We start from the raw sequence: 144,179 nt of genomic DNA, 5'->3' as shown, positions 1-144,179 counted from the left end.
TTCTCACCTTGCCCATTAACAATATAGGCATTTTCAAACCTTTCTTCCTCCATATAGTTTTTTGTTACTTCCCCCCACCCCCCCCACCCCCATTTTTAGTGGCTAACTTCCAAAGATAGACTCCTGAAGAGTGGCTAATTTCCAAAGATAGACTTCTGACCCAGTGAGCCATACCTCCAGGGGCTTGTACACTCTTTCTGAATCTGGGCTGGACCCCTGACTTACTGGTTACTGATAGAATGTGGTAGAAGAGACCCAAATTCTCAGGTATGGTAATGGATATTAACTAGGCTTACTGTGGAGATCATTTTGCTATAAAAACAAATATAAAATCATTTTATTATAATCTGAAACTAATATAATGTTATATGTCAATTATATCTCAATTTTAAGAAAAGAGACTTCCCTGGTGGTCCAGTGGAATGCCCTCCTTCACTGCAGAGGCACAGGTTCTCTCAATGGTCAAGGAGCTAAGGCCCCACATGCCACATGGCAAGGCCAAAGAAAAAAAAAAATTTTAATGAAACTGCCCAAGTACTAGAAAAAAGCTTGGATTAATTTCTAGGTATAAGGAAATCTTTCTTATCAATGACTCAAAATTAAGATTCAAGTAAAGAAAAGATTAACAAGTTGAATAAATAAAGCCAAAAAACATAAAAAATGAACATGACAAATAATATAAAAATATAAATGACAAACTTGGAGGAAATATTTATAACATCACACATTGAGGTCAATCTCTCTAATTATAAACAGGGATTTTTAAATCATTGTAAAAGAGAAGAAATGCAAATGAAAACTTGAGGGAAAAATAGACTAAAGATCTGAACAGAAATTTCATAGAAAAAGACATGAAGAGGTCCTTAAATACATAAATGATGTTCAAATTTACTCATAAGGTATATGAAAATTAAAGAATATACTATATAGCATTTCTCACCAATAATATTCACAAAAATCCAAAAGCCTGTCTCTGGTTTGTAGAACTTTGAGGAAAAAGGAATTTTTATGCATTATGCAAGAGGCTGGTGGACTGTAATGTTTCAACCCCTTTGCCAGTTAGCAATATTTTCCTCTCATCTCCAAATCTCTCTTCATTTCCCTACTTCTGATACTGGAGATGGAAAACATTTCTCCTTTGCCCACTGGCATCATGTTAAGCTTGGCAAGCAGAGGGCACTGGAGGGACACTGCAGGAGGAAGAGGCTCTCTGTGTGTTTCCATTATGCTTTCCTTTCTTGCTTCTGCCTGGCGGCAATGTGGGATACTCAGTAGAGCCCACCTCCCGTGAGTTGCAAGCTTCAGTTGCATCCCCACAGGCAGGTTTCAGGTGAGTTCCACGGGTAACCTAGCTGGTTTCCCAGAAACTTTAACATCTCTCCAGTGAGATAATTCCTATTATCCTCCTAGCAAATATCCCTTTCAGCCCCCTAGCTTGTTCAACAGCTAGTGCCTGCCCCCCACCCACCTCCGTAGGCAGCTTCCAATCAAGTTTCATCTGCACCCCAGTATGTGGTTTCCTGTTTGCCAACTTTGGCATTAAGCCCCTCAGCAAACTTCATTGCTATTCAGGGAAGTAACCCTTTCCTCTCCAGTGAGATCTAAATCTTAGCTTTTTCATGGAGGTGAAATTTATGTCAAAATTTTTCTTCTTTTGGTATTTTTCTTCAGCTTCAGGATGGTAATTATCCCTGTATCTTACATGTCTATGTTCTTTAGAGCTTTCCTTACACCTTAGTAGCCAGTCATCTATTTATTATTAGTTAATAATTCTGTATATTAAATTTCCTATGTTCAAATTACTGTGGAGTTTCTGTATCCTCATTTAACTTTGATTGACTCAACTCCTAACAAGGACAATTGGGAAATATCTAGCAAAACTACATTTTTATTTATCATTATGCTTTGCAAGGCTGCTTCTAGGAGTGTGCTATACTTGAAGTCGCTACAGCATCATTTTTAATAGGTGAATTTAGACACATTGTCCATGTTCACCTACAGGAAATTGGTAAGAAGATACTGAAGTTTGAGAGAATTTTAGCAGGTCAAATTTGAACATTATGAGCAGCTCCTTCCCCAAATAAAGATATAAGTGGATAATAGCCAATTGACATAGATTAATCCATGAGTCCATTTTTAAAATAATAGAATATAAACGGTGGGAGCATTCTTTTTTTTTTTTTTTTTTTTTGGTGGGAGCATTCTTTACAGAATTTCAATTTATAGATTTCAAAATTGTAGAAGTAATCATAGATCACCATTAATTAGATCACCAGTAATTTATAAATCACCATTTTAAAATAACCAATAAATGCAAGCATCAGTTTAGGCAAGGTCCATTAATGATTGTTAAAGGCATTGTGTAAAAAATTATTGGGAAAAATATAACCAGTTTGCTTCAAAGTATCATCCCACAGATTATTTATTAAATACAAAAGGAAAGAAGTGCCCCTCAAATGGAAAAACTGTAGACATTTCCTAACCCAAGTGATAAAACTCAGCATTACTACAAGTTGAACAAACTCATATTAGCTGGCTTACTATGCAATAACATGCAGTGCCACGGATATTCACCTCACTAATGCAGTTGTTGCTGTTTAGTCATTGTATCTGACACTTTTACAACCCCATGGACTATAGCCCACCATGTTCCTGTGTCCGTGGGATTTCCCAGGCAACAGTACTGCAGTGGGTTGCCATTTCCTTCTTGAGGGGATCTTCCCAACCCAGGGATTAGACCTGTGTCTCCTGCGTGGCAGGTGGAAATTTTACCACTGAGCCACCTGGGAAGCCCTCACTAATGCAGTGTTCTTGCCCAGTGAACTTGAATCTACTTATGTAGATTCTACTTATGTAGAAACTATCACACATTTCCAGATTATGGACTATCCTACATGATAACTCTCAAAAAATATCAGTGACTATAATTTTATGAAAGTGAGGGGGAGTATATGTGGGAAGGTGGGGGAAAGGGAGAACTATTCCAGATTAAAGGACACCAAAAAGACATGGTCCATAAGTACACACACACAGACACACAGACACACACACACACACATATGGATCTTTTGTTGATGCATCCGTTTTCTGGCTTAACAGTCTGTGACAGTCTATTTTCTTGAGCTCCAAAATCACTGCAGACAGTGACTGCAGCCATGAAATTAAAAGATGATTGTTCCTTGGAAGAAAGGCTATGACAAACCTAGACAGCATATTAAAAAGCAAAGACATTACTTTGCTGACAAAGGTCTATATAGTCAAAGCTATGTACAGATATGAGAGCTGGACTATAAAGAAAACTGAGTGCTGAAGATTTGATGCTTTTGAATTGTGGTGTTGGAAAAGACTCTTGAGAGTCCCTTGGACTACAAGGAGATCAAACCAGCCAATCCTAAAGGGAATCAACCATGAATATTCATTGGAAGAACTCATGCTGAAGCTGAAACTCAAAAACTTTGGCTACCTATGTGAAGAGCCAATTCATTGGAAAAGACCCTGATGCTGGAAAAGATTGAAAGCAGGAGGAGACAGGGATGGCCAGAGGACATGGATGGTGTCACCTGGACTCAATGGACATGAGTTTGAGCAAACTCTGAGAAATAGTGAAGGACAGGGAAGCCTGGCATGCTGCAGTCCATGGGATTGCAAAGAGTTGGACAGGACTGAGTGAACGAAAAACAGCAGCCGAGTATAAAATCTCAATGACATCCAATGAAGTGCATGGATTTTTACTCATGGGTTTTTAGATATTTTTCACTCATGCATTTCCAGCTCAGCTAACTGGGTAGCTCTGCTCCATTTGTGTTTATTTCAGATGCTAATTAAAGATACTGACTCTTTCCAACCCAATGAACTAGAGTGCACTAGGCTCCTCTGTTCATGGGATTCTCTAGGCAAGAACACTGGAGTGGGTTTCCATTCCTTCCTCCAGGGGATCTTCTTGATCCAGAGATTGAACTTGGGTCTCCTGCATTGCAGGCAGATTCTTTACTGTCTGAGCCACCAGGGAAGCTAGTTCCTCCCAGAGAAGCTCTTTTCATGACAATGATAGAAGCATACAAGGCCCTACAAGCTTACAAGTGCTAACAAGGCCAGCACTTGTCAAGGCTCTGGTTACTTCAAGTCTTCTAACAGTTCACTGGTTGTAGAAAGTCATGTGGCCAGAGCGAAATACAAGAGAGGGAAAGGTGAATAATTTCTAATATGTATCTAAGTTATCAAAACTGGATCCTGAATCGCAATTAAAACAGTTGTAAAAGCCTGTATGGCATAATTGGTAAATTCAAACAACAGCTATTAGATAGTATCTTGTATAAAATGTATTTTCTAGGTTGATATAGATATTATAGTTATTTAGGAGGATACCCTAATTCTTAGGAGCTACACATTGAAGTTTTGAGGAGTGAAATATCACTATGGTTAAACCTTACTTTCAGAAAGTTCAGTAGCATCAACAGAAGTATGTATCTGTCTGTCTGTTCATTTCTCTCTCCACAGATAATCTATGAAATATAAACATGATCAATATTAATAGTTGGTTAAAAAAACAGTATATATGAATATACACTGTGCTACTCTTACACATATGTAATGTATAGACTTTTTTAAAGTTAAAAAATAAAGGTAACACCAATCAATGAAGTATTGGTTTGGCCAGTAAGTTTGTTCATTTCCTTAATATCTTATGGAAAACTCACAACAAACTTTTTGGCCAACTCCATAGATACCTAGACAGAAACTATACCAGAACTTACGGAAAATCCTTATGATGCTAGAGCTGGAAAACAAGTAAAAAGTGAAGGATTGGCACGATTTTTGACTTATGTTTAATTCTTTGCTGACATGACTCAACATTTATAATCAACTCTAGATTTTGAATTTTTGCAGGTGGACACCTATGAGCTCTCAGAAAGAGAGAACATAAAAATAACTTTATTTTCTCTGCCTGGTTCTGTTTGTGGGTATGGGGGACATCTGGGTCTTAAGACCAGAAGCTTTGGGGAAAGCTTTCTCCTCCGGCAGAATATGAGGCAAAACTAAAGATTTCCCAGGTGGGTAAAAGCATCCCAGATGCAGAGAGCTTTGGGTTCCCATCTTAGAGAAACCAACTGGCCACCCATGGGTCCTTTGGGAGGTTGCACAATGTTATTGGGGCTAGGAAACCTTGCAGGGCATTGCACTGATGGGATCAGTTACTCTAACTCTGTGGCAGTGAATTGCCTCTATCTTATGCCCAAAGCGGTTCTGAAAGCCAAAAGCTCTTTTGATATCTTCAGTTTATGGATCTTGTTTTGACAAACTACTTGCTGCTAATTCACTAGATAATTTTAGTCTTTCTATTTTGCTGTTTTTCTAGTCACTTCAACTTGATCTATAGAGTTAAAAAACAAAGACTTACAACCAACTTAAGGAAGACTCAGGAATTGGAGGGGGGAGTACAAAGTGGGCAATCTGATATTGGCTTGTACTATTGGAAAACTAATCAAATATATTTAAGAGAATGTGAGAAAAGAAAAAAAAATCAGAGTTTTTAAAGGAAGTCAATGCTGAGTTGATTCTAAAAATTTCTGTGAAAAGATGAAAGACTGAGAATAGTCAAGACAATTTTGAAAAGGAATAAGAGGACTTGACTCATCAGGTACCAAATTTGTAGTAATTAAGATATTGGAGTGTCTCATAGTCTCAACTGGCAAATGATTAATGGTTCCAAAATAGACAGCACTGAAAGAGACCCAGACATATATAAAAATTGTATAAATTTAATTTTAGACTTAATTTTAGATCAGAGGGAGGAATAAACTATATAACAAATTATACTAAGACAATCAGCTATCTACATGAGAAAAACAAAGTCCCCTACTGCACACCACACAGATAAATTTCAAGTAGATTAAAGACATAAGTATAAAAAACAAAATTTAAAAGCCTTGGAAGAAAATATAAGAGCTAGTCTTTACGATCTTGAATTAGGCAGAGATTGCCAAAATCACTCAAAACCAACAAATCAAAAACAGTAACATTAATAAATTTAATTACAGTTAAAATTTCTTTTCCTCAACTGAGACCACTAAAAAGTGAAGAGACTAGCCACACTCGAAAAGAAGATATTTTCAAGGTTTAACCTACAAATAATTAGTACCCAGAGCATTAAAAACCCCACATTTCAATATAAAAAGCAACCAAATAGAATATAGATAAATGCTATGAAGATGCAATTCACAGCTAGTATGGTAAAGGTGAAGGCAAATTAACATCACAGCAATATATAATTTTACCTTTATTTTTGCAAAATTTTAAAAATCTGATTTCATCACTAAATGCTGTCTAAAATGTAATCAAAATTCCTTATATAGAAAGTATAGGGAACTTCTGGAGAATCTGCAGGTTTAAAGGACCTGGTGCATGCGTGCATGCTAAGTCACTTCAGGCGTGTCTGACTCTGCAGCCCTATGGACTCTAGTCAGCCAGGCTCTCCTGTCCTTGGGATTCTCCATGCCTTCCTTCAGGGAATCTTCTGAACTCGGTCTCTTACGTCTGCTGAATTGGCAGGCAGGTTCTTTACCATTAACACCACCTTGGAAGCCCTGAGGAGCTGGGGAAGTCAAAATGCCCAGAGTCAGCCAACCAGATGTGTATCAAGATGTGTACCCATCCCATGTACCAAGATCCCAAATTTCTCAGACCAGGCCTCAGACAGCAAATCTGCCTCAGTTTAAGATCATGTTGTTTTTTAAGAGTCTGTTATTCTGAATACTAAATCCTCATTTTGTCTTCAGCTCTCTGTGTTCTTCCATGGTAGGAGATGGGGGCCTCTTTTTGTTTTAATTTTTATTGGAATGTAGTTGCTTTACAATGCTGTGTTTGTTTCTACTATATAGGAAAGTGAGTCAGCTATACCACAGTTCAGGGAACTCTAATCAGTGCCCTGTGGTGACTTAAATGGGAAGGAAGTCCAAAAAAAGAGGAGAGACTCCTTATAAGCTACACAACAGGCCCTCTAGCCTTCATGATTTCAGTTAGTTTTCAAGTTTAATTATCTTTCTTTAGAGTATCAATGCATTTTAGTGATAACCTGCCAATTTCCACGGTCCATTTTTGCATTGCCCCCCTTACCTCCCAAATGCCAGTTGGTGGGAGGAGGGTGTTCAAGCAAGAACAAACTGGAATCCACAAAAATCAAATGAGAATCCCCATCAGTCTTTCACTTGGAGTTGCAGTTGACCCATTGAAGGAGCTGGAACCCTTCACTGTGGAGCTATTCACTCACCTGGCCCAGGACTTAGGGCACTGGGAGGAGAAGGTCTAGTGAGAAACCAAGGCATTAAGAGCCAGCCTGTTCTAAGAAGGTGAAACCAGTCCCTGGTGTGGATGTGAGAGATGGCCCCAGACCTACACTCACCTTCAGAATTGCTGCTGCTTCACTTCCTCTGTCCCAAACTCACAGGTATTTGCTTGTGTTCAGCCCTCACCCAGAATCAGACAGGGAAAAGAATGCTAGGCAACACGTTTCCCGTTTAGCTGAGAAACTCCAGGTATAAGTATTTTTCCCTTTTTGGTTATTTATTTTCTAATGAAAAAGCACATGCATGCATTGCTTTTGTAGGTTAGAAATGCCTTAGAAATAGTATCATAACTTATTAAAAAATTACTGTATCTTTGTTATCTTACAACAGATTCTCCATATGTATTTGTTATATAAAACATTTTTAAAGGAAAAAAAAAATCATATCTGTTACTTGATTAATCCTTGTTCCCAGGAAACAAGTCTGCATATTTTCAGAGAAAGTTCTAGTAGAATACAAAATGAACATCAGTGTTAATTATTTTAAAAGAATCCAACTAATACTGCATATTCCATAAAACATCTCTCTGTCTTGTGCTATATAACTAGACAAATATAACTATAGATACTTTACTCTCTGGACTTCCCAGGTGGCTCAATGGTAAAGAATTTGCCTGCCAGCGTAAGGAGATGTGACTTGGATCCCTGAGTCAGGAAGATCCCTGGAAAAGAAAGTGGTGACCACTCTAGTGTTCTTGCTGGGAAATTTCCATGGACAGAGGAGCTTGGCAGGCTACATACAGTCCATGGGGTCACAAAGAGTCAGATATGACAGCACGCAGGCACTTTGTTCTCTAACTTTCCTGTATCTGATTCATCTTTGCAAAATTCTCATGTGGCTGTACCTCATGATATCAAATTGTCTCATTTCTTTTTCTTAGTTTTTATAAGCAGTATCTTTCCATTTAGTTTTTTTAAATGATTTTAATAAATTCCCAGAGCCTGAGAAGGCTATTATAGACCAACCAAAGGCAGGTATAAGTTTAAAAGGTGGGTAATATGACTTGGTACATGCCTCCACTCAAATAGTGAGGTCACTTTTCACATGATGATGTACTCCCACATACCATGACCAGCTGAAGTCAAGTTCTGTGATTAAGCATCTGGGAACTTCCTGAGTTCCTTACAGTTGTGTTCCTTAGCACATCTCACCTGTATTACTGTATGTGTTGCAATACATTTTGTTAGCTGGTAAGTTAAAAGAACTCTGAATATATTGGATTTTTCTACACAGAGATGAACATGAATTGATTTTCATTAGCTTGCAGGTTTTTCATCATATTATTTAGTCCACAGGCCAGGAGATCTCTTTATCTTATTGATTTTGATTCTTTAGACCTCACAATGGGTCTTCAGTTGATATTTTTAGGTCCTCAAATGGCCGTGTAGTGTCCTTGCTTCTACTAAGCCATGCCTTGATATTTTTAAAAACTCCAACCATGTGAAACCCACCCAGTTTGTTTTCTTTCTTTGTAGAAAGTAAAAAGAAGATATCTATAACTATATCCATAAATAAAGCTTCACTAAGCAAGAAAGAAAGAAACTCAGATTGTTTACACATAGAACCTAATACTCATTTTAGAGTGTTTGTGGGGTTTTTTGGTTTGTTTATTTGTTTGTTTTTGTTTTCTTTTACTTTTTTTAATGATTATTATTTATTTGCCTGTGCCGAGTCTTAGTTACAGTAGATGGGCTCTTTCAGTTTGGGCATGTGGGATCTTGTTCCCAGACCAAGATTTAAACTCGGGCCTCCTGTATTGGGAATGCAGAGTCTGGACGTTCAGGGGTCCAGTGGGAATGCCACTGGACCACCAGAGAAGTCTCCCATTTAAGATAATTTTAGAGATTTACATTACTTCAATCATGTAAATAGTAGATGATGCCTTGTTATATTTTTTCCCACCTACATGCTTCATTTATAACTACTTTAAGGACTGTGAAACTATGTGCCATGGAATTAGAGAACAAATATGTCAAAGTTCTTTAAGGTTTAAAAAGCACAATTGCGGTGTAAGTTAGAAAAATATTTTAAGGAAAGTACAATTAGGCAGAACAGCCTTTCAACTATCCCTTCCTCCACAAAAAAGTCTCCCAGCGCTGGGGAGGAGAGAAGCATTTTGAAAGTGTTAGATGATATGGAAACTCTATGCCAGCCTCCTCATTCCAGCCTGAGTCAGACCTTGACAGTCAGTCATGTGATAATTTAGAGATCTTTGAGACAGATAAGGTTCAGGAAAAAGTGAGCCTTGCAGAAGAGTTCTCTTAGTAGTCATGGTAAAATACAGAAAGTAAATATCAATGGGGCATTTCTAGGCATGAGGAGGTTGGAGACTGCCTCCAAGTTTCCCAGAGTGTGGTGGGAGACATCCCAATGTCTGTGGCTCCTTGAGCTCATATGGAGAGTGGCAGGATAGACAGAGCTCTCATGACAGGACAACAAAGACGCTGAATCAGTCCCACCAAAGACAGGATGTATCCCAGCAGATGGCCAGCCTGGAGTGAGACACGCTTAAGTGTCACATGGGAGAAAACAGTATCATCTAAATGGAGAGATTAGCTGGAACCAAGACAAATATGAAAGACTTTTCTTGTTATAGAAAATGAAATCTCCCTGTTGTAGAAACAGAATCAAAAGTTAAACCTCCGTATCAAGTAAAACTCTACATAAAAGTGGTAGAGAAGGAAAACGCTTTTATTTTTGAACAAGCATTAAACACAGAATTTGATGCACATCATAGGCAATCTGCTTAGACACTGCAAAGACAGAAGTTTCATTCTTTCGTATAGATAAGCAGATATAGTGAAATGAAGTTGCTCAGTTATGTCCGACTTTTTGCGACCCCATGGATTGTAGTCCACCAGGCTCCTCCATCCATGGAATTTTCCAGGCAAGAGTACTGAAGTGGGTTGCCATTTCCTTCTCCAGGGGATTTTCTTGACCCGGGGATTGAACCCGGGTCTCCTGCATTGCAGGCAGGCGCTTTACCGTCTGAAGTACCAGGGAGAGTGAATCCGTTGCTTATATGTTCCCAAGATAAGCCCTTACTAGTCACACATGTGCGTGCATGAATGCTAAGTCGCTTCAGTCAGGTCTGATTCTGTGACCCCAGGGACTGTAACCTGTCATGCCCCTCTGTCCATAGGATTCTCCAGGCAAGAATATTGGAGTGGATTGCCAAGCCCTCCTTCAGGGGTTATTCCCAAGCCAGGGATTGAAGCCATGTCTCATGTCTCCTGCACTGGGAGATAGGTTCCTTACCACTAGCACCACCTGGGAAATCCCACTAGTCATACATAGTTCATCCTAAATTTACCTGTTATTTGGGGGTCATCATCTGTATTAGTTATTTAACTTTACAAAATGAAAATTTACATTTTTCATATCTCTATGACAGGAGGTTTTGTATTTTGGAGCCAGGTATCTGTGGTGTTTGACCTCTTCCCTCCCACAGAGATCAGGAGGTATGGGACAATCTGATTTGATGGCTATATTTCAAAAGAAAGGCTCCCAGCCACTTGAAAAAGACATCCTCAGTTTGCAAATTTATAAGAGATTTTTTAAAAATATAACTACACATTTGAAAGTTAAAATATTCTAAGGGAGGGATATATCTCCTGCCTTATTTTTAACAAGGAGAATTAAACCTCTTGCTTTAAATTTTATTTATCCTTATATCCTCACTGATATTCTAGCAGCAATTAAGCCTCCTGAGTATTAGCCTTAAGCCTGAGGGTGAAGGAGAGGAAAAGGAGGGGAAAAAAATATTCTGTTTTATTCCTAACTGTGTTTTATTCCTAACTCAGGCATCACTGAATTTGACTAAGTTTACCTGACAGCTAGACAAATGGGACCTTGGCATCGATATTAGGTTCAGTCTAAAGTCTGTCCTATGAAATTGCTTCTGCCCACTACAGAGTTACACAGATTTGCCCAGTTCCTGGGACCTAGGAACAGCTTGCCAGGGTCAGGAGAGCCAACTGAAGCAGTCTGACACGCCTCTGGATGCTAGCTGCTTTTTCTACATGTGCTATGGGGTGCAAAAGCTTGGGGAATCTTGGCCAACTATCCTTATCTCTTGGTTCTGCAGTGTCACTTGGCACACTTAGAAATGACAGTAATCTGTGGTTTCCACAGTGCTGGAATTTCAAGTGTTCAATTACTGTCTGAACACAAGGATGAGCAGCCATGATACAGCAATGGGAGGTTTGATGAACTAGGTACATCTTTGGGGGTACAGCTAGGTGTGTACCCTGTGCAGCAGACTGGAATTGTCAAAAAGTTTGAGGGAATTTGCTTATACCTTTCTCAAGGTGACTATTTAGAGAATCCAGTTTGCCAAGAGGAAAACTAGTCAATATTTTCCAGATGTCACATCACCTTAGCACACACAGACAATGTCTCTTGCTTATTCCTCATAATAGCAACAATTGGTGGTGGATGGAGATTTGAGTGTCTCATGGTCACTCTGTGTACCTGCATCTGATATTTTATTCAATACTAGCTTCTTGATCCCCAAAGATCTCCTCTTTCATGGATCATGGTCAATTGACTCTGACAGCATAAAGAAACTATGTGGGCTATCATCAGCACAAGAGATATGTACTGAAATGATCAAGGGTAGGTTTTAATTTGAGAACACATGAGTAAAGGAGTGAACTATTTTTCTTTTAATTGGGATATAACTGATTTACAATATTATGTTTCATGTATACAGCAAAGTGAATCAGTTATAAATATACATATGTCTACTCTATTTTAGATTCTTTTTTCATATAGGCCATTACACAGTATTAGACTTCCTTGTGCAATACAGTAGGTCCCTATTAGTTACCTGTTTTATACATAGTACTGTGTATGTGTCAATCCAATTTTCAAAATTATCCCTCTTCCTCTAAACCTCCATAACCATAAGCTTATTTTTTATATCTGTTTCTCTATTTCTGTTTTGTAGGTAAGTTCATTTGTAGCCTTGTTTTTAGGTTCCACACATAAGTGATATCATATGATATTTGTCTTTCTCTGTCTTATTTCACCCAATATGAAATCTCTAGGTCCATCCATGTGGCTGCAAATGATATTATTTCATTCTTTTTTTGGCTGAGTAATATCCCATTGGATACCTGAATTCCAATATTCACTGCAGGGACATGGAAGCAACCTAAATGTCTGTCAGCAGAGGAATGGATAAAGATGATATGGTGCAAATATACAGCTGGTGAACTGTTTTTTTAAGTTAAAAATTATGACCTAAATGAAAGGTCTTATTATTGGCATTTTGTTTTCCTAGTGTCCATTTATTCCTATATTCAACACACTTTCTGAATGCCTCTCTTGTGGCAGGGATCATTACAGACACAAGGAATAAGATGATGAACCAGACACAGCTCTGGCCTTTAATGAACTCACAGCTTTGCAGGGGGGAAGAAGCCTGTAAATAGGTAAATTATATTGCAATAGGCAAATAAATACATTAAAATCAACTAGAAACTAGAAAGGTAGTAGTTAACATGTTTCAGAAACATGAGTGTCTTCAGTGTTTACTCAATGCTACATTATTGTACTGTACTTTGCCTGATGAGTCAAATGTCCCAGTAGAAAAAAGTGGTTAAGATCTTTGAAAGTAGAAGAATTCAGAACTGTTTTTGTTTTTTTTTTAATTTTTAATTCCCCTTGTTAGCCACATAGTCTTTTGTAAATAATAAACTTTATTTTTAGAACAGTTTAGGCTTCACAGAAAAATCGACTGGAAAGCATGGAGATTTTCCTTATACCGCTTGCCTCCTCGCATGCATGCATGCTAAGTTGCCTCTGTCACGTCCAATCCATTGCAACTCTATGGCCTGTAGTCTGCCAGGCTTCTCTGTCCATAGGATTCTCCAAGCAAGAATACTAGAGTGGGTTGCCTTGCTCTCCTTCAGGGTATCTTCCTGATCCATGTATCGAACCCACATCTCTTATGTCTCCTGCATTGGCAGATGGGTTCTTTAGCATTAGTGCCACCTGGGAAACCCTCCACATACATATGTCAGTTGCTCAGTCATGTCTGACTCTTTGCAACCCCATGGACTGTAGCCCACTAGGCTCCTCTGTCATGGGGTTTTCCAGGCAAGAAAACTGGAGCAGGTTGCCATTTCCTTCACCAGGGGATCTTCCCAACCCAGGTATTGAACCCAGGTCTTCTGCATTGCAGGAAGATTCTTTACCATCTTAGCCCACACATGCATAACCTCCCTTATTATCAATATCCTCCACCAGAGGGTATATTAGTTACAACTGATGAACCTACATTGACACATTATAATCATCCTTTACATTATGACTCGCTAATTATGTTGTAACCTCTGTGGTTTGGACAAGCTTATCTAATAATGAAATGTATCCATCATCATACAGAGTAGTTTCACAGCCCTAAAAATCTTCTGTATTCTGCCTGTTCCTCCCTCTGTCCTTCCTAACCCCTGGTAACAGTTGATCTTTTATTTTCTTCATAGTTTTGTTTTTTCCAGAATGTCATACAGTTAGGATCATGAAGTATGTAGGCTTTTTTGATTGACTTCTTCCACTTAGTGATAGGCATTTAAGTTTCCTCCATGTCTTTCGCCACATAGTTTTAATTCATTCTGTTAGTCCTTTTGAGTGGAGATATGTCCATTATTTGCATAAACAGACACTCCTTCTAGCAATATGTAAAATGCAACTCTCAGATTTTATAATCTTTTTGTTTTCTTGAGCAGTATCGTAATTAAATCTAATTAAGTAGATTTATGGTTTAGAACACTAATGGTCATGAATAAATACATTTCCCTTGAAGCTATTTGCTCAATTTGTACTTTATGTCTTTTAACTTTCAACTATACATATTTAGCTTTATGCCCCATTTATTTGTTTATTAGGGAAGAGGAGGGTTAAACATGAAATGATACACTCCTCCTATAGATCAGATTTTCTTACAATTGCCATCTGGTGCCTTTGCTCTGCCACTTGTCCTGAAGAGAGGACAATTGTAAGTAATTTATTGCAAATAATAATAGCACTATATTTTCTAGGCCAACAGAAAATTTCACAAAGTCAGAAGTGGAAAAAATATGTATAAGAAAAATAAACGGTTAAATGAGAGTTAGATTTAGACTTAGAAAAGCAGTGAAACATAAACAAATACAAATGACCAATAAATATTAAAATACTAATTTAACTTCAATGGTCATCAAAGAAATGCAGTGTCAAACAACATTCAGATGCTATGGTTTGCTATTACATTAACAAGAAAAAACTTAGTTATCCAATGCTTAGCCCTGATGAGGTGAAACCATACATTGTCGATAGCAGTTAGATTGGTATGAATTTTCTTTGTGACCCCATGAATCGCAGCACGCCAGGCCTCCCTGTCCATCACAAACTTCCCGAATTTACTCAAACTCATGCCCATCGTGTCGGTGATGCCATCCAGTCATCTCATCCTCTGTCGTCCCCTTCTCCTCCTGCCCCCAATCTCTCCCAGCATCAGGGTCTTTTCCAATGAGTCAACTTCGCATCAGTTGGCCAAAGTATTGGAGTTTCAGCTTCAGCATCAGTCCTTCCAAAGAACACCCAGGACTTATCTCCTTCAGGATGGACTGGTTGGAACTCCCTGCAGTCCAAGGGACTCTCAAGAGTCTTCTCCAACACCATAGTTCAAAAGCATCAATTTTTCGGCGCTCAGATTTCTTCACAGTCCAACTTGCACATCCATACATGACCACTGGGAAAACCATAGCCTTGACCAGATGGACTTTTGTTGGCAAAGTAATGTCTCTGCTTTTTAATATGCTATCTAGGTTGGTCATAACTTTCCTTCCAAGGAGTAAGTGTCTTTTAATTTCATGACTCCAATCACCATTTGCAGTGATTTTGGTGCCCAAAAAAATAAAGTCTGATCCTGCTTCTACTGTCTCCCCATCTATTTCCCATGAGGTGATGGGACCAGATGCCATGATCTTTGTTTTCTGAATGTTGAGCTTTAAGCCAACTTTTTCACTCTCCTCTTTCATTGTCATCAAGAGGCTTTTTAGTTCTTATTCATTTTCTGCCATAAAGGTGGTGTCATCTGTATATCTGAGGTTATTGATATTTCTCCCAGCAATCTTGATTCCAGCTTGTGCTTCTTCCAGCCCAGCGTTTCTCATGATGTACTCTGCATATAATTTAAATAAGCTGGATGACAATATACAGTTGTTCAGTCATCCCCAACTCTTTGAGACCCCATGAACTGCAGCATGCCAGGCTTTCCTGTCCTTCCATATCTCCTTGAGTTTGCTCAAACTCATGTCCATTGAGTCAGTGATGCCATCCAATCATCTTATCCTCTTACAGGTCAGAAAGGGGAAAAAAGTCTTGTATGTAAAAATGGTCATCATAGTATTATCTTTTAAGACCTTTGATCTGCTAGTTTATATATTAATTATGAGACATGAATAATTTAAGAATATTATGGCACCATACATCATCTATTTACTCCATGAGTAGTTTTGGAATGGTCTTGTGCCAGACAGTGTGTGAGGCCTTTGAAAGCATGCTTTCAAAGACTGATTAAGGAGACACAATGTTTAGAAGTATGAACTATAGAGCTCACTTGAGTATTGATCTGGTTCCTCCACTTCCTGATATGTGTCTTACTCTCTGTGCCTGGGTCTTTTCACCTGGTAAAACTGAATAACAACGGAACCTACATCATTAGGTAGTTGTGAAACTTAAGTGAATTCACATATTTAATGCCCTTAGAGCAATTCCTGACATAGAGCAACTACTAAGTAAGTGCTCTTATTGTTCATTATTAGTATTGTTATTATAATAGGTAAGTGAAAACTACTTGACAATATGAGCTGATTTTTGTGAATCACTTCCACCCAAAGCATTAAATATAATATTTGAATGGGAAAAGGAAAGGTCCCAGATAGCTCAGTTGGTAAAGAATCTGCCTGCAATGCAGGAGACCCTGGTTTGATTCCTGGGTTGGAAAGATCCCCTGGAGAAGGGATAGACTACCCACTCCAGTATTTTTGGGCTTCCCTTGTGCTTCAGCTGGTAAAGAATCTGCCTGCAATGTGGGATACCTAGATTTGATCCCTGGATTGGGAAGATCCTGAAAAAATAGACTAGAACATTTTGCTGAATGAGTCTTGATGATAATAATTGTATCAATATGAATTTTTAATCTACATAATTCACAATATAAAAATACCAAATTTCTCTGTTGTAACAAATCATTGAACTTATTTATACCTGGAGTTCCAGTACCACTATTGCCAGTATAACTGTGATTGATTAATTGTTCACTTTGTTTGGATTTATCATAGCTAATTCAGATGTTTTTAAGTCATCCAGCATTTTTCCACTTTCCTTTGATCCTTCTAAATGTTAGAAAGAGATTATGAATCACCAGTTCATCAAGAGAGGAGGCTGTATTTTCCTGGCTCTTCTTTTTTGTTAGCATTATCTGCTGAATCCTGCTTCCTAGTACCTCTTGTTGATCACATTTTTTTTTCCTCCCAGAATATGTGCTAGAATAACCCATTCTCATCTGTCTCCAGTCATTATTTCACTATTTTACTTTCTCCATTTCTTTCCTTGTCTCAGAAGCCTTTCAGGTACTCTCTTTCACTCTTTCTCTTGCTCTCTCTCACACAGTACACAGACACACATTTCTGGTGACCTTTTGGAAGCAAAGGAAGTTTTAAATATTCTGCCCTGTTACCTGGAAAAGCAGAGGGCTCTTGGGAACTGTCTCAAGTCCCCTTACCATGAATAAGACATGGGTGTCCTCCTCTAATGTGGCCACACCATGAGAGTGACTGGTGGGGCCTTCACCCTGTGGAGTGTCAGCCAGGAGTTTCTGTACAGATCTCCGCCACTACCACAACTCCAGCTCTGACATCTTGCAGTCCTGCTCCTTGGGGCTCGACATATTTGTATGAAAAGAAAAAAAAAAAAAAAAGCTTCTTTTTAAGTACTAGAACTTTCTCTCCTAGACCTTAATGATTTCTGTGATTGAAAATAGCCAGTGCCTTGCTTGTTGAAGAACTATCTAATGAAATGTATTAGTTTTTCTATTTCTTTAGTTGAGATATATATATATATATATATTCTTTGTTTACCCCTCAGGAATTTATTTACTCTATCTACTGAGTTAACTAGTTAGTTTGATGACTCTCTTGGACATGTTTCATATAATATTTGTCATGGCACCTTGAGGCAGGAAGGTGTTTTTCATAATTCAATTCTGAAAGCAACTAGAGGATATAGATTTACTTCCTAAAAGACACTTAAAGATTCTGAAAAAAAGCATTTTCTTGTAACTAGTTTTCTGTGGGGACTTGTTTTTGTATTAACAAGAAGTGGAATAGGCAAAAGTGTGGGGATCCCTGCATATTCAATACTGGTGAAACTGCCATAAACCTGGTTCTGTTAAGGGAGACAAGGTTTATTAGGAAAAAAGTTTCCTTATATGGGTCAATTTTTTTTTTTTTTTAAGTATTTCATTTTCTGTTGAAGATTAGCTTAATTTTGGTTTTGTGTGTGTTTCATTGGTTTCTTGACAGTGTTTGCAGCCACTGTTGTGTAATTGAGTATTTGTTTAGATACTAGTTCCACAAGACCACATGAAAGAATGATCTCAGTGCAATAAGGGGTCCCAGAGCATAGTTTTTGGAAGAAATAATTTATTGACTCAGGGAAACACATTTTCTTAATTTAGAATAAGATTCAAAGTTAACAGTTCTTTTCAGGAAAGTATTGTATTGCTTTGTTTCAGTCTTGCTTGATAAGAATAACTCTAGTTTGAATTGCTGCACTTTAATAAGGATATTCAAATAGAAGTTTGGTGCTTTTGATAAATTAATCACAATTTGGAAAACACAAAAACAATAAGATGCCACATTGTCTTTCTAGTATTTATAAATAAACTTGTTGAAGTTTAAGTTCTGGTTATTTATTCAAACTATCTCATGATTACATCAATTTTAAATATTTTAGAATTACAGGATTATAATAATCAAATATGCATAATGCCATCAATGCTATTTTCAAGTTATAATAATAAAATTAAGTAATATTATCTCTCTTTTTTAGATTTTAGGGACATTATATAATTACTGAGAAGCCTAAGCAGGTTTTTCTTTCTCTTTTTACTATTTTAAATAGCCTTATGATTATAGATAAAATCTTTGCTACTCTTGACATATATTTTCATGTAGTTATACATTTCCTTCTTTTTATCCAAAAAATAAAGTAATATTGACACATAGACACAACTCCATTTAAAGCAGAGTTTGCAAATTGAACACACAATGTGTTAAAATTGGGAAATTTCTTATAAAACTTCAAATGACTTACTTATCTGAAAAACTTCTACACTTTAGTAACCTAGGCCCACATTCCTCTACTGAAGCACTGGTCTGAGCTGAGAAATAACTGCTACTTTCAGGGGAATTTCTACTGCCTTCACTTGTTACTTCCCTCTGATCTGCTTGACTCTCCCAAAGAAACTCTGAAGGCATTTTTAAATTGGAATTTTTTTACTTTTATGGAAGAATTAATACAGTAGGCATTATAGGTTCCTTTACACCTCAAGAACTGTCACTCAGCAAATATCTTTCACAACAACACCAAAGGATAGAATCTGAAAGAACTTGGATTTCCAAAACCCTTGTTCCAACATGGCACCAAGCATCTAGTGAGAAGCTAAAGCATTTTATAAAATGTTCAGACAGTCCCAAATAGTCATATAGTAAACACTAACTCATCTGAGCAACCAGTATGAGTTCATGTAGAAATACTGCCTTCTACATAAACTTGTCAGGTGAGTGTATTCTCCTCAGTTCTGTCTTGTCACAACAAAGATTTGGAGTGATGGACATTAAAGCCCTCGGTGTGTTACAGCTCCCAGGCCTTGGACAGACAGTGTTATAGCTCTCAGGTCTCGAACGGACCATGTTATAGCTCTTAGACAAATCAGTGTTACAGCTCCGTGTTACAGCTCTATTTTATTTAGATAATAGCAGGAAAATCCATCCTTGAGATGTGAGGGCATGTTGACCCAAAGATGCAAAGAGAAGAGAGGCCCAGTGCGCAAGAGAGAGAGAGAGACCCCCAGCCCTTTGGCTCCTCTTTTTATATGTTTTTGTTTTTTTTTTCTTTCCCCCCCTGGGCCTGCCCTATGTAAATTGGGTTATCCAGGAGTGTTGTTTGTTCTACCTGAGGTCCTCACTCTGGTCCTCGGACCTTCCTTTGTTCTATTTTCACGGGCTTTTCTCTTCCTTATCTTTTAGCCACCGCCATTCTGGACTCCTTTTTCCTATTCTAACTACTTAACAAACTCAAATTCTATAGAAGTCCAGAAATAGTTATCATAGTGCTAGTCACTCAGTTGTGTCCAACTCTTTGCGACCCCATGGACTGTATCCCACCAGGCTCCTCTGTCCATGGAGTTCTCCAGGCACCAGTACTGGAGTGGGTAGCCACTCCCTTCTCCAGGGCATCTTCCAGACTCAGGGATCAAATCTTGGTCTCCTTCATTGAAGGTAAAGTCTTTATCCTCTGAGCCACCAGGGCTGCAACCTAACACAGTTATTATATCCATTTTATAAATAAGGCTCAGGGATGTTAATATGAAAGTGTAAATCAAGTTCATGATAGTTTGTTTTTAAGCTTAACTTGGTCTGGCTGCAAAGACTGGATGCTGATGTTATGTTTATATTATGATAGACAAAAGTCTTCCATTTTATTGAAAGACTTATGTCTGTCATTGACCTAGAAGTCAAATACTCTATAGAAAAGAATGTTAACACTGTGAATATGAATGCAAGTTGTGTGTACTTATGCATACCTGTGTATCTGCATCAGTATGTATGCTTTACTCGAGAAGAGCTGTAATTTTCATTAGATTCTCAGAAGGGAACAGTGACCCAGAAAAAGGCTAAGAAATATGAATAATTGCATAATGCAGACACTTCTTAGATTAGAAATATTTACTAAATTGGCTCCAGGCACAAAATATCTGTTTCCAATATAATCTATTTGCCCTGCATTGACAAATCTTTCACAGTTCTCCCTTCCCTCAGTGTCTATAAAGTTTGATCACTTTTAACATTCAACTATCTCATTTTTTAAAAAAAGGAAGAATAGACATAATTTTCTTTTGATTATTGATATTAAGAACATTTCCACTGTGTAAGGAAGTCCATTTATACCTGATAAAACATCAGGGTAAGAATTCTAGAAATTCATTTTCATGAAAACATAATGATTACTCTTCCTTTCTTCCTCCTATCTATCTCTTTAATTCCTCATTGGACAATTTAGTCCGAAAGCAATTAGAAGAGGTCAAGTAAAATGAAGGTCTACATCTGGGAAAGATGGGGGAGACCCAACACATGTAAGGAGGGGTCCATGCCTGAAAGTGGTACCCTAACATAGAGTGCTGAAAAATGTGTAAAGGGAAGTCTAAGAGGCTTCTGTGTAAGAAGTCTGTGTAAGAATCCCAGTGATGTCTGACTCATGTAGGGTGTCTGAGTGCTAGAGTTTGAATGAAGTGAGCAAAATGTCCCAAGAGGCAGCCTGGCTCACGACGTTGGAGCTTAAGCTGGATGAGAAAGTTCTCCTTGTGAAAGATGACCTGACTGAGAGTGCTGGCACCTTAGTTGAATGAGAAAAGTTTCTCTGTGTGGGAGCCAAAGCCCCAAAAGTTCAGTAAGAGCATCTATAGGAAGGGTGTCTTACTGAAGCCTGAAAGGAGTGAGAAGGATGTCCATGGATTGGGGAAGCCCGGAGAAGGTTGTCAGAGTCTGAGCAGGCTGAGAATGTCTTGTGGAAGGGCAAGTATATGTGCAGTATTGGAGCCCGAGTTGGGTACTTGCCTGAGTTGGGTGATGAGGGCATCTACATGAGGAAAGTGTGGCAGTAATTATGGGAGATAGATTACATAAAGGAGACTGGTAAAACCACTAAATGGATAAGAATTTTGGAAGCACGCTTTTTACATTTGAAAAGGATAATTACCATTATTGAAAGGGAGAAAATGAGAAAAAATTGTGTGGTGTTGGTTTGGAATTGAAGATAGCAGTGTGAACTTGTGGTTTTCAATGTATATTTATAGACACATAAGTGCATATAAGTGTAGGGGTGTGTGTGTCTGTGTGTTTGTTCAACACATATTCACCAGTTCTTTTCACTGAAAGGGTCTGGTAGCAATTCCCCAATAGCAATGAGCACACTTAGCCCCCATATCTTCTCTTCAAATGACCACTTTCCACCAGAAAAATTCAAAACTCTTTGAGGAATGGCTAATTCCAGGTTCAGGCAAGGAAACTACAAGATGAACCTGGAACATCATGTCAAAAAAAATGCTCAAAACATTCTAGGACACGATAGTCAAGTTAAAATGATTCTTGCTAGTTAAATCCAAGAAATTTGAGAATTAAATAAATAATCACAATGATGAATCATATCCCTTGAACAAGATAGGGATCCATGAGACCACATAGTCATAAAAAATTTAAATAAAATAATTTGAAAAAAAAATAATAATTTGAGAGGCATAATATTTGCATATTCTTAAGGTACCTCATTAACAAATACTTTTTTACTTCAAAGGAGTAAGCTTTCTTTGGAAAAGCCAGGCTGACATTGTCTTAATCAAGTTAGCATTATTAGTCATGGAAAAAATCAAAACTATATATCACCTGATACGATGCAAGAATGTAGCATCACTTTTGTGATATTCCTGCCAAAAGTGCATAACCTGAGTGTATCTGTGCACAAATCCAGGTTGAAGATATCTGGCAGCTAAATCTCAGAAGTTTTAAGATCACTAATGTCAAAGAATATCAATGAAATATAGAAAAACAATCCTCTCTCTTCTTCCTCCCCAGTGACACTCAGGAAGCAATGAGAAAAAGCATCATTCAAGAAGGCACACATTATTTTATCTAAGAAAAAGTACACATGAACACAACTGCTTAACCTCTTTGGCACAATATTTTGGTGAAATTTATAAACAAGCATATAACTTAACATAGGATGTTTTAAAGAACATAAATAAACAACTCACAAAATAAAAAATGTAGCAAACTAAAAAAATCTGACAAACACAACTGTTCAACTTTACTAGTGATCAAAGAAGTGCAGATTCGACGAATAAACGTTGTTGTCTATCACCTTGGCAGGTTACAAACAAAAGCAGTTAGTATTAAGTAACGGCAAAAGTGGAAAATGGGCAAGATTATATTCTATTGATGAATATTTACACTGAAAGAAACTTTCTGAAGAAAAGTAGGCACCATACCTCAAAAAATTCTTATAAATGTGCATATCATTTGACTGAACATCTTTATTAGTAATGTACATCAATTAGGTAGTTGAGACTATAGGCAAAAATGCTTTCATAATAGCATTTGTTAAGTGTGGTTTCTAATTGCAAAATTCTGCGTTACTGTTTTCTTAAAATAACTAATACATTTGATAGTGAAAAACGTTCATGATACTCTCTTTGGTTACAAAACAATTTTCATAATATACATAATATAAACCCATATTATTAAAAATATGCTTATATAAGTAAATGTATTAAAAAGTCTGGAAATATACTCTCAAAATGTTAATGACGGTTATCTCTGAGCATTAAAATTTTGGTGATTTTTAAATTTTTATTCTTTTGTTTACCTGTATTTGCTTTAAATTGTGCTAAAAGAATTTAGTACTTATATGATTAAAATTTATTAAAGCTCTATTGTATTTATCAGATACTTAATGTAATTATTCCGTAGACTTTAAAGAATCATTGTAATTTTATCAGTTTACATTTTCCCTTAGAGAATACAGAATCCAATCTTGTATTAGGTTTCTCCTTCACAACATTTTTTTTCTCAACTTATAAAGCCTGAAACTTTCTTAAGGAAAAGCCTATAACTTGTCTTAAGGCATTTCCATACGTTGGTTTAATCACACCGAACCTGTCAGAAACACTTAAGGAGTTTTGTTTATTGGAGCCACATGATATTTAAGAAAAGTGAAGTCAAAATGGAATGAAATCAACTAAATGCCCAAGATAGACATGGATGCCAATATGCCACATAGAACAGTTCCTGAGGTGACACGGGAATGCAAGAAAATTAAATAAATTCATAATGGAGTAAAAAGTAAATCAGAGATTCATGCTAAGTAGCTCCTTGTAAAATATTTACCACAGTCATAGTCAAAGATGACTTCTCTATAAAATTAAAAATGTTTAAACTATTTCTTAACCTTCAAATTTTAGCTTCAGTATTTCTCCTTTCTTGAGATTTTTCTGACTCACCTAGATTTGTGCTTATTTCTAGGCATATAAAAGCCCAAATTCTGTTATGATGATGAATGTCTGCCACCTGACTCTGAGGTGTGGACAGGGACTGGGCCCAAGACTGCATCATTCTGCTTGTAACCCCAGAAGATGCTGCTGGTTCAGCATGAGAATATAGGAAATGCATTTGAGTGAAAACACAAAATGCATAAGAAACAAGTTTAAACCATCTCAACATAGGAATCAGCAGAGCACCTGTCATCGACACTTGCATTAAATCAACAGATATGCTAAGTAATTTAGGTTTAAAATTTTAAAAAAAAATCTGAGAGAGCAACATGGCTTTAATTTCAATATATGTATACACACACAGGCTTCCCAGGTTGCACTAGTGGCCAAAGAACCCACCTACCAATGCAGGAGACAGAAGAGAAGGGCTCTATCTCTGGGATGGGAAGATCCCCTAGAGGAGGATACAGCAACCCACTCCAGTATTCTTGCCTGGAGAATCACATGGACAGAGGGGCCTGTTGGGCTACAGTCCATGGGGTTGCAAAGAGTCAGACATAACTAACGCACCTTAGCACATAATACACATACGCACACTCACACACTTTTTCAGACAAATTGTTTGAGGAGAATTATATTGAGCTTTATATAGTTTTATAGCACCAAACCCCTAAGTGACCACATTTGAAGAAATCTTTTATACCATATCAAAATATTTTATGAACCAAATCTACAGATGTACACTCCATTATCAATTAGATTAAAAGTCTGAGAGGGAACAGAAAATAGCTACCTTTTTGAAAAATAGGACTGCTTGAAATCCATGTTTCTTCCTTTGGATCCTTACAATGTTTCCAAGTGCTACTCAGTTTCTGGGTTTCTAAAGGTAGAGTTCATTCAGAAAACTAAGTTCATGGCATCTGGTCCCATACTTCATGGGGAAACAGTGGAAACAGTGTCAGACTTTATTTTGGGGGACTCCAAAATCACTGCAGATGGTGATTGAAGCCATGAAATTAAAAGACGCTTACTCCTTGGAAGAAAAGTTATGACCAACCTAGATAGCATATTAAAAAGCAGAGACATTACTTTGCCAACACTGGTCCATCTAGTCAAGGCTATGGTTTTTCCAGTGGTCATATATGGATGTGAGAGTTGGACGGTGAAGAAAGCTGAGCGCCAAAGAATTGATGCTTTTGAACTGTGGTGTTGGAGAAGACATTTGAGAGTCCCTTGGACTGAGGAAATCAAACCAGTCCATCCTAAAGGAAATCAGTCCTGACTGTTCATTGGAAGGACTGATGCTGAAGCTGAAACTCCAATACTTTGGCTACCTGACTGCGAAGAGTTGACATTGGAAAAGACCCTGATGCTGGGAGGGATTGTGGGCAGGAGGAGAAGGGGATGACAGAGGATGAGATGGCTGGATGGCATCACCGACTCGACGGACATGAGTTTGAGTAAATTCCGGGAGTTGGTGATGGACAGGGAGACCTGGCGTGCTATGATTCATGGGGTCACAAAGAGTCGGACGTGACTGAGCGACTGAACTGAACTGAACTGAAGGTAGAGTTCTGAGTCTTCAGTGCATAATGGAAAGAGGTCGTCTTGCAGGGCAGAAAGAGCAAAAGAAACACAGTATCGTGCAGCTTTAGGGGTTATATGTGTGAATTGCTGATTGCAATTTCCTTTCTTCCTTCCTCCCTTCTACTCCTGCTCTGCCTCCCCCGGACTCTCTGTCCCTTCACCTCCGACTCTCTGTCCCTTCACCTCCTCTCTTTTTTACTTCCTGACACCAACTGGCCAACTTCTGTCAACATTCCTGAGTCTTCCAATCACTGGGTTTTTGCAGAATGCATGCCCAGAGCTTTTATGTTGACCTTCACCATACTCTGTTTTGCTCAAGAAATTACGTTCTAATAAGAATAAGATGATGTAGTGTTAAAAAATGAATGTGCCTATTTCCATTTACTAGATTATAGACTCTGAGAAGGCAAGACCCCTTCCTGTCATGGAGTAGGCATATAGAAAATGCAGGCTGGCTGAATGAGTGAGTGAGTGGGAAAGCTGTTTTCCTCAGTTAAATGTTATCATTTGCAATTTGTTTCTGCAAAACAACACACTCCCCCAAAAGGTGTAGAAAAGCAATGTTTCCCTCAATACTGTTCATGAAATTTTGATCTGATTGAATATTAGTATATAAGCTAACATAAATTATGAATATTGCAAACAATTTTAAACAAAGCCACTCTCTCAAAGGACACATCGAAGGATCTCATATACTCTAATCATAAATTTCTAAGATGGCTAATAGTATACAATACCTCCAAAATTTGTTTGACCATGCATCCTTTCTTGATAGACTAGTTGACAGGATAGTGTTTGAGGAACTGATTTGGGGATTCCTATTTAAATTCATGATTACTGCAACAATAATAAATAATAAATCCACCTCTATTCAGCATTTGGAATGTGCCAAGCACTGAGGTGTTAATGTTATAGAGATAAATAAGCTTGCATCTGCCCTTGAGGAGCACAAATGTACATAGAGCAGATAAATTGTGGTGTCACATTGTAAATGAATTAATAGAGGTATGAACTGAGTGCCCAGGGAACAAATATGCAGGAAGTGGCTGACCCAGCAAGAAGCTAAGACTTACTGTAAAGAGAAAGGCAGTTAATTCATCAGCTGCTTCTCTTATAGCAAGTGGTATCCAGGTACCCTGAGGGCCCCTGAATGAAAGACGGTCCTTCTTTAGAGTCTTGAGTGGAGAAAGCAGAGCTGACACATTTGCTTCTTGCATTGTGGCCATTTCTGACTTCCATGAGTGTACCCCTACCACCCTCGTTTAAGGATGAGGAGTGGCTTAAAGGACAAGCTCTGGACAGTTAGATGACCAACGGCAGTGCAGGTTTTGCTTGAGTTGTTGCTTTTCCAACATCACTGCCACTTCTATTGATAATGGAAACTGTTTTCATTAGGAGCACCACCCTTCCTCCACAATCCATCTAGGTGGTTCAGGTAGGCTCATGCTCTTTCTTTTCGAAGACTAACTACTCAGCACATTCTATCTTGCTGTACACTGTGACTGACTCAGTCATGAGTCAAACTAAGGAGGCTTAATGTGGGTTCAAATGTAATGAATCTCAGGTGAAGGGGGAGCCCTCCATCTACTAGAGTTGAGGATGATCTGAAGTCTCCAGGGCGGCTTTGTGGAACATGTAAGAGTAGTGCTCAGTGATGGACAGAGAGGGACAGTGGGCATCAGTTTTGAGCATCTGGTCCCAGCTTTATTAGAAACTATTCTTGAGTTTCTCATTTATATAACCAACTACACTTCCTTTCCTTTTAAGCCCACTTTATTTGAGTTTTTCCCTTTTGCTGCAGAAAGTATTTAACAAATTAATTAGCTGCTAAGTAGCTTTGGGCCTCTTGTCAAGTCCCAGTTTCTGAATAGGGAAGGGCAGAAAGTCTCCCCATCTATATAGTACAAAATAATTGGACCCGATATGTAGATTTCATACATTGGTTTAGAGCATACCTCTTTTTTAATGAAAATATCATATCCTTATATAAAACACATAAAGTAAAATGCTTTTATTGAATTAAAATTATGGATTTTCACAGGCCTTTTTACCTACAGTAAATAACAATTTAAAATCAACAGACTAATAAATGAAAAAATTTAAAAAACTAAACAATGAAAATAAAATCAATAGACAGTATGCCCTCTTTTTTTTTCTAGCTTTGGCATTCTATGATTCTGAATCTATGAGATTTTGTTAATATCCATGTGAACACTTTATGGTGAAATTCATTTTGAAGGGGTTAAATACAGTTTGAAGGGATGATTTTTAGTTAATAGGGGGATGGTGAGATGGCCCCTAATGCTTTTAATAGAGGTTATTAACTGTGTTTTATTTATACAAGATAAGACTGGCTGAGCAGGGAAATATCTGACATGTCCATTATTTTGTGTGTGTGGTTGATAGGTTCTACCAAGAGTTCTGACTGAAATGGCTGTGGAGCAGTTCCTTTTACCTTGCATGTGAGCAAGACCTTCATTTCTAAAATGGATTAAACCAATATGCTGAGTGATCCATTTATTCTTTTCACATTGCATTTGGATTTCATTACCAGAGAAGTCAAAAGGCCATTTTCATTTTGGACTCTGGAAAGGTCATTTGTTACTCATGTTTTTATTTCCCAGTTCTTAGTTTTGATGATGAGGAAGAAAAAAGAGAATGTTAGTAGCTTTGATTAGTCTCACCATGAATTCATTATTTTCTGACTATGCCTGCTGGGCTTTAGACTCTAATTGTATCTGTCAACATGGTGAAAAACATTTTCGGTTTAGGAGGACCACAGTAGAGTGTTTGATATTGCCATTTCGGAAGAGGAAGCTTCTAATCTTTGGAAGTTTTTCTAAGCTTAAGATATCAGAAGTTCCATTACAGATCACTGACAAAACATAATAAATAAAATAACTTCTCACCATAAAAAGTAAAGAAGATTAGAAAAATTTTCATGACTTGTATTTTAATAGATTAACCTTGGCCTCAACACTAGACAATGAAAATTGTGAAAACAGTGATAGCTATAATAATTAATAACTCAGAGATTTCATCTATCTAAGGTATCATATTAACAATTTTGATTTCAAGTAAAGGAGCCTATATTTTGTTCTAATAAAATAAACTAAATTAATATTTCTGATACCTGGTAAACAGCTTTAATTGTTTAAATCCTATTTTCATAATATTGTATCTAATGCCACTGCAGAAAAGTACTTGATAAAAGCTTCTGGTTATTAACATCCAGAGAAGTTTATTGCTAAAAAAAAAAAAATATATTAAAGTGCTTAATAATTCAAACATCTTTTAGGGGGAAAATAGAAGCAAATTGGCTGCCAGTTGAGTGAAACCAATGTCCTATAAAATGCCTATTACAAACAGAAGGCACAAGTACAATATACCTAATCTTCAAGTTTATTCTTAGAACCAGAAGAATAACATTTCCTAAAAAAGGACAAAGAAGTAAACTTCCTAATTTTACATATTGCATTTTTCAAACCAGGAAGACCTGAAAGGGTATTTGAGACATAACAATGGTCTGTTAACTTCTATATTTTTAAACTAAGTTGAAAAAATGCAGTCATTGCTGCTGAAACAGTACTTCTCTTCCCTGTACAAAAGTGCAGAAAGATATTGTTTTCTTGCCTTTGACAGTGATATTTTATTTTTGCAACTTGTGGAAATACTCTAAGTTCAGTTCAGTCGCTCAGTGGTGTCCGACTCTTTTGTAACCCCATGGACCACAATGCACCAAGCCTCCCTGTCCATCACCAACTCCCAGAGTTTACTCAAACTCACATCCATTGAGTCAGTGATGCCATCCAACCATCTCATCCCCTGTTGTCCCCTTCTCCTCCCATCTTCAATCTTTCCCAGCATCAGGGTCTTTTCCAATGAGTCAGTTCTTCACATCATGTGGCCAAAGTATTGGAGTTTCAGCTTCAGCATCAGTCCTTCCAATGAATATTCAGGACTGATTTCCTTTAGGATGGACTGGTTGGATCTCCTTGCAGTCCAAGGGACTCTCAAGATTCTTTTCCAAACCACAGTTGAAAAGCATCAATTCTTCGGTGCTCAGCTTTCTTTATAGTCCAACTTTCACATCCATACATGACTACTGGAAAAGCCATAGCTTTGACTAGATGGATCTCTGTTGGCAAAGTAATAACTTTGCTCATAACTTTTCTTCCAAGGAACAAGCATCTTTTAATTTCATGGCTGCAATTACCATCTGCAGTGATTTTGGAGCCCCCCAAAATAAAGTTTGTCACAGTTTCCACTGTCTCCCCACCTATTTCCCATGAAGTGATGGGACCAGATGCCATGATTTTAGATTTTTGAATGTTGAGTTTTAAACCAACCTTTTCACTCTCCTCTTTCATTTTCATCAAGAGGCTCTTTAGTTTTTCTTTGCTTTCTCCCATAAGGGTGGTGTCATCTGCATATCTGAGGTTATTGATAATACTCTAAAGTCAATACTTAAAAGATACATAGTAATTTTAGAATCTATCTGTAAATGAGTGGCATTTTGCATGTTCACTGTTTTAAAATATTTTTAAGAGTTATGAAGAATATTTTTGTTAATAGCCAGTTTGCTCATGTTTATATCTTTTATACTTTGTGATTTACCAAGGGATGTTGCATTTTAGAGTATCATGATATATGTGTTGCTACTAGAAAGTACATAAAAATATATATTTTCATCATAGGCATAGTGTAATAAAAATGACTTACTGGGGAAATACAGTCAATATTTTTATATATGATGTTTTCATAAATAAACAAATATTTAATATATATACTTATATATTCATGTGACAGTACCTACAACATAATAGGTGCTTATTAAATGTTAATAATGATCATGATGATTATCTATATAATGCTTTTAATTATTCTCTCATTTTTCAAGAAGTTAAAGCTTTTTATTTAAAAATATCAGTTTCCAATGTACTTCCAATGTTTTCTAAATATGTCTGTCTCATTGGTCTCACACTGGTTGGGAAACTTTCTAAAATACCACATTGAGATCAATGCAACAGAAGATAATGAATCTATCAAAGATACAAGCAGCATTTGCTGCCAGTCCAGTCTTTCTCCTAGTATAATTTCTTCTCTCTTCTTAGAATTGGCTTTTCCCCCTCCACTTTTTGCCCCATGGGTTCCCTCAAGTCCAACTCAAATACAAGCCTTTACAGATTAAAACTGGTGGCTAGATGGTAAAGAACTTGCATGCAGGAGACCCGGGCTTGACCACTGGGTCAGGAAGGTGCGCTGGAGAAGGAAATGGCAACCCACTCCAGTATTCTTGCCTGGGAAATCCCATGGACAGAGGAGCATAGTGGGCTACAGTCCATGAGGTCGCAAAAAGTCAGACACAACTGATGACTAACACTTTCACTTTTCACAGAGGTAAACGTCTATTTGTTGCTTCTGTCATATCTCTAGTATCTCTGACATGAATAGACTGTCAGTCTAGCACTTCTACAATCATTTGTTTATTTCATCTGTGTTGCTTCCTTTACTAGTATGTATGTGCATGTAGACATGTGCATGTATGTGCATGTAGACAGGCATGCACATGCTCACAAATATGCATACATGTGTATCTCAAAAATATGATTCCAAAAAAAATATATATATGATTCCATGTATATAATATGATAAAGTGGCATATTTAATGAATCTGATGTATGCACATGGACTTTGAATGAAATAAAAGATAATTAGAATAGTGACAATCTGTTAGAAGTGGAATAATTTATTCTATGTAGGTTTATGGAGAATAATTACAAAAAATTCTCTGCAAGGGATATTACATAGACTTGCTTTCTTTTTGTTTGGTTTTATTTATTTATTTGTTTGGCTGTGCTGAGTCTTAGTTGTGACACTAAGGGTATTTTAGTTTCAGCTTTAGTTGAAGCATGCAAACTCTAAGTTGTGGCATATGGGATCTAGTTCCCTGACTAGTGGAAATGCGGAGTTTTAGCCCCTGGACCACCAGGGAAGGCCCAGTTCCTGCTTTCTTGACTGTTATTTTAAAGTGCACTGATTAGATGGGGTCATAGAAAATGAAAGCATGTCATAAAAACAGATAATAAAGTATACATTTAAAATTAAATGCAAATTGATTAATTATATTAATTAAATGCAAATATATATTATAAATGTATGCTTTTTTATGTTTTTATGACATTTTCATTTTCTATGACCCCCTCTAATCAGTGAACTTTATATATGTAATTTGTATATTACATATATATATATATAAATTATATGTGTATATATTAATGTATATATGTAATTGTGTAGTTGCATAGGGCTTCCAAGATAGCTCAGTTGGTAAAGTATCCGCCTGCAATGTGGGAGACACCAGTTCCATTCCTGGGTTGGGAAGATCCCTTGGAGAAAGGAAAGGCTATCCACTCCAGTATTCTGGCTTGGAGAATTCACAGTCCATGGGGTTGCAAGGAGTCAGACACGACTGAGTGACTTTCAGTTTCATATACTTACAAAGGGATAAATAATATGATTGCAAAGATCAAAGTTTTAAAAGGTAATGATAACACTCTTACTACCAAGAAACTTCATTTCTCTTTGTCTTGACACTCTATTCTCACTGATTCCAATTTTTTTCTCCCCTTCTACAAACTATCCCTTTCTACAAACTGTCTTTTCTACATTGTTATCCGCACCTCTAGCTCCTGTGCATTACTACAAATGACAGTATAAAATAGAAATGAGGTTCAGCAATGATGGAGTAGCTGGGACTTGCATCTTATTGTAAACAACTAGTGGGCAAAATAAATGACAAGATATTTTTCAGACACTAGGCATTAGGCAGCATAGGACTACAGTCCTTGATAGAGGGAACACAAACCACATGAGCCCTGAGACAGCCCTGTGTTTCAACCTTGAGGTACTACCCAGACAATGGTGAAGTAACAAGAATCAAAGGCAAAACATGAAGCTTTTTGATTCTCACTGGATTAAAGAGAGAAAAACCAAAGGCTGAGAAGTTTAAAGAAGCTGCAAATTGTAGGCAAGAATAACAGAGAAAAGGAAGCTACACATTGAAATGTTCCAGAAATATGCTTAGGTTTTCTATAGTCTATCACTGTATGTCAAGCCACATATAAAACGGTGAATGAAACTGGGCCAAGAACAACCAGGAAAATGAAAGTAGAAAAATTACCAGGACTCACACTTGACTGGAGGATTTTTGAGTTCAAAGCAGCCATAATGGAGAATCTTTTTTTTAATATTTATTTATTTGGCTACATCAAATCTTAGTTGAGGTAAGCAGGATCTTCGTTGCATCATGTGGGATCTTTCCTTGTGGCACATGGGCTCTCTAGTTGCAGCATGCCAGTTTAGTTGTTCCTCAGCGTGTAAGATCTTAGTTTCCCAACCAAGGTTGAAACCCGTGTCCCCCCTGCATTACAAGGCAGATTCTTAACCACTGGACCACCAGGGAAATCCCGGGAGAATCATTTTTTAAAATTAATGCTTTTTGCAGAGCCCAAATGAGGATCATATGTAAGACGTAGTGCTAGTAGGGTAGAGTGAAGGCTGCTTTAATCATGTCCTAATGACGATAAAGACACATGACTTTAAAAGGACTAAACTAACCCTCAGGTAAGTTAACTGCCTACCAAAAAGAGAGATCTAATTTTTTGAAAGAAAACAACAGAACTCAACACTCAATAATGTAAATAAAATTCAAGATATCCAGTATCCTATTAAAATATTAAACACCAAAAAAGGAACATGGTATCCCAAATAAGGAAAACAAATCAATAAAGACAGTCCCATAAAAGCTAGAGATAATAGAATTAGTATATGAAGAATGTAATATGTCTGTAATATGTATCCTAAATATGCTCAAGGTTTTAAAAGAAAAAATCAACAGAATGAGAAGACAAAGAGGTAAAAGGAAGCAAATGGAATTTCTAGAGATGAAATATTTATTATCTAAAATGAAACATTTATGTGATCAAGCTAAAGGAAATTTAGGCATGACAAAAAACAAGATTAGTGAACTTGATTTTATAAAACCATTGGAACTGAAACAAAAAGAAATAAAAAAGAACAGCTCCTTGGTGACATTCAGGACATTAGTCAGTGTAACATGGAAACATAGGGATACAAAAATTTAAGAAAATTATTAACTGAAAATTCTCAAATTTGACCAAAACAACAAAACCACAGATTCATGAAGCTCTGTGAACCTGATGTAATATAAATCAACAAATACTCTAAAGCACATCATAATTAAAATTGCTAAAAATGAATCCCTTTTCTTGCTTTAAAATGCTGCTTAATTCCATCTAGGAACAAGCAAGAATTATCACAAATCAAAATCTATGTTAGTCAGAATCCAGAAGGAATTAACAGGCTGAGCCAAAGCAAAAACAATGCCCAGTTGTGGATGTGTCTGCTGGAAAAAGTAAAGTTCAGTTCAGTTCAGTTCAGTCGTTCAGTCGTGTCTGACTCTTTGTGACTCCACGAACTGCAGCACACCAGGCCTCCCTGTCCATCACCAACTCCTGGAGTTTACCCAAACTCATGTCCATTGAGTCGGTGATGCCATCCAGCCATCTCATCCTCTGTCGTACCCTTCTCCTCCTGCCTTCAATGTTTCCCAACATCAGGGTCTTTTCAAATGAGTCAGCTCTTCCCATCAGAGGGTCAAAATATTGGAGTTCCAGTTTCAACATCAGTCTTTCCAATGAACACCCAGGCCTGATTTCCTTTAGGATGGACTGGTTGGATCTCCTTGCAGTCCAAGGGACTCTCAAGAGTTTTCTGCAAACCACAGTTCAAAAGCATCAATTCTTCTGTGCTCAGCTTTCTTTATAGTCCAACTCTCACATCCATACACGACTACTGGAAAAACCATAGCCTTGACTAGACAGACTTTGTTGGCAAAGTAATATCACTGCTTTTTAATATGTTGTCTAGGTTGGTCATAACTTTCCTTCCAAGGAGTAAGAGTTTTTTAATTTTATGGCTGCAATCACTATCTGCAGTGATTTTGGAATATGATGTTGTAAAGAACTGTATTGCCTATGAACCTGGAATGTTAGGCCCATGAATCAAGGCAGATTGGAAGTGGTCAAACAGGAGATGGCAAAAGTGAACATCAACATTTTCAGAATCATGAACTAAAACGGACTGGGCGAATTTTACTCAGATGACCCTTATATCTACTACTGTGGGAAATAATCACCTAGAAGAAATGGAATAGACCACATAGTCAACAAAAGAATCCAAAATGCAGTACTTGGGTACAATCTCAAAAGTGATAGAATGATCTCTGTTTGTTTCCAAGGCAAACCATTCAATACCACAGTAATCCAAGTTTATGCCCTGACCACTAACGCCTAAGAAGCTGAAGTTGAATGATTCTATGAAGATCTACAAGACCTTCCAGAACTAACACATACAAAAATAATGTCCTTTTCATCAAAGGAAACCGGAATGCAAACATAGGAAGTCAAGCGATACCTGGATGAGAAGGCATATTTGGTCTTGGAGTACAAAATGAAGCAGGTCAAAGGCTAATAGAGTTTTCCCAAGTGAACACACTGGTCATAGCAAACACCCACTTCTGACAACACAAGAGAAGACTCTACACATGGACATCACTAGACGGTCAATACTGAAATCAGATTGATTATATTCTTGCAGTCAAAGATGGAAAAGTTCTATACGGTCAGCAAAAACAAGACCAGGAGCTGACTCTGGCTCAGACCATGAACTCCTTATTGCCAAATTCAGAGTGAAATTGAAGAAAGTAGGGAAAACCACTAGACCATCCAGGTATAACTTAAACCAGTTCAGTTCAGTTCAGTTCAGTCGCTCAGTCGTGTCCGACTCTTTGTGATCCCATGAGCCCCTTACAATTATAGAGTGAAAGTGACAAATAGATTCAAAGGATTAGATCTGATAGACAGAGTGCCTGAAAAACTGTGGATGGAGGTTTGTGACATCGTACAAGAGGCAATGATCAAGACCATACCCAAGAAAAAGAAATGCTAAAAGGCAGAATGGTTGTCTGGGGAGGCCTTGCAAATAGTTGTGAAAAGAAGAGAACTGAAAGGCAAAGGAGAAAAGGAAAGACATACCCATTTGAATGCAGAGTTCCAAGGAATATCAAGGAGAGATAAGAAAGACTTCCTAGTGAACAATGCAAAGAAATAGAGGAAAACAATAGAATGGGAAAGACTAGAGATCTCTTCAAGAAAATTAGAGATACCAAGGCAACATTTCATGCAAAGATGGGCACAACAAAGGACAGAAGTGGTATGGATCTAACAGAAGCAGAAGATATTAAGAACAGGTGCCAAGAATACAAAAAGAACCAAGAAAAGAAAGATCTTAATGTCCCAGATAACCACATGGTGTGATAACTCACCTAAAGCCAGACATCTTGGAGTGTAAAGTCAAGTGTGCCCTAGGAAGCACCACTGCAGACAAAGTTGGTGGAAAAGTGAGTTAGTCACTCAGTCATGTCCTCATGACCCCATGGACTGTAGCCAGCCCGGCTTCTCCATCCATGGGATTTTCCAGGCAAGAATACCGGAGTGGGTTGCCATTTCCTTCTCCAGAGGATCTTTCTGCCTCAGGGATCGAATCCAGGTCCCCTGCACTGCAGGAAGACTCTTTATGGTCTGAGCCACCAGAGAAAGGTAAAGCTAGTGGAGGTGATGGAATTCCAGCTGAGCTATTTCAAATTCTAAAGGATGATGCTGGTAAAGTGCTGCACTCAATATGCCAGCACATTTGGAAAACTCAGCAGTGGCCACAGGACTGGAAGAGGTCAGTTATCATTCCAAAATACTGCATAATACTGCATAATTGCACTCATTTCATATTCAAGCAAAGTAATTCTCAAAATTCTCCAAGCCAGCCTTCCACAGTACATGAACTCAGAACTTCCAAATGTTCCAAACAACTTCCAGATGTTTAGAACTCTTCTAAATCCAGAACCTGGATTTTTTTAAGGCAGGAAAATCCAGAGATCAAATTGGCAACATTCATTGGATAAGAAAAAGCAAGAGAATTCCAAAAAAATATCTACTTCTGTTCCATTGACCATGCGAAAGCTTTTGTCTGTGATACACAACAATCTGTGGAAAATTCTTCAAGCGATGGGAATACCAGACCACCTTACCTGCCTCCTGGGAAACCTGCATGCAGGTTAAGAAGAAATAGTTAAAACTAGGCATGGAACAACAGACTGGCTCCAAACTGGAAAAAGAGTACATCAAGGCTGTGTGTTGTCACCCAGCTTATTTAACTTATGTGCAGAGTACATCATTTGAAATGCCAGGCTGGATGAAGTACAAGCTGGAATCAAGATTTCTGGGATAAATATCAAGGACCTCAGATAAGCAGGTGACACCACCCTTATGGCAGAAAGTTAAGAGGAACTAAAAGACCTCTTGATGAAACTGTAAGAGGAGAGTGAAAAAGTTGGCTTAAAGCTCAACATTCAGAAAACTAAGATCATGGCATCTGGTCTCATCACTTCATGGCAAAGACATGGGGAAACAATGGAAACAGTGACAGACTTTATTTTCTTGGACTCCAAACTCACTGTAGAAGTGAGAGACCCGGGTTTGATCCCTGGGTCAGGAAGATCCCCTGGAGAAGGAGATGGCAACCCACTCCAGTATTCTTGCCTGGAGAATCCCATGGATGGAGGAGCCTGATGGGCTACAGTCCACGGGGTCGCAAAGAGTCGGACATGACTAAGCGACTTCACTGGCACTTTCACTTTACTATCTAAATACAAGAAACAAGTGTGTGGTCTTGGATGCTCTGTCACTAAGTCTATTGTGATACCTTCTTATTAAGTCTCCCTGGGATTTAAACTCGGTCTTTGACTCAGCAGTTCAGTGAGGCTCACAGGGAAGTAATTGACATCATAGGTTATGTATTGTGGTCTGAAAATCTCAGCTTTTTTTTCATTCTCCACAGTTCACTTCTAGCAGTCCTCTACAAATGTCTGATATTTGGTGATAAATTAGAAATATCAGAAAATAATGGAATGAGATGGTCTCTCAGGTCATGTCCTACTCTTTGTAACCCTGTGGACTATAGTCTGCCAGGCTTCTCTGTCCATGGAATTCTCCAGGCAAGAATACGACATAGAGTTTTCATTCATTATTTGAAATATTATATGAAAATAGAGAATTACAGTTGAATATTCAGGTGTTTCAGGATATTTCAGAATTTGGAAACAATAGGACAGTTACTCAGATGACTGATTAAAAAAAATTTTTATCTAACCTTGTATCAACCAGAGTAAGTGTTTCAATATTCTGTTATTTTTCTTAAGCATATATTGAAACTACATCCTTGTGAATATATCCTTTATGTTAGGAATGAAAAGTCAGTGTCCTTAAATGTTGGCACTTTGATTAGTATTCTTGTTAGCATACTTGAGTAAAAATGTATTTATTAAAATATTATAAAAATTTAAATGATCTTGTATTTAGTTTTAATCAGTTAGACTCTAGCTTATACATTAAGGTGGAAGAGTTATTTTTTCTCTACTAGTAAGTGATGGTTATTCCTCAGATGTGGGACAGGAAGCTCCCACAATATCGGTTAGCTCTGTTTAACTACTAGTTTCTTAAAAATACAACATCAAGAAATGGATCAAACTATAAATTGTGGTGGAAACCACTGGGTTTTGTGTTCAATTTGTCTTTCCTGCCTACTGCCCACACTTTTATAAGTGTAGGCTCAAGACAACCTTGTTTCCTCTGACTTCAGCTTAGTTATGAAGAATGAAAACCTGATCAAACTTGGGCTGATCAAATATTCTTTACCATGATTCTGGAGTTAATTGAATAGACCAGATGTAACCTGGCAGGCTACAGTCCGTGGGATCGCAAAGAGTTGGGCACGACTGAGCGACTGAGCACACACATACAAAAGCTCAGGAGCAGTGATGAAGCTGTTTACTTTCATGCACAATGAAGATCTACAGAGAGAACAAAAGTGAGAGATGGAGAAAACTATTCCCTGGATTCCTAGAGCGTTCTATTTCTTGTTTTGTTTTGTTTTTTTCCCTCTCTATAGTCCAGATAGAAACTGAACTTTGGGTTACTTGAGAGCCCAATATTTCTTTATAATTGATGACTGCCTTATATTGATAATAATATACTCCCAATGCTTTTGTTTCTATTCATTCTCCTTTTGCATCATTCTGTCGCTACTTCTTTAAACCAGTAGAAGTTGGTTCTGTTAATGTTCATCAGAATCCTAATTAATATGATATCCACACAATTTGAGGAAACATAAAATGAAGTAACTTGTTGCTTTTGCCAAGCAAAGGAATACACAACAATAAAAGGCATTACAAAGCAATTTAGAGATTTACATTTGAGTATTTCTCTGATAAGAACAGATTTGGGCAGAGGAAAGGAGAAAAATACAACCTAATTACTTTTACAAGCACAAATTTGTTCTGCTTATATAAGTCGGACCCAGTGATTCACTAGCGTACATGATTCAAATGAATTTATTATTATAAAGTAATATTGACTCGTGCTCTAAGTCCAATTGTAGAAGAGCAGATTTTGTATGAGTTGTAATACTGTATTTACTCCCATTACCTGTCCTCTAGGACCAAGGCTGCTGTAGTCCTTGAAAAATTATGTATGTGGACCCACATCTACCCCTTTATGTTGAAGTAGAGAAAAGACTTTTCTGTTTCTGTGGCAGTAAAGCACTGTTTTCTGCTATTTTCCTGGGATGTCCAGGAATCCATCAGATTTCCTTAGGGGTATTCACATACACTGGTAGGAATGTGATGACCTCAGGAGTTCAGTTCAGTCGCTCAGTCGTATCCGACACTTTGTGACCCCATGGACTGCAGCATGCCAGGCTTCCCTGTCCATCACCAACTCCCGGAGCTTGCTCAAACTCACGTCCATCAAGTCGGTGATGCCATCCAACCATTTCACCCTCTGTCTTCCCCTTCTCCTCCTGCCCCCAATCCCTCCCAGCATCAGGGTCTTTTCCAATTAGTCAACTCTTTGCATCAGGTGGCCAAAGTAATGGAGTTTCAGATTCAGCATCAGTCCTTCCAATGAATATTCAGGACTGGTCTCCTTTAGGATGGACTGGTTGGATCTCCTTGCAGTCAAAGGGACTCTCAAGAATCTTCTCCAACAGTTTTTTTTTTTTTTCCCCATTTATTTTTATCAGTTGGAGCCTAATTACTTTACAATATTTTAGTGGTTTTTGCCATACATTGACATGAATCAGCCATGGATTTACATGTGTTCCCCATCCCGAACCCCTTCCCACCTCCCTCCCCATCCCATCCATCTGGGTCTTCCCAGTGCACCAGCCCTGAGCACTTGTCTCATGCATCCAACCTAGGCTGGTGATCTGTTTCACCCTTGATAGTATACTCATTTCAGTACTATTCTCTCAGAACATCCCACCCTCGCCAACACAGTTTAAAAGCATCAATTCTTCAGCACTCACCCCTGTTTTTGGTCCAACCCTTACATCCATACATGACTACTGGAAAAACCATAGCTTGGACTAGATGGACCTTTGATGTCTCTGCTTTTTAATATGCTGTCTAGGATTGTCATAGGTTTTCTTCCAAGGAGCAACCCTCTTTTAATTTCATGGCTACAATCACTGTCCTCAGTGATTTTGGAGCCCAAGAAAATAAAATCTGTCACTGTTTCCATTGTTTCCCTATCTATTTGCCATGAAGTGCCTTGAAGTGATGGGAACCTCAAGAGAACCTCTCTTAAGACTCCTTTTGTGTCAGAGCTAAAGCCTCCCCTTTAAGAATTTCTTCTGAGAGAGACAGCACAAGATTTTTTGTCGTTTCCATGGATTAAGCCATCATAGTTCTCTGATGAGTCCCAGTACTGACTGTAGAGTTAGCATCTTTTTGAGTGGCTGATGAGAATATCTCCCATGTGCTCTTATTCTCAGTCTTGTCCATTTCAATGACTTTCTGAAAAGAGGCTGCAGTTCTGTGATGAGTTTTTATGACACGCTTCAGTCACCTTCTACTTATTCATTTGTGCATGGAGAGAAATGGTCTCTTGAATTTTATTTACACAAATCTCCAGAGGAATCTCATATAGTTCCAACAGTGATCAGACTTCCCTTTCAACTTTTAATCAGCCATATCAGGCCCATATATTATGATATGTACTATCAATTACCCCAAACTTCATTTGTTCCTTTGATCCTGCAGACCTCTAATCAGATAGCCAATTACCTTCAACTGTCTTGTAATTCCATATATTGTTTCCCTTCAGTAAACCAGAGTGTCTATCTAAATTCTATGTGAATTCTGATACTTCAGGTTTATAGTGTATCTTAAGATGGTGTTAAATTTTTATCTCTACCAATTTTTCACAAAGGAATTTCTACTTTAGGCTTTCTGGTTAAGAATTTTTCCTTACAGGCCACCTCTATCTGCATTACTTGCCTTAAACAATTTGACTGCTTATCTTTTTTCTTATTTAGTCTCTCTTATTCTGTAACAGTTCTCAATATCCTACTATTTTGCAGGGATACATGTTTATTGCCTGTATTAGTATTGGGTAAGTTCTATTTATATGATAACAGCAACTGTAACAAGAGCAACAACAAAAACCCACATAAAATTCCTTTCATGTTTTAGGTCACGTTAATTTCCCATTGTATCCTGTGGGTATTTAATTACTTAGATACTTATAGAATCAAGTGTGACTATTTTAGTGTTGGAATAAGAACATTTAGTATTCTTAGTCTGCAGTATAGGGAAGCAGAATGCCATGTGATATAAGGTTTATTTCTGATTGTGCCTATTACAGATATAAGTACATACATAAAGACTTGGCAGATATGTATTAAATAAATCCACAAGTGAACATATTTTGAAAACCAGTTGCAATTAATATTTAACGTAATTGATTTATTAGTTGCTTAACAAATATCCCAAATATAAAGCAAGTTATAAGGGCAAATTTGTTACCTATCTAGCTATTTTCAAAATGCGTATTTTTAGTATTGACTATTTGGTATCTGAAATTAACTGGATTTGTTTTTCAGTTTTTCGTAGTTTTTAGATGAACCGACCTTCCTTGTGATGTTGTGGCAGTTGTCTCTGCACACTTTAAGTATGTCAGATGGTATTAGATTGTGGGCCCATTGTAGTTAGGGCTGGGTAGGTTGTGTACTGCACAATTCCACAGGTACCACGTACCTAAAATCTATGTTTGTACCCCTCTCAGAAGCATGCAGTATACAACCAGTGTGGCTTTATGTAGTGATTCTGGCCTGAAGCTTAAATAATAAATAATTTTAAGACATGAAAACAGAGTGCTACTCTCTGATACCTCCTAATGACCATTGGATGCTTTAAGTTACTGAAATATTGGTTAGTGTGGATTTTCTCTTTCAGATTTTAACTAACCTTCTTTATGCTCATGAGATCAAATCATCTGATAGAAAGAGACTGACACATAGACCAATTTGTGCACCTTGGTTCCCTGGGAAACCAGGCTAAGAATAGTTTTCTTGGTACATCCTAGTTTCCTATAATGAGGGCCAGTGTAAGAATTTGAATGCCACAATGTAACCTATAAATCCTAAGAAATCATTATTTTATGACAATTTAAATGCACTTTTGCAGATACCCAGATTAGAAAGCATTTCAGATAATTGCATGAATCTAATGGTTTTTGAGGCCTTATGTGTGTGTGTATGTGTGTGTGTGTGTGTGTGTGATTTTTTATTTACTGGATTAAAAGAAGAACATGTGTGAAGATTGATGTATAGGTTTTGGGTAGCTATCAGTGATAAAAAAAAGTTTCCCAAGATATGGATGTTTAAGAAACTAGCTTTTAAAAGTGCATATTATAAATTAATTGTTTCTATAAAGCTTATAATAAAATTCTTGGTTATTTATTAGTTGTAGTATTAACACAGTGCAATGTTGAATTTCCTTCTTTCAAAGCTTTTTGCTGTAATTTATTTATTTACTTCATTTAACAGATAACTTGACAAGAATTGCTCGAATATTGAACATTTATTCATTATTTGGTAAAATAGAAGTTTTGGAAGCAAAGTTTCCAAATGCAACACATAACAAGTTATACACTTCCTTTATAAACTTTCCTTTATTTACATTGTGTTTCCTAAAGCGTCGATATATGTTATCAATCTAATGTTAATATTTCTTTTTGCACATTTCCATACTTTAAGCAGACATGGATTTGCAAAGCGCGTATCAACCACAGATATTTGCTGAGGGTTCTGGATGCAGAGGCGATAGGAACAAGTATTTGTTGCCTATCTTTTAGGATTTTGTATCTTTTAAGATTTTGACTATTCTGCAGACTAATCTGATTTAAGTCATTTTTGTGTTTAGGCACGAAGGATTCTCTTTCAATAGCAAAAACATTATGGGAAACCTAAGGCATACTGTAATTAGCTATGGACAATGCAAAGAACTTCCAACATGGCAATGAAAACATTCATATCTAGTTAAAACTAGACACTGAGCAATTTGGCATTAGCTATGTAAGTCTTTATGACATGCCCAATTGAACATATTAGCCTCATTCTTGCCCCAGGACTGTTAACCAACTATGCCTTGCAATATATAAAAATAACATAAAAAGGCATTTGGAACCACCACCACCCTCCCACCCCACCCCCATGATGTTCAGCTCTGGGGAAGTAAGAACAAAGTATATACTGTTCCTAGGCTGTTTGTCTTTATCTGCCATAATGTAGAGGAATCTGACAAAGTTCTAATGCTACTGAAGCAAGCTGGAAAAGACTAATGGATGACATAGACTATTGCAAGAAGAGCCTTCCAATATCTCAAGATGATGATGGCTGCATAGGTCTATATATCCTAACATTTACTTCCAAAATAATACAGAATTACAAAAATGAAAAATTACACAAAACATGCGCTCAGCATAATTTAAATACAGATGATGCCCAAGTTTTAATATTATTGTTGGTAAAAAAAGAAAAAAGTGGAAAGGATGAACCCTGGACTTTGTGTCCTGTCAAAGTGTACTTAAAATGTCACAGATATAGAAAAACAATTTTAACATATAAGAATGTAGGAAACTTTTCCCCATTAGCCTTTCTTGAGGGATCTAATAAAGGAAGCAATATATTCAGTCAGAGTTGGCTGCAAAAACAGCAAAGGTTCTGTTGGTGAGCATGTTTATATAAACAAACAAAAAAAAAAATCTAAGACTATAGGAAGAGATGAGAATGAGGGAAAAAGACTAACCTATAAACATTTTATCTTGTAAAATACTTGTGACAAAAATTAAAGATATATTAGATCACAAAGAAATTATCAGAGGATTCCATAAAGTAGAAATATTATAAGGGCTTCCCTAGTGGTACAGTGGATAGGAAAGTGAAAATGAAAGTGACTCATTCATGTCCAACTCTTTGGGACCCCACGGATTATACAGTCCATGGAATTCTCCAGGCTGGAATACTGGAGTGGGTAGCCTTTCCCTTCTCCAGGGGATCTTCCCAACCCAGGGACTGAACCCAGGTGTCCCGCATTGCAGGCAGATTCTTTACCAGCTGAGCCACAAGGGAAGCTCAAGAATACTGGAGTGGGTAGCCTATCCTTCATCCTGCGGATCTTTCCAACCCAAGACTCCAACCCGGGTCTCCTGCATTGCAGGCGGATTCTTTACCAACTGAGCCATCAGGGAAGCCCCCATCACTGGATATGGTTAAGCCCATGGTTCCGGAAGCTTCCACATGCTGCAAAGCAACTAAGCCTGTGCACCACAGCTACAGAGCCCACACTCTCAAACTGGCATGCTGCAACTGCTGAAGCCCTCATACCTAAAGTCTGCGTTCCACAGCAAGAGATGCTACCCACAAAGAGAAGCCCAGGAACCACAAAGAGTAGCCCCTGCTCGCCGTAGGAAGAGAAAGTCCACACAAAGCAATGAAGATCTAGCACAGCCAAAAATAAAATAAATGAAAAATTTTAATAAGTAGAAATATCATAAAGACTACACTTGTATCATAATGTAATAAAATCAGAAATTTTTAAGAAGCAAAATAAGTAAAGGCTCTCCCACTTAACATTTTTAAGTAAGGAATCATTAGTTGAAAGGGAGTCATGAGCTGAAGTGACAGAATTTTTTAAAAAATGAACGACTACATACCTGAGAAATTAATAGTAATTTGAGGAAATACATCTTACTAAACAATTTTATTAGTAAAAATCAAGTATTAAAGATTAATTAAATATCCAGCTCAAAAAGGAAAAGAATAACAAGGCAAACTAAAAATATAAGAAAGGAAGCAATAAATATAAAAGCAGAATTTAAGGAGGTAGAGAACAGAAAAAATGCTAGATCTATTTAGTTAATCAAAAATATTCTCTTAATTAATAGATATACATGTTACTAGACAACTTGATATAGAAAAAGAGAATGAGCAAATATGCAAAGAAGAAATATCAAGGGAGAGGTAACCTTGGTGTTTAGCAATAAAGGTTATCTTTATTGGTAACCTTTATTGCAATGAAATAATGTTAAAATCATATGGAAAAATCAATACAAAAGAGTAGATAAAACAAGATTATAAAAGCAAAGCTAGGAGTAAGCTTAGCCTCACCAGACATTGAAGTATACTATTTCTTGTGTGCATTTTTATTTTATTTCAGTAAAACAATTTTGATGTTTTAAATTTTTTTTTTAAACTGAGGATAATTGTTTTATAATGTTGTGTTAGTTTCTGCTGTAAAGTATACTGTTAAGATACAAAATGAAATCAAGGTGGTACTGGCAGATTAACAGACAAAGGGGCCAGTGAAATAGGATTAAAAGTTTTGAAACTTTTATGTATATGAAAATGTAGTAAGTGATGGAAGTGACATCTCTATTCACTGGGATAATGATTGATTCAAGGAAATGGTGGTGGAAAATAGGTAGCCCCTAGAAGGTAATAAAATTAGATACATTCCATTCACAGGAAGAAGCTTCAATTGAATCAGAGATCTAAATGTAAAATATGTAAGCACACAAAGTTTAGAAGAAAAGATGAATCAATTCCTTTTCAACTTTTGTCTGGGAAAGACTTTCCATGTTTCAAAATTCAAAGGCAGTAAAATAAAGATTGAAAAATTTAACTACAAAAATACAAAATATTTTCACCACATAGTTGAGGGAAATGCTATCTAATGATGGGGGGGAATCTTTGAGAGAATAGCATTGAAACGTGTATATTATCATATGTGAAATAGATCACCAGTCCAGGTTCGATGCATGAGACAGCGTGCTCAGGGCTGGTGCACTGGGATGACCCTGAAGGATGTGATGGGGAGGGAGGTGGGAGGGGGGTTCAGGATGGGGAACACATGTACACCTGTGGCTGGTTCATGTGAATGTATGACAAAAACCACCACAATATTGTAAAGTAATTAGCCTCCAATTAAAATAAATTAATTAATTTTTTTAAAAAGTCAAAGGATACTGACCAACTGGCTGAGAAGATATTTTTTACTTAATTGAGAAAAAGGGCTAATCTACTAATATATAAAGAATGCTTTAAAACTGAGGGACAAAAACCCAAACCCACTGGAAAAAGAGAAAGATGTTACCAGACAATTCATAAAATATTACACATGTGTAAAAAAATGTCCATTAAACATATAACAATGTTTGAAAGTAAAAGTGAAAACCCCTAGGTCGTGTCTGACTCTTTGTGACCCCACGGACTATAGAGTCCACGGAATTCTCCAGGCCAGAATGCTGGAGTGGGTAGCCTTTCCCTTCTCTAGGAGATCTTCCCAACCCAGGGATCAAACCCAGGTCTCCCACACTGCAGCTCGTCTGTGGCTCCATGTCTGATTCTATTGTTTCTTGACCTGCATACAAGTTTCTGAGGAGGCATATAAGGTGATAATAGGATTAGCACCATTATAAAAGAGACCTCAAGAAAGTGACCTTGCCCCATTTGCCAAGTAAGGAGACAGCTAGAAGATAGCCACCTATGAATCAGAACCTGGACCTTCTGTAGATGGTAAACTGCAGATGCCTTAAACTTGGACTTTCAAGTTTCCAAAGCTGAGAAATAAATTTCTGTTGCTTATAAGCCAACCATGCTGTGGTATTAAGAGTCAGAATGGACTGAGACAGAATTTGGTCCTGAGAACTAGGGTGCTGCTTTAACAAATACCTGAAAATAATGGAAATGGCTTTGGAACTGGGTTATAAGGAGAGGCTGAAAAAATGGACTGTTAGGACAACTCTGGTGAGAGCTCAGGAAGAAAAGAGGAGAGTTGTAGAGAAAGCCTCATGGTAGAGGATGCTTCAGCATTCTACCTCAACAGAATATTGGTAGCAATATGGACAGTAAAGCCCACTCTGATGTCATCTCAGACAGAAATGATGAACATGTTATTGGAGAGTGGAGGAAAGTTCATCCTTATTTTAAAGTGTCAAAGAAATTGGCTGAATCTTGTTAATGTCCTAGTGTTTAATGGGGAGTAGTACTTGTGAATAATGAAATTGAACATTTAGCTGAAGAAATTTCTAGCAAGTATTAAAGTTGCATTTAAGTTTTGAGGTAAAGTCTCCTGACTGCTTAGAGTAAATTGCAAGAAGAGAGAAATGATTTGAAGATAGAATTGAAAAAGAATGTAAATATTTAGAAAACTTTCAGCCTATGTTGTAAAAGATGAGAAATCTTTGGGAGAAAACATTGTGGGTGTGGCCTTAGTGCAAAAGAGCGTTCATAGTGTGGTACTATTTATATTTTAAAAACAAAGATATAGAAGAAATATATGTATGTGTGTGTGTGTGTGTGTGTGTGTGTGTGTGTGTGTGTGTGTATTGGGTCATTTATACAAAATGAAATAAAAGGGTAAACAGACACTAAAGTAGTATCTACAGAGGTTGAGTGGAAACTGTGTGGAAAGAATGGTGAGTGGGAATGAGGCATACATGATGAGGGAGGCATAAATACATCTTTAAAAAAAAGCTCTGTGGCTTTAAGTTATGGTAATTCTTCACACATCCCCAAACATAAATAATTAAAATTCAGTAGACTTTAAATTGGGGGTGGAACTGAAGACAAAATATGAAGAGTAACACACTAAATTTGATCAAGTACTACAAATGAAATTAATGACCACACTAAACACTGTGGGAAGAAAATAACCAACCTAAGTTACTTTAGGGCAGCATTTTAAATATATGCTTTGAGGCTAAAGATTTAAAAAAAAAAAACTGTGAACAAACATAATGCTCTTATACTCACAAAATAACTGTGCATCAATATATCATGATATAGGTATATTATGCAAATAAATACTATACAAATATTAAATTCATTTTTCACAGAGCTATGGGTGCCAATTCTGAAACTATATTTTTAACTTTTTATTTTATATTGGAGTATAGCTGACTATGAATCTACTTTGTATTATTAAAACTGAACAAATAGGTATATATATTGTTAATACTTAGATGTGGATGTCTCATTCAAAGGAGGGAAGTAAGGAAAGAAAGTAAGGAAACAGAGAAAGTTAGAAATAACCCCCTGCTCTTTGTGTGTATGTCTTTCTTTGTATATATATTATATATGCATGGATATATAGAGTGAAATATAGATGCATTGTATATGTGCATACATGATACAGACATGTCATATATGTATAAAGACTAAATTTCTCTTTATACAGATAAGTGTTATTTTATCTTTAATAATAAAAACAATTATTGGGAAGGTCTGAAATAACTTTCTGAAATAAATGAAAGATAATTAATAATTATATTTATTGTTGAAAGATAACTAGCAATAGAATGAGAAAGACTAGAAATCTCTTCAAGAAAATTAGAGATAGCAAGGGAACATTTCATGCAAAGATGGGCACAATAAAGGACAAAGCAGTATGAACCTGACAGAAGCAGACAATGAAGAGGAGGCAAGAAAACACAGAAAAACTATACAAAAAAGATTTTAATGCCCCAGATAACCACAGTTGTGTGATCACTCACCTAGAGCCAAATATCCTGGAATGAAAAGTCAAGTGGGCCTTAAGAAGCTTTACTACAAACAGAGCTGGTGGAGCTGATGAAATTCCAGCTGAGCTATTTCAAATCCTAAAAGATGATGTTGTGAAAGTGCTGCACTCAATATGCTAACAAATCTGGAAAACTCAGCAGTAGCCACAGGACCGGAAAAAGTCAGTTTTTATTCTAATCCCAAATAAAGGCAGTGCCAAAGATAGTTCAAGCTACTGCACAATTGCAGTCATTTCACAAGCTAGCACAGTAATGCTCAAAATTCTCCAAGTTGGCTTCAACAGTACATGAACTGATAAATTCCAGATGTTCAAACTGGATTTAGCAAAGGAAGAGGAACCAGAGATCAAATTGCCAGCATCCATTGGATCATAAAAAGCAAGAGAAATTAGGAAGAACATCTGCTTCATTACACTAAAGCCTTTGACTGGTGTAGATCACAATAAACTGTGGAAAATTCTTCAAGAGATGTGAATACCACACTGCCTCACCTGCCTCCTCAGAAATCTATGGGCAGGTTAAGAATGGGACAATGGACTTGTTCCAAATTGGGAAAGGAGTCTGTCAAGGCTATATATTGTCACTCTGCTTATTTAATTAATGTGCAGAGTACATCATGTGAAGTACGGGCTGGATGAAGCACAAGCTAGAGTCAAGGTATCAATAGCCTCAGATATGCAAATGACACCACACTAATGGCAGAAAATGAAGGGAACTAAAGAGCTTCTTGATGAACGTGAAAGAGAAGAGTGAGAAATCTGACATAAAACTCAACATTCCAAAACGAAGATCATGGCATCTGGTCCCATCACTTCATGGCAAAGAGATGGGGAAACAATGGAAACAGTGACAGAATTTATTTTTTTGGACTCCAAAATCACTGTGGACAGTGACTGCAGCCATGAAATTAAAAGATGCTTGCTCCTTGAAAGAAAAGCTATGACAAACCTAGAGAGTGTATTAAAAAGCAGAGACATTACTTTACCAACAAATGTCTGTATAGTCCAAGCTATGGTTTCTTCAGTAGCCATGTATAGATGTGAGAATTGAACCATAAAGAGGGGTGAGTGCTGAAGAATTGATGCTTTTGAACTGTGTTGTTGGAGAGGACTCTTGCACTTCAAGGAGATCAAACCAGTCAATCCTAAAGGAAATCAATCCTTAATATTCATTGAAAGGACTGATACTGAAGCTCCAATACTTTGGCCACATGATGTGAAGAAATGACTCATTAGAAAAGACTCTGATGCTAAGAAAGACTGAAGATAAGAAAGAGGTGATGGGGGTGTAGAGGACGAGGTGGTTGAATGGCATCACTCACTCAATGAACATGAGTTTGAGTAAGCTCTGGGAGATACTGAAGGACAGGGAGGACTTGTGTGCTACAGTCCACGGGGTTGTAGATTCAGACACAACTGAGTGAGTGAAAAGCACTACTTGATAATTATACCACTCTCTTTCATGGTCAGCATGGTGGCAGCATACTGAACTGGAGAATACATTTATGGAAAACGTATTTACATGTCATCCTTTCATTAACTATAAGTCAATAACTTATACTCAATTGAACAACTCTCATGGGAAGGTGTCTCTACTATGGCATGCCAAAGACCCTCACAGTTCTATTTGGGATAGAGAACTACTCACAAGAAATGATGAGGAAACTCTTTCCTGCTTGGACCAAGGAGTCACTGAAGTCTTCTGATAAGAAAGGGCATCCATAGACCCCTCTGGGAAACCACTATGAGTTTAGTTGGCATGAGTCCACAGCAATGGCTGAGACAGGAGGTACTTGCAGATCCAACCTACAATTGGTAAAGATGCCTCAACATGAAGTTACTACTAAAAAGAGCTACCTGCTTAGAGAAATGGGTCAGCAAAGACATTACATCTGTCATGAGCTTGTGACCCTCAGACTAGGACTTAGTCTTCAGTAGTTGTAGAGGCGTCACACCTTCCCTATGAAATAAGGGGACAATTTGGTAAATCAACTGATGCCATTCAATCTGAATCAGCACACTGAATTCTTGGAATAATTTAGATGAAGATATCTCAAGAGGGAGATATTGGCATTTCTTCAAATATTGACAAAATTTTATTTGAGCAACTAATTGGAAAAATTTATATCTGCATTGTCAGGCTAAGATCTGGAGCATGTCACAGCAGAATCACACAGGTTGAACTATACAGTGTAATAGTAAGTGAAACAGTTTATTCTGTGGGTCAATCACTTAGCCAAAGAGTTTCTAGCCCGGTATCTTCTCACTAACTCCAGTCCTTTTCTTAACGTTTTCCTGTCTTCAGTTTTTGGACCCATGTAATACACATGTATAACTTGTTGTACTGATTCATGATGGAAGTGATTGGTTTCTGAAATAAATCAAGAAATCAGCAACAAACTTTCTTAAAAGAATTCTTCAAAGTTCAGTCTATCTGGCTAAACTGGAGCTTAAGAAATCAGTTTCAATCAATACGTGGTTGTTTCTAAATGTCTCTGCATGTTCATGCAGTGTCAGAACAATCGAAGAGAAATCACGTCTAGGTAAACATGATATTCTCTGCTCCAGGTGCTTTCTGGGAAACTGAGAGGCATTCTGTGAGAGAATGAATGTCTTCTGAGTGATACTCTTACTCATTGTATGATAGAACATAGTCTTCGGAATTCGAAGGAACTGAATTTCAATCTCATCTTTCCTACTCCTCAGACCTTCAGAAAGTTATTAGCTTCTCTCAGTCTTAGTTTTCTGATCTGTAAACTAAAACGATTATATTCTTTCTCATAAGATTAATGTGAACACTGAATAATAAAATGTGTCTGAGGTAGGCAGAAAAATTGCCCTCCCAAGATGTGCACATTCTATTTCTTGGGAACTATTAATATCTTAGATGACATAGCAAAAGGGAATTAAGGTTGCAGATGTAATTAATATTACTAATCTTCTGGCCTTAGAATGGAGAGAGTACCTTGAATTGTCTGGGTAAACCCAAGGTCATCACATGCATGTGTATTCAGTTGCTCAGTCGTGGCTGACTTTTTGTGATCCATGAGCTGTAGCCCTCGGGGATCCTCTGTCTATGTGATCGTCCTGGCAAGAAATACTGGAGTAGGTTGCCATTTTCTCCTGTAGGGGATCTTTCCGACCCAGGGATAGAACCCACATCTCCTGCATTGCAGGCAGATTCTTCACCACTGAACCACTGGGAATCCCCAGGGTAATCACAGGGCCCTTGAACATGGAAGGAACAGGTCTCATGGAAATGACTAGACAGGCCTTTGTTGGCTTTGAAGATGAAAGCCAACCAAGGAATTCAGGCAGCCTCTACAATCTGGCCAAGGGGGGAAAAAAAAAACACACAGAATCTTCCTAGAACCTCCAGAAAGAGCTCAGGAGACCCAATACCTTGATTTTTTTTTTTTTTAATTTATTTATTTTAATTGGAGGCTAATTATTTTACAAAATTGTAATGGTTTTTGCCATACATTCACATGAATCAGCCATGGGTGTACATATGTCCCATCCAGAACCCCCTCCCACCTCCCTCCCCATCCCATCCCTCAGGGTCATCCCAGTGCACCAGCCCTGAGCACCCTGTCTCATGCATCAAACCTGGACTGGCGATCTGTTTCACATATGATAGCATACATGTTTCAGTGCTATTCTCTCAAATCATCCCTTGATTTTAATACCATGAGACACATTTTAAATTTTGTGACTTCCAGAGCTATAAGATAATAAATTTGTGTTTTAAGTTGCCAAGTGTGTAATAATTCATTACAGCAACCATTGGAAACTATTATAATGTGTAAAGAGTCTAACATAGTGCTTGGCAAATAATTGATATAAAAATGTATTTTATTTCTGCTCCCAACATCATTCGTTCTATGTTTCTGGGTTCTCTTCTAATCTCCAGCAGTTACTGCTCTTCCAAAATCTGCCCTAAGATTGAACTTAGTCTCACTACTTGATTGGGATTTTGTTATTTTCATTTGCAGGAATGGAGAGAGAGAGAAACTCAACATCACTTTGACCACAGTAACAAATTTTTTCTGTAAAGAAGTAGATAGTATATTTTAGGCTTTGTAGCTCATACAATTTATCTGAACTACTTGACTTTGCAGTTATAGCAGGAAAGTAGCCCTAAGAAATATGTCAACTAATGAGTATGCCTATGTTCCAATAAAACTTTATTTCCAAAAACAGGCTGTGAGCCACATTTAATCTATGGTCTGTAGTTGGCTGACACATAATTTACACTGTCTATTTTCATCTCCACACAGGTTAATTCTTTCAAGGTAAAGGTGAAGAACGGAGGTGAATCAAATCCTCTCATCTCAAAAAAAGAAAAAAATTCAAGAAGACTTTGCTCTTTGTACCTAAGGCTTTGCTCTTGTTGTACCTAATCTCATCTGTGAATTAGAAATCAGCATAAGTAAAATCTGTAACTTTAATAGCAACAGTTATCATGTAATCATAATTTATAGGACAATAGAGGATGGTTTCCTTATCTTCTGAAATCCTTCCCTGAGCCACAAGTCCGTTCAATTTATTTATTTACCTTGTCACAAGCAGATTCTACTATTTCAAATAAATACCTTCATCAGAAATTTGCTAGTTTGAAATTCTGAAGGGGCTGTCTTCTGATTTTTAAAAACACAAGAGACTCTAAATGCCCATTTGAAAGACACCAGGCAGCGCAGTGGTAAAGAATCAGCCTGCCACCGCAGGACAGGGCTCAACCCCAGGTGACAGGGCTCAACCCCAGGGTCAGGAAGATCCCCTGGAGTAGGCAATGGCAACCCACTTGAGTATTCTTGCCTGGAAAATTCCATGGACAGAGGAGCCTCTTGGGATACAGTCCATGGGGTCACAAAGTATTGGATGTGACTGAACAAGCAGAACACACAAGACAGAATATAATTAGAAACTCCTTTACGAGGTCTTAATTCTCCTCCTTGAATTGAGCACTTTTAGTACTTCTGTTCAGTACTTTTTGTTTTCTCTGTTACCCATTTCCACATGCCATGTCATTTGCTTTGAAATGTGACAAAGTGCCCGGAGCTCAGGGCCCTGCTGCACAGGAAGGCAATATTGATTTCTTGGAGAGTAGCAAGAAGACTTGCAGTGTCACTGTTAAACTTGGCTGACAGATCACAGCAGCTTGCGACATCTAATTTACTATAATGAAATCATGGGGGTTCTCTGGCTCTCAGGCCTGGAGGGGAGGTCAAGAAAGTGAGGATCCTGAGCCACCAGGCGTGAAGGACAGTTCATTCACTCTGTCCTCTCATTCTGAAAGGCTATGAGCTGAATTTACCTGCCTTGAGATAACCAGGTTGTCTTTGCAAATGGAACATTATAAATGTCTGATCATCACTATTCTGGTTGCAATTTAATTGCTCTATCAGAAAGCCTTATTTTTAGCTTCATTTTGAAGCCCTACAAATTATTGTAACTTCACAGCTAAGAATGTATTAAACAGAAAACATTTTCTTTGTTTGAGAATGCTTTTAGCCATCATTTCAATTTAAGTAATCTTTGTTAAGCCATACTACACATTCAGAGGTTTTGAAGTTAATTAAGCCCCATTCCTACTTAATGGATATGCTTTCATAGCTATTTATTTTCATATTGTGCATGACTTTTATGAGGAAGAAACAAAAGAAAAGCAAACAAGCTGATAATTTTTTTTGTTGTTGTTAAGATTCAGTGACTTTCCATATTCCTTATATCCTCTAAAACACACAGCTCAATATCTAAACTCATCCACGTATTTCCTGAATGGACTACAACCTCTACTTCCTCAGGATAAAATGAGCAAGATAAGTTTTGATAAACCACTTGGACACTTTCAGCATAAAGTCTTAATTTTATGTTTGTATTTTTATACAGGAGTAGTTGGTATTCTAATTGCGTCTTTGGGGCACATAATGATTGCTGAGTCATACAGGACAAGTTGAATAAAGTTTGCATATATTTGATACTAAAGTCTGTTGTTCACAAATGCAAAAAATGTGTAGTTCTTTGAATGAGTGCTGGAATATATGCTCATATAAACTGCATTTTATTTTCATAGCTATCCTTTTCTTTTCATGTAATAACTAGGACACATCTAACTCTCTGGATCTCAGTTTCTTCATCTTTGAAATGAATCTAGTGATACACCGATCCTTCTTGAGTGCCCACAGAAGTAGGCACTGTACACATGTAGTATCTAACTAACTCCTGACAAACCTGTGATGAAGATATTTGATATTCTCCTGTCTGTATATAAAAAAGCTAAGGCAGAGACTAGATGATTTTTGCTAAGCTCAATAACTAACAGATACCACAATAGAGATTTAAAGCCAAATCTTCTAACATCCAGCAAAATTTTGTTTGCACTGAGTCTCAGCTGCTAACCATAGGCTTTGTTTAAGGAGCAAATTATAGACTGCAAAAAGTAGACTTCTGTAAACATGAGGTAAGGTTACTAATTAATTATTTTGGCAACCAATAATTCTTATGTGGGTACACTTTTTTAAATCAGCATATTGTAATTCACATTATAATCACAATATAACCTATCTTTAGACTAAAGAGCTGAGAATTATGGAAGTATTTCAATGAATTTCCACTTAATCCTCCCTACAAACCTGTAAGGTAGGTATGAGTAATCCGCATTTTACATTTGAAGAATCAGAAGAGCATGGCTTTGAATTTCAAAATCTAATTTACTTCTTTTTATTGAAGTACAGTTAGCTTTTAATATTATATTACTTTCAGATATACATGGTGATTCATTATTTTTGTGCATTACAAAATAATAACCATAATAATTATGTGTAATAATAACCAAAATGACTATGTCTAGTTACCATGTCATCACACAAAATTGCTACTCTATTACTGACTATATGTTGTACATTGCAACTCTGTGACTTAATATTATAAGGGAAAGCTTGTACCTCCAAGTACTCCTTCTGTTTCTCACACTACCCACCTCCCCTCTGGCAACCACTGGCTTTTCTCTGTATCTTCAGTTCTGTTTCTACTTTGTTATTTTTGTTGACTTTTTTTTTTAGATTTAACATTTAAGTGAAATCATGCAGTACTTGTCTTTTTCAGCCTGATTTATTTCATTTAGCATAATACCCTCAAGGTCCTTCTATATATAAAAAAAGGCATGATTTCATTTTTTACGCTAATATTTCATTTATGCATGTGTGTATATATTTAATCACATCTTCTTTATCTATTCATCTTTTGATAGATACTTAGGTTTCTTCCATATCTTGGCTATTGTAAATAATGCCTCAGTGGGCATTAAGGTACATATATCTGTTTCAATTAAATTTTTCTTTGGATACTGAATTGTATAGTAGTTTTATTTCTAATAGTCTCAGGAACTTCCCTACTGTTTTCCATACTGGTTGCACCAATTCACATCACCACCAACAATGCACAAGGGTCCCCTTTTCTCCAAGTCTTCACCAACACTGGTTATTTCTTTTCCTTTCTCTATCTCTTTTGTTTTAAATAGCCATTCAGAAAAATGTGAGATGATATCTCATTGTGGTTTTGACTTGCATTTCCCTAATGATTAGTGATAATAGGTATCTTTACATATGCCTGTTGGCCATCTGCATGGCTTCTTTGGAAAACTGTCTATTTAGATCCTCTGTCTACTTTTTCCATGAATTCTTTGTGTGATACTGAGTCTTATGAATCTTTATATATTTTGGATATTAACCACTTATCTAACAAACCATTTGCAAGTATTTTCTCCCATTTTGTAGGTTGTTTTCATTTTCTTGATGGTTTCCTTTGCTGTGCAAAAGCTTTATAGTTTGATGTAACTCCATGTTTGAATTTTTATTTTTGCTGCCCTTGCCTGAGTCATCATGTTGAAAAAAATATTGCTAAAAACTGATGTTAAAGTGCTTGGTGGCCATGTTTCTGCTAGGAATTTTATGATTTCAGGTTTTATGTTGAAGTCTTTAACTCAATTTGAGTTTCTTTTTGTATATAGTAAGCATAAGAATGTGGTCTAGTTTTGCTCTTTTGTATACAGCTGTCAAACTTTTCCAACATCATTTATTTAAGAAGCAGTCTTTCCCGACTGTATATTCTTGACTCCTTTGTCATAGATTAATTGACCAATAAGTATGGACTTACTTCTAGGTCCTCTGTTCTGTTCCAATTACCTATGTGTCTGTTTCTGTGTCCATACCATTTTGATTACTTGTTTTGTTGTATAGTTTGAAGTCAGGGAGAATGATAAGTAGTGTTGTTCTTCTTTCTCAAGGTTACTTTGACTATTTGTGTTTTCTTTTCTTTCTTTCTTTTTTTTTTTTTTTTTTTTGGTGTGCGCTTCCAAATAAATTTCAAAATAGTTGCTTTGTAGAAAGGGCTATGGATATTTTTATAAGGATTGTAATGAAACTATAGATGGCTTTTTGATAGTTTGGACATTTTAACAGTATTAATTCTTCCAAACCATTAGAATAATTTCCACTTATTTGAGTTATCTTTATTTCATTAGTGTCTTATAGTTTTCAAAATATACATCTTTCAGCTTAAGTTAAATTTATTCATAGGTATTTTAATTATTTTTGATGCAATTGTAAATGGGATTGTTTTATTAAATTTTTTAATAGTTCATTATTAGTGTATAGGAATGCAACATATTTTTCACATTAATCTTATATCTTGCAAATTTACACAATTCATGTATTTTAATATTTTTGGTGGCATCTTCAGAATGTTCTATATATATGGTACCATGCCATCTGAAAATAGTGACAGTTTGACTTAATACTTTCAATCTGAATTCCTTTTATTTTTCTTATCAGATTGCTATGGCTGGGACTCCCAGTACTATAAGTGAATAAAATTGGCAAGAGTGGGCATCCTTTCTTTTAGCCTTCAAGGGAACAATATCTTAGAGGAAAAGCTCTCAGCTTTTAACTATTGAGTATGATGTTAGCTGTGGTTTTGTCATACATGGTCTCTATTATGTTGAGGTATATTCACTCTGCCCAATTTTTCAGTTTTTAAAATTAATGGATTTTAATTTTGCCAAGTGAATTTTCTGCATCTGTTGAGATGACAATATGATTTTAATCCTGTTTTGTTTTTTTTTTTTTTTTTGCTAACATGTATCATGTTAATTTGTGAATATCACACCATATTTGTATCCCTGGAAGTGAACCCACTTGATTATGGGGTATGATCCTTTTAATGTATTGCTGAATTCTGCTAATATTTAGTCAAGGATTTTTGCAGTTAAGTTCATTAGGGATATTGACTTGTGATTTTATTTATTTATCTATTTTTTGTAGTGTCTTTGCCTGGTTTTAGGTAACAGGATAATGCTAGACTCTCAGAAGGAGTCTGGTAGTGTTCCTTTTTCTTCAATTCTTTGGAATAGTTTGAAAAGATAAATTTTGAATATTTGGTAGAATTCACCTGTGAAATTGTCTGTTCCTAGACTTTTGTGATTACTGATCAAATTTCATTACTGATAATATGTTTTAGATTATATACTCTTTTCCTGATTCAGTCTTAGAAGATTATATGTTCTTAGGAATTTATATCTTCTAGGTTGTTTAATTTGTTGGCATGTATAAAAATTGTTTATAATAGTCTCATGATTTTTCATATTTCTATGGTATCAGTTACAATTTCCTCTTCTTCCATTAATTATTTATTTTGGTCTTCTTTGTTGTTTTCTTACTAAGTCTGATTGAAATTTTAGCAATCAGTGCCTTTAAGCAGAGGTTTTCATAAACTTTTAAATTTGTGCTCAGTAGAATATTAATATAAATTACTTAGTTTGCTATAATGAGAAATAGAAATTCATTAAATGTTTATTTTTCTGTAGCATTTAGGTAAATTACTTACCCACTCCAAGTCTCTATGTGAAAAATAGGGTGGCACATAAGAAAAAAATTAATCACTACTTTACATCATACACCAAAGTCAATTCTAGAGGATTGAAGATTTAAATATAAAAAGTAAAACAAACAAACAAACAAATAAAAAATGCTCAGGAAGGTAATACAGTCATGATTTCAGATAGAAAAGCAAAAGCTTACCATATTGAAAAAGACTAACATAGTTGACTCAACTTTATATAGGGGAGAAAATATAATCATAGCACATGTAACCAATAAAGAGCTTGCATTCAAATAATAAGTTCTTCTACAAGTAAATGTTATAAAGCCAGAATCCAAGAGAATGATGAGCAAAAGATTTGCTATTTCATAGATAAGGATATCCAAGAAGCCAATAGATATTGGGAAAATTGCTCAACTATAGTAACTATCATAGACATGCAAATCAAAACAACAATTTGATAACTTTATGATACAATTAATATAGTTAAAGTTTGAAACACTGACATTCCAAGTTGACAAGGATATGGAACAACTGAAATTTTATACAAAGTTGGTCGCTAGCCATTTGATTGAAAAGTCAGGCTCACCCAACAGCAGAAATGGGATGGGAATGAGAAGTTGAAGTCTCTGAAATCTCTTGCCTCTGTGGGTCAGCTGGCCCATCTCTTGGTCAGTGAAGTCTGCAGTTGAAGAGGAAGAGCAGGGTGCAGTGTAGAGGAAAGAAAAGAAAGCTAGATCTGCTGGGCATATGCTTGCAACTACTGATGAAGACATTAGAGAGTAATTTTGTGCTATTTTGCTTCTATTACTTCCCTGCTCTCCAAATCTCATGCATATTCTTCTTTTGGCTAATTCTAACCAGCACCACACAGAAAAAGTATTCTTGAAAACATAGTTCCCAACTTAACAAAATTAACAATACAATTATTCAACACATTTTGCAACAAAAAATTAGCCGTCTATAAGTAGACAAAAGAATGACAGACATTTTCACAGAATTACAAACTTGCATAAATTCCAAAACCTACTTGGAATCAAGCACTCCTAGATTTGAATTTTAGCATAGACTTTTACTATTTTCATGATCTTGGGTAAGTTATTTAATCCCTCAGAGTCTTGTTTTCCTTGATCATAAAATAAAGAAAACTATATTTAACTCAGACTTGCTTAAGAATAAATATTATATATAAATTTCTCAAGATAATGCCTAGTTCATTGAGAACCTCAATAAATGATTCCCTTTGGTAATATCACTACCGATAATTTGTAAAGATATTTAGATATTATAACATCCTAGGAACTTTTAAAATATACTGAATCTGAGGCATCCCTAATGTTCCAGAGATTAAGATTCCATGCTTCCACTGCAAGGGGCATAGGTTCAATTCCTCGTTGGGGAATTAAGATCCCTGCATGCTGTGTGGCACAGCCAAACTAATAATAATAACAATAAAATATACTAATCCAGACTGTGCCCAGAGAGATTCTGATTTGTTTAGTGTATATCCCTGTCAATAAGGCAGTAAGGGACCAGTTGAGTTAGGATGCCTCTGCCTTACAAAATTCTTATCACAGAGTAAGTCACTTTCTATTAAGTTACTGTAGACCAGAACTCTTTGCTTACAAGTTTTGTTTACTTTTTATGTATTCCAGACATATCTGGATGGTATATGCTAGCATTTGTTAAATTTACTATCACTGTGATGACCTTGAGAATCCCTAAAAGGGATATAAAGAACATCTCCATTTTCACTGACAGTATTTTGGGAAGCTGGTACTATTATAGAAATACTCATTTTTTTCCTTTAGATTCTTGCTAATCATAGCTCCTGTGGGTGACTTTTTAATGACCTTTGTACCATTGGGTTGAATAAGAGACATCCTTACTGTACTCACCTCATTACTGATTATAGAAGGACAAAAATCTCATACCAACCAGAAATTTAAATGTGAGATCACTGTGTTGGATTAATTTACAGGTATGCTGAATGCAGTATGAGTGAAGAGATGTGAAAATTTGCTTCTTAGAATTCAATGGGAAGACAACTACTAATCTTCAAGTTGTAGATGAGTTCCTTTCCATTGGCAGGAACTTTTTAATGCTTTAAAATTTTAATACTCTCCAGGGAGGAGTTAAATGCACGTTTTAAGTGCCATTTGTTGTGAATTCCAGGAAAGTGAAGTGGAAATGGAAACATTGGGGTCACAGTGTGTTGTTATAGAAAATGAATCTCATTTTACCTGTACTTCACAGTATTCATATATTTTTCATAAAATGAATTCATCCATATTTTAAGGCATAAGATTGACAATACCTTTCAGATCTGCCCTTCTCTGATGTGCAGGCTTCTTCTTCTTTTTTTTTTTTCTCTTGTGTATGTGTTAACTGTTCAATTGTTAAAGTTGTGTTTTCTAAGATTGCCCTACTACACTGAAGCCTATGGCATTTTTTGAACTAAACTGGTGATCTGATTAGTGAAAATCAGAAAAAAAGAAAGGCACAGGTATTAAAATATTATGTTTGGGGACATGCATCACAGTCAAAACTTTGGAGTAAAGCTGAGAAATAAGCACTCTCTGGAGGTAGTTTGAATTTTGGTCTGCATTATGGGAAAAAATCGAGTTCCTTTATATATTTCTCCAGATTTAAATAAAATCGTTTTGTGAGATTCTTCACCCATAGATATCAGCTTTTAAGTGGCTCTTCCTTCCTTCACCTTGTCTTCAAATTTTGGCAATAGTTAATGAATGCAGTAAGTATTCGTTGAGTATCTACAATGTGCTAAGAACTGCTTTAGCCAATAGTGAAGACACAAAGTCCATGGTCTCCTGTGGATTATAGTTAGTTCATCCTTACAATGAGGGCTGTGATTTGTTGGTAAAATCTTTATCCATTGTAGGCTTTTCAGAGGTGGCCATCTTTCTTTCAGACACATGCTTCTCCCCTGAGACTCAGCTGGTGCGCATTCCTTATTCATGAGACTCTGAAATCCTTCTCAGGCATTGCTGTAGATATAATAATAAACATTTTAAAAGATATCAGTTGTCAAAATCAACTTGTACCAGTGACTCTCCCAGTTACCTACATGTGTCATTTTATTTGATTCTGACAATAACACTAAGAAGTAGACTATTTGGCCCATTTTCCTATACTGAAGAGAGTTTAAGAAGCCAAAGCACTTGTCCAAGGCTACTTGGCAAGTAGCTGGACCAGCTAGGAATCGAATTCAAAACAGTCTAACTAGAATTCTAGACCCTTAATCCAAAAATGAATATTACTTCTCACATATGTAAGCATTCTCTTTTAAAAATATATAGACACAATGAATAAATAAATCTCAACTTGTTTAAAGAGACATAAATTAAGTAAATGTCACCACGTTTAAAGTGATCTCATAGCATAATAGCTTTATTTAACTATATTTTCTGTTTTAAAAGCATAACTGTTCTGATATCTGGGGTGGTACTCAAAATTATTTAACATTTAAAAGCAGTTCCTATAATGAAAAATAAATATATATTGAGAAATACTGTACTGTACTCCAGGCTTCTGAGGGCAGTGAATTATGACTTGGCTCAATTTTGCATTTCAAGTGCTTAGCATATATATGTCATGAAGAAAGAGGGTGATAAATGATAAATGTATATATGTATAGATACATGAATCCCATCACTAAGTAGAATAGTGGCCCAGACATTTAGCATATAAAATATATGCAACATGTATTGAAGCGAAATGAATAATTGGAAACAGTGTTGATAAATACAGGAGAATGTGGGAGACAAATGTCAATACCAAACAAAAAGAGTTGGACAAGTTAAAAAGGGCAAATGCTTTTTTTGCATTCTTCCTATTGTCTTAAAACTGATTTAAAAAGGACTCATCTCAACAAATTAAAATGAGTAAAATCATTACTGAAATTTAACTGCTTGCTTGACATTGGTATGCATTTTGTTTCTCTACATCTCCTAAACAGATATAGTTATTTAAATTTCATACATGCAACACAAAAATTAAAAAATAATTATATTTTATATCTGGAGAGAACATATTGATATTTGAGACCCCAAGAGAATTAATTGCTTTTCTACTTTGTAATTACATGGAGACCAATGAGTGGTAATGAATATTACCAAGATACCACATTTTTATGTTTCTTTGTTTTTCTCTTAAAATTTTTTCTATTTATTTTCATTAAACACTTCTACATTCTTGATAGACTAGAGGAAATTTAATATCCTCAAATTAAGGGAAACAAACAAAACATAGAAAAACACTTTGCAAAATTAGTTTCTTAAATTGTAAATACTTGCATTATGATTTGAAGGTTTTGTTGTTTTTTCCCCCTCCTTAAGACAGATTTAATAGAGGAAAAAGTGCACCCCAGGAGAATGCTTTAAGCTTTCATGGTTCTTGTCTAAGGTGAATGGTATTTCATTAATTTTGTATAAAATCTTCTTATGTGACAGTATAATTATAATACTATACATCTTAGTTAGATGGCTTTAAATGATATGCCAGTACAACCCTAGAAATGAAAGGTCATACAGGGTAAAAGTATAAAATTAGATAGCCAGTGGAAATTTGCTATATGACTTGGGGAGCTCAAATCCAGTGCTCTGTGACAAGCTAGAGGGGGAGGGAGGTTCAAGATGAAGAGGATATATATATTCCTGTGGAATATGTTGATTCATGTTGATAAATGACAGAAACCAACACAATATTGTAAAGCAAATATCCTCTGGTTAAAAATAAATAATTTTTTTAAAATTGTGATAAATACTAAAAAGGGAGTCTTTAAGATTCCATTTTGAAACCTAAGTACTCTTGGCAAGGGACAAAATTACTATGTTTCTACATTTAAAATGGCTCCCATTGCTCATAGTGGAATTACAGCTCAGTGTGATGTCTCTAATTTTTTGAAATGCCAGATACTTCAGTTTACACTTCTGTTTGCTTCAGGTAAAACCTAGGGAAAAAATATACTGATCGAGAAGGTAATACAGGTAGAGAAAATAACACAATCCATGCTTTGATATGAGGTGGGAGGAATATAGTTCTAGATATTAGAAAGCTACTCAATAAGCTGGAGACCCACAGAAAATGTGGTGGGCAAAACTTCTGTCCACTAAGAGCAGCTTTCTTTAGTGTATCCCTAAGAGCACACTGACATTCAGACCTCTCCTCAAGGCATTAATTGGCTATTTCAGTACTACTCATTTAAATGTATCCACATCCATCCATTTTCCAGCAGATTGGACTACCTATTGTTTCTAAAGGTAAAAGAGAAATTTAGCTATAAAAATAATCTCAGTATAGTGAGCAATCAAATTTCTTCTCTTTGGTGTATGTAGGTCTATGCTCTGTTAAATCACTCAGTGTTTGTCTCCTCAGCACAGGTATTTGGGGAAAGAAGGATTCAGTCAAGAAACCTCAGGAATGGAAAACCAGAACTTGCAGTCATTAACTTTCAATTGCCCAGCATTCTATTCTAACTGGGTTGGCCCCTGTTGACCGATTATTAAATATTTACTATCTCAAAGACTTGTAATAACATTGAAAAATACTTAGGTTATAAGGTTATTAGAACAGAGTTGAATGCAAAATTTAACCTAAATATTGATTTATCTATATTTTAGGAAGCCACTTGAATATTTAATAAAAAGGGAGGGTCAGGATGGGGAACACACGTATACCCATGGCTGATTTATGTGAATGTATGGCAAAAGCCACCACAATATTGTAAAGTAATTAGCCTCCAATTAAAATAAATTTTTAAACATACTTGAAAAATAGAGTAAAAACTGTGACTATTTTGATGGTCACTGTGATGATTAATTGTATGTGTCAACTTGAGTGGTCTAAGGGATGCCCAGATAGCTGATAAACGTCATTCCTGGAGGTGTCTGTAAAGCTGTTTCTGGAAAAGATTAGCATTTGAATTAGTAAAGAAGACAGCCTCACCAATATGGAGAGGTGTCATTCAATCCTTTTGAGGGTCCGAATGAAACAAAAGGGTGGAGGAAGAACAAATTTACTCTCTTTCTTAACCTGGGTCATGAGTCTTCTTCCACACTCATATATAGATAGCTCTCCTGACTCTTGGGCCTTTGGATATGGTGAAAAGTGAAGCTGCTCAGTCATGTCCTACTCTTCGCGACCCCATGGGCTGCAGCCTACCAGGCAACTCCGTCCATGGGATTTTCCAGGCAAGAGGACTGGAGTGGGGTGCCATTGCTTTAGGACTTAAATCCAGTTCTGGTTCCCAGTCCTTTTGGATGGTGTGTTAGTCGCTCAGTCATGTCTGACTCTTTGTGACCCAGTGGCCCATCAGGCTCCTATATCCATGGGATTCTCTAGGCAGGAATAGTGGAGTGAGTTGCCATTTCCTGTTCCAGGGATGGTAATTGAGACTGAATTACAAGACCAGATTTCCTGGTTCTCTGGTTTGCAGACAGCAGGTCATGGGACTTACCTGCAGGATCATGTGAGCCAATTCCTATAACAAATGTCACTATATCTTTCCATATAATCTATAATGTGTCATACGCCCACAATCTATAATAATGTCATATGCCTATCTCTTTTACACCTAAATAGCTCCTACTAGTTCTGTTTCACTGGAGAACCCTGACTCTCATAGTCAGTTAATCAAAAAACTGGCTAAAGTAGGAAATCATAAAAATGGGTGTGTAAGGAAATTGACTTTTTTTTTTTTTACATTTAAAACATTCAAATGTATATTCATTCACCAATCTTTTTAATTGGCTTCCCAAGTGGTTCACTAAGTAATGTGCCTGCCAATGAAGGAGACATAGATTTGATCCCTGGTTTGGGAAGATCCCCTGGACAAGCAAATGGCAACCCACTCCAGTATCTCCAGGATTCTTGCCTGGGAGATCCCACAAACAGAGGATCCTGGTGGGTACAGTTCATGGGGTCCCAAAATATTCAGACATGATTTAGCAACTAAATAAAACCAATCTTTTAATGAGGCAAACACTTTCTATAGATCTGGGACCTATAAATAAATTGTCATAGGTCATGTGTACACAAGGCATTACTTACAATTTTCCTTTAGTGTGAGAACTTAAAACACTAACAAAGTTAACCGTAGAAGTCTACATTTTTGTAATTGTTTTCTCCAAACCATTTGAATATATCTTGCCATACTTAGTTTAATAACAAATTTTTAAATATTTTTATTTATTTGCAAAAGGATTCAGCTTATTATTTATGAAAAAAAAACCAACAACCTTTCATTTTATATTTCATAAGTTTGTATAATAGTTCATTACATTATTATGTAGTTAAATTACCTATTTGATTTACATCATTATGTATTACAAACATAATCATAGCTGTTTTGGAAGCAGTGGAATAATTTTTGTGTCTGCCCTAAAGTATCTATACTTTAGTAAAATATGCAGTCTATTTATCCAAATTTTATTAATTACTCTATTAATAGTTTACAGTTCTGAAAGTCAACAAATTGGGATCTAACTGGACCCCTCTGAAAAATTGCCTTAATCTTTTTCCTTCATTTACCAGTCAAGGGAATTGCATGACAATAATTGGAACACAGTTTGAAGGATTTATATATATATATATATATACATATATATATAAAGCAGTAAGCAAAAGGGTCATATTTGGCTCTGAGTAAGTCAAGACTTCTGTACCATAAGAAACAGGAAGTCCCCTAAGATACAATGACAAGGAGAGAGATTAAAGTGGCAATTATTCCTCTACACTGGAATAAGCTTTTTTCATCCTAAGTATTCTAAGACAACAACAAAAAGATTCCAGAAACACCGTCTACCCAATATAAATAAATAAGAGATATTAATGTTTCTATGATATGCAAGAAGGCTCCCACTGCCAAACAACCTTAGAATATTTTATATATTAATGCCATTCCCTTCACTAGATGTCAAGAAAAGTTTCTAAACAAGACTGATTTGGAAAGAAAGATTTTTCACAAAGATTTTATTTGTGAAAAGCATTTCAAGTCTATTTCCATTAGTTCCATCCTCCAACTCATGCTCACCCCCAGGACACAGGGGAAGAATAAGAAAGGAAGAGATTACACTTTCCAAACAAAAAGCAATAATCACCACAACAGAAAAGCAAACAACAAACCTTCTCTTGACTCTACTGGAGTCCTGCCCTCATTTCATAGCCAAAGGCCTAGAAAGACTTGTCAATACTTGCTGTCTTTCTCCTATTCTTTTTTTCTTTTTCTTCTTTTGGCCACACCTTGTAGGACTGGAAGCATAGAATCTCAACCACTGGACCACCAGGGAAGTCCCCCAATTGTCTTTTGTATTCATTCTAAATAAGTTTTCTACACTAATAATCTGCAGGTGCTGCTCCAGTCAGAGTAATGACATCCATATTGCTAAGTTCAATGGTAGATTGTCAGTCCATGCTCTACTTGACCTATTGACAACATTTGACTCAGTTACTCTACCTTCTCCTATGATATTCATTTTCAGCTGTCTTCTGGAAAAACATGAAGTTCCTTTGATTTCAGGAACAACTCTTTCTAAGTCTAATTTCTTAATTCCCCAACCTGTAACTTTTAGAATATCCCAGGGAATGATCCTCCTGATACTTAAAACTCCCTAGAGGATCTTGCCTATTCTCAAGGTTTTAAATATCCTCTTTATGCTGTTGATGCTTAAAATTGTAAAACTGCCTACACACACTGGGTCCATCTCCTTCTACCCTTTAGTCTATCTCTACAAAGAAGCTATAGTGATTCTTTTAAACAGCTTCTGGAATCATGTTACTCTTCTTTCTGTTTGAAACTCTATTGGCTTCTTGCCTTGTAATAAAATGAAAGTCCATATTAGAGATCAGGGCCCTGTTTCCTCTTGGTTTGACCACTGGCTCCAACCACTCTGACCTTCTTGCTCTTTTTGACCTGAGAAAGCACATTTCTGCCTTGGGGTGTTAGCACTGGCTGTTCCATCAGCCTGGAGTACTCTTCCATTAGCCTGAATACTCTAATACTCTTCCCTAATTTTATGGGTATGAACAGCATTTTCATTATTTTCAGTATTTTTTCAAATGATACTTCTTTATTGACTACCCTATTTAAATAACACTACCTCCCTCCTGAACATTATCCATCTTCTTTCCTCCTCTATTTTTCTTTGTAGCTGTATTTACCATATAACACCTGAGTGAGTTGACTATAGTGTGTATATGTAAGTACATACAAGTGAGTGCACATGTGTATATTAAAGGACACTCTCCCTTCTGACACTGAGTGGAAGAAGTATGACTCTCTAACTTAAAATTATGGATTGGTTTGCAGACAGTGGCATGGAAAGCTGCTTTCTCCTTAGCAATGCTACTGAAATTGAACAAAAAAGATTCTCACCGTTGGAATTTTACTTAGTCAACCTGTGATACAACCTGACAAACAGCTGATAGGGTTCAGAAAATGTAGTTCTGGGCAGCAATCATATTGAAATTTTCAAAACTATTCTAGGTTATTATTTGACTATTTATAGTTTTGAATATAACCTTAAAGGCAACAGTGATATTAATAGTTACCATTCTTAAGAATTCTGTATAAAATGGAGGATTTTTGTGTATGTGCTTTATTATCTCATTTAATCTTCTCATGAACTCTTCAGTGTACATATCATAATCTTGATTTCCAAGGTGAAAAAACTGAGGTTCAGCAGGTTAAGTAACTCGCTCCCTGACACTTGGTAAGTGGCAAGGCTGTCTGACAACAGACAATATGTTCTTTCCCCTCATTGTAACTTGTCATTAAAAAGAACAGTAGAGATGGGTGGGTGTGTGAAACACAGCAACTCCTGGTTCAAATCACAAAGCATTTTTCCACAGGTTTTGTAAATATACATATTTCCATGTGTATCTTTACTGTCTGAAGGACGTAATGTTAACCTCTAGTGAAGGAAAATTGTTACCAAAAAATGAAAACATAAACATATGTATTTTGCAGGCATGATGATGATGAGCAAATTTATGAAAGAAGTATCTAACCCTCAAGAAATGAACCTGATTTGTTAGCAGGCACGTCAATGAACAAAGACAATTTACACATTGTCTTTATCTCCTTTCCTTATTTATATACTAATACATATGATCTTGTACAGTCATAGTCTTGTGAAATAGTATGTGGATTTTTTACTACCTAGTGTTATTTTTTAGCTTTACTACCTATATGGTGGAAAAGTACAAGAGGCTTTCTAATCAAAAACACTTGGAGTTTTATTCCAGGATGAGTGCCTCTCAATATGTGGTCACTGTTCTCAGTACTTGTATAGGCAAGAAGGCATTCACTTCTTCGGTCACTGTTCTGACACCAGAGAGGTTCCCAAGGCAAGAATGAAAGCTTGATAGATCTGCTAGCAATATAGGAGACAAAGCACATTTTTCTCATCCCTTCAAATGGCTGAGTCCAAGAACATAGTTCCCAAATCCAAATACAATTTCACCAAATAGTCTACACATGAAATGAGAGAGAGAGGAAAAAAAAAAAAAAACTGGAAGAAAGGAACGCTGGTTGCATAAGAGACCTGTAGAATGCACTGTGATTATAATGGCTATATGACAATTGCAGTCACTATAAAATGTTACAGCAGAAAATTGTTTTTTGTTTTTTTTTTTTGCAGTGATACAGTATTATATTATATAGGAATTGCTTTTAGCAAAAAGATAATACTGCTGCCTTATCAGACCCTGGTGGTACAGCACGAGAAAGAAAAGGAAGAAAACATTTATGTGATAGACGTTTGTACAGAAATGCTAAGACAGCAAGGAGCCAGTTTAATTAACCCTAGAAGAGTGCCCTGAATAGACTTAATATATATTTGTTTCATATATCTTTATCAATATATGAAAAATATATAATAAATTGGATGAAGTTGATTTAACCTTTTTAAAGTTGCAGCACGCCAGGTTTCCCTGTCAATCACCAATTCCCGGAGTTTACTCAGACTCATGTCCATTGAGTTGGTGATGCCATCCAACCATCTCATCCTCTGTGGTCTCCTTCTCCTCCCACCTTCAATCTTTCCCACTATCAGGGTCTTTTCAAATGAGTCAGTTCTTCGTATCAGGTGGCCCAAGTACTGGAGTTCTATTAATAGTCTAATAAATGGGCATCTATTTTGGGACAGGTGGGTTTGGTGGCTAATAACGTAGGTAGTGGAATCAGACAGATCTCAGCTCTCCTATTAAGTGTAACATTCACCCTGTGGATGAACTGAAGGACCTTTCTTTTTAATATTTATTTATTTTTTGGCTGAGCTTGGTCTTAGTTGCCTCATGTGGATCTTCAGTCTTCATTGTGGCACATGATTCTTTTAGTTGCTGTGCTAGAATTCTTAGTTTTGGCATGTGGGATCTAGTTCCCTAATCATGGATGGAACTGGGACCCCCGCATGGGAAGGACAGAGTGTTAGTCACTGGACCGCCAGGGAAGTCCCCACGGGACATTTCTACATTGCTTGATTCTCCATTTCCTCTGTCAGTGAGGACAACAGGGTAGTTGAAAGGATTAAGAGAAAATCTACATAAAACATACCTAATACCATGCCTTTCACATAATAGAACTTAAGGAAGTTTAGAAATTATGATCAATTGTTGTGTTTGATTGATTTCCCTGTTATCTCCCTTTTTCTCCTTTTCTTTCAGTTATCTTTAGAGAATCTTCTGCTTACAATTTATTATTTGCCTTTATTTCTGGCATCAGAGACATTAAATATCTTTTGGAAGAATATAACTTGAAAGATGTTAGTCATGTTAGTGTGTTGTCAGGAAAGAGTGGGCCTGGATATTTCTTTGGCCTAACAGAGGTTCTCTCCCCATAACTTTTGAAGTGTCAAGATCTGAGATCACTGAAAAAGGGGTGATGAAATTGTTAGTAAGACCATGAAGACTCCTAGGAAGAAAGGGATTAAGATTCTGATCTTTCATTTTTTTTTAAACAAAGTCCAATTCATTGAAGTATAATATGTGGGCAAGAAAATCTTGAATTTAAAATTTACTTCTTTGACCCTTTCACTGTCAACATTCAAACTATTAGGTGGCATCTCTGACACACTAGTAGGGCTTCCCAACTGATTCAGTGGCAGAGAATCCACCTGCTGATGCAGGAGACAGGGGTTAGATCCCTGGGTTGGGATGATTCACTGGAGAAGGAAATGGAAACTCACTCCAGTATTCTTGCCTGGGAAATCCCATGGACAGAGGAGCCTGGGGGTCTACAGTCCATGGTGTCACCAAGAGTCAGACACAACTAAGTGACTGAAAAGCAAGAAGTGCGGGTCTGACACACTAGTTTGGGTCTTACTTAGGTCATCAAGCAGGAAAAGAGACCATGAGCCCTTGAAGGGAAACTCAGCTTGAGAAGAAGAGAGGAGGATTATTACTTGGAGTCAATATCTGAGTCTGAGCTGTGTTAGGGGAATAACTACCTATAGTTCTCTGCAATTGCTTTAGGCTAAAGCTTGAAAATGCAAGTGTTCTGAACGTTCCTTGGAGAAAAATGTGAAAAACATACAAATGTATGTGAGTTTAAGATCCTTCCAACGAGCACAAAAAAATGTAGCTTTGCAAAGTCTCCTTTACCAGAATACAAGGAAACAGTAACTGAAATGAACTGCAAGAAGAGTGACCTTTTCTTTCCATTTACAGCAGTAATGCAAGCTTGCTAGACAGCAGAGCTTTCTAAGGCAGTGGAAAGCTTCTCAGTTCTTTCTCCATGAAGCATTCATTTCCATGACTAGTCCCTTGCCCTGAGTTGTTAATGTGGGGTTATGAACCTATCGGAGTAAGTAGGAAAGAGCAGGAAAGGAACAAGGAACAATTTTTCAGTAGTGTATTAGAGGATTATATTGATCTAAATATTGAAAACATGTGATCTTGTTTTAAATCTGAAGGTTGCAAAATGAAATATATATATACATACATATATGTATTTACATTCATATTCACATAATCATTATATTATTTTTACTATGATTATTGTAATCTTTAGGCACAAATCCAGATTTTATTAAGTATGCAAAAATGAACTAAACTTCCTGTAACCACAAGGAATTTATTGTGTATTAAATAATGTAAACATTTACAAATAACTTTTCATTATGTGAGTTGAGACTATTGAGCTGGGGTGTGGTAATTCTTTAGGATTTCTGCAAGCAGAAATAGTTGACAGGCATTCTCAGTAGCCAGTGGGATTACCATAAGCAGAAAGAAAATTTCAAAAATCATTTGAGAGGACAATGAGGAGTTTGGTATGTCTGGTTAATGGGTAAATTCACCAACAGTTAATACGAGTGAGGGAACCAATAGCTAAATCTTAGAAAGCTTTAGGAACTTGGATTTTATTGTAAGTGATGGTTTGTGAACTGGGAATGACATGATATGAGCCATGTCTTAGGCCAGTTAGCCTGTTGGTCAATATGTGAAGCACTGGAAAAAAGGACAGAGTGATTGGCTGGAGTTTTAGTGGCCTTCCATCCCTGGTTTACTCAGTTCTTGTGTCTCCAATAGTCCTTTCCAAAACCAGGACTCTGAATGCTCCTCTTTCATGAAAGCATTAGTCACTCAGTTGTGTCCAACTCTGCAACTCCATGGACTGTAACCCGCCAGCCTCCTCTGTCCATGGAATTCTCTAAGCAAGATTACTGGGGTGGGTAGTCATTCCCTTCTCCACGGGGGTGACCCATGGATTGAACCCAATCTCCTATATTGCAAGCAGATTCCCTATCGTCTGAGACACCAAAGAAGCATCTCTTGCATATGTAGAATAATGCTGCTACTACTACTGCTAAGTCACTTCAGTCGTGTCCAACTCTGTGTGACCCCATCCCTGGGATTCTCCAGGCAAGAACACTGGGGTGGGTTGCCATTTCCTTCTCCAATGCATAAAAGTGAAAAGTGAAAGTGAAGTCACTCAATCATGTCCGACTCTTCACGACCCCATGGACTGCAGCCTACCAGGCTCCTCCGTCCATGGGATTTTCCAGGCAAGAGTACTGGAGTGGGGTGTCATTGCCTTCTCCAATGTAGAATAATACCTTGGGCTAAATCCAATAAAGTCTTAAAGTGATCCTAGTGTGTACGTTGAGAAGAGTGAAGTGAGGTCAGGCACTTACTGAGTTCCTCTTGTATTCTTGACTTGTTTCCATATGCAAAATATCCAGAAATTAAAGTATGCTTCCCCCCACCCCCCATAATGATTCCACGGGTACTTTGGAACAGTTTGCTTCTTCTTTTTCCTGTGATTGGTATGTTCGGTGCTTTTGTTACTGTTATTGTCTCTCTGCCAACTATCACTCATGTACTGATGTGACAGCTGTGCAATTCACTAAATTGTTGGCAGACCTTCACAATCCAATTAAACAATACTGTCTAATTGGTCCTGGTCATAAAACCCGTAGGGAGAGTATGGGGAAAGTGGCTGTGATTGACTGAAGTGAGAGAGAATGCTCAAACCGTTGAACAGTGCCTCAGGCTATTTCTTATATGTGTGCATATATACAAATTTGGGTGTATGATGTGTGTGTGATACACAGACACGTTTATATTATATTTGTGATCCTCTTTAAATACTCTAATTTCATTACACGAAGAGAATGAAAGCCCTGTCTAGTTGAGGGGTGGTAAAGAAAAGATTCTGAGAGTCCTTTACATTGGGATTATTTTTTGTAAGTTTTATTGAGATGTAACTCACATACATACATACACAATTGACCCATGTAAAGTATAAAACTCAATGGCTCTTAGTATATTCACAAAGTTGCACTATGCTTACCAAAATCAATTTTAGAATATTTTTATCAGCTCAAAGAAAAATCCTATACCCATTAGCTTTTGCCCTTGTACCCCATTTTTCTATCCTACAACCCCATGCAATCACTAAGCTACTATGGATCTGCCTATTCTGGACATTTCATATAAATAGAATCATACTGTGGTTTTTCCTTTGTGACTATTTTCTTAGCATTGTGTGTTCAAAGTTTATCCTGCTGTAGCATGTATCAGTATCCATTTTTTTTATTGCTGCATAATATTCCATTGTATAGATATACTATATTTTATTTATCCTTTCATGAATTGATGGATATTTGGACTATTTTCACCTTTGGGCTATTATAAATAATTCTGTCCTAAACATTTGTGTGCACATTTTTGTATGCATGTATGTTTCCATTTTTCTTGGGTATGTATCAGAAGTGAAATTACTGGAACATATGATAACTCTATGTTTAACATTAACAACAGCTGCTAGATTGTTTTCCAAATGCACCATTTTTGCTTTCTGACTATCAGTGTGTGAGGGTTCCAAATTTTCTTCATTCTCATCAACACTTATCTATTATCTTTTTTATTTTAGCCATCTTAATGGTTATGAAGTGGTACACTGTGGTTTTGATTTGCATTTCTCTGAGGAATAATGATGTTGAACATCTTTTCATGTGCCATTTGTATATATATTGGAGAAATATATGTTCAGATCCCATACCCACTTCTAAATTGAGTTGTTTGGCTTTTTGCTGTTAAGTTTATATATATATATATACATATATATATATATATATATATATTTGTATTCTAGATACAATTCCCCTTTCATGTATGTGACTTGAAAATATTTTCACCCAGTCCATTGGTTGTAGTTTTATTTTCTTGATAATGTCTTTTGAAACACAAAATTTTTTATCTTTGATGAACTCCAACTTACCTACTTTGTTGCTTGTGTTTTTGTTGTGAAACTAGAATTTTTCAGAAGACCAATATACTTATTTTCACCACGTTGGAAATGGCTAGCTTTTCTCTCAGTTAGCAGTGGTAATACAAACAGTGGATCCCTAGCGCACTGGAGCACTGTGTTAAGAAAGATTCTGAAGCTAATTCCACATTTACCAGGGGATAATGTCCGTCAGGGAAACAGGAATTGATAGTATTATGTATCCTTTATCATACATTCACATAATTGATGTTTTATTAAAAAAAAAACTATTATTTTCCTTGACTAAGAAGAAAAGTTATGGTATGTAGTTTGAAAGGGGTTTAATAAGGAGAAAATCTAATCAGGATGACTTTTCTTCCTCCTATTGTTTCTCTTCAGGACTGCCTTTTGCTTAATATTATTCATTTATTTAATATTCTAGACACTTGTGATGTAGAGAATAAGACAGATGTGATACCTGCCCACAAGGAGCATACATTATTTAGTAACCGCCACTTCTCTTTTGGCCCCACTGCCTTTCACCACCCTTGACCCTTGGATGCCAAATAGTAGTTCTGGTATGATTATCTTAATACTGTTTGATCAGCGCACATCATCTGACCTATATTTAAACTAGATGACAAGACATACTCTTGGTGGCTAAGATCTGACAAAGGCAAGGAAGAAGATAAATATGGTGGACAATAATGCCCTAGGTAATAAATGGTGTAGAATTAGGACATTCTAGTTCAAGCTGTGGGTTACCAGACATGGTTTCAACCCACCATAGTGTCTAGTTTGTGGAAACTATAATTATAGTGCTTCGTATAGTCTTTCCAACCTCAAAATAGAGCCAGAGAGACTAATTATAGACACATTTTGATTGAGTGTTTCCCAATGCCCTTTCCAGATTTATGCAGCTAAATATCTGATAATTCTTTAACCAAAATTGATGTGACCAAATGCACATCAAGTCACATAATGACAAGCCCTATCTTCTAAAATCCTTCCTTTATCAAACTAATAATCAAGTACTAGTAGTTTCCAGAACTAAAATGACTGACTCTTACTGTGGTTAAAACCGTTTGCTCTAATTTAACACATCTGTCTAGACCAAGTCCATTTCTAAGAATGTCTCATTTCATAAGACTGAGTGTGAGGCATGACCTTACACAAGAACTGAAATTAAGCAACTTTAGAAATTTCTAACACAGCCTGAAGCTTGATAATAAATTTTGCATTTATACTTTTTCATACTTAAAATATTCCACACTTTAATTCATGACTCATTAATAAACCATTTCTTTTTAACAATGATTTTCAGCATAGTCTATATTTTACTAAATCATCCAACAAAAGTGAAAAATTCACTCAATTACCTGGACATTTTTTTAACAATCATTTTGCTTTGATGATACACTCAGATAATTGACCATAAATTTTCTTATGAATGAAAGCATTTCAAGATTGTGATGATACTACTTCAGTAGCTTTAAAAAATCTATACCCCACAATTTTTTAATATTTTTTTCCTTTCTGCTGGAGGTAATAAGATGAAACATAGTTGAACTTTTCATTTTAAATTGGCTGGGTGGCCATAAACTAATAGACAGATACATAGATACTCAGTTGCTTCTATTTGTAACTTACACATTTACCTGCAGGCAGGAAGCCATACTAGAAAATTAGAGGAGGAAAAGAGGTGGTTGTTCACCTAGTTTTTATCTTCAGACTAATAGAGAGCTTTCTCCCCTTGTAATGTACTTTCCAGTATTATATCTCATCCCTCCAGGATTCCATTTGACATATGGAATTGAAAATAAGGTAATAACAAGCCCAATTCTTGGGAAGATTGTTTCTTTTCATTTTTTTTGCTCCTTCATAAGCACATTGAGAATATGTTTTTGATCAAGAGCCAGAGTTTTATTTCCTATGTTTGTATGGGAATCTGAGCCTAATAGCTCCTGAATGGCCCAATTGGCAAATCTATAAGCATGCAGAGGTGTGTGAGGCTTCAGTGGAAATGAAATTGCTCTATTTTTTAAAAGATGATAAGACACTTAATATTTGCCATCTTGACTTTAATTTTCCTAGTTATGCTAAAAGGTAAAACTCAGTTTTTACCACAGTTAAATGTAAAAAATGAGGGTTTTTCCCCCTAATCTCTAACTGATTTTTTGATGGTTAGAAAAAAATAGCATAATAAGCCTACATGTTCAGTGTCAAGTGGAATTTTCAAGTGTTTAGCCTCCTAGTTCTCAGTAAACCATAGAAAGAATATTTTTACCTCATTGGTAAATTTAGATTGACTTAGTTGGATTTGATTACTGGTATATAAACTAGCAATAACATTTTCTTTAAATAATGCTACTTGGCATAAAGGAAAAAAGCATAAAGATTCAGATATTTGGGTTCTTGGTCTAGTTCAGGCATTAATCAACAAGCTAGAAATGGTTTCTGGGCCTGAGACTTTGATTCTATAAATTAAAGGGTGAGAGGTAAAGTGGTAATATGAAGTGATCTATTAAAGCTCTGTGGCTGAAAATGTCTATATTATCATGGAATTTTTCCTCTAAATTGCCTTGATCATATTATTGTATCCCTTTCTTCCAGGTTTTATTTAAAATGTGAAATTAGGTTGTTTCTTAGCTTTGCTGAGATTGCTTTAAACTTCCATTTTAATATATTTTTATAATAATATATATATAAAATCAGATTTAAAATGACTATTATGATTCTAAATTATGGCTACACTTTGTGTCCCTTTGAGTTCTCTATTCTTAATGCATCTTTAGGGAGGAGGTTCCTCTCTCTGTCGGGGATATTTGACTAGGGATAAACATTGTAAATCGACAACCCTGAAAAGAGAATGTAAAGGTGACCAAAGACATTTAGACATTTGGCTTTTTTTTTTTTCCTGAAAGAAAAACAAAAAAGCATCCATTTGTCCTAGCAGTGAGGTCCTTCGAGCTTTTACCGAGTGGGCTGCAGGGCTGCGTGGTCAGGGTGATGCCCTTGACACACTTCCCGCACCCTCTCTCACACACGTAACAGTGTGGAGGCAAGGGCACTGAGCAAAGGCACATTTTTGGAATTGGAGAGAGAGGCTTGAATTATTCACTAAAATGACATTTCCAGCGTCTAAAACCCTGACAGGTGGGTGATTTAGTTTCCCCTTTGGCATCGTTGCTTTCCTCTCAGCGGTTTCTTGTTACTCTCTGCCGGCTCGCTCTCTCCCTAGTACAGATGGTAGTTCCGAACTTGTGAACCTAGAGAGAGAAACTTGGAGCTGTAAAAATAAGAATGTTGCTTCCCCTCTGGGTTTCTTTCACCAACGCAAACAGTGCTCATGTCATGTCCTGTTTGTAAAGAGCGAGGAACAGTGGAGGGAATGGTGATGATAGAAAAAAAATGGATTAATAAAATTTTGAATGTCAAAGTGTTTATGTGCCAGAGATGAGGGCTTTCCTTCTTGAGTTTAAAGGCAAGAGGTTTGTTTTGGGTTTTTGTTTGTCTGTTTGTTTTGGCTTGTTCTTAATTTTAAGCAATGAATCTCTCCTTTGATTTGAAACACATACACACCAACACGAACTAGGACTAAATAACTAAGCAAAGAAACATTGAGCACACACCAAAATCCAGGTACAAGTGACCATATAGCTGGAGGTAATTCTGGAGATGAAGTGAGACGCCAGGGAGGAAGGTGCCAGCTAGAGTCCTGGATAGGAAGATAGGAATCAAGGTCAAGTTTAACAGACAACCTGCTTCATGCTTGGGATAAGGTAAGATCAGTATGTGCAAAAAGATGTAGAGATTAAGTTAAATGAGCAGAGAGTGCCTTTCAATAAGAATTTACAATAATAATAATAGTTCCAGTAATCATATGGAGCTAGTAGATTACAATAAGAGCAGAGATCCTGGAGAGAGATGAGCTGGGTTCACATCTCAGCTTTGCCACTACTCACTCTGTGACTTGGGTTAATTAACCACTCTCTCTCTGTTTCCTGATGAGTAAAATGGGGTTAATGATAATGCTTACATTTAAAGTTTGTTCTCAGGATTTAGTTTGATAACACACTTATGTAAAGCATTTGTTACAGCAGCTGACACATCCCATAAAGCTTGCTATCATCATTCTTACAAAGACTTTAATATAAGAAACCTGAGATACAGAGGCACTCACACATTACTTAAAAGACATCTTTAAGACTGAAAGTACTTTATTTTCAAATCTTTTGACACTCTACTATTATTACTCAAAGGAAGTTGATGCTCAATGCAAATTGGTTTTCTCCCCCTTATTTTATCTTTATTAATTTTTACTGGAGTATAGTTGCTTTACAATGTTGTGTTAATTTCTACTATACAACAAAGTGAATCAGCAGCACGTATACATACATTCCCTCTTTTTTGGATTTCCTTCCCATTTAGGTCACCATAGAGCCCTGAGTAGAGTTCCCTCAGCTCTTCAGTAGGTTCTCATTAGTTATCTATTTTATTCATAGTACCCAACCCCATGGGCCATAATCCATCAGGCTTCTTCATGGGACTTTTACAGGCAAGATTACTGGAATGGGTTGCCATTTCTTTCTCAGGGGATCTTCCCAAAGCAGGGACCAAACCCACATCTCCTGCATTAGCAGATGGATTCTTAACCACTGGTGCCACCTGAGAAGCCCATAAATATATCAATAATGTATATATGTCAATCCCAGTCTCCCAATTCATCCCACCATACCCTTTCCCACCTTGGTGTCCATAAGTTTGTTCTCTATGTCTGTGTGTCTATTTCTACTTTGCAAATAGTAGAATTTTTCTATAGGTATATAATGTTTTTATAGGTATAGAATAGGTATATTACCTATACCATTTTTCTAGATTCCATATACATGTATTAATGTATAATCTTTTTTTTTTCCTTCTGACTTACTCCATTCTGTATGACAGTCTCTAGGTCCCCTCTTATTTGTTTTTAACTCTAATCATTCTCATCTCTCATCATCAACTGCCAGTGATCATAGGGGATATGAAACAATACGCAACTAACCTGTAGAGGGTAAAGATCATTGGTAGGTTTTTATATCCTCTCCTAAAGATTTCAGATTTCAAACTACTGTACAGTTTCTTTAAAGTAACAGTGGGGGGGGACTATTGAGGGATTAATGGGGGCCTGTTCTGTTTCTCCCATGCAGTTATTTCAGAGAGAAAGGGCACTTTTGGTGTTATCATGACTCACAGAGATGGTTCCAAGGGGAAAGTTAGGTTCAAAGGTTCAAATGCTGACCTATCCAAAGTTTCAGTGTGTGAATATTAGAGAGAATTTGGCCGTGGCGCTAGAGCAGAAGATGCTCCCTTGGCCAAAGGGAATTAATTTGACAATAAGCCAAGCCCAGAATTCAACAAAAACAATGATAAATGACTATATGCTGAATATGTCATCACTCAATTCTTTTATATTTTTAACATACATTTTTGGGAAGTAGGATGTGTGGCAGAAATAACATTTTTTAGACTAAGATAAAACCTGTATTTTAGTTGTGTCTCTGTTTATAAGCTGTGAAATTTGGGGCATAATATTTCACGTGTGTTTTATTTGCCTAATTTATAAAGTTGAGATTGTAATACTTGTTCTGCTTCCTTCACAGAGATGTGTGTGATAATACATGTAATATTCCTTTGAGATCTATAAGATTGAATATACACGTAAGGTATTATTAGTGCTGATTGGTTAGAACATCTTTAAATGTCTTCAGGTTGTAATACTTTAAGTCTCTCAAAGGACATAAAGTAAGATTGCTTTTAATCACAGCATCAATATAGCTAATGACAATTTTCCCATAATGCTTGTGTTGAGGCTTGTACATGAAGCTATCTGTGAGTTCACAGGGTCCTAGAGGTTTAGAATTAGTGAGATAATTTGACTCAAGATTTACCTGCCTCACTACATTTACATTAAATCAGGAAATTGGAAGAAAATCTACTCTTTGATCATGAAAATCAGATTCTTTCCACCTCTAAAGTAGTTTCAAGATATTGGGAATATTTACCTAGTTCTCTCAAGTCTCTATTTACCACTTGCAAGCATCCTGGTAAGGCAACAAGCAAAATTTATTAGAATATCAGTTGAATATATATATTTCCAATAAAGAAAAATTATTTTCATATATTTCAAAATCATGGTATCTGAGTTAATTAATATCCAAAGCACAATTGAAAGCATTATTGTGTCTTGTGAGTTTGTTTTTAAAAGATTCAACACAAATTGTTGAAGATATATAATCATGTGATATTTAAGACTCAGAGATCAAGGCTACTATGAAAGGAAGGCAGCAGGGAAGGAATGAACAAAAAAAGGAAGAAAGGAGGAAGGAAAATACTAATACTTTTTAAAACTTCTATGTACCTTGCTTTGCATATAGTGAGTAATTTAATCTTCTTGAAAATTCTGTGATATAGCTTTTTTGTTTGCATTTTACAAAAGAAAAAAAACCTAATGCTCAGAAAATTAAACATATTGATAGGTTGTAACATGTAGGCAGTGATTGTAATTAAATAAGGCTTATCAAAGCCTCATGCTTTATGTACTTGCTGTTGGGACAAATACATATAAAAGGTACCATTTGCTGATTAACTGCTATAACTAACTTGTACACAGTGCTTTCCATGGGTGAGACTGATGTAAGTGTCTTATGTATTTCAACTCATTTGATTCTTGCAGTGATCCTGTGTGGTAGACACTATTGCCAATCAAGTTTACAGATGAGGGAACTAAGCAGAGATAGGTTAAACAATTTGCACAAGATTACTCAGCTAGAAAATATTAGGGCTGGAATTCAAATTATGGTACTCTGGCTCTAGAGTTCCTTTCTATATATGATTTTTTAATCCCCAGAACAGCTCTCTAAAGTAAGCCTTGTCTCCACTTTACAGATTGTTGTTGTTCAGTCACTAAGTTGTGTCTGACCCTTTGCGCCCCTATGGACTGGAGCACGCCAGGCTCCCCTGTCCTTCACCATCTCCTGGAGTTTGCTCAAACTTATGTCCATTCAGTCTGTGATACCATCCAACCATTTCATCCTCTGTCACCTCCTTCTCCTCCTGCCCTCAATCTTTCCCAGTATCAGGGGTTTTTCCAATGGCTCAACTCTTCTCATCACTATTAGAGCTTCTGCTTCAGCTTCAGCATCAGTCCTTCCAATGAATATTCAGGGTTGATTTCCTTTATGATTGACTGGTTTGATCTCCTTGCTGTCCAGGGGACTCTCAAGAGTCTTCTCCAGCACCACAATTCGAACACAGTCTTTGACACTCAGCCTTCTTTCTGGTCCAGTTCTCACATCCATACATGACTACTGGAAAAATCATAGCTTTGACTAGATGGACATTTGTTTGAAAAGTGATGTCTCTGCTTTTTAATATGCTATCTAGTTTTGTCATAGTTTTTTTCCAAAAGAGAAAACATCTTTTAATTTAATGGTTTCAGACATGAAGTTATTTTGAAGACCAAGGAAATAAAATCTGTCACTGCTTGTACTTTTCTCCATCTCTTTGCCATGAAGTGATGGGACCAGCTATGATTTAATTTTTTAAATACTGGGTTTTAAGCCAACTTTTCATTCTCCTTTATACCTTCATCAAGAGGCTCTTTAGTTCCTCTTCATTTTCTGCCATTACAGTGGTATTATCTGCATATCTGAGGTTATCGATATTTCTTCTGGCAATCTTGATTCCAGCTAGTGATTCATCCAGCCTGGCATTTCACATGATCTACTCTGTATATAAGTTAAATAAGCAGGGTGACAACATACAGCTTTGATGTACTCTTTTCCCAATTTTGGAACAGTTCATTGTTTCATGTGCAGTTTTAACTGTTGCTTCTTGACTTGCATATAGGTCTCAGGATGCAGGTAAGGTGGTCTGGTATTCCCATCTCTTTAAGAATTTTCCACAGTTTGTTGTGTGGAACAATTCCTAATTTTACAGACTAGGAAACTGAAATTCCAGTAGCTTTCAGCCCTGAGATAGAGTGCAGTTTTCATTCACTCCTCTCCAAAAGTGTTCCCTTATGCCTTTCAACCTCATTGAGCAGGGACTAAGGGAAAGATATCATTTAATCTTTGGTCCTGTTTTTAAATTTTTGACCTTAATTCCAGAAGGAAAGAAAAACTGGCTTGTTCATTGTTTTGTATCTATCGGAGGATTTTTTCCAAATGCCAGAACTTGAGACAAACCCAGTGATACTATCATGCAGGTTATAAATGCAGGATCCAGAGACAGAAGGAATTGAGTTGTTAGTCTTGCTTTCCACCTATTGGTTTTGTATCCTTGGACAGTTACTTAAACTTCTAAGCTTCCATTGTTCATCAACAAAGTGAAAAAATAAATCATAGTAATATCTATGTCATAGAGTTTTGATGGAGGTTCAAATGAGTTAATACTGATAAAGTCTATAAGTACTTGTATAGTACCCATACATTCTAATCATTCAACTACTTTCATTAAAAAGATGTAAAAGTTGAAAAAAAAATAGTCACATCTTCTCATCATGATGACATCTGTATTCACTCAGATATTCAGTCACTTTTCAATATTTTCTACCCATCACTATGTTCTAGTACTTAGCTTGTCAAAGGTAAGGAGAATACTGACTCTGAACTTCAGTAATTTCTTATCTCCCTAGTAGGGCATTCCACAAAATGTATACTACAGAACTTTATGTGCATGCATGCATGTTCAGCTGTGTCCAACTCTTTGTGACCCTATGAACTATAGCCCTCCAGACTCCTCTGTCCATAGGATTTTCCAGGAAGGAATATGGAGTGGGTTGCTATTTCCTCCTTTAGGGGATCTTCCTAACCCAGGGACTGAAACTATGTCTCCTCCAGAACCTTAATCCTTCCCAACGTTTCACAAGGAAAGTGTTTCACAGAATGTATCTGTAGAGTATCTGCTTATTAGAGAGTCTTACCATGCATTGTATATGAAGAACTCCAAGAAGACCAGCATTAGAGTGATCTATAAACTTGTTTTAATTCAACATTTCTCCAGCTTATTTATTGAGGGGTACTTTTTTCCCCCTGCTACATGAATTAATATCCCATAAAATTATTAGTACAGTAAGCATAATTTTTAGTAAATATAATTCCTTTCCAAGTCTAGGATCATCTGTACCATTTTTCTAGATCCCATGTGTATGTGTTCAGTCAGTGTATGTGTTAATCTTACCTAAATATTATATCTCCTTGGAAAGAATATGACACAGTATACTTACAAACAAGTATGAAAGGAGTTAGTAGAAGAATGTGGATCCATTGAGAAATGGATACATGAGATAATGTAAAGGTGGAACAAATATGAAAGGTCAATTAAATGGGGTTTTTTTTTGCATTTTTTAGTAAATAAACTTTTAGATACTTTTTAAACAACAGGAAGAATGCAATTAGGCTTTCTTGGAAGTGAATGGGTAGAGGAAATTTTTCAATAGAGTATGATTCCCTGGCACACTGCTAGAATCTTTGCCATTTGTTTAATACTGTCTGAATACCTACTTACTTTATCTCATTATTTAATGAGTACCAAATTTAAAAAGATACTTTGCTAGGGACTAGGAATAATATGGTAAAAATGTTAGACCTGGTTTCTGTTCTTGTGAAACTTAAAGATAGGTGAGACAGAGAAATCAAAAGACAGTTGCAATATAATTTGATAAGTGATCTGTGTGAGAAATGTGGCAGCGTCTAGGCCTAACTGGATCTGTATACATTTTAGAAGCTGTGAAACAAATGATTGCTATCTTCATATTTTCCGAGTGGTGGTTGTTCTCAATTTGCCTCAGCCAAAAGACTATCTTGTTTACTTAGTCAGACTTGAGCTTGACTCTAATAAATCCAAATGAGTTAGGATATAAATTCATACTATAGTAATGTAGTTCCAGTGCCTTATGATTTGTCATGTTCAAAGCCATCCAATAGTTCAAGGAGAAAGATTTAGCATATATATACATCTTTTTGAAGAGAGACTTGACAGACTATTTTATATACCTCATGAGAAAGAAGTAGAAAATTGGAAATCATGAAGAAAAAAAGGTCAGAGAGGAGAAGAAACTAATACATATATATTTTTATTGTAAATATATGCTAATAATTATTCAGTTAAGAGCAAAGTGACTGTAGTCACACAGAAAAGAACTAAACTAGAATATGAGTTAATGTTTGAATAAAAATTGAAGTAGGTCAAATGGCATGTAATTCATTCTATTTAAATTTGAATAAAAAGACTTTTTTCTGCAGTGAGCTATCAGATCACGAAGTACCTTTCTCAATGAAAGCCTGGTCTTGACAAGGATTTAAAGATTTCATAGCTTGATGCATTTTAAATAGGTCAATTCACTCATGATGAATGTGTCCTTTTCCACAACTGAAAAGAAGATTTTAGAGAAGAAAAGCAGTGAGATGTCAATTACAAGTTCTGTGCTCAGAAAGAAGTAGCGAGAACACCCCTTTGCCTCCCAACTCTTCTTGACCTTACCCATAACTCAAAACATACCAAAGTACTGTCTGTGACAGTGTCAAGAATGATTAAATATACTGCCAAACATTCCATGATTAAACTTTTGGTCAGTGGACAATATGCTAAGGACAGAAATCTTTGGTGCATAAGATAAAGACACCCAGGGCAGGAAATTTCATGGAGTTATGGTGCTTAGTCAAGAAGGCTTAAGGAAAAAGCCATATTGCCAACATAATAACTATTTCAAGAAAAATTCTGCTGTGAAAGCAGTTGTAAAAACACTGGAGATGGGGTGCTCATTTATTATTACCTTTAAATTACTGGACTTTATTGTTTGGAACAGTATTAGATTTGCAGAAAATTTGAGCATATAATATAGAGTTCCATATACTTCCTTGCCATACAGTTTCCTCTTTTAACATCTTGCATTAATATGGCATATGTGTTATATTAATGAACCAACCTTGGTCCATAATTATTCGCTGAAGTCCTGAGTTTACATTAAGATTCACTCTGTGTTTTACAGTTTTATGAGTTTTAAGAACTGCATATTGTTACGTATCTATCATTATTGTATCATACAGAAAAGTTTAACCATGTGAAAAATTTCCCTGTGCTTCACTTTTTTCACTTCCTCCACTACTTGCCTCCTCACTTCCCAACTTCCTAACTGCTAGCAGACATTGGTGCTCTTACTGTCTCCATAGTTTTGTCCTTTTCCAGAATGCCATATAGTTGGAACCATATATTATGTAGCTTGTAAAACTTAGCAACATGCATTTAGGGTTCTTCCTTTCTTTTTGTGGCTCAATGCTTATTTCTTTTTATTGCTAAATAATATTCCATTGCACAGTTGCATCCTGGTTGTTTATCCATTTACTTATGGATGGATATTTTGGATGCTTCCAGTTTTTGGCAATTATGAATAAAAGTACTAAAATATCTGCATGCAGGTTTTCATGTGGACATGTTTTCAACTCAAGTATATACTTAAAAGACTGATTGCTAGATTGTATGATAAATCTACACTCACTTTTGTTAAAAAACAGTCAAACTGTCTTCCAAAACTGTTTCATTTCTCATTCCCACCTGCAGTGATGAGGGTTCCTGTTGTTCCACATCCTCACAAGCAGATACTGTCAATTTTTTTTTAAGCTATATTGATAGCTGTGTAGCTGTATCTCATTGTTGTTTAGTTTGCAATTCCCTAGTAACATGTAATGTCAGATATCTTTTCATATGCATATTTGCTACTTTTATATAGTCTTTGGTAAAGTATCTGTTCAGATCTTTTCTCTGCTTTTTATTTAACGTGTTTACTTTCTTGAGTGTTAAGACGTCTCTGCATGCTTTGGATGTGTTCTTTATCAGATATGTGTGCTGGGTAATGATTTCTTCTCAGTGTGTGCCTTGTCTTTCCATTCTTTCAACAGTATCTTTCACAGAGCAGATGTTTTCACTTTTTTAAAATGCATCTTATGAATATTTTCTTTCATGGATCACATTTTTATTGCTATAACTAAAGTCTCACTATCAAATAGAGGTTATTTAGAATTTTTCATATGCTTTCTTCTAGAAATTTTGCAATTTTGAATTTTACATTTGTCTATGATTCATTGTAAGTTAATTTTTGTAAAAAGTACAAGGCCTATGACTAGATTGAAATTTTTTTATATCTACTTGTTCCAGTACCATTTGTCAAACAAATCATCCTTTCTGCATTTCACTGATTTTGTTCCTTTGTTAAAGATCAGTTCATGTTATTTGAGACAGATTATCTCTGAGTGTTCTAGTCTGTTTTATTGATCTCACTGTCTTTTCTTTCATTGATACCACACTGTCTTGATGGCTGTAGCTTTATAGTGAGTCTTGAAGTTGGATATCATCAGTCCTCCAACTTCATAGTTGCTATTCTCTTCCTCCTTTTATTCCTTCTTCTATTTCTTCTCCTTCTCCTACCCCTCTTTCTCCTCTTTCTTCTTCTACATTGTATTGTTCATTATGGAATTTTTGCCTTTGCTGTATGAAATTTAGGATCAGTTTGCTGATGGACAGAAAATAACTACTGTGATTTTTGTTTCTATTGCATTGAATTTATAGATCAAGTTGGAAAGAATTGATATTTTAACAATATTGAATTTTCCTATTCATAAAAATGGAACATGTTTTCATTTATGTATATCTGCTTTGATTTTTTTTCCCATTGGTGTTTTATATTTTCCACAAAAAAATCCTTTATATATTTGTTATATTTTTTGCCTTATCATTTTCATCTGTTTGTTAAATGGTATTGTGCTTTTAACTTCAGATTCTACTTGTAAATTAGTATTATATGAAAAAGTGATTCAGTTTTGTATATTAATTTTGAGTCCTATAACAACCTTGCTATAATTGCATATTAAGTCCTATAACAACCTTGTTGTAATTGCTTATTTGTTACCATTGCTGTTGGTGTTGTTTAAATTCTTTTGGTTTTTCTACTTAGAGAATAATATCTGTGAACAAAACAAAAATGATATTATTTTATCTTTTTTCTCAATATGTATAAATTTTACTTCCTTTTCTTGTCTTATTCACTATGAGGTCTTTCAGGTTGATATTGAGTAAGGGAGCATCATTCCCTTATTCTCAATCACAGAAGGAAAGCATTAGTTTGTCACACTAAATATGATAGTAGCTCTATATCTTTTACAGATGTCCTTAATTGAATTGGAGAAGCTCTGCTCTACTCTTCATGTGCTGGGAGGCTACTTTTTGACTTTTTACTTTTTTGTTTTTCATTACGAATTGTTGTTCAATTTATTCATGCTTTTTCTGCCTGGATTTAATTTATTCATGCTTAATTTATTCAATTTATTCAAAATTTATTCAAAAGCTTGTTCAGTTTGTTCAATGCTTTTTCTGCGTGGATTCAATTTATTCCATGCTTTTTCTGCATGGATTGATATGATGATATGATTTTTCTTCTTTACTTTGTTGATGTGATGGATTACTTTAACTGAGTTTTTTGAATGTTAAGTGAGACTTGCCTACCTGGAATAAATCCCAGATGGTCATATTATATAATTGATTTTATACGTTATTAGATTTGATTTGCTAATATTTTGGTGAGAATTTTTGTATCTATGATCATGGGAGATACTAGAGTGTAGTTTTCCTTTCCTACATGGTCCTTAGTTTTAGTAGTAATGGTGGCCTCATAGGTTGAGATACATAGTCAACCCTCTGGTTTTTCTGGAATAGATTGTAGGGAATTGATATAATTTCTCCCTTAAATATTTAATAGAATTCACTCTTGGAACCATATGACCCTTGTGCATTCCTTTTTGCAAGGTTATTAGTTATGTAATCAATTTTTAAAATATAGGCCTATTAAGATTATCTGTTTCTCCTAGATGAGTCTTGTTTGTCTTGAGCAATCAGTCCATTTAAGTTATCACATTTGTGGACACAGATTTATTCATTATATTTCATTATTATAATTTTAATATGTATGAAATTGATAGGGATGATCCTTCTTTCATTTCTGCTGTTAGTAGCTTGTACTTTCTCTTTTTTCCTGGATAATCTTTCTAGGTATTTAACAATTCTATTGATCTTTAAAAAAAAATTTGCTTTCTTGATTTGGTTGTTTTGTGTTTTAAGTTTCATTGATTTCTGCTGTGATTTTTATTATTTTTTAACTTGTTCTTGAATTGCTTAAATTGTTCTTCTTTCCATATTTTCCTAATGCAGAAACTTTGATTATTAATTTTAGAACTTTTTAAATATATTCATTCAATGCCATGAATTTCCCTCTAAGCCTTGTTTTTACACCATCCCACAGATTTTGATAAATTACAGTTTCAATTTAATTTGTGTCAAAAAAGATTTTATTGCTCTTGAAGCTCTTCTCTGACATATGTGTCGCATTTATTTTTTTCCCTTTCTTTCATTTCTTTTATTGAATATACTTGATTTACAATGTTTCAGGTATACAGCAAAGTGCATATATACATATATACATATGTATATATGTATGTATGTATACACACACATGCATGCATTCTTTTTCAGGTTATTTTCCATAATAGGCTATTATAAGATTTTAGAGATAATTCCCCGTGCTATAGAAGGTCCTTGTTGTTTATTTTATATATAGCAGTGTATACCTGTTAATCCCGAATTTCCAATTCATTCCTCCAGCCTTTCACCTTGGGTAATCATGCTTTTTTCTATATCTGTGAGGCTATTTCTGTTTTGTAAATAGGTTCCTTTGTACCATTTCTTTTTAGATTTCACACATAAGTGATTTCAGATGGCATCTGTCTGTCTGGCTTACTTCACTTAGTATGACAACCTCTGACCCGCCCATGTGGCTGCAGGTGACACTGTCCTGCTCTCTCTGTGGCTGAGTGGCACAGCCCAGTACTCCATTGGGTGCATGTGCCACGCCTTCTTATCCTTTCATCTGTCAGTGGGCATCTTAGTTGCCTTCATGTCTTGGCTATTGTAAACAGGGCTGCTATGAACATTGGGGTGCAAGTACCTTTTTGAATTAGTTTTCTTATTTTCTAGACATATGAAGAGGTGAGATTGCTGGATCATAGAGTAACTCTATTTTTAGTTTTTTAAGCCGTCTCCATACTGTTATCCTTAGTTTCTGTGCCGTTTTCATTACCAACAGTATAGGCAGGTTCTCTTTTTCCTACACCTTTTCTGGCATGTTCTATTTATAATTATTTTTAATGATGACCATTCTGATGGGTGTGAACTGGTACTTCATTGTATTTTGATTTGCATTTCTGTAATAATTAGCATTGTTGGTCATCTTTTCATGTGCCTGTTCACCATGTGCATGTATTCTTTGGAGAAATGTCTATTTAGGTCTTATGCCCATTTTTCATTGGCATTTTTGTTTTTTTTTTAATTTATATTTCTATAAAATGTATATTTTGGAAATTAAGCCCTTTTTGATTGCATTATTTGCATATAGTTTCTTCCATTCTATAGTTGTCTTTTCATCTTGTTTATGGTTTCCTTTGCTATGCAAAAGCTTCTAAATTTAATTAGGTTCAATTTCTTTATTTTTGCTTTTATTTCTATTACTCTAGAAGATAGATAAAAAAAAATTGTTGCTATGCTTTATGTCAAAGAATGTTCTGTGTGTTTTTCTCTAGGAGTTTTACAGCATCCTGTCTTACATTTAGGTCTTTAATACATTTTAAGTTTATTTTTGTATATGGTATTAGAGAATATTCTAATTTCATTCTTCTACTTATAGCTGTCCAGTTTTTCCATCACTACTTATTGAAGAGACTGTCTTTTCTCCATTGTATATTCTTGCCTTCTTTGACATAGATTAATTGGTCATAAGTATGTAGCCTTATTTCTGGACTTTCTGTTTTGTTCCATTGATCTATGTGCCTGTTTTTGTGCCAGTACCATACTGTTTTGATTATTGAATATTTGTAATATAGTCTGAAGTCAAGGAGCATAATTCCTCCATCTTCACTTTTCTTTCTCAAGATTGTTTTGACTATTCTGGGTCTTTTGTGTTTCTATACAAATTTAAAAATTTTTTGTTTAGCTCCATGAAAATTACTGTTGGTAATTTAATAGGGATTGTACTGACTGTTGGTTACCTTGAGTTGTATGGTTATTTTGACAATATTGATTTTTCCAATCCAAAAACACAATATATCTGTCCATCTGTTTATGTAAACTTAAATGTCTTTCATCAGACTCATAGTTTTCAGAGTAATGGCCTTTTGCCTTCTTAGGTAGTTTCTTCCTAGATATTATACCCTCTTTGATGCAATGGCAAATGGGATTGTTTCCTTAAATTCTCTTTTGATATTCTGTTGTTAGTGTATAGAAAGGCAACAGATTTCTGTGTGTTAATTTTGTCTATTGCAACTTTGCTGAATTCGTTAATGAACTCTCATAGTGTTTTGGTAGTGGCTTTAGGATTTTCTATGAATAGTATCGTGTCATTCTAGTTTCAATTCCATTTATTTCTCTTTCTTCTCTAATTGCTGTACCTAGAACTTCCCAAACTGTGTTGGATAAAAGTGGCAAAAGTAGGCATCCTTGTCTTATTCCTGATCTTGGAAGGAATGCTTTCAGCACTGAGTATTATATTAGCTATGTGATTGTCATATCATGTTTATATTATGTTAAGGTATGTTCCCTCTATGCCCACTTTCTGGAGAGGTTTTTTTTTTTTTTTTAAATCATAAATAGATGTTGAATGTATGTGTTTTTAGTGTTATTTAGTCTATAAGTTGTTGGTAATTTTCTAGGAATTTTTATTTATTGATATCTGATTAACTCCATTTTGATCTAAGATCATATTTTGTATAGTTTGTATATTTTTTAATTTGTTAAGGTGTGTACTTCTCAAACATTTCCAAGAAATTGAAGAGAAGACACCCAAACTCAATTTTTGAGACTATCATTATGCTGATACTCAAACCACAGTAGGACAACAAGAAAAAAAATAGACCAAATTATCTAATGAACATAAGAGCAAAGATCCTCAACAAATTAGCAAGCCAAATTCAACAGCATACTGAAAGGATCATGCACCATAATCAAGAGAGATCTATACCTGAGTTGCAAAAATGACTCAATATATGCAAATCAAAATAATCAAGCATAGAGCAACATTAATTTGAACTGTATCAGCCCACTTATATGTGGGGTTTTTTTCCATAAATATATACTACTATACTACGCACTGCAAGGAGATCCTACCAGTCCATCCTAAAGGAGATCAGTCCTGGGTGTTCATTGGAAGGACTGATACTGAAGCTGAAACTCCAGTACTTTGGCCACCTCATACAAAGAGTTGACTCACTGGAAAAGACCCTGATGCTGGGACGGATTGGGGGCAGGATGAGAAGGGGACGACAGAGGATGAGATGGCTGGATGGCATCACCGACTCGATGGGCATGATTTTGAGTAAACTCTGGGAGTTGATGATGGACAGGGAGGCCTGGCCTGCTGTGATTCATGGGGTCACAAAGAGTCGGACACGACTGAGCGACTGAACTGAACTGATACTACACAATCCATGGTTATTTGAATACACAGATTCAAAACTGCAGATACAGAGGGTTGACTAAAATTATTCACACATTTTTTTACTGTTGGGGGATCAGCATCCCTAATCCCCACATTTTTCAAAGGTGAACTGCATATGTGACATATCACATTAATAGAATGTAGAACAAAACTCATATAATCATCTCAAGAGATGTGGGGAAAACATTTGACAAAAAACAACATTCTTTCATAATAAAAGCTGTCAACAAATTAAGTATATAAAAAAATCTTCTTAAGAGCATAATAAAGCTATTTTACTCAATGGTGAAAATCTGAAAGTTTCTTTTTGAGATCAGAAATAAGTCAAGTGTGGCCACTCTCACCTGTTTTATTCAACATGGTACTGGAAGGCTTAGCCAGAGCAATTAGGTAATAAAAAATCAAAAGTTCTCCAAAATGGAAAGGAAGAAATAATTTTTTTTTCTGTTTGCAAATGACCTGATTTTATATATAAAAAACCTAAAAAACTCCATAAAAAAAAAAAAAAAGCTGTTGAACTAATAAATGAATATCCATTATATTTGTAGGATACAAAATCAATATACAACAATCTATTATACTTTTATAAACTAACAATGAACTGTCTGAAAAAGAAAACAATCCCATTTATAATGTCAGCAAAAAGAATAAAATACTTAAGAATAAATTTAACTAAGAAGGTGAAAGATTTTATCCTGATGAGTATAAAATATTAATGAAAGAAATTGAAGAAGACACAGATAAATGAAAAAAATCCTCTGCTCATGAATCGGAAAAATTAACTTATTAAAATTTTGATACTACCCAAAGTGATCCACAGAATCAGTGTAATTCTTATCAATATTCCAAAAACATTTTCACAGAAACAGAAAAAATAATCCTAAAATTCATATGGAACTATAAACAACTCCCAACAGTTAAAGCACTATGGAGCAAAATGAAAAGTCAGAGGCATCACACATCCTGACTTCAAACTATATTACAATGCTACATTAATCAAAACAGTTTTGTGCTGACATAAAACCTTACGTGCATACCAGTGGAACAAAATAGAAAATCAAAAAGCAAAACCACATTTACCATCATCCTATCTTAACAAAGGTGGCTCAGACAGTAAAGCGTCTGCCTACAATGTGGGAGACCCAGATTCGATACTGGGTTGGAAAGATCCCCTGCAGAAGGAAATGACAACCCACTCCAGTACTCTTGCTTGGAAAATCCCATAAATGGAGGATCCTGGTAGGCTACAGTCAATGGGGTCACAAAGAATCGGACACGATTGAGCAACTTCACTTTATCTTAACAAAGGGGCTTCCCTCATGGCTTAGTTGGTAAAGAGTCTTGCCTACTATGCAGAAGATGTAGGTTCAATCTCTGGGTTGGGAAGACGCCTGGAGAAAGGGAACGGCTGCCCACTCCAGTATTCTTGACTGGAGAATTCCATGGACAGAGGAGCCTGGCAGGCTACAGTCCATGAGGTCACAGAGTCAGATACAACTAAGCAACTAACACTTTCACTTATCTTCAACAGATATGTCAAGAACAAAATTAAAAATAAGGGAAAGGATAGTCTTTTCAATAAGTGGGGCTAGGAAAATTGGATATTCATGTGCATTAGAAGAAAATTGAGCCCTTAAACCACAAACCAAAACTTAAACATAATGAATTAAAGAATGTAAGACCTGAAACAGTACCTAACAATCAGTAGAAAACAGGGAAAAGATTTTGTCACTGGTCTAGGCAGTAATCTTTTGGATATGACACCAGAATCACTGGCATCAAAAGCCAAAATAAGAAATGGGACTACATCAAACTTAACAGCTTCCATATAGCTATGGCAGCAAATCAACAAATCAATTGAAAAGGCAACCTAAAGGATAGAAGAAAATATTTATAAATTATGTATCTGATAAGGGATTTTTATCCAAAATATAAGAAACTCATATAACTCAATGGCATAAAAGCAAATAACCCACTTAAAAAGTGTACAAAGTACCTGAATAAACATTTCTCTTAAAAAAAAAAAAAGACACATAAATGACCAAGTGTACAAAAATGTACCCAACATGACTAGTCATCAGAGAAATGCAAATCAAAATCATAATGAAGTATCACCTCTGTGTCATAACAGGTATAACAAAAATAATAAAATATAACAGATATGTGTTTGCAAGAATGTGGAGAAATGGGAATCCTGTAACACTACTGGTGGGAATTTAAATTGGTACAGCTGCTATGGAAAACAATATAAAATTTCTTCCAAAAAAAGTTGAAGATGAAAACTACCATTTGATCCATTAATTCTAGTTCTGGATTCATATCCAAATAAAATAGAATCAGTTTCTCTAAGAGATACCTTCATTTCTAGGTTCATTGCAGCATTATTCACAGTAGCCAAGCTAGAAATCATCTAAATGTTTATTGATCAATGAATGGATGTAGATGTGCTTTATGTACATAAAGATTATGAAATGTTGTTTAACCATAAAATTTAAGAAAATCTTGCCATCTGTGACAACTATCTTGCCCCTTATAACCTTGGTGCCATTCCTTTTATTGATCAATATGCTATAATCACCTAATGCATTATTGATATTACTAGTATTAATTCAATTACAAATGTGAAAAATAAAATATTTTATTTTACATTCACTTATTCCTTCTCTGATGCTCTTTTGTATATTTAAGTTTCTGATCTACATACTTCCCTTCTTATTGAAGAACTTCTTTTAACATATTGTGTAAGGCAGAGTTATAAATTCACTCTATTTTTGTTTGAGAAAGTCTTTATTTCTCATTCACTCTTGATGGGTAGTTTTGCAGGATATAGAATTCTAGGTTGGTGTTTTTCCTTTTAATAGATTATGTATTTCACTTCACTGTCTTGCTTGCATGGTATCTTATGAGTCCAGTGTAATTCTTATCCTTCTTTCTCTCTAGGGAAGGTGTTTTCTTCACTGGCTTCCTTTAAGATTTCCTCTTTGACTTTGCTTTTTGTAGTTTGAATTCTATGTGCTGAGGTGTAGATATTTTGGTACATATTCAACTTTATATCCTCTAAGCTTCCTGGATCTGTGGTTTGTACCTGTTATTAATTTTGGAATATACTAAGCCATATTACTCAAAATATTTCTCCTCTCTTTTCTCTCTTTTCCTTCTGATTTGCCATATGTGTACCTTTTGTAATTGCCCCATAGTCTTGGGGCTTGTTGTGCTCATAAAAAATAACTTTCTGGTTGCCAGAGGGAAAGGTGGGGAGAAGATATAGTTAGGAAGCTTGGGATGGGTATGTACACATTGTTATGTTAAAAATGGATAATCAGCCAGGACCTACGTGTTACCTATGTGTAACATATGGAATTCTTTTCAATATTATTTGGCAGCCTGGACGGGGGATGGCAGTGGGTGGAGAATGGATAAATATAGCATGGCTGAGTCCATTTGCTGGTCCCCTGAAATTATCCCAACATTGTTTGTTAATCAGCTATACTGCAATACAAAATAAAAAATTTTTTAAATATTGAATATATTTTTTTCTATTTTTATTTTGGTTTAAAAAATTTCCATTGACATATCTTAAAAGTCATTATTTACTAGGCTGTGTGCAGTGTATTGACAATTCTATTTAAGTCATTCTTCATTTCTTTTATGGTTTTTGAGTTTTAGAATTTCCTTTTAATCCCCTTTTAGAGTTTTATTTTTATTTAATTTTTTTTAACATCAAAAATATTTTGTATTAGGGTATAGCTTATTAATAATGTCATTGTTGTTTCAGGTGAACAGCAAAGGGACTCAGCCATACATACACATGTATCCATTCTCATTCTCCCCCCAAATCCTCCTCCCATCCAGGCTGGCACATAGTTTTGAGCAGAGTTCCATGTGCTATACAGTAGGTCTTTGTTGGTTATCCATTTTAAAAAACAGCAGTGTTAATGACCTTCCCAAACTCCACGACTATCCCTTCCACTGGGCAACCATAAGTTTCTTTTCTAAGTCTGTGAGTCTCTTTCTGTTTTGTAAGTTCATTTGTATCATTTCCTTTTAGATTTCACATATAAGGGATGTCATATCATATTTCTCCTTCTCTGTCTGACTTACTTCACTCAGTTTGTCTTTCTCTAGATCCATCCATGTTGCTGCAAATGGCATTATTTCATTCTTTTTAATGGCTGCATAATGTTCCATTGTATGTATGTACTACATCTTCTTTATCCATTCCTCTATTGATGTACCTGTATGCTGTTTCCATCTCTAGGCTATTGTAAACAGTGCTGCAAAGTACATTATGTGCATATAATCTTTGGGGCCATTTTTCTCTCGATATATGCCCAGGAGTGGGATTTCAGGGTCATATGGTAGCTCTATTTTTGGTTCTTTAAGAAACCACCATACTGTTCTCCATAGAGGCTGTACCAATTTACATTCCCACCAACAGGGAAAGAGGAGTCCCTTCTTTCCAGAGACTCTCCATCATTTGTTGTTTTAGTATTTTTAATGACAGACATTCTGACCAGTATGAGATGATGTCTCATTGTAGTTTTTTGTTTGTTTGTTTGTTTTTACTCTATTTATTTTGGTTTATTTAACTTTTGGCTGCACTGGGTCCTTGTTTCTTTGCAAGGATTCCCTCTAGTTGTGGAGAGTGAGGGCTACTTTTTGTTGTGGGTGTGCCGTGTGGTGATTGCTCTTATTGCAGAGCACAGGCTCTAGGTGAGTGAGCTTCAGTAGTTGTAACATGTGGGCCTTAATTGTTGCAACTCATGGACTTAATTGCTCCATGGCATGTGAGATCTTCCCGATTAGGGGCTAAATTCATGTTCCCTGCATTATCCACTGCATCATCTGGGAAGTCCTCTCATTGTAGTTTTGATTTGTGTTTCTCAAATAACTAGTGATGTTGAACATCTTTTCATGTGCCTATTGGCCATCTGAATGCCCTCTTTGCAGAAATGTCTATTCAGGTCTTCTGTCCATTTTCTGAGTGGGTTTGTTTTGATGTTATTAAGCTTCATAAGCTGTTTATAAATTTGGGAGACTAATCCCTTATCAGTCACATCTTTTGCAAATATTTTCTCCCAATCTATGGGTTGTCTTTTGTTTTGTTTATTGTTTCCTTTGCTGAGCAAAAGGTTTTGAGTTTAAGTAGGTCCTATTTGTTTTTTGCTTTTACTTCCCCTATTCTGGAGTTGCATCAAAAAAGATGTTGCTGTGATTTATGTCAGAGAGTGTTCTGCCTGTTTTCTTCTAGGAGTTTTAGAGTGTCTGGCCTCACATTTAGGTCTTTAATCAATTTTGAACTTATTTTTGTTTATGCATTTAAGGAATGATCTAATTTCATTTGTTTACATGTGGTTGTTCAGCTTTCCCAGTACAATTTGTTGAAGAGACTGTCTTTCCAGCATTCTGTAGTCTTGCCTTCTTTGTCATAGATTGATTGACCATAGGTGCATGGGCTTATTTCTGTGTTTTCTATCCTGTTCCATTGATCTATATTTCTATTTTTGTGACAATACCATACTGGTTTGATGACTGTCGCTTTGAGTATAGTCTGAGGTTAAGGAGCCTAAATTCTCTAGCTCTGTTTTTCTTTTTCAAGATTGCCTTGGCTATTTGGGGTCTTTTGTGTCTCCATACAAGTTCACAGTACATGAACCGTGAACTTCCAGATGTAAAAGCTGGGTTCAGAAAAGGCAGAGGAACCAGAGATAAGATTGCCAACATCCATTGGATCATCCAAAAAAAGATCTTCATGACACAGATAAACATGATGGTGTGTGATCACTCACCTAGAGCCAGACATCCTGGAATGAGAAGTCAAGTGGACCTATAAACAAAGCTAGTGGAGATAATGGAATTTCAGTTGAGTTATTTCAAATCCTGAAAGATGATGCTGTGAAAGTGTTGCACTCAATATGCCAACAAATTTGGAAAACTCAGCAGTGGCCACAGGACTGGAAAAGGTCAGTTTCCATTCCAATCCCAAAGAAAGGCAATGCCAAAGAATTTTTGAATTACTGCACAATTGCACTCATTTCACATGCTAGCAAAGTAATGCTCAAATTCCCCAAGCCAGTCTTCAACAGTACATAAACCGTGAATGTCCAGATGTTCAAGCTGGATTTAGAAAAGACAGAGAAACCAAGATCAAATTGCCAACATCCACTGGATCATAGAAAAAGCAAGAGAGTTCCAGAAAAACATCTATTTCTGCTTTATTGACCATGCCAAAGCCTTTGACTGTGTGAATCACAACAGACTGTGGAAAATTCTTCAAGAGATGGGAATACCAGACCACCTGACCTGCCTTCTGAGAAATCTGTATGCAGGTCAGGAAGCAACAGTTAGAACTGGACATGGAACAACAGACTGGTTCCAAAAAGGAAAAGGAGTAAGGCAAGGCTGTATATTGTCACCCTGCTTATTTAACTTATATGCAGGTGAAATGCTGGGCCAGATGAAGCACAAGCTGGAATCAAGATTGTTGGGAGAAATATCAATAACTTCAGATATGCAGATGACACCACCCTTATGAAAGAAAGCAAACAAGAACTAACAAACATCTTGATGAAAATGAAAGAGGAGAGTTAAAAAGTTGACTTAAAGCTCAACATTCAGAAAACTAAGATCATGGCATCCATTCCCATCACTTCATGGCAAATAGATGGGGAAACAGTGGGAACAGTGACAAACTTTATTGTCTTGAGCTCCAAAATCACTGCAGATGGTGATTGCAGTCATAAAATTAAAAGATGCTTGATCCTGGGAAGAAAAGCTATGACCAATTTAGACAGCATATTAGAAAGCAGAGACTTTACTTTGCCAACAAAGGTCCGTCTAGTCAAAGCTATGGTTTTTCCAGTGGTCACGTACAGATGTGAAATTTGGACTATAAAGCAAGCTGAGCACTAAAGATTTGATGTTTTTGAACTGTAGTGTTGGTGGAGACTCTCAAGAGTCTTTGGACTGCAAGGAGATTCAACCAGTCAGTCCTAAGGGAAATCAATCCTGAATAATCATTAGAAAGACTGATACTGAAGCTGAAACTCCAATATTTTGGCCACCTGATGTGAAGAACTGACTCATTGGAAAAGACCCCAATGCTGGGGAAGATTGAAGGTGGAGGATGAGGGGACGACAGAGGATGAGATGGTTGGATGGCATCACCGACCCGAAGGACATGAGTTCAAGCAAGCTCCAGGAGTTGGTGATGAACAGGGGAGCCTGGCATGCTGCAGTCCATGGGGTGGCAAAGTGTCAGACATGACTGAGCAACTGAACTGATATCACTTATGCCTTCTGCCTTGTCTTTTTTTTTTTCCCCCTTTGACTATTCTGGATCTTCATTGCTGTGCATGGGTTTTCACTAGTTGTAGCAAATAGGGGTTACTCTTCTGTGTGAGGCATGGACTTCTCACTGTGGTGACTTCTCTTGTTGCAGAGTACAGTTTCTGAATGCACAGGCTTCAGTAGTTATGGCTCCCACACTCTACAGCTTGGGCTCAGTAGTTGTGGCACATGGGCTTAGTTGCTCTGTCACATGTGGGATCTTCACAGCACAGGGGTCAAACTGTGTCCCCTGCATTGTCAGGCAGATTCTTAATCACTGACCCATGAGAGAAGTTTGTAGTTTTTTTTCAAAGCCAAGCATTGCGTTGGGTAAGGAACTGAGGTGAAAGTCACTCAGTTGTGTCCAGTTCTTTGTGACCCCAAGGATTTTACAGCCCATGGAATTATCCAGGCTAGAATACTGGAGTGGGTAGCCGTTGCCTTCTCCAAGGGATCTTCCCAACCCAGAGAGAGAACCCAGGTCTCCCTCATTGCAGGCGAATTCTTAACCAGCTGAGCCACAAGGGAAGCAAGGAACTGAGGTAAGTAAGCTTTAATATGAAGTCTTCTGTTAACCTCATGATATGGACTGAATGTTTGTGTCCCCACACCCACATTCAAATATTGATGTCCTAATCCCCATGTGAAGACACTCACAGGTAGGGTCTTTAAGAGATAATTAGAGTTAGATTAGGTCATGAGGATGAGGCCGTCATGAGGATGAGACCATCATGATGGAATTAGTGACCTTACAAAAGAAGAAACTCAAAATATCTCACTCTCTCCAAGTGCATGTACCAAGGAAAGGCCATATGAGGACATAAGGGAAGTTGACCATCTACAAACCAGGAAGAAGTCTCTCTTCAAACTCTGAATCTACTAGAACCTTGATTTTAGACTTCACAGTATCCATAACTATGAACAGTAAATGGTATTTTGTCATAGCATCCCAAATCAGCTAAGACATCTGGGTAATGGTTGTGCTTTATTTAGTGTTTGTTGTAAATATGGTTACCACCAAGGGTATAGTTTTCTCTCATTTTCTTTTTTTTTCTTCACAGATTTGTCTCTGTGTTTCCCTGTGAACCTTTTCTTAAGTAGAGTCCATGTCTTATAACTAATAACTCTCTCATGTGTAATCCACTGTTATTATCCACAAACCCTATTGATGTGGTGGCAAGGTGTTAGGGAGGAGAAATATTCTATAATCTTACAATTAAATCTCAGCTTTTTTAGTGGGTTTGAATCCCTGGGCTGTAATGTCAGAGATACTCTTTAGCCTTTTTCTTCTTCCCTTACATGAGATAGCAATGAGCCTGGAGTTTTTACATTGCCTTTTACCCATATCAGATAAGCCTTTGATAATGTGGTTTTCTTTAGAAGGCAGGCCATTTTTATGGGAAAATATTTGCTCCTCTTTCAAAACTATTACTGTTTTCCCTCTCTGTGCCTGAAACTGAAGGGAATTTTTTCTCTAATATTCCCTATCAAAATTTCTCCCCCACAGAAGGGGAAGAAAAGAATGTGTATAAAGTGTAGGTTTTCTTCTATGACTGAGCTTTCAAGAATTTTTAACTCTCAAGTTCATTACCCATAGCATCTAACAATTCATCAAATGAGTGTTTAAGTGTTCCTACTCGTTACTTGTTCTATCAGCTTTTGCCTCAGTTAAACTAATTCTCCATATTCTCCCTCTCTCCAGTTTCATGGGACTATTTACTCTGTGACCTCAATTATCTGACGGATTTAAGAAAAGTCATTGACTTTCAGATTGTTCAACTTTTTCTTTGTTGTGGGGATAGGAATGATGATTTTTCAACTCTATACTATTGGAGATGAAACTAGATGCCCACCCCTTGTCTTTTAAAACAAAATATGTATTATTATTATTTTATTTTATTTTTTTACTGCATTGGGCCTTTGTTGCACATGAGCTTCTCTAGGGCTCTAGATTTTGCATGCTCAGTAGTTATGGTGTCTGGGCTTAGTTGCAATATGTGGGATCCTATTTCCCTGTTCAGGGATCAAACCTGAGACCCCTGCATTGGGTGCACAGAGCCTTATCCACTGAACCAACAAGGAAGTCCTTCCTTGGCTTTTTATTTGGAAGTGATCCTTGTCCTAAAGGCTTGGACCTTCATCTGTCTTCATTTCATTGATTTTAATTGTAATAATTTGTCATTATTATTATAAATGGGCATAAATTTGCTGGAGTGTATGGTTGTTTCTTAGTATACCACCTTACCTCTGGATTTACTTTTTCAGTGAATCTAAACTACATGGTGATGTGTTAAGCTTTTCCATTAACATAGAAAATAACATCATTGTGTATTTCTCAAACAATATAAGTGAGTAAATGTTGGAAGTAAGTTTTATACATTATGCTGTTTCAGCTTTATAAATACATCCATAAATTATATATGTGGAATTTATATGTATAACAGTGATTTACTATATTGATTGTGCTTTATTAATTTTGATTTTAAGTATATTAAATGTTGTGCCATCTAAAAATTATGACTTTATTAGAGCAGCTGGCATATTCTGGGAATGTTGTTTTGATAAATAGTCATACATAAAAAAATTCTGCTATGACCAAAAGCCCATGTAGAACCACAGTAAAAAGAAAGGATGTGTTCTAAAGAATCCTTGGTCGGTGAAATATTAGTCACCATTCATTTAAAAAAAAAAGGATTTATAGAAAAATATATTTGACAAATTCTTAATCTATTTCTATATACTTGTTTACCACAAAACCTTGATCCTTATTAAGCATATGTGCAGTTTGAATTTCTGCAAAAAAGAATTCCTTTTTCAATGGAATTATTATTATTAAAGAGTGTTTTAGGAAACACAGGTTGGCAAATTCTGCACCAGATCATTCTTTTCAGATAGAATATGTTAAGATTGACTAATTGCATTTATTTGGCAGAAAGTCTTTCTTCTCAGTGTGTGACTGGATTCCTGCAAATGATGGACAACCACATTGCTATGGCAACAAAGGAAGTAAGGTACTTCCAACCAGGGATGCTTCTTTTCATGTAGACAACCTGTCACCAGGTTTCTCAAACTAAATTTTTCTAAAGTAGATAACATGCTTAGAAAATATCATTTTTAAAAAAATAATAATTTTATTGAACAAAATTGTACTATTTTGAAAATTTTACATTTTTGGCAGAATATATTATTAAAATATTGCAGGCTATTTACTACTGTAATTTCATACAATAATGCAAAGTCTTAGATATACTGTTTGGCTTCCTGGGTAGCACTATTGGTAAGGATTCTGCCTGCCAATGCAGATGTAAGAGATGCCAGTTCGATCGCTGTGTTGAAAAGATCCCATGGAGTAGGAAATGGCAACCCACTCCAGTATCTTACCTGGAAAATTCCATGGACAGAGAAGCCTGGCAGGCTACAGCCCATAGAGTTGCAAAGAGTCAGACACTCAAAGAACACACAGCAGCAGACATACTATTTGCAAATAATTTAGAAAGTTTCTTTTAATGAAATTTCTCCAAGTTTTAACTATAAATTTGAAATGTTTTTAATGTGCAAGAAAGTATTTATATTAATTTCTTAATAAGAATGAAAGAAGGAGTCAGTTGACTGAAGTGGAAAATTTCAATGGCATCCAGATATTTACAGTCTCTAAAGACCACTAGTTAGGAAGGCATAAAACAGCAAAACAAAGTATCATAATGATAAGCTGTTTCTGTTGTTCAGTCACTAAGTCGTGTCCTACTCTGTGACCCCATGGACTGCAGCACACCAGGCTTCCCTGTCCTTCCACTATTACCTGGAGATTACTCAAACTCATGCCCATTGAGTTGGTGATGCATCTAACCATCTCATTCTCTGTTGCTCCTTTCTCCTCCTGCCCTCAGTCTCTCCCAGCATCGGTTTTTTCCCAGTGAGTCAACTCTTCGCCTCACATGGCCAAAGTATTGGAACTTCAGTTTCAGCATCAGTCCTTCTAATGAATATTCATGGTTGATGTGCTTTAGGATTGATTGGTTTGATCTCTTCGCTATTCAAGGGACTCTTAAGAGTCTTCTCCAGCACCACAGTTGAAAAGCATCAATCCTTTGGCCCTAAGCCTTCTTTATGGTCTAACTCTCACATCCAAATGGCTTGACTATATATAAGAAATTGAGTTAAATGCCAGTGATTTCTTTCTTTTAATCAATCTTCAAAGATGTATATGTGTGCATAAAGAAGTTGAAAATTTTTCCCCATTTGTGTCTTAAAATTCTCATTAAAAATAGCTTTGCATATAGATAAATAGCTTATCTTTGGCAATGCTCCTACCCTCCCCCCGAAAAAATCTATCTAATAGGATTGGACTATATTTGTGTGACATACAAAATATTCCTCATTAATTTAAGAGAGGATCATGTACTTTAACCATTATTTCAAGGAATATTTATTGTGTAGTTACTCTTTTCCAAGACCATAACCTATGTATAGGAGAAGGAAGAAATGCAAAAAAGTAAATATAATTTGAATAGCTAAAATTGTAGTTACTTCTTGAGATTAAGAAGACAACTGGTGCTCAAATTGTACTGTGTGAAATTTTCCTATGAAGTAGGAAGTAGGATAAGTGAATATAAATAAAGCAAGATGGGATCAATCAAGGCTTTGTAGTTAATGAGAAATTTTCCAGTTTTTTATGAAATGTAGAGTGCCTCAAAATATATGAGCTTGTGAGTGTCATTGAGTTTATAATGATAGTTGAAGAATATTTGTCACAGAGTAAGTCAATGAAGCAAAATGATTTCTCTGTCTTACACTGAGATTTGAAGAGGGAATGAAGAAAGAGTGATTCATGTAGACTGGAAATTGGCAAGAAGGTTGAAGAGGGAAAAACGTCCAAAGTGCTCTTTAACTTGACAATCACTGATTTGATACCTATTATATTCTAGAAACTATGGGTGGAAGATAAAAAGATGCCACCTTGGTTTTCCATAAGTTCGAGGACTAGTAAGCATAAAAACATATAAACAGATGATTACAATGTAGAAAGTGTGTAGAGTTTCAAGACTTCATAGGCACTGGGAGAATGTCTCAGGAAGATAGCATTAGTACTTCTTACATTTAAAAATTCTGAGGCTTCAACATATGTGTGGCCTTCATTTGACAGTGCTATGGAAAGCACTATACAGTTGAAGTACTGTTTGTTTTGACCTTACTTTCAGTGTTGAATGAAAACCATGTCATACTCTGCATGGGGCTTTCATTACACAGATAATTGTCACATTTCCCCAGTTAAAAAGAGAGGCAAAACTCATTCTGACTAATTTAAGGCTCAGCTCCTAAATATATATATTGTATGCATGATAGGTAAGAGTTATATTGGTATTAGTATGACACAGGCAGAAAAATATTTCATATTCTTGTATTACAGAAACAATCTTTCTAAGAAATAAAGTTACTGTTGTTCAATCACTAAGTCGTGTCCAACTCTTTGTGACCCCATGAACTGCAGCATGCCATTCATGCATGCTGTCCTTCACTATCTCCTTGAGTTTGCTCAATCTCATGTCCATTGAGTCAGTGATGCCATTCAATCTCTCATCCTCTGTTGCTCCCTTCTCCTCTTGCTCTCAATCTTTCCCCAAATCAGGGTCTTTTCCAATGAGTCAACTCTTTGCATCAGGTGGCCAAATTATTGGAGTGTCACCAACACCACTCCTTCCAATGAGTATTCAGGGTTGATTTCCTTTAGGATCAACTGATTTGAGCTCCTTGTTGTCCAAGGGACTCTCAAGAGTCTTCTCCAGCATGACAGTTCAAAAGCATCAATTTTTCAGTGCTCAGCTTTCTTTATGGTCCAACTCTCACATCAACACATAACTACTGGAAAACCATAGCTTTGACTAAATGGACATTTGTCAGCAGAGTGATGTTTCTGCTTTTTTAATACACTGTTGAGGTTTGTCATAGCTTTTCTTCCATGGAGCAAGCATCTTTTAATTTCATGGCTGCAGTCACCATCTGCAGTGATTTTGGAGCTCAAGAAAATCTGACACTGTTTCCACTTTTTTCCCATCTATTTGCCATGAAGTGATAGGACCAGGTGCCATTTCTTCAGTTTTTGAATATTGAATTTTAAGCCAGCTTTTTCACTCTCCTCTTTCACCTTCATTAAGAGGCATTTTAAGATATAAAGTAACTAGACCGATAACAATTAGGTCAGCTTACATGGCACTGAGACTTCAAGGGAACTAAGCTAATGAGAGACTTAAGTTCCATAGAACCCAACTTACTGTTTATTTTTTTAAAAAAACACTTTAAAAATATAAGTTATTTATTTAAGCTATGTTCTGCCACAAGTAAAGGAATGGTCATAATTTAATATGAATAAAGGACACTTGGGTCCTGTATACTTTTCTGGTTCAATGTTCAGAGTAATGATCCAAATCGGTGTTTTGCTATGCAGTACCTTGGTAGTAGTCCAGGGTCCTTTAGTCATGTTTAGTCATTTGGAAGCTAATTCACATGAAGGTTATATCACAGAAAGATTATCATTTCCCCAGGGAAAGGGCTCCATCTTGGTGTAGAAGTGGGAGTGAGCAGTGAGCTTGCATCTCTCATGCTTTCTTTGGTGCAACTTCATTTAACATTCTCACTGCCATCAGGGGAAGCCTGACCCAGTAGGTGATAACCTTCCAATTACAAGCTGAACCTGCCTCATCCTGGGTCAGTCAGTGTAGGCTAGCCCACCAGTAACTGCAACCAAGGTTGCCCAGAAACCCAGGCTTGTTGTTGCAATTTTTTGACCTGGATGATCATATCACTGTTTAAGACATTTTTGAAATTAATAAACTATTTTTAGAGTAGTTTTAGATTAATACAAAAACTGAGCAGAAAGTACAGAGTTCCTATAAACCCCATCTTCCCCTGACCAACCCCCACAAACTTTTCTGTTATTCATATCCTTCGTCACAGTGGTACATTTATTACAGTAAGTGAGCCTACACTGACACATCATTATCACCAATGTCCATAGTTTAAAGTTCATTTTTTATGTTGTACATCCTATAGATTCGGACAAGTGTATAATGACCTGTATCCACTATGTAGTATCATATAGGATAGTTTCACTGCCTTAAAGATTCTCTGTGCTTCAATAATTAATCTGTCCCTCTTCCCTAACCTTTGGCAACCACCAATCCTGCTACTATCTTCACAGCTTTGCCTTTTCCAGGATGTCACATAGTTAGAATCATATTATATAGCCTTTCCAGGCTGGCTTCTTTTGCTTAATAATATGATTAAGTTTCCTCCATATCATCTTACTTTGATGTTAACTTGACTTCTCTAGAGTTCCACCATGAAAACATACTAGTCAACCAAAAATGGATCCCATCCCTTTAATGTGATATCTCAACCACATTTGTTGTAACTCTGAGTAGCTAACAGATCACATTCATCTGTAAGACAGTCTTTCTTTTGGAATTCTGAGCATATTTCCTGAGAGTCATTCTGATTATGCTGACTTAGCCGAAATGACTAACCTTGAGGTGATCACCCAGCTTCTGTGATGGATTGTGCTCATGGCTTATTCAAGATCATATGGTCACCTTTCCACTGAGATCTAGACTCATTTCAGGAATTCAACAGTTGGAGTGGATTGGAAACGGAAAAATGGCTTTAGGGGAGGTGATTAGTATTCTGTGTCATGAACCTTAAATAGACCTTGTTGTTTAGTGATTTTCTGGTGACAAATTTTTCTCCTTGTTTTGTTGCTGCTATTAAATCGCTTCAGTTGTGTCCGACTCTGTGCGACTCCGTAGACGGCAGCCCACCAGGCTCCTCTGTTCCTGGGATTCTCCGGGCAAGAATACTGATTTTATAAGAGGTGAGAAAAAACAAACATGTTTTTCTAAAGCAAATTTGTGCCTTGTTTGAGCTAGATATTAGGAATGATTTTATTTGAAAACTAAAAGATTTTTCCTTCTGATCTAACCTTGGTTTAATAAATACCTCTTTTACAGTATCACCTGTAATTATTTAGAGGCTGAACTTCACATTTTGCCAAATAAATTAGATTTGGCTTCAGACAGAGCCTTTCATTAAATGTTTTCTTTTCCCATGGCAGAAGATAAATGTAAGAGTGACGAGAGACACAGGGAGATACAGGCATGGGATAAATTGTTCTCAAAACAAATTCCTGAAAAACAAAGGGACTATTTTGAACTCACACTTATCTAGACTTCGAGTTTCACAACTGTGTGTTGATTTTCTTCCAGATGGATTTGGCAGAATCAAAAAAAGATCTTTCCAAAATTCTGCCAGCTTAGGTAAAAATATCATTTTTATGTAACAACAGTATTCATTTATTCTATTTAGTGTTTAGTCAAATATTGTTAAGGATTTTATTGAATGAGGAGTTAAAGAAATTTAAAAACATGGGTTAATTTTATTACTTATTTCAAAACCATATGACTTGCAAAACATAGAAAATATATTTGTGGGTGTCAAAGAACCATTAAAATTTGCATGTTGTTTAGGAAGAAATGATTACTTTGTATGTGGAACAATGGCACCATAAAATTCTGATGGAAAGTTTAGGGTTTTCAAATTAAAGAGGCAATATTAGCATACTTATTAAAGATGAGGCAGTTAAACTTAGGAAAACATTTATTTCATAACTTCCCAAATGGAATATAATGAGGCAAAATATCTATAATATGTTGATAATGCTAGTTAGCTGGGTTTCAATAGACTTGCCAACCCAATATAATTTACTTTGGGGAATATTTATCAAGGCGTATGTTATCTAGATGTGTTCAGTCCTACAATATAAGATTTTACTTAAAGAAACTGGTTAGAGAAAATTAGAACATAAGATATTCCGTCTCTATTTCAATATTCTTTCTCTACTTCAAATATTTTGTCTAATTCTTTCCTGGTTTCACTCCTTGGTATTCTAGCAATATCTGGTTCATATTGAGAAAAGCCACCTAGTTTTTGTTCATTGTAGTCTAGAACTACAAAGTAGATTCTAAGAGTCATGAAGTATCTTTGTCGTAAGCAATTCAACTTGCTAATAGGAAGAGATGTTACTTACCTTTCACAAATTCAGACAAAAGTGACAATTCAAAGATTATTTCACTTACAATAAACCTAAAGAAGTAAAACATATATCTGAAACACTCTATGCCAAAATACAAGTTATGTTATATCTATCTAGGTGATGAAAATATTAGCAGTTTTCATCTTCTCTTTTATTTTGTATCTATATATACTTTTTATATTCAAGTTGGTAGTTCAGTTGCTAAGTTGTGTCATGTCTGGCTCTTACAATCCCATGGACTATAGCTCACCAGGCTCATCTGTTGATGGGATTTCCTAGGCAAGACTACTGGAGTGGGTTGCCATTTCCTTCTCCAGGGTATCTTCCCTACTCAGGGATCAAACCAGAGTCTCATGAACTGCAGATGTTCTCCTGCATTGCGGGCAGATTCTTTACCTTAGCTACCAGGGAAGCCCTTTATATTCCTACACTTGGACAATAAAAATTAAATCTAAAAAATAGAACAAAACCAGGAAGTCTGCTTACCATTAAAACATAATTCATAAAATTTCCTTACATGATTTATTTTGTATTTCAAGTGAATTCTTTTTTTTCTATAATTGGGGCAGGGAGATGACTAGAGAAAGGGATTACCTGGTTTTCAAGGAGTATTATTTTAAATACACTCAAGACTAGCAGGATAGAGACGTAATAGGAAAGGCAGAAGCTAGCATACTTCCTTTGGCAAATCTCTTAATTGCTCTAGGTTAGAAAATTTAGATGGTACCCACATTTGTAAGAGCTAATACTTTATCTCTTAAAAATATCAAATTATTTATTATTGGCTTTTAAAATGTTATTATGAGAAAGCAGATTCATAAGTTGAGTTCACTCGTATGTTCACTGTAATGCATCTATAGTAAATTTAAATTTTCTAAACCTCTTGAACTCATTGACTTTTACAGTTCTCCTTTATGCATGTCTCCAACTTGAGACTCAAATTTCAGGTTGACTAATAAGCTGTTTGTTGCAGTTAACAATGCTTATGAACAATGCTTATGAATGCATGTGTCTTTGCAGTTTTTCAATACAATACACAAATGAGAAAGAATTTATTAAATTCAGAATTAAGAACATTCCCAGGACATTTTCCACGAGGTGACAGTAACTGAGTGAATTCATCACTCTGCAAATATGTAGGTTTGGCTATTCCTTCTAGTGAGTGGCTCAAAATGGATCGTACCTTAGAGTTCAACGAACATTTAAAACATTGTCAAGACTACGCTGATTTGCTGACTATTAAATAGTGTGACTTCGCACAGAGGTTACCCAAGACATGGTCAGTGCTTTCCATCCTTGTAATTACTTTTGTTTTCCCACTTTTGACAGAAATATGAGTAAAAAGCATTTTTAAAAACTTAATATGAAAATATTGGAAGGGCAAGGATAGTCACTGCTGTCAAAATGACTTTAGTGTGAGGAATAAAATGGAAAGTGGTGAAAACTTCATGAACCAAAGGTGAAATGTTCTATCTGTAGAGAGTAGTCAATACTCATTCTCATTTCCATCATTTCTTTCCAAGAAAGGACATAGATACACTGCTAACCAATAATCTAATTTTACAAGAGAAGTTATAAATATAAAATTTTATGTAAAACCTCTACTTTTCATATCTTAGAAATGCACACTTAAAATATTTTTTTGTTTGTTTGTTTTGCTTTGTTGACATTGTGAGAACCAGAAACACAGAGAATTTAAAATTAAACAGGAAATATATCTCACCTTTGGGTAACCAGTGACCTCTAATCCTGTATTATCTCCATTAGTTTCAGTCTAGCTTGCTTGCCCAGGTACCTTCTTACACGTGCCTGGCTAGGGTATAAACCAATATTTGCTTCTATCTCTTTCACTTTCTATATTTTTATGGAAGACATCTGCCACACTTCTGATACACAGTCTTTTTTAGATGATGTAATATATTAAAAAGTGTTAGCCAAGCCTTGAGAAGGAGGAAGCTATTCTGTCTAAGGTCTCATAGGTAGACTAAGTTCATTCATTCAATGTACGATAATTTTATAGTTTCATTCTTTTTCAAAACATTTAACATAATAATTTAAGGTACTTTGATATGAAAAAATTTTATCACGATCAAGTTTATCAACACATCCATCACTTTACATAGTTACTGTACTTTAGTTCTTGGACTCATTTTTAAGTTTTCAGAGAACATATAATTATTTCTTCTTGTAGGTGGGAAATAAGAGACACAAGTGCTAACACATTTTTACATATAGGTCTATAGGTTTATGTCCTAGTGATTGAAATAACTTATCTATGCCACTCATATTTTTCATTTCCAACATTTCTCCTATGATAAGATTTAGGGAAAGGATATATAAGTAACTTTGAGAAATACATTTATTGGGTTACCTGATGATATTTGAAGCCATTCTATCTATATCTATCCAGAATATTTTGGTGCTCAAGCTAAATTCCCTGCACATCTCCCAATGAATGGTCAATCTGTTAAGCTTGTACAAGGAATGTATTTAATTCATTGTTTTTGACTTGAGAATTTTTCCCTCATAAAAATTCCAGTTTAGCCTGTGAGTTTCTCACTATGAAGCTGGAGTAGGAATAAGTTTCCCAATAAAATAATTAAAAGTTAGAAGAACCCTTTGTGTTTTCCCTTGGATTTCAAAGCTCAGCAGCAGTTCTTCTAGTGTCTGCCAGTCACAGCTATAGCTTCAGCTGTGTCAGAAGCTGCCATGCAATAGCCCAATTCATAAATGTAAAAGGAAATAGCCAAGGCTAGCCCCCCACACCAAAAGAACCACAGTTTGAAATTGAGACTCTGTCAAGAATAGAATTGCATACTATCATCAAGAGAATCCTTTTGAAGCACTTTGCTAGTTTAAATAAAGTTTAAATAATGATCAACAAATGTATTCTATGGTTCCACACTTAAAATTTGCATCATTAGCAGTTATATATCCATCTTGTTCTGGGTTGAAGTCCATGAAACATATTAACTTCAGATCAGATTTTCACAAGCTGTTAATTTGGGTAGTTTTTTCTTCTTCTTCTTCTTCTTTAATCTATCCTTGCACTGTTAGTTGTTGAGTTGTGTCAAACTCTTTGTGACCCCATGGACTGTAGCCCATCAGGCTCCTCTGTCCATGGGATTCTCCAGGCAAGAATACTGGAGTGGGTTGCCATTTCCTTCTCCAGGGGATCTTCCCAACCCAGGGATTGAACCCAGGTCTCCCGCATTGCAGGCAGATGCTTTATCCTCTGAGCCACCAGGGAAGCCCATATATATATATATATATATATATATGGAATTTATGTGGAATAAATAATTTATGTGGAAATAAAAACCCACTCCAGTATTGTTGCCCAGCAAATCCCATGGACAGAGGAGGCTGGCCGGCTACAGTCCATGACTGAGCAACTTCACACACACACACACACATACATATATATTTTACTGGCGAGATTCCAACATCTGAAATTTGAGCTAGTTGGGTTTAGTGATAATTTATGTAGGGTTGATTAAACCATTCCTGTGAATTGCTCCTTTTTCTGGATAGTGTTTACAGTTTTCAAACATGAGCTCTGGTTTAAAGTAATCCTTTTTTGTAGTTACCTTTTAGATCTGCCCCTACTCCATCTATTCACTTGTAGGGAATTTTTTGACTCACTGCTGGTGCTTAGCATTAGATAAGGGCTGCGGAGATTGGTCTGAAATGATGTCAGTGTTAAGATGTAGAAAAACTGATGAAAAATGAAAAGGGAAATTTGCTCAGTCATGTTCGACTCTTTGTGACCCCATGGACTGTCGCCTGTCAGGCTCCTCTGTCCATGGAATTCTCCAGGCCAGAATATGGGAGTGGGTAGTCATTCCCTTCTCTAGGGCATCTTCCCAACCCAGGGATCGATCCCAGGTCTCCCACATTGCAGGTGGATTTTTTACCAGCTGATCTACCAAAAAACTGATGAGAATTTTATAAAACCCTGGCTTGCTCACAAATGATATTCTCCACCACCACCTGCCCCCACCCCAGCCCCAGGAAATAGCAATTTTCTTTTCTTTGTCCTATTGTGGTTTCTTATCTTATCAAATTGGCAGAAAAAGGAGACAAAGTTTGTCTGAATGAAGGCCTCAGACTGAAGTTTTCAGTATTTGCAATCTTAGGCTTGCTTGCAGTCATAGTAAACTCAAGGTGCTCAAGAAAGGTATTGCTGTGTTTAAAGCACAGGTCTAGGTCAGGGATTGCATCACAAGAAACGTATGATTCAGAATGATATGATAGGCATGAATGTCTTCAGTCATTTTATTTATGTGTCATTTATTGAATAAAAGTTTTAGCAACTTCTGCTGCTTCACAAAAAGTATGCATACTCACAAAAAATAAATAAAAACCTCCACAGGTTCAACACAGAAGTAAATTTTAGACCTTTGAAAGAAAGTAGCCACTGCTACATATTTGCTAAATCAGACTCCAAAATAATCAATTGCAACAAAAGAGATTTAACTTAATAAGAGTTTTATGTGTGAAAAATAAATCACTGAGAAAAATTGTGGAAACTGCATTTTAGGAAATATTTAAATTTATATTGTATTCAAAGCTTTAAAGATGATCTGACCTTTACCAATGTGTGACCTTCCAAATACTCTGATAAGTTATATTTTGAAAGGTTGTTCATAAAATGTACTCATAGTCAGTGTCTAGATGAATCATCTGTTTCTTAAATTGTTAAATAATTTTTGTTCCTGCTTTGGTCATACATTTTAAAAGGGCATATATATTTTGCAGTACTGTTTTTCTCTTTCTGAGTTGTTTTAAATTTATAGAATTTATAGAAATGTCTCTGTAAAGGAAGAAAGGCTAAAAAGTTAATGAAATGTTAATTAACCTCTAACAAACAAAGATGATCATAAATCATAAAGTTCCAATCATCCTTCATCTAGAGTTCATTAATTTCTATCAACAGAAATATTTCCAGTGTTCAAGGAAAATCCATATGTCCTGGGAAATTCAAGGGTTAGCTAATATATTGATTATGTGGTTGTTTAGAAGTTGATAAGCTGAAGGAGATAATGTTACATGTGATAAAAGCCATATTATTTAATATAGAAACTTCTAGTTTTATTTTCACTGGTTATTTCACTATGATACTTTCACATATGCAAAAATATTAACCTAAGAAAGAGCAAGGAGATTAACAAACATCTTAATTCAAATCATTTATTAGGATCAAACATTCAAATTCTTTTATGACTTGTTTATGACTTTAGAAAGTCAGATAATTACCATCTTTCTAGAATTTCATGTTAGGCTGAAAGAAATATACCATGAACTATTGTAAAACACGTAAGTTTATTTTTGCAGGTCATTAAATGAAACAGGCATTTTAATACTCCTTGTATGATTGGTTTAAATTTGACCTCATGCAGAAATATTATTTAATATATATTTATGAGGTGGACTAAGGACAAAATTAAAACTTCATTTTTTTTTTGACCAATTTTGATCATTTGAGTAATTTTTTACTTATTGAAATTCTTTCCACATCCTGGTCAACTCTCATATAAATGTTTTCTGCCTGTTACTATCTAGATTTAGAGATAACTTTACATTTCAAAATGTGTTGTTTTCCCTCAGGAAAGACCCTATCAAATATTTTCCTGTAAAAATGATTATATAAAGATAAATTTGAAAGATGGGATAAAAGACTGATTTCTATATGCTCCACTAAAGATTGAACCAGACTGTAATTTCTGTGATATCACTCTTATTCATTCTTTTATCTCTAGAACCTAGGAAATCAACTTTTACCAACTCTATAAATAGTTATTGAATTAACAAAAGGATAAGGTCATTAACATAATTGTTATAAATTCATTCATTTATTCATTTATACATTCATTCAAGAAAGAATTATTAGGCAAAACTATTGTTCTAGGCATTGTCCCAGAGACTAAGGGCATTCTTAAATTTGCTGTTAGAAGTTTCCTGGGGAATCTTAGATTAGATTTTTATAAGCCTCCTCAGGTTAAGAAGCCAAGCCAGAAATTAATTATCAGATTTTACCTGTGGTACCTGTAAATTGGAATAAATTCATCACTTCTAAAGATCCCCAAAATATCATGAAGTTTTGGGACCTTCCTGGAAGTGACTTTCCTTACTGCTCTCTAAGGCTAGGACCTCTGTAAATCAGTTGTCTGACCACCTTTCAAAAGAGCTTTGTAATCATTGGCTTCATAAAGTCATCCTTAATTCCTTAAAACTGTCTAATTTATCTGATTCAATAAGCATCACTCTCAAACATGACATTCTAGGCAAAGATTTTTTTACATAACCACAGTTTCCAGTGTGCTATTAATAAGGAAGACAAACTCTTATGAATCTATGCAAATAATGGTTTTGCCATGAAAATAATATACATAAGAATTTCTAAATTCTATAAGGAATCAAGTGAAGAGATAAAGGATATTTCTGTTTACAAAAGTGCAGTCTATTAAATTATTAGGAGTTATAGATAGAAATATATAGAGCTAGAGATAGAAGATATGGAGAAAAATAATGGATCTCCTTATATGCAGAAAACAGAATATTCAAACATAAATAATATTTCAAACAAAAGTGAAAATCACCTTTCATTAGGTCATTCAATTCTATATAACTAATTTTTATTCAACTTGCTCATGGGTTAGGAGTTTCATGAAACTATCTGCTTTTGGACTAGAGTACTGAAAATTCTAACTCAATTCAGCATTATGATTTCAAAGTTGTTTAAGCAATGCCACCAGGTGCCTGTGTCCAAGATTACTTAGCATAGTTCTTTGTCTTTTGTTAAAGTCAACACTTTCTGGTCTGTAGCTGAATATAAAATATTTCAGAGAAGCATCAAAATGAAACAACACAGACAAACAAAACAATCTGTAGATGACAAAAGAAGACAGTGGCGCAGTGGTAAGAAATCCACCTGCAATGCAGAAGACACAGGAGACGTGGATTCAATCTCTGGGTTGGGAAGGTCTCCTGGAGTAGGAAACCACAACCGGCTCCAGTGTTCTTGCCTGGAAAATTCCGTGGACAGAGAAGCCTGGCAGGCTACAGTCCACAGGGTGGCAGAGTCAGGCACGACTGACCGAACTCACAGCAGAGCGGGCTCTCACTCTGAGCGTGCCGAAGCCACTGGTCAGCTGGTGTCAGGGGTCTGAGGAGGGGCGAGTCAGCAGGTTTTAGCCAGTACCTGGAAGATCAGAAAGCAGCTACGCTTTGGTAAACACTGCCGCAGAAATATCATAATGCTCTTTACCACAGCCACATGGGAAGAATCTCATGAAGATTAGAGAGAGAGAGCATTTGGGAAGGAAACCAAGGGAAAAAGAGCACAGGTTGTGTGTGATTCCATTAGAGTAAAATTGCAGAAAATGTAGCATAGCATAATATATAGTGACAAAAAATAGATGACTGGTTGCCTGGGAAAGCGGGTGGAGGGGAAAATGGATTGATTACCAAGGGACACGGGGACAGTTTATGGGTGACAGAAATGCTGTGCTTCCCAGGTGGCACCTGTGGTAAAGAGCCTACCTGCTGATGCAGGAGACACAAGAGACACGGGTTCAGTTCCTGACTTGAGAAGATCACCTGGAGTAGGAAATGACAACCTGCTCCAGTATTCTTGCCAGGAAAATTCCTTAGACGGAGGAGCCTGGTGGGACTGCAAGTCCATGGGGTGGCAAAGAGTCAGACACAATTGAATGATTGAACACTTATGTAACTTAATATGGCTGTGGTTAATTATTAAAGTAATTTTCAAAGGAGAAAGATCTGATGTGAATCTTTACTTGAAAGCCCTCTAGTCTAGAAGATACCAGACACTAATCAAATAAGTAAAACTGCATCAAAGTTAATGTTTTAAAATATCTGATATTATGGCCAATAACATTACACTGTCATTGTGTAATATCAGGAAAGCAACACCAGATGTTTTTACTTTTAATAAGTAAAAACATTAACCTTGACAGCTAGGGCTTTGACAAATCTCTAGAGACTTTCCATACAACATCTAATTTCTGAATATGTATAGCATTTTATTCATATAAATTTAACTTAGAGAAGACTAACCAACTTTTCTGTTTTGGCAAGTCTTCCTTTGCAACTCACCAGTAGTAATACATCAGGTTGACCCATTTATCTAGCATCTTTCTTTTTGGAATGTAAAAGAACAAATCTTTGTGACTTTTTCCAGGGGACCTCTGAGAAATCTCAAAGTCAATTTTAGGTACAAAAGATATAATTCAGAATTCAACTTTGAGAAGATAGGTGAACAAATTCAGACTCAAATGTACATAGTTACAATGCTGTAATTAAGTCACTAAGTCATGTCCGAATCTTTGTGACCCTGAGAACTATAGTACGCCAGGGTTCGCTGTCCTCCAGTATCTCCCAGAGTTTGCTCAAATTCATGTCCATTGAATCAGTGATGCTATCCAATCATCTCATCCTCAGGTTCCCTCATCTCCTCTTGCCCTCAGTCATCCCTAGCATCAGGGTCTTTGCCAGTGAGTCGGTTCTTTGCATCAGGTGGCCAAAATATTGGAGCTTCAGCATCAGTCCTTCCAATGAATATGCAAGGTTGATCTCCTTAGGATTGGTTGGTTTGATCTCCTTGCTGTCTAAGGAACTCTCTAGCGTCTTCCCCAGCATCACAATTTATTTCTCCTTTCCTACCTCTCTTTCACATTTAAAGATGCTACATATTGCACCCACCCTGTTAATCCAGATTAATCTCACTATTTTAAGATGCTTTTATTAGCAACTAAAATTGTGTCTTCAACCATAATTCACCTCTGCATGTAACCTATAGAGTCATGGGTTCTGGGAATTAGGATGTGAATATCTTTAGAGGTCATTATTTTGCCCACCACAGCTAGTTTTCAGTTCAGTTTAGTCACTCAGTCATGTCTGACTCTGCGACCTCATGAACCACAGCACGCTAGGGCTCTCTGTCCATCACCAACTCCCAGAGTCCACCCAAACCCATGTCCGCTGAGTCAGTGATGCCATCCAACCATCTCATCCTCTGTTGTCCCCTTTTCCTGCCCTCAATCTTTCCCAGCATTAGGGTCTTTTTAAATGAATCAGCTCTTTGCATCAGGTGGCCAAAATATTGGAGTTTCCACTTCAACATCAGTCTTTCCGATGAACACCCAGGCCTGATCTCCTTCAGGATGGACTGGTTGGATGTCCTTGCAATCCAAGGGACTCTCAAGAGTCTTCTCCAACACCACAGTTCAAAAGCATCAATTCTTCAGCGCTCAGCTTTCTTCACAGTCCAACTCTCACATCCATACATGACCACTGGAAAAACCATAGCCTTGACTAGATGGAACTTTGTTGGCAAAGTAATGTCTCTGCTTTTTAATATTCTGTCTAGGTTGGTCATAACTTTCCTTCCAAGGAGTAAACGACTTTTAATTTCATGGCTGTTGTCACTATCTACAGTGATTTGGGAGCCCAAAAACATAAAGCCAGTCACTATTTACACTGTTTCCTCATCTATTTGCAATGAAGTGATGGGCCTGGATGCCATGATCTTAGTTTTCTGAATGTTGAGCTTTAAGCCAACTTTTCCACTCTCCTCTTTCACTTACATCAAGAGGCTCTTTAGTTCTTCTTCACTTTCTGCCATAAGGGTGGTGTCATCTGCATATCTGAGGTTATTGATATTTCTCCCAGCAATCTTGATTCCAGTCTGTGCTTCCCCCAGCCCAGTGTTTCTCATGATATACTCTGCATATAAGTTAAATAAGCAGGGTGACATTATACAGCCTTGAAGTACTCCTTTTCCTATTTGGAACCAGTCTGTTGTTCCATGTCTAGTTCTAACTGTTGCTTCCTGACCTGCATACAGGTTTTTCAAGAGGCAGGTCAGATGGTCTGGTATTCCCATCTCTTTCAGAATTTTCCACAGTTTATTGTGATCCACACGGTCAAAGGCTTTGGCATAGTCAATAAAGCAGAAATAGATGTCTTTCTGGAACTCTCTTGCTTTTTCGGTGATCCAGCGGATGTTGGCAGTTTGATCGCTGATTCCTCTGCCTTTTCTAAAACCAGGTTGAACATCCGGAAGTTCACAGTTCACATATTAGAGGGGGCAAATAATGCTTATGTCAGTCATAGGAGGGCAAACTGGAAGGTCAGTATCTTGCCTTGTCAGCAGGATAAAGCAAAAGGAATAAGTTCTGTGTTTGATCTTGTCAGAGGTGAACAAATCTACACATCTTATAAGAGTCTGAGAGAAAGGACAGTGAGTAAGTTTCTGGTGAAGTACAGTTCTTTGCAGTAAACCATTTCTTTTGAAACACAAAGCAGTAGGGGATATCTAAAATTGTTGTTTTCTGGGAGTTCAGGGCCCAGGTAAAGTTCAACATTGCCACTCTCATAAAATAGAAAAAAGAGTAAAGTAGAAAAAGTAAAGAAGAGAGGCAGGATGAGAAAACAGAATTTCTGGGACTAAAGTTCTACCTCTAAATAGTTTGATTTCCAGCTCTCCAACTTAAAAAGATTTTGTGATGGTGGGGCAGGGAACTTAAATGTAATAAACCTTAATGCCCTTATCTTTAAGATGATTATGATATAGTATCTGTTTCAAACTGTTGTTGAGAGATTATATATGAAAGTGCTTATGAAAGTGCCAGAAGATAGTTAAATGCTCAATTAATATTATCTGTTGATAACTGATTAATGAATCACTCTGGTGAAATCTCAATTGGATAAAAAGAGATATGATATATGTTATGTCAAGTGATCTTTCAGTTCTTAATAATTATGAAGTTTCCATGAGCCCTGGATGTACAATGGAAGAAATCATTTTTTGCTTTCTTATTCTTGTCCCTTCACTTACAGTGAATCTCCTCACAATGAAAAGCTCAGTCACTGAGATTAAATTCAGTCTGTTTTTGATACTTGAAACCTAGAAGATTCCATAGATACACTTGAAATACTAGCCAAATTGCCAAAACCAAATGCACAGGAGACTTGATGATGCATTTCCCCTTAGTGTTCCATGTGTGAAGTCTCAATATCTTCTGCCAAAGAGGGTGATTGGACTGATAGCATATAATTTTTCAAAAAAGTTAGAAACATGACTCCTATGCAAATATGAAATAAACATGACAAAGACTTACCAACCCGTTACTTTATGAAAGAGCAATCAAATTAAAACTGTTGAGAATTTGGCTTACAGAGATTTGTATTCTAGAAAAAAATGTATTTGTGTTGCTGTGAACAGGACTCATCTGCATTGCCATCAGTTTTCTGTCACTTAGCTTCTAACTATGAGGAGCTGTAAAAATAACCTAGTCAACAGCAAGTCATCAAAGATTCCCAACTCTTTGCCCCATAAGATCAGACCTAGAGGGTCTGCTAGGCAATCTTGAATCTCCTTTTTTGCTGATTTTCAAACCTTGGACAGTTTGACTGATGATTCAGGACATTAAGTCAGAAGAATTGTGCAATGAGGTGAAGGTCTTGCGAGTGATTCTGAAGAGTTTATTGTGAATGGTTCCAAAAGTGCATCAAGAATGGACTGTATGCCAGAGATAATCCCATATATGATGACTTGAAACTTTTGTGATTTAGATTCTAAAGGCAGTTGATTACCTTAGCTCATGGCATTTATGAGTTTTGGGATGTGTTTGTGTGTGTGTGCACACATGCTTGTGGGTGTATAACAATTTCTTTGACTTGTATTTAAGAATCAAAGTGCACTGTTTACACACATCCTGAAAGATCCTTGGGGAACAAGGTTTTTGCTAGGTGCCCAAGTCCATATTAACAACTCTTAAAACTGATTGATTTAGAGTCTCTTATTCTTTCATGAATTATTTGTCTAACCAAAATGTTCCAGCTTCCTACTTAACTTCATTGTTTCAGACAACTCAACAGAAGGAAAAGACCTAATACATTGAAAAGGAGCTGTAATTTTTGTTATTAGGGAGAACAGTTAGTACAAGTAGGGCCACCCATAATTCCATCAGATTGAAATGTTTAAGCAGATTCTTCTCATTTTAGTTTTAGAAATTATATATATATATATATATATATATATATATATATATGTAAAATAGGTAAAATACTAAGTTGTCTGTGAATATACAAGCTCATCTGTATATAAAGACAGTAAGGCAAGGCTTATTTTCAAAAGTCAAAAAAATTATGTGGTAGTTTGTCTGTTTTAAAGAAAGGCAGCTTTGGGTCTAGAAACTGCAAAGCCGAGATAAGGAACTCCATAAATTTTGAAAAAAGCATCTCAAGCATCTCTCTTGGGAGGACAGTGGTAAAGTCTGTATTTACTGTATGCTCAAGTATACATCATAAACTTCATTGTTTACTCTCTTTTTATTTATTTTTTCAATGACACTTTTCATAGAGAAGCAATAGGGAAAACAATTGGAACATGGAAAACAGAAGAGAATGAAGAAAGCCAGCACATTAATCATTATCAGACCAGTTTATATTTTTTTCCTCTTTTATATGGAATTATTTTGGTTTTGTCCAGCTTTATTAAGATATAATTAACATATTACATTATGTAAGTTTAAGGTGTACAATGTGATGATTTATACACTTACATATTGCAAAATGATTACCACAAAGTTTTACTTAGAACACTTCCATTACATTGCATAATTATCATTTCTTTTATGGTGAGAAAATTTAAGATATATGCTGTTAGCAAGTTTTAAGTGTATATCACAGTGTCATTAAGCTCAGCCATCATGCTAACCATTAGATCCCCAGAATGTTTTCATCTGATGAGAAGTCTGTACCCTTTGACTGATCTCTCCCCATTTTCCTCACTCCCAGATGCTGGCAGCCACCATTCTGCTCTCTGTTTCTTTGAGTCCAGCTTTTTTAGATTACAAATGTAAGTGATATAAAGTGTCTGTCTACCTCTAGCTGCCTTGTATAGGTTGGTATAATGGTTTAAGTACCCATCTTCTACTCTGGTTTGCATCTTCATCCTTGTTATTTTTGTCCTTAGTATTTCACTTACTTTCTTCTGAGCTCAGTGTATATTGTATTTATGCAGCATTTCTAGGTGATCTTTGGGGTTAGGACTTTCAGGATTTTCTACACTGTTAGAACTCTTAATGATTATCTTTTAATCCTTATCTCACTCTAGTCAGCAACACTGGATACAGTCGACTTCCTTCTGTAAAGAAAAGAAAAAAAAAGAAAGAAAAAAATGTCCTCTCTTCATTTCTGAGATAGAAAGCTATCCTAATTTTTTCCACTTACTTGACTTTTCAATTTCTGTTTTCTTTACTGGCTGTTTTCCCTCTACCAAATCTTAATGGTAGCCTCCTCACTCCTTAATCTAGACACGTTTCCTAGTTTATTGCTTTTGCTAGCAGGGTTTTAATATCATCTAGATGTGACTGCTCTCACATTTATTTCTATTTCTGATCTCTCTTCTCATCCCCAGACACACAGATTAAACTATGTTCCTGACATTTTCACTGGGAGGTCTCAAAGACATCTTAACCCCTCAACTTCTCTCTTATTGTTACTTCCCCAGTATTTCCCTTCTCAATAAATAGCAATTCTATCCACCCTGTTTTTTGTGTTATAAATTGAGGAGGAAACTTTGACATTTCTCTTGACACTACTTTGTCATACCTCTCAATTCATCCCTATGTCCCATCAGCTTTACCTCTAAGATATGGATCTCAGATCTATCCACATTTTTTCTTCAATGCCACAGTTTGAAATCAATCCTCAGTAAACTCCTGGGCTACTCGAAGAGTCTTCAAGTCTGTCTCACACTTTTCACTCTTTCAGGGGGAGTGTTACGTTGAAGGTGTTCATATGTATATATTTATATACATATACATAATATTAAGTACATGATATAATATTAATATGTATATAAATTAGTGAAGTCGCTCAGTCATGTCCGACTCTTTACGATCCCACAGATTGTAGCCCACCAGGTTCCTCCATCCATAAGATTTTCCAGGCAAGAGTACTGGAGTGGGTTGCCGTTTCCTCCTTCATATAAATTGTGTGTATATATAATTATATACACATATATATAAATTTTCCTGGAGAATGGAATAGCTATCCACTCCAGTATTCTTGTCTGGAAAAGTCTGAACAGAGGAGCCTGGCAAGCTACAATTCATGGAGACACAAAGAGTCGGACTTGACTGAGTGACTAACACATACACACACACACACATAAATTGTGCTCTGTGTCAAGTGTTTTTTACATCTAAATTTCCTTATGTCTAACCCTGTTGTTTTCTAAATATTATATCATTGGTAATTTTAATTTCATGTTAAAGAAGGAATTATTTAATAGGAATTTTAACCTCTAAATCAGTTTTTATTTTATATATGATATAAATATTTTTAAACATAATTGGATTCAACATTGTACATGTATATATTTATGTGTAAAGATATATATATATACACATACATGTATGTGTGGAAATATATATATATACACAAACACACAAACACACACATACATATTAGACAATAAAAATGTTGGCTTATTCCTTCCACTGAAAGGCAAACACTTCAAATTAGACCTTTAAAATTTTTTTTTCATCATACACATGAAAACATTTTATAACTTGTGATTTTCATTTAAAAATATATAATGTCCTTTTATATTATTCTTCTAAGTTCTATCAGGACCCTTGGCAAGAGAATATGATCATGGTATTTCTACTTTTTGTATGTCTGAAATAGGAAGAACAAGAGGGAACATAATCCATGTTTTCCATGAGCTAGATGGAACTGTGCTTTTAAACAGTTGATCCAAGAGTGATTCAAATTGACATGGGAGGAAGTTTGGGCAGAAAACCCTGTTAGAAAACTACTGCAAGAAGGGGCAGAGTCCAGAAGATACAGAAAGTAGAAATAAGAATAGAGTGAAGTGGTCGAGGTGATTATTGCAATGATTAGTGAGGGTGAGGAACGAATGATGGTGTGAGAAGGAGAGGGTGAAGGTGAGCTCTGAAGTAGGAAGATATTTCCTCTAACAACACTGAAGGGCTCTCAAGAGAAGGAGCTGGGCTGGCAGGAGATGATGCACTGAAAAGACATACTGTGGTCTTCCTGGCTTTTCCCCTGTTGAAAAGAGTAAGAATTTGAGAGAACTTATAATTTGTAGTACAATGTTTAAGTGCATGAATTGTATGAAAATTAGGATTGTGCTAAGTAAAATGCAGTCTGTAAAAGAGATATTGGAAATAGAGGAGTATATCAAAGGCATGTCACTTTTCCAATTCAAAATTATGTTGAGCACCCCTCCTTGAAATGTATTTTATAAGAAATATTGACTTCATTCACTGTGTTTCTCAGTATAAGTGCTCTCTAAAGCCTCAATATTGAAAATTATTGTGGTTAACTTAAGCACTATCTATTTTGAGTAATAATGTGGATTATTACTCAGTAGTAATATGAAGTCACTTAGAATTACACTCAGGGTAAATAATTTTACTAAGTCGCATGTATACTGAAAACACTTAATAATAAACCTATTTAGACATATTTATGGACATGAACTTGAGCAAATTCCAGGAGAGAGTGGAGGACAGGGGAGCCTGGCATGCTGATGATGGGGTCACAAAGAGACGTGACTTAGCAACTAAACAATAACAACAAACTGTAGCTCATAATTATTTATGATAACAAATGTGGAGAAAGAAAATATAAAAATTCTTTTTTATGAAATCAGCTACCTTATGATACTTAATAATACTTGTATATGTATACATAGCAGAATATGAGGTTTTATTAACAAATGGATAGATGTTATTCTATCTTTCTATTATTTTGCAAGAAGCACTTTTTCCATTGCTGTTGAAATGGAATAGCTGGTATGTAATTATATTTTAAATAGACATACATATACATATATATCATGTAGAAAGATGAAAATACAATTACATCAATTTTGTAAAAATGATTTATGCCAACAATTACTCCACATGGGAGAGAATGGCACATTGCAATAATCACTGATCTTGAGCTCATAAATATTGAAGTAATGTCCTGAGGCTTTATGAACAAGAAGGACATTCACTGTTTCACAAACCCTGTGACATATAATTTTAGTCTCCCATTTAGACATTTGAAGTGATTTCAGTGGTTACATTATTTCATCCTTTCTATAGTCTGTATTGTTCTCCATATATTTATTTAATGTACTATATATTTTACAAACTTTTTAAGCTAATTATGACATGTAGATGCCCATTACAAGTTAACTTTGAAATGACAACCATATTATTTAAGTCACAAAATGTAAGTATTAAGGTAAGAGAAACAAAAATGAGAAGAGTACACCCTTCAGTCAATCAGAAATGTTTTGAATTTTCCACCTATTCCTAGTTTTTTGCTAGACCTTTGGTAGTTACCTGAAAGAGCAGTTTAAATGCTCAAGACTCTGCACCTAGACCTTCTTTTATTTGACTCTCAAAAGTTTATTCATATAGTAATTACTTACAAGATTGGGTTCATAAAATCACTTGCACTATATCTGTGCACAATTTAAGTGACATCTTTTAAGAGTGGCCTTACCCTGTGTGCTGAGTTTAGAGTCCAGCCTCCATATAAGATGAATTCCACTGTGTTTCATAGAAACACTTTCACCACTTTTTCTGAAAAAGTGAAGATCAAAGGATTGTCCATCCTCACCCACACTCTCTACCCTATAGGGTCAGTTTAAAGATTCTCAGAGTTCATTTTCAACTGTGTGCCTTGCCTACAATGCAGCTTCAATTGTCAGCAGGTGCTTATTCAGCTCTTGACCTTAAAAAGTGGGATGAGAGAAGATGAAGATGATTTAATATTTTCACTTGGGAACTTGAGTTGATGGTGGTGTTCTTCACCAAGATATGAAATCCAGCACTTTATTTACTGCACAGAAATACACAATTAATTTCATTATGAAATGTGTTCATATTACTCATAACTTATGGGCTATACATTTTAAGAAATATCTGTAAAGATAAAATTTCATTGTTTTTACTGCAAAATTTAAGAACAGTGTTGAAATGGATTTGCTATATAATATAGCCTTCCCTACTTTTCATAATGTAAGCAATTTTAATAAAGTATACTTTAAGATATCTTCTTGCCTTCCTTTCAAGATGGAGCATCATTAATCCTGAAACACTCTCCTAATGGTTCATATTCTGCTGTCATCTATTGGTGAGGCCCATCTTATAAGAATTCTGCAGTTTGCCAACTCCCCTTGGACTTGTCGTATATTAAATTCAAGACAAACTTCACTCCTGGCTTTCATGCTTCAATTCTCTATCACTTCCTCAAGGCCATGTAACTTCACTCTTGTGTTTTGTGATAACAAATGTCCCTGATATCTTTCATCTTATATTGTGTCAGGAAGAAAGGAAAGGTAATGTATGGACTCAACTTTCCTTTTTGCTGTGTTGACTCTGCAAATGCATCTTAAATGGTAATAGTAAAAACTCAGGGAGCAGCAATGCTAAAGAAGAGAAGAATGTTTTCCTGTACTAAAGGAGAATCTGGGTCTTTGTCTTGATTCTGCCACTAGCTTAATATTTGACCTTGAGAAAACCATTTTACCTGCTTGATGCTCCATCTTCTCTCATATATATATATATATATATACTTCTATTCTCTCTAAAACTGACTTTTTGGTGGTCTGGGTGAATGTAATTCCTATTTGCTTTGTTTCCAACTGCTTCTGACGCGGGTTTTAACATTTCTCAGTGAAAAGACAATAAGTTCGGGTGGGAGATGGGAGGGAGGTTCAAGAAGAAGGGGACAGGCCTATACCTATAGCTGATTCACGTTGATATATGGCAGAAATCAACACAATATTGTAAGGCAATTATCTCCAATTAAAAATAATTTTAAAAATCATCAAATTAAAAAAAGAGAATAAGAAATTTAGTTAAGAAGTAATCATTTGACAGTGAAGATATTTGAACAAGTTGCAGATACATATGACTTTTATTTAGAATTACTGATAAAGGCAAGGCTGTTGCATGTGAGGATTCATCAGCCGCCCAGACTGTTGCATAAAGGGCAACTAGAAGCTCAGCAATAACAGCCATATCATTCTGATAGTGTCCAATTAGGCAGGAGCTGTAGAGCTCATCTGAGGGTAATTTGAAGCAGATGCCAGCATTAAGACACAGATGTAGGACATTTTTCAATGGCAATGAAATGTGTGTGGTATAGGATGGCTAATGGCTTCATCGTCGCTTTTCTTGCCATGGTTACAGTGGTAAAATGCACTAACATTCCACTGCTTTTAAGCTCTTGGATTACTCCCAGGAGCAGGCTGTCCTCCAGGTAGACATACTTTCAGAACTGAGGGTCATTACATTTTAATTTATTCAGTCCTCATGCCCTTTTCACAATCTGATATCTCACAATCCAGATGTGGGAGTCAGAATAAATTTCTGAGCGTAGCACCCAGAGCTTTACCCCACAGAACCAGAAACAGATGGGCAACTTTGATAACCCAGCACTCTAGTCTGGCAGAACAGTGCTCTCTCACCCCTAGCACTGGGAGTTTAAGTAGATAATTTCTGAGCAACAAATGTCAGTGCATTTTCTTAAAGATGGCCTATATCTAATTCTTCTCTCTTCATAAAAAGTTAGTCTTTACTCAGTTTGAACAGCCAAGACAAACGTCACTGTTTCTTTCCTTTGAATAATACCATTCTCTTTGGATGTCAAAACTTTGGAGGTTATTCATAAATCTTCCCTATCTCTCTTACTGTCTCCTTTTTGAACAACCAAACAGAACTTATGAATGCCACCTCTTTGCCTAAAAAGGTGCTGGACTATGAATCAGATAAAGACAGGGAAGGTTAATATTGGTGATAGTGAAACAAGTGTGAATGTGTGTGTGGAACAATTGAAGATAACTTCAAAACCAGAATGTAATCTCTGAAAAGTTCCTGAGAGGGTTGGACGCTGATAGAGAGGATAGGAAGCACTGGCCGCGTGGCGAGACATTTTCCAAACTAGGTCATGCTGATGGCGGTGGGTTAGTTGCTAAGTCGTGTCCAACTCTTTACACCATAGGAAATGTGTACAGAGAGGATTGAACATAATCTGTCAGAAGTTCTGAATTCAAGGGAGAGTAACGTTTGAGGAGCTAAAAGAGATGAGCATAAAAGAGAAAGAAAATGATCTCTTTTCCAATGGAGGACCTTGAAAATCAGGCAGAGGAACAGGGACTTACAGTTTTGTAATTAGCATATCACCATGCTGAAAATACAACAGAGTAGAAAAAAGCATAGTCTTGGATTCCGTGAGGCCAGCATATTAACCATGATGCTCTCACTCCATTGCTGTATGACCATATTCAACTTCCCTGATGTCTCAAAGCCTCAGTTTGCTTATCTGTAGAATGGATACAGTCAAGCAGCAATGACATGGCTCTGCTGTGTGAATTAAGTGCAATAATGCTTTTGCTATAATAAACAATTCATGGCAAATAAATGGGGAAACAGTGGCTGACTTTATTTTTCTGGGCTCCAAAATCACTGGGGATGGTGATTGAAGTCATGAAATTAAAAGACGCTTACTCCTTTAAAGGAAAGCTACGATCAACCTAGACAATATGTTAAAAAGCAGAGACATTACTTTGCCAACAAAGGTCTGTCTAGTCAAGGCTATTGTTTTTCCAGTGGTCATGTATGGATGTGAGAGTTGGACTATGAAGAAAGCTGAGCGCCAAAGAATTGATGCTTTTGAACTGTGATGTTGGAGAAGACTCTTGAGAGTCCCTTGGACTGCAAGGAGATCCAGCCAGGCCATCCTAAAGGAAATCAGTCCTGGGTGTTCATTGAAAGGACTGATGTTGAAGCCAAAACTCCAATACTTTGGCCACCTGATGCAAAGAGCTGACTCATTGGAACAGACCCTGATTCTGGGAAAGATTGAGGGCAGCAGGAGAAGGGGACGACAGAGGATGAGATGGTTGGATGGCATCACCAACTCGATGGACACGGGTTTGGGTGGACCCCAGGAGTTGGTGACGGACAGGGAGGCCTGACGTGCTGCAGTTCATGGGGTTGCAAAGAGTCGGACACAACTGAGTGACTGGACTGAACTGAACTGAATGCTTTTGAAGTACTTGGCACAACCTGGCCCAGAGTAAGCACCCAATATATGCTGGCAATAATTCATCTTATTGTTGTCTGGCAGCTGGAGGCTGATTGCATTGAACTGGGCAGAATGACCTTCACTTGGAGCCCTTTCGAGGTTTTCCAAATTAAATGGGCTCTGATTCATTTCATGATGTTTATTGCTTTTTCCTTAAACGTTAAGGTGCTCTTTCTCTATTGAAAGGGTTCCAATTACAGACAGTAGAATCAAGGTGATTCCTAAGGCTTCTAAAGGCACTTTTTCTCCTTTGTGTGTGTGGTGTAGTTGAAATGATCTATTATGTTCATCCTCCTGAGAAGGCAGTTGGCTGTTTAGCAGAAGCATTACAAAGTAAACTCATATACAAGCTATTATCCACTGTAACCAAAATCTTTTTAAACATTATTTATTTACAAAGGGAGAATGGGTTTTCATTTTATATCTCAGCTGCTGCTGATTTTTCCCTAGGTAAATTATCCTGCAATATTCATGTTAAATCTCATTTCATTATATCTGCCAATCTTCCCACGCTTGTCATTCAACAAGTTAGTCATCTCTCCTGTCTACATTTTTTTCTTGTTTAGAATTATCTGCACATTTCATTAATGTTAAATTTAAATCATCTGTTGCTTCACAAGGATGGTTTCTGTGGAATCCACTCCTCCACAAATTCTAAGGCTATGCTGTTGACAATCCATCAGACTTTGTTTTGATGGATACAGGTATTTTTTCCTATGCATACCAGGCTTTCCAAATAAAACTTCTATATGAATTTTATATTTCTGAAAGCAATACATACTCATTCATTAATTTATCATTTATTCATTGTTTATTATGAGGCAGGCATTTCGCTAGGCCTTGGAGATCAAATTCTTCCTCTTAAATAGTAACATTTTAGTGACAGAGTAAGACCTGTAACAAACAATTATAATGCAGCATAGTAATTACTTTGCCTACAAAGTATAGTCAAAGCTATGATTCTTCCAGTAGTCATGTATGAATGTGAGAATTGGAACATAAAGAAGGCTGAGCGCCAAAGAATTGATGCTTTTGAACTGTGGCAGAGAAGACTCTTGAGAGTCCCTTGGACTGCAAGGAGATCAAACTAGTCAATCCTAAAGGAAATCAATCTTGAATAATCATTGGAAAGATTGATGCTGAAGCTGAAGCTCCAATACTTTGGCCACCTGATGCTAAGAGCTGACTCATTAGAAAAGACCCTTATGCTGGGAAAGATTGAAAGTGAGAGGAGAAGGGGATGACAGAGGATGAGATGACTGAATGGCATCACTGATTGAATGGACATGAGTTTGAGCAAACTCAGGGAGATAGTGAAGGACAAGAAAGCCTGGCATGCTGCAGTAAATGGGGTCACAAAGAGTTGGACATGACTGAGCAACTGAACAGCAACATAGTAATTACTGTGAGAGTTGTATGAAGAATTGATATGCATACTCAGAAAGGGTAGAGATTACATTTGAGTTAAATTTTGAGTTGGGCTTTTTTTTTTTTTTTGGGGGGAGGGGGCCACATTGCTTGGGCTATGGGATCTTAGTTCTCTAAGCAGGGATCAAACTGATGCCTTCTGCAGTGGAAGCACAGAGCTCTATCCATTGAACCAACAGGGAATTTCCTGAGGCGGGCTTTAAAAGATGCAAGGTAAAAGGAAGACTTATTATTATAATATTTGATGACATATATCTAAAACTGCATATCCACAATATATAAGCAATCCTAATACACACAAATACATACCCGAACCAATATCTTTCCACTGCATGCACACACACAGACACACACACACCTTTAAATTGAGTGAATTTTCTTCTCTTGATATATCAGGATTTGTATACAAGATTGTTTCAAGATATTTGGAAGCTAAATGACATATTATACCATCTAGAACACCAGTTTCCATTGAAAACTCACTCTTTCAGACATCACTGATTCCTCATTAAAGACTCTCACTATACTGTATAAATAATGCTGTATTTATATAGATACACTGGCCAAAGTCACTGCTTTCTCATTGTAGCTTTCCTTCTCGGTGGGAGAGTATTATGTATCCTGAAGCTTCATCCTCTTCCGTTTGTCCCTTCATTGCCTTTTTAGGATCATCTCCATGCTTCCTTCCAGATACTCTATTTGGATAATCTTCTTAGGCCTTCTCCTGAAGCAACCTCTCTTCCCTATGCAAGAAGTAGAAACAAAGGTACTCCTTTTGTCATTTCAACAAGATGCAAAGAGATTTTTAACCCTCCAGCCCAACTAGGCTCTGCTGGCTCCAAAGCTGTCTCTGGTCTTTATCTTAGACTTAGCTCATAAATCCTGGAGTAATACATGGAGGTTGTGCACGCCCATGGGCGCGCACCACACACACATATAATATATATATATATATACACACACACGCATATATATATATATGTATATATATATATATATGGAGAGAGAGAGAGAGAGAGAGGGTGATGTCTCAATTTTTGTTGCTTTAAGTTGTTGTTTGTTGCTTTAATAGCTAAGTTGTCCCAATGTTTTGAACCCTATGAACTATAGCCCACCATACTCCTCTGTCCATGGAATTTCCCTGGCAAGAATACTGGAGTGGGTTACCAAATCCTCCTCCAGGGGATCTTCCTGAACCAGGGATAGAACTTGCATCTCCTGCATTGGCAGGTGGATTATTTACTACTGAGCCACCTAGGAAGCCCAATGTAGAATTAAGTTACTTGTTGAAAAATCAATTTGCCTTTAAGTGATGGAGTTATTTTCTTTTATTGAGATATAGTTGATATGCTGCTGCCGCTGCTGCTAAGTCACTTCAGTCGTGTCCAACTCTGTGTGACCCCATAGATGGCAGCCCACCAGGCTCCCCTGTCCCTGGGATTCTCCAGGCAAGAATACTGGAATGAGTTGCCATTTCCTTCTCCAATAGTTGATATAGAATACTGTTTAAGATATACTTAATGTGTTGATTTGATACACATATATATTGCAATATGATTACCTCTGTAGTATGAGCTCACAATTGTATCAGATCACATAATTATTACACATAACAGTTTTAAGTATGGTAGCACTTAAAATCTAGTCTCTTTGTAACTTTTAAGTATATAATACAGAATAGTGACTATAATCACTGTTGTAGTACCTTAGACTACCAGTTTTGTTTGTTTTTTTTTTTTTTAATTGAAGAATAGTTTATTTACAATGTGTTAGCTTCCCCAGACTGGAGAAGGCAATGGCACCCCACTCCAGTACTCTTGCCTGGAAAATCCCATGGACGGAGGAGCCTGGTGGACTGCCATCTATGGGGTCACACAGGGTCAGACATGACTGAAGCGACTTAGCAGCAGCAGCAGCAGCAGCAGCAGCTTCCCCAGAACTTATCTTCTAATTGCAAGTTTATACCCTTTGATCAACTTCTCTCCATTTCTCCCATTCCTTAGCCCCTGCTAACCACCATTCTATTTTCTTTTTCTGAGAGTTCTGAGAGTTCATCTGAGAGTTCAGCTGTTTCAGATTCCAGAAAGAAGTGATATTACACAGTATACGTCTTTTTTTTTTGTCTGACTTATCTCACTTAGCATAATGCTCTCAAGGTTCATCCATGTTGTCAGAAATTATTTCCTTTCCTGTAGTTGAATAATATTTAGTGTGTAGTTGAAAGAGAGCACCATGTCCTCTCTATCCATTCATCTGTATAAGGAAACTTAGGTCTTTTTGATGTTAGCCATTCTAACAGGTATGAGGTGATATAACATTGTAGTTTTGATTTGTATTTCCCTGATGACTAGTGGGGCTTCCCTTACAGCTCAGTTGGTTACTGATGTTGTGTATCTTTTTATGTGCCTGTTAGCCACCTGTATGGCTTCTTTGGAAAAGTGTCTACTCAGCTATTCTGCACATCATAAAATGTTTGTCTTTGAAGTCACATGAGTGTTTTATGTATGTTATGCCCGATGTCCGAATCCCCGAGCTGGAAGAGAGAAGGCTTCCAAGACAATGCAACTGGCAAAAAAGGGAAGTTTATTACTGACTCGAGCCAGGGCTTTCTGCCCTACCCATCACAGTGGTGCAGGGTCAGAAAAAGCCCTGAGCCCAAACTGTTACGCAAATTTATAAGACATGCATAAGCAATTAGTAGCTGACTTAAGTGGATTGGTTACATGTTTGCAAAGCAATTCTATTGGTACAGACTTTCGCGGGCTTTTTCAAACCTGGGCGTTCGCGGGCTTTTCAGTTCTCCCTTTGTTTCTTACTGGGCGCATATTGATTGGCTGGCTCCAGGTTACCTGATGGGGGTAGGGAATCTTACCATTTCGGGGGAAGCTAAAACTTAGGTCCAGGCTGCCTGTCATGGTATTAACCCTGGCAGCCTCACATGTATTCTGGATATTAACACCTGTCAGCCATATGGATTGTCAGTATCTTCTCCCACTCTGTAGGGTATCTTTTCATTTCCTTGATTTTTCATTTTTTTAAATTAATTAATTAATTTATTTCTGGGCAGGATGTTTTACTTTGATATAGTTTCTTGGCAATTTATGCTTTTGTTGCTTATGCTTTTGGAGTCATATCCAAAAAATCATTGCTGAGACTAATGTCAAAGAACTTTTCTCCTATGCTTTCTTCTATGATTTTTATACTTTCATGTCTTATGTTCAAACCTTTAACCCATGTGGAGGTAATTTTTGTGAATGGTATAAGACAGGGGTCCAATTTACTTTTATGCATATGATTATCCAGTTTCCCTGCTCTATTTATTGAAGACGCTATTGTTTCCTTATTGAGTGTTCTTGGCTACCTTGTCAAGTATCAACCTGTTTTTTAGAAAATCATATGTGTAGAAAAACTTATGAGTATCTGGAGGCAGAGTTCACAAAATTTGCTGCTAGATCCAATGAGAAGTGTATGAGGAAAGGAAAGAATCAGTGTCAGTTTCTTGGTTATTGGCCTGACCAAAAAGATGATGGATAATGATAACAGAGTGCAGAAAAGGCTAGTTTGGGGAAAATGAATGGTATTAAGTGCTCATTAGCGTTCAGATACACTAATTTGAGGTGCCCAGAAGACATTCAAGAAATGATGTCAGATTGCTTTCTCTCGCTCTCTCTCTCACTTCTGGCATGCTCTGTCAAGTCTGATACTTTGTGACCCCATGAACTGTAGCCCACAAGGCTCCTCTGTCCATGGGATTCTCCAGGCAAGAATACTAGAGTGGGTTGTCATTTCCTTCTCCAGGGATCTTCCCAAAACAGAGATCAAGCCCACATCTCCTGAGTGTACTGCCTTGGCAGGCAGATTTTTACCACTGAGCCTTCTGGGAAGCCCCTCTCACTTACTGATGAAGATGTGAAGTTGCTCAGCCGTGTCCAACTCTTTGCAATTCCACGGACTGTAGCCTACCAGGCTCCTCCATCCCTGTAATTTTCCAGGCAAGAGTACTGGAATGGATTGCCATTTCCTTCTCACTTACTAGTCCTGGACAAATCAAGTTCAGTTCAGTCGCTCAGTCGTATCCAAATCTGTGATGCCATGGACTGCAGCACGCCAGGTCTCCCTGTCCATCACCAACTCCTGGAGTTTATTCAAACTCACGTCCATTGAGTCAGTGATGCCATCCAGTCATCTCATCCTCTGTCGTCCCCTTCTCCTCCTGTCTTCAATCTTTCCCAGCATCAGGGTCTTTTCCAATGAGTCAGTTCTTCACATCATGTGGCCAAAGTATTGGAGTTTCATCTTCTACATCAGTCCTTCCAATAAATATTCAGAACTGATTTCCTTTAAGATAGACTGTTTAGATCTCCTTGCAGTCCAAGGGACTCTCAAAGAGTCTTCTTCAAACCACAGTTCAAAAGTATCAATTCTTCAGCACTCAGCTTTGTTTATAGTCCAACTTTCACATCCAAACATGACTACTGGAAAAATCATGGCCTTGACTAGACGGACCTTGGTTGGCAAAGTAATGTCTCTGCTTTTTAATATGCTGTCTAGATTGATCATAACATTTATTCCAAGGAGTAAGCATCTTTTAATTTCATGGCTGCAATCACCATCTGCAGTGATTTTGGAGCCCAAAAAAACAAAGTCTGCCACTGTTTCCACTGTTTCTCCATCTATTTGCCATGAAGTGATGGGAATGGATGCCATGATGTTTGTTTTCTGAATGTTGAGCTTTAAGCCAAGTTTTTCACTCTCCTCTTTCACTTTCATCAAGAGGCTCTTTAGTTCTTCACTTTTGCCATAATTGTGGTGTCCTCTGCATATCTGAGGTTATTAATATTTCTCCCAGCAATCTGATTCCAGCTTGTGCTTCATCCAGCCCAGCGTTTCTCATGATGTATTTGACATATAAGTTAAATAAGCACAGTGACAATATACAGCCTTGATGGACTCCTTTCCCGATTTGGAACCAGTCTATTGTTCCATGTCCAGTTCTAACTGTTGCTTCCTGACCTGCATACAGATTTCTTAAGAGGCAGGTGAGGTGGTCTGGTATTCCCATCTCTTCATTATCACAATATGCTTGCAAGAGCATTGGTTTTTTAGATTAAATCCTGTATACGCTGTTCTCTAGCTGTGTCATCTAGCTGTTTTTATTAGCCTCTAACATTCTTAGTTTCTTTAGATACAAAATGGAAATAATAATGCATTATGTATGGAATTGTTTATGAAAATTAATTAACAATAAGGTGAATTCATGTCAAACAGATGGGGAAACAATGGAAACAGTGACAGACTTTCTTTTCTTGGTCTCCAAAATCACTGTGGACGGTGACTGCAGACATGAAATTAAAAGATGCTTGCTCCTTGGAAGAAAAAAAATGACAAAGCTAGACAACATATTAAAAAGCATAGATATTACTTTGCCTACAAAGGTCCATACCATCAAAGCTATGGTTTTTCCAATAGTCATGCACTGGGCAATAAAAAGGCTGAGTGACAAAGAACCAATGCCTTCAAACTGCAGTGGTGGAGAAGACTCTTGAGAGTCTCTTGGAAAGCAAGGAGATCAAACCAGTCAGTCCTAAAGGAAATCAACCCTGGCACTGAAGTCCAATACTTTGTACACCTGATGGGAGATCCAACTCATTAGAAAAGACCCTGATTCTGGTAATGATTGAGGGCAGGAGGAGAAGGGGATGACAGAGAAAGAGATGGTTAGAAACAGATGGCATCACTGACTTAAAGGACATGAGCTTGAGCAAACTCCAGGAGATGGTGAAGGACAGGGAAGCCTGGCCTGCTGCAGTCCATAGGGTCACAAAGAGTTGGACACAACTGAATAACTGAATAACAATAAAAGATTAATTAAACCAGATAAAGTACCTGATATATAAGTTGCATATTAATGCTCTTTTGATTACAGTTCTCCCCCTCCTTTGTCACTTTGTATAAACATAAATGAAATTTGGCATAATCTCAGATGTTCTGTTGCAAAGGGGGAACGTTCCCCTTCTATGTCTTTTGAGTTCTTATGGCTGTACTAATTACAAAATTGATACAAGATAGTTAAATAGAAGAAAAAGAAAATGTAACTCATGTGCATGGAGAGCTTCTAGAAATGGGACATAAGATGTGGCCAAAGCAGGCAGCTTTTATACTTTTGGGATGAAGAAATAATTTTGTGAGGAATTAAGAGGACCAAGCAACTAAGGTTTGAGGTGCAAAACTAGTGAAGAATCTAAACAGAGTTTTGGCTTGGGGTAATAAAAAAGTCACAAGGTTTGTTGATTCAGGCTTCTTGTCCCCAGTTGTCTTATCTCTGGTGATAAGGGTGTCCTTTTAGTTCCAGATGAGGGCAGTGACCCTTTCAGATGAGAGATTTATTTCCTGCTTTCAGGCAGACAGAAAGGAAGATCAGAGTGTCCCTCTTTCATTGCCCACTTCTTAAGTAACTTTAATTCAAAATATTCAACATGCCATTCAGATACATTTGGGGGTGGCCTACCCTGGGCCCCAACACTTCCAAAAGAATAACATGTCTTGAAAGCCTCAGGTAGAAGAAGAAAGCAGTAGCATTGATGCTGTACAATAGAACCTGTTGGAGACATTAAAACAATTTAGTCTGCTGAACTCCCTCGGACTGAACAAATAATAAATTGAAAAACAGATCAATTTATGATCATGAACTAAATATGTCCAGAAAAGGGACTCTAGAATTATGAGCAAACAAGCATATATTTCACTGGGTCCTTTTTTTAAGGTCTATCTCATGGCTATAAACTAAAGGCATTGTTATTATCTAATACTAGATCAGAATTTACTGATAATAATAAATATCAAAAGGGATCCCTAACTGAGAGATGAATGGCACAGTACATGACAGGAACCCAAGGAATATAATTTTTTAATTTATGTATTTCACTCAAATAATCATTTGTATAATAAGAATTCATCTTATAAGCTTGTTAAACATTTTTATTAATTGTTTATTTCCACAGGTTTATGGTTGAAACATCATTTATAAAGTATGCTTGGTTTTGTGCGGGTAGGGGAAAGAAGTGAATTATTTTTATTGAAAACAAAATACTCTCTAAAAGGATTAGGGTTAAATTTTTACTTTTCAAATTACTGGGTAGCTGTTCCCTTCTGCAGGGGAACTCCCTGACAAAGGGATCGAACCCAGGTCTTCTGCATGGCAGGCAGATTCTTTACCATCTGACCACCAGGGAAGCTCAAACGGAAGTATAGCTGACTAAAACTATTAGTGTCAGATGTGCAAAATAGTGCTTCCATATTTTTCTGAATTATAACCCACTTAAAGTTATGAAAAAACAATAGCTATATTTCCCAGTACTTCTTTATTTTCTCCATAGCAGTTTATACCTCTTAATCTCCTTCCCCTTTCTTGCCCTCTTTCTCACTGGTGACTACTTGTTTGTTCTCTATATCTGTGAGTCTGTTTCTGTTTTACTATATTCATTTGTTTGTTTTAGATTCCACATATAATTGATAACATAGGGCATTGGTCTTTCTCTGACTTATTTCCCTAAAGATAATACTCTCTTACTCTCCTACATTGTTGCAAATGACAGAATTTCATTTTTATGGCCAATATTCCATTGTGTATGATACATATGTATGTGTGTGTGATATATATAAAAAAGGTGATTTTTTATATTGTTTTCCATGTGTTGATAGACACTTACCTAACTCCCATATTCCTATATCTTAGCTATTATAAATAATGCTGCTATGAACACTGAGGTAAATGTATCTTTTCAAATTAGAATTTTCATTTTCTTCAGCTGTATAACCAGAGTGGAATTGCTGGATCATACATTAGTTCTATTTTTAGTTTTTTAAGGAACCCCTACTGTTTTTCATAGTGGCTGCACCAATTTAGTCTGACCAACAGTGGACAAAATTTCCTTTTCTTCACATCCTTGCTGACATTTGTTGTTTGTGATCTTTTTGATGATAGCCATTTTGACAGGTTTGAGGTGATATCTCATTGTGAGGGGTTTTATTTCTTAATTTTATTTATTTGATTAATTATTTCTGTCTGTCCTGGGTCTTTTTTGCTGCATAGGCTTTTCTCTAGTAGCAGAGAGTGGGGGCTGCTCTCTAGTTGTGGTATTCACCTTCTAATTGTGGTGACCTGTTGCAGAACTCAGGCTCTGAGACGCACAGGCTTCCATAGTTGTGGCACATGGGCTCATTAGCTGCAGCTCTCAGGCTCTAGAGGAAAGCCTCAATAGCTGTGATGCATGGGCTTAATTGCTCCATGGCATGTGGGATCTTCCCAACCCAGATGTTAAACCCATGTCTCCTGAATTGGTAGGTGGATTCTTTACCACTGAGCCACCAAGGATGTCCTCATAGTTTTGATCTGTGTTTCTCTGATGAATGGCAATGTTGAATTTTTTTTTTCTTGTGCTTGTTTGTTATCTGTATATCTTCTCTGGGAAAATGTCTGTTCAGACATTCAGTTCATTTTTCAATTTGAATTATTGTTTTTGTTGTTGTTGTTATTGAGTTGTATGAATTGCTTATATATTTTGAATATTAACCCCTTATCAATCATATCATTTGCAAATATTTTCTTTCAATTAGTAGGTTGTCTTTTCATTTTGTCATGACCAATCTGGATAGCATATTGAAAAGCAGAGACATTACTTTGCCAACAAATGTCCGTCTGGTCAAGGCTATGGTTTTTCCAGTGGTCAAGTATGGATGTGAGAGTTGGACAGTGAAGAAAGCTGAGCGCTGAAGAATTGATGCTTTTGAGCTGTGGTTTGGAGAAGACTCTTGAGAGTCCCTTGGACAGCAAGGAGATCCAACCAGGCCATCCTAAAGGAGATCAGTCCTGGATGTTCATTGGAAGGACTGGTGTTGAAGCTGAAACTCCAATACTTTGGCCACCTCATGAGAAGAGTTGACTCATTGGAAAAGACTCTAATGCTGGGAAGGATTGAGGACAGGAGGAGAAGGGGACGACAGAGGATGAGATGGCTGGAAGGCATCACCAACTCCATGGACATGGGTTTGGGTAGACTCCAGGAGTTGGTGATGGACAGGGAGGCCTGGCGTGCTGCAATTCATGGGGTCACAAAGAGTCAGACACAAATGAGAGACTGAACTGAACTGAACTTTGCATTTTGTTAGTGGTTTCCTTTGCTGTGCAAAAATTTTAAGTTAGGTCTCATTTGTCTATTTCTTTTTTTTTTTTTTACTTTTAAGACTAATATTAGTGTGGGGGATTAGGTAGCCTGAGTACCAGGTAATTAAAAGGGAGTCAGGGCTTGTAACTGGAGTTATGTGAGATAGACCCAATGTATGTCCACAATATGCCAGGGAATATGGTAAGAGAGGTTAATATATTGGCACTTCAAAGGAAGGAAACATGTAATCTAGTTGGGCCATAGCCAAAGATTTTATGGAGGAAGAAATATTTGGATTGGAATTAATAGGTAAACCAACTTTGAAAAATAATTTTTAAGTTATAAAAGTGCTGAATGCTGTGTGGTTAGAATAAAACATTTTTTAAAAAAATCCATCTCCTAGACAGAATAAGAAGTGATTTGTAATTCCATCATCCAGGAAAACTCACTATCAAGATTTAAGCATTTACTTCAGATAAGCTTTTCTTTTACTCATATATATTAATACATTGAAAATGTATTTCATATAATGATATTTTATATATCAACAACTGCATACATTATTTTAAAATAATGTGTCATTAGTATTGCACATATTGTTAAGTATTCTAGAATATAGTCTTTTAAAAAGTTGAATAGTATTCTATCATATTGATGCCCTTGATTTATTCTTTTATATCTATCAACAGGCTTCTCTGGTGGCTCAGCTGGTAAAGAATACCCCTGCAATGTGGGAGCTGCTGCTGCTCCTGCTAAGTCGTTTCAGTCATGTCTGACTCTGCGCAACCCCATAGACCGCAGCCCACTGGGCTCCGCCGTCCCTGGGATTCTCCAGGCAAGGACACTGGAGTTGGTTGCCATTTCCTTCTCCAATGCATCAAAGTGAAAAGTGAAAATGAAGTCACTCAGTCTTGTCTGACTCTAGCGGCCCCATGGACTGCAGTCCACCAGGCTCCTCCGTCCATGGGATTTTCCAGGCAAGCGTACTGGAGTGGCACAGACCTGGGTTCAATTCCTGACTTGAGAGGATTCCCTGGAGAAGGGAACAGCTGCCCACTCCAGTGTTCTGGCCTGGAGAATTCCATGGACTGTATAGTTCATAGGGCCGCAAAGAGTTGGACACAACTGAGCGACTTTCACTTCTTTTCTCTATCAACAATTTAAAATCCTGGATATAAATACTAATGGGTTGTGTATGATTTTAGATTTTAGAAATGGGCCTAGGAGTAAAAACAGGGAAGGGAAGTACATGAAAAAAGTGAAAATGAGAATCTTCAGGGAATATTTAAGAAACAATTAATAGATACATTTGGGCAACAATTAAGAATATGTAAGCTGTTGTAGGAATTATTGCAGTTGGATTGGGGCAGAGCCATGTGAATGGTAGATGTTAGATTCATGTGTTCAGAATTTTTTGGGGGGTTGGGGGGTGCAGTGGCATTGCAGGTCTGAGCATAGCAATGAGACATAATCAGAGCAGGCTTCAGGAAAGTTCTTCTGCAAGGAGAGTGTAGGAGTGAATTGGAAAGGCAGAATGGTGAGGGGGAAGAGACAAGACAGCAGGTTATTTCAAGAGTGAAATGCAAAATAATGAGGGCTGGTACATGGGTGATGATTGTAGGAAGGGAAAGGAAGAGAGGTGTTTCTAAGCATTTGCTATAGTGTTCTTTTCTTAATGCAAATTAAATATATTTTGGGGACACTTTGCATGGATATTACCAGCCATTTTCTTTCTGAGTGCTGCTAAAAACTAGTAAGTGCAGTATAATGACACTGCTAAAATGAAACTGTTTTTCCTTTAATAATGCTGCAGTCTCATTATACAAAATAAGCCAATGTAGAGTCACAATTCCAATAGTTTAGAATGACCTGCTAAAGGTTTTGTGTTTGTTTTAACATATCAAATGCTGTCTTGATAGACTTAGTTTTTTTTTTCCCATGTTAAATTCTCTGTAGTGTTATGTATAAATGATAGATCAATTGTTTGCAGTTGATGTTTTCCTAGGTCTGTTCTCCTATTTAATGACTGCTTGACTCTACCAAGCATGTCTTGATTGAAATTATTTATTAAGATAGTAACATCACAGAATGCTTTGCTGTTTGTTTCGGTGATAATACCTATCAACCAATTGTTTATAGAAATGAAGTCATTTTAGAGAAGTAAGGTAGTATAATACTGTGAGGAAAGGACTGGAATCAGATTCAAGAGTGTCATGTTTTAGGTAAACCAGCCACTATTCAACCTTGGTCAAGGCACCAAACCACTGGGCTTGGTTTCTGTGCTTCTAAAACTACTTCCACTACTAGTTCAAAACCAGAAGTGTCAGTTTTGTTACTACAGAACTACCACAGAACTGTCACTACTGTATACCTGCTCCTATGCTTACTGCTAATAACATGGCTCTCTCCTCTTTTTTTTTTTTTTTATTTTGTTTGTTTTTAATGTGTCCAGGCACACACTTCTGAGGGACTTTACCTGCATTAGCTTTAACCTCCATGTCAACCCCATGAAACAGGCACAGTTACCTGTGTTTTACTGAGGGGGAGACTAAATAACTTGCTCAGAGAAGGTGGTGATTTTGGATGTTAAGTCCAGATCTGTCCACTGTGTCTCTGAAAGGCTATAAGGGAAGTAGACTGAATCGGACTTGCTGTGGAAGTACTAAGAGGACATATAACCTTGTGATTTTGAAAGAAGAGGACCAGAAACCTATTTCCTTTTCATATTGATGCTGAAAACTCAGTCTCTGTGTACTGGTGCCAAAAAAAATCTCAGGGACAGAGTTTCAGGTGAAGTAGAAAAGAATAACTTTATTGTTTGCCAGACTAAGGAGGACAGGGCAGGCCCCAACACTTGAAAACTATGTATCTTCAATCCACGGGAATTCAATTCAGTTCAGTCGCTCAGTCGTGTCTGATCTTACGACCCCATGAATCACAGCACACCAGGCCTCCCTGTCCATCACCAGTTCTGAAGTCTACCTAAACCCATGTCCATCAAGTCGGTGATGCCATCCAGCCATCTCATCCTCTGTTGTCCCCTTCTCCTCCTGCCCCCAATCCCTCCCAGCATTAGGGTCTTTTCCAATGAGTCAACCCTTTGCATGAGGTGGCCAAAGTATTGGAGTTTCAGTTTCCACATCAGTCCTTCAAATAAACACCCAGGACTGATCTCCTTTAGGATGGATTGGTTGGATCTCCTGGCAGTCCAAGGGACTCTCAAGAGCCTTCTCCAACACCACAGTTCAAAAGCATCAATTCTTCGGCGCTCAGCTTTCTTCACCGTCCAACTCTCACATTCATACTTGACTACTGGAAAAACCATAGCCTTGACTAGATGGCCCTTTGTTGGCAAAGTAATGTTTCTGCTTTTTAATATGCTGTCTATGTTGGACATAACTTTCCTCCCAATGAGTAAGCGTCTTTTAATTTCATGGTTTCAGTCACCATCTGCAGTGATTTTGGAGCCCAGAAAAATAAAGTCTGACACTGTTTCCACTGTTTCCACATCTATTTCCCATGAAGTGATGAGACCGGATGCCATGATCTTAGTTTTCTGAATGTTGAGCTTTAAGCCAACTTTTTCACTCTCCTCTTTCACTTTCATCAAGAGGCTCTTTAGTTCTTCTTCACTTTCAGCCATAAGGGTGGTGTCATCTGCATATCTGAGGTTATTGATATTTCTCCCGGCAATCTTGATTCCAGCTTGTGCTTCCTCCAGCCCAGCGTTTCTCATGATATACTCTGCATATAAGTTAAATAAGCAGGGTGACAATATACAGCCTTGCTTTACTCGTTTTCCTGTTTAGAGTCAGTCTGTTGTTCCATGTCCAGTTCTAACTGTTGCTTCCTGACTTGCATATAGATTTCTCAAGAAGCAAGTCAGATAGTCTGGTATCCCCATCTCTTTCAGAATTTTCCACAGTTTGTTGTGATCCACACGGTCAAAGGCTTTGGCATAGTCAATAAAGCAGAAATACATGTTTTTCTGGAACTCTCTTGCTTTTTCTATGATCCAGCAGATGTTGGCAATTTGATCTCTGGTTCCTCTGCCTTTTCTAAAGCCAGCTTGAACACCTGGAAGTTCACAGTTCACATATTGCTAAAGCCTGCCTTGGAGAATTTTGAGCATTACTTTACTAGCATGTGAGATGAGTGCAATTGTGTGGTAGTTCTAGCATTCTTTGGCATTGCCTTTCTTTGGGATTGGAATGAAGACTGAACTTTTCCAGTCCTGTGGCCACTGCTGAGTTTTCCACATTTGCTGGCACATTGAGTGTAGCACTTTCACATCATCATCTTTCAGGATTTGAAATTTCAATCCAGGGGAATTAGGTGAGGAGTTTTATCACAAACTTTCAAGGGTGGGGTTGCTAATAAGATTAGGGAGTATTTAGGGCCTGTATTCTTTTAATCTAGTCACAGGTAATCTCCAGGAGTTTCTCTGGTTCCTCTAGTGTGGCCTCAAGCGATCTTTTTGAGATGAAGAATACTGACATCTACCACTTTCTGGGAGGTAGAACCAGAACCCTGCCTCAAGGCTGCACTATTGTTTCTGGGCTGTCCCTCCCTTATCTGTGCACCCCTTCCCTTCCTAGATTAGCAGCTATTGGAATCAGCCTCTTTGGAACTCAAGGAAAGTCATGGAGGCTAGACAGGAACAGAAAGTTTTCCAGGCCCAATAGCCCCACAGGATCCTGCTTGATTTCAGTATTGCCAGCAGAGAAAGACAGCCTCACCTTCTTCATAGTGTCTGGGCTGCAGTGTTACTAGCTTTTATACCAAGTCTTTGGACTTTTTTTTCTTTAAATAAAATTATGCACATTTACATTTATTTCTAGCCACACTTAAAGGTGGACATGAAAATTTCGGACTTCATGAATACTAACAAATCACATAAATTCTGAACTTAACTCCTTCCTCTGGAACTATTTTAATATAAGTGGTCTCAATCTGTCTGAATATCAGGGTAGACTGAATACTTCCTGAAATTAGGCATCATATGTCTTGATTCCTACTTTATCCCTCAGTAAATATTTATACTTATATAACAAATAACTTAATGAATGACAGAATGTAAACTCTTGAACAGGTCATTTTATTAAACCTAAATAATCTTACTCTTAAACTTTTGTTTCCCATAGTGGAATTGAAATGCACTCAAATTTGTTATGATTCTTATAGAAATGGGTCTAAAATAGTGTTAGGCAAATTTACACTACACATAATTGACAAGAAATCTAGCTACTGGTTCTTAAAGTTTTAAATACTTAAACATATCTGCAGATATATCTGTAGGGACATTGTTATGAAATAAGGAAATTTATAAAGTAAAATTAAACTTTCTTTTAAAGAGATATTTTCTGTGTATAAGAATAGGTGAAGGCGAGGGTGGGCTGTTCAGAGAGAACAGCATTGAAACAAGTATACTATCAAGGGTGAAACAGATCACCAGCCCAGGTTGGATGCATGAGACAAGTGCTCAGGGCTGGTGCACTGGGAAGACCCATAGGGATGGAATGGAGAGG

This window comes from Muntiacus reevesi, chromosome 2 (genome assembly GCF_963930625.1).
Source record: "Muntiacus reevesi chromosome 2, mMunRee1.1, whole genome shotgun sequence".
Taxonomy (NCBI): domain Eukaryota; kingdom Metazoa; phylum Chordata; class Mammalia; order Artiodactyla; family Cervidae; genus Muntiacus; species Muntiacus reevesi.
Note: the sequence above shows the minus strand (reverse complement) of the source record.